Source organism: Eleginops maclovinus, chromosome 11, assembly GCF_036324505.1.
Source record: "Eleginops maclovinus isolate JMC-PN-2008 ecotype Puerto Natales chromosome 11, JC_Emac_rtc_rv5, whole genome shotgun sequence".
NCBI classification, from domain to species: Eukaryota; Metazoa; Chordata; class Actinopteri; order Perciformes; family Eleginopidae; genus Eleginops; species Eleginops maclovinus.
In genome coordinates, this window is record NC_086359.1 from 12,020,770 (window position 1) to 12,129,784 (window position 109,015).

The 109,015-nt window shown below is 38.5% G+C and overlaps 1 protein-coding gene across 1 annotated transcript; it reads right to left on the reverse strand.

The window, feature by feature from the left end:
• Positions 1-40,494: 40,494 nt before the first annotated feature.
• On the reverse strand, positions 40,495-84,769 carry gabrg2 (gamma-aminobutyric acid type A receptor subunit gamma2). Its single transcript, XM_063895532.1, is given in 11 exon segments — positions 40,495-44,019; positions 46,520-46,543; positions 48,103-48,308; positions 50,574-50,705; positions 50,708-50,725; positions 65,331-65,468; positions 67,214-67,296; positions 68,799-69,019; positions 71,918-71,985; positions 76,271-76,410; positions 84,275-84,769. Coding segments are annotated over 11 exon segments (1,425 nt in total). The 5' UTR covers positions 84,391-84,769; the 3' UTR covers positions 40,495-43,740.
• Positions 84,770-109,015: the final 24,246 nt, after the last annotated feature.

The following is a 109,015-nucleotide window of genomic DNA, read 5'->3' on the forward strand; positions in this document are numbered from 1 at the left end:
ATGTGCATTAATTTCTTTTTATTTCATACAAATATATATGACCCTGCATTGAAAGCTTACTGAAAATGTGAGTTTTCCTTCATTCTTAGTCCTGTAAAAAAATTCAAAAAGTGCAACAACTTTTACAAATGGAACTCTTTATGTTTTCTCTTTTGTTTGTATCAGGGAGGCTTTACCAGTAATTGCCCAGAAAAAAAATGTCTGTATATTTACTCTATCTTTGCAAACTGAAATTTAGTTATCGTACTATGATGGAAAGCAGTCCAACACCAGGCATGTGTACCTTATTTAGTGTTAATACAGACACAGTTATGTTTAGTGTTGTGTATATCAGATTTCAATAACTTTTTTACTGTCTTCATTACATACTGTCCTGATCAGGAATGATCACCTTAAAATCTGTCCATAAAATAAATCATGGGACTTCTTATTCACAATTAAAACGAAAGATTAAAAACACATAATTGAGCTACTGGTACACGCTCCATTGATGATCAGCTCAAAACACTTTGTCGCTGCACTCGTAAGATCAGACGTTTAGAGAAAAGTGCATACATTTGATTTATAGTAAGGCAACATTAACATTAAGGTTAATCCTCGAGTGAACTCAACATGACAGAGGCTGACACGGTTATGGTTATTGCCCTTGCACCTCTGGTAAGATTGCATTTTGTAACGTAAGCAGCATTTACTTAATAAAACAGATGTTTGATTAAGCTCCATCTTTCTCTTAAACACACATACTGTACCTTTAAATGGCAATAATACATTAACAGTAAACACGGGATCAACACTTTACTGTATACCAGCAGAGGAGCATCCATGCAGCACAAACCAAAATCCCTTAACTTGAGATTCTGTCGCTGAGAAGCATCCACTTTCTTGCTCATTAAGTGCTTGCATTCTCAGTCAATTCTCAAATATAAACAAACTCTTCCCTAGAGCGCTTCTTAACACTGAGAGGGAAGAAAGAGCTCTTCCTTTTTTCTTTTCCTTTTTTTGCTGACTCTGTTCAACTTTATTTTGGAATTAACTTTTGAAACCTACAATGGAATAACAAACAACAACTCTGAGTTCATAAGTGAGGCCCCCGTTTGTATATTTAAGGTGACTGATACACATCACCCTAAAGGAGGTTAGGGATTTGAGGATAATCTTTTCAAAGCTTCAAAGGCCTGCTGCCTTGGCCCACATTTGTGCTTTCTTTGTGTCTTGCTGCGTCGTGTAAATATTGATAGACTGATGGCAGGAAACTTTCATTTAACACAATGACCTTCTAATCTGAAGCAGTTTCAGGGTTTAATGTTATGCTCTCAGTCAGCTTTATGACAGTTTTGAAATTCAATATTAATTTGAGTTTAAGCCTTTTTTTTGTGGACCCAATCCTAAGAAAAACATCTGAGTCTCTTCGATTTGCTATGCAGCATTAGGCACCAGCTACCTGGCTTGGTGATTTTTTTCAGCTGTTTAATGAATCTATTTGAATGAAAAACTGTTATTTACATATTTGGAATTAGTGACATTGACGCCACATATGGACAGTAATATGAATATTTCTTTATCCGGTGGGATCACCGGAGTCATTAAGGTTCATCCTCTGGGATGTTATTAGTATTAGTTAAGCCATCCAGTGGATGTTGAGATAATTAACCAAAGCCGTTGACTGTCATTGAAATCCATCCAATAATTGATGTTGTGGTGGCCAACAATGGGACCGAGTTAAAACTGAAGCCATGCCTCTACCATGGCTAGAAACACCACAGTCTCATTGCCCAAGCAAACATGCAGGGGCTTTGAGCTGTTTGCTGTGACTGATCAGATAAAACACAGCTTTACAGTAGGTGTAGTTGTTTTGTCAAAAAAAGAAAGAAAAAGAAACGTTCAGATGGAAGAACGTCTTCCTACTTTCCCCCTTTATTTAATTATATGCAGAATCGTCATCATACATTTCATCACCATGTTTATTTTTGCTTTTAGTTGACAGCCTTGCTGATTGTTATTCAATAGGCTTTATGAGTTTCATAAGCATCGAAAAGTCCATTGCTGGATTATGCTGAGTTGACAGGGAAATCCTTATGAAGCTCAGAGTCTTTGTATCAAACCTCTGTGACAAATGATACCTCTCAGCTAATCCATATGGCTTCTCCAAGGGACATGCCGGGTTTTTACAAAGGCACAAAACATGTGGGTGTAAAAGGTATTTTTATTCTCTTTTAACTGCTTTCGATGTAGGGTGAATTAAATCATAAACCCGTGGAGCTGCTTATCTGCTCTAATGCATCTATTACAAAAACGGTTGTTGAATAACTCACTTAAATGTATTGTCAAAAACGTGGCTGCAACTTTGAATCTTGAATAACATTTTAACCAATGTTGGGTTATCTATTAGACAGCATAGGAGACCTTGTAGTCCCTGTATTGGTGATATGAATAAATAAATGGGGCTATTTAATAAATCAGCAGTCGGTGGCAAGAAATGTGCCAAAAAAAGCAAGCGCAATACCCATATTGCAATGTTACTGTGAGGGGAGTGAAAGGCAGTTATTCATTTAATCATATACAGTATATATTTTTATATCTATTTATCCTTCAATGTATTGTACATAACCGGACTGTTTTGTGGGGGGACAGGTAATTTAACATTTTCTGTTTTGTTTCCAAGAACATGATCTCTGTACTTTTGTTTTAATGTTAATTTTTTACATTTGTCTGGCATTGAAAGTCCTGCAGCGTATGGTCTCTTATAGCTGTTTGAATGGAAGATAAATGGGGGAAACTTTGTGAATTAGATCATTCACCGCAAACACATTTAAAACGATTGGAACATGCTTTTAAGAGCCATCCATCCATCCAACCTTCTAGTTGTAAAGCTCCATCTGTCCATGCATTTGTCCAGCAAACAATGTACATTCTGCCTGCAGATTTTTTTAAATTCTAAAACAATAACGTGTTCATTCTGTCAGAGCGCTCAACCTGCATGTGCCTTTTGGAACTTTTCAAACTGCTAACCAAGGATAATGTGATCTGTATGTATTGTATAAGTTAGCACTAATGGTGGTAAGCAGTATAGATCTGGAAAAGAATGATTCCTGACAGGAAATCTATTTTGTCCACACAGCATGCACGCAGCTTAAGGCTCTATTTCTGAAACAATACACATCCCCTCTCTCTTCGGTGAATCCCCATGTCATCAGAAATCTTTCCTTTTCTCTTTCATCTTTTCAAAGCATTCAATTAGCTGGAATTATATTCCCAAACCTTGTCTGTCATGGACATAGAAAATATCGTGTAAGCCATTTTAAAAAAAGAAAAGAAAAAAAAGAACACACCTCAGATTTTTGAGATTGTGAACACAAAACCAAAACCAAAGCGCGCGCACACACACACACACACACACACACACACACACACACACACACACACACACACACACACACACACACACACACACACACACACACACACACACACACACCCCAACTGTTTGTCGATTTGCATGGAAATCATTGCCTTGATGAAGATGAGTGCTTGTAATTATTTACAAAACTCAAATATAACAACATTAGATTATATCGTATGCTCCAGATATGCCTGGCTAAGTGGATGTTTTTAAGAAGATTACCATCTTGAAATGCTTTGTGGCACATAGAGATATGGGCATTATTGGGTAGAGGGATTCGATTTGGAGAGAGAAACGTCCTGACGTAACAAAAAACAGACACTTTCTGTTCAGTGTGTCTTGTTAATTACTTTAGTGCATTTTATTCAGTCTTTTGGATTGAGGTACATCCTCCCGTGTGTAGCCAATCTTTAATCCGCATTTATTTTAAACACAAAGGATTTAATCTTCAACTAAAATCTGTGCATGCCAGCAAACTTGTATGTCTTTGTTAGCATGCCCTTTAATTATGTGACATTGGAATAACTTGAACCAACCAACCACACATCTCTGCCTTTAAGGTTGTCTTTGAGTTGTTTTGAGCCTGTATTTACTCCCGCAGCAGCATGCTCTCCCAAGCAGCTGTGGCCTGGCTTTGACTTTTACGTATACTTACTGGTTTCATGCATCACCTTAAGACAAACTCTTCTTCTTTCCTTCTTTTTTCCCATGTGCAGTTCTCCTACAGAAGACAGAATCAAAGTTAAGGAAACAAGGCCGTTTCTCTTCCTCTCCACATGACAAATGAAGTTGTCATTCTCCTCAAGTGTGACTAGCCATTTTGGGCTGCGCGGCATTCATATTTGTTTGGCCACCTGTGCTCCGAGGCGTCTCCAACAAATTGTGATATCTCCCTCAACACCTGACCAGAAGAGGCCCCAGCAGGGGGTGCTGTTTATCCTCACAATATCAAGTGGAACAAACTGAAAAAAGGAATACAGATAAATCCTGTTTGTCAATCTGTCCATCTACAGTACTTTAACTATTAATCTGTATAGTTCCTTTCTTACACCTCTGATTTTCTTTCATTTTACAGTTTTGGAGAAAAAAGTTTTAGTCTGTGTACTGCCTTATTATCGCAATCACTAAATTTGTAAAAACCACTGAATCTGTTCAATCTGGTTTTTCACGAGTATCCATTTCACCACATGTTTGTCTGCAATATCTGCTACACCATATACCAATCCTGCACTTTCCATCAACTGACGATTCGTTCCTGGGGCAGTCTGTCTGGGCGTAAGGATTTGCAAGGCTAGTAGGCTTGTTGCCCCACATTTAAATTGTGGATGATGCTTGGCTGTCTTTCTTCTCTGACAAAAGGCTTATTTTCCCTCTCAGTGATGGTTGGAGGAATCAGGCAAAGCTTTGAAGTAGAGGGTGCCGCAAACACACAACTGAACTGTTAATGAGCAGCCTCTGTGAGAACCTCAATGCTTTTGTTCCATTGGTTGGTTGTTCGGATGGGTGGGTGGGTTGGTGGAGAGTCAGCGGGGATATGGAAGATGTGAGGGGTTTTGAAGTAGTCATTTATTCTCGGCTCTGCTCCCAAGGCACTGGGGCTGTTGTGTTGCAGTCTGCACTGTTGTATGTTCTTTTGTGGCATGTGTTGTGTGTTTGACTGTACGCTTTTTTCCATATGCAAACGCTTTATGTGTGTGTGTTAGTGGGTGTCTGTGTACGTGTGTGTGTGTGGTACCCTGCACTTCAACTATGACTTCAAAGGCAGGCTTTAAGAAAGCTTCTCTGTGCTGTCTCATGCAACTCTTGTCCCTTTAATGAGGTTTCATCCTCCCCAAGACTTTGTGGATAACAAGACACAGTTTGTGGAGAGAGGAGATATGTATATCTTCTTGTTTGTAGTGTTGGTATTACAGATCATACAATTTCATAGTGAAGTAATGCATAACTATCTCTATTACCTCATATATTATAAGCTTCCATGCTGCAATAATTTCAGGAAATTGAGTGCTGCTTAACTTCATAGGCACTGTGCTTTACTCCTGAGTCAGAGTTCTGAATACATTTAAAAGTGAGAAATAGGCCATGCAGTTCCATAGTCATGCTTAATTTAGAGTTGAATGCGTCAATCTAAAATGACTTGATTTAAAACTTATTCATGAGTTGGCAATGTGTCACATCAGAGTGCAACTCGCTAATAATTTACTTGCTTGTTCAGCCAAGTTCATTAATACAATCATTTTCCCTTATTTTCTTCAATAAAAACAAAAACATTATCCTTTATTTGTGCTGATTAAGACACATTGAGGTGCTAATTAAAATTGTGTATTGTCTATAAGAAGCTCTTCTATTCCAACCCCCCTTTGACTGACTTAAGGAGCTGTCCGGTGAGCTGTAAGGGGAACATATAGGAATGCATAGTAAGTGCTTTTTCCCGGTAAAGTACCTCTTTTACAGGAACAGCATGTAATAGCATGTTTAAGTATAAATTGTTTAAGTGAGCCTCCATTAGATTCCTATCAGGAGCCTATTTCCATTACTGATATGCATTGATCAGATTCTGGCAAGTGTGTCCGATCAGCATTTCCTCCGAGTCAGCTAACATTTTGTGTGTGTGTATGTGAGTGTGTGTACAGTATTTGTGTGCAGGAGTCATGCTGAGTGTATTGTGTGAATTTTGTCAGCACACTGCAGCTTAGAAAAATTGCTTATCACGCACATGACAACCTTCATCTAACTTGAACAACCCTACGTAAAAGAAAATGGCTTTCTTCTCAGTTTGTCCTGAAGAGACCAAACTTTTTATGAAAGAATTGCAGTAACTTACCTTTTGAAATTGATTTGAAATAATATGCTGTTTAGAACAATGTGCTTTAAGACTTTCCAAAACAGAAATAAAAGTCATATTTTCTGCCCAAAGTGTCGAATTAAGCTAAGATTGTTGCTAGAAGAAAACTCAGGGTGTTACAAAAATCAAAGGTAGGCAGCATAAATGTGTTTCATCAAGGCGAACTGCCCATTAGATTAGTTGTGCACGTTTATTCAAAGGAGCTTGAAATTGTCTGTAAAATCAGATATAAACTGGCTTTTGGAACATGTCTTATGTAGGAGACGCAGCAGCAGCTAATTCAGGAGTTGTATGGATACCAAATACTCTACATATATAATTGCTAAACAGCAAAGGCGCTGGAACTAAACTCTTACAGAGGTGATCTCTGAAGTGAGAGGCACTATGCAGATGTAAGGATACTCTTAAACCACAATTTGAGAGCTGCTGTGTTGTTGTTTTTTCAAAAATACAAGATTCAAAATACATCAATGTGGGTTGGGTGGAGCAACTGGTTTTCCCATGTAAATTAAGTGACGGTCTTGGGGTCTTCTTCTCAAGTGAGGGTGTGATTGAGTATGAAATGGATTGATGGTTAAAGTCTTCTCTGCATAAATCATTTATAAGTGTTTGTATTTCTCATAACTAAATTCACACCCCCTCTGCTCTGCTGCAAAGTCATTACAGTTTAGAAGAGAGTTCCTCCCACCACTCGTGTCAAAGTTGACATTTACGGCCAGATAATGCTGTGTCTGTACTGTGATAGTAGTTATGATAATTTTTTGTCCTTATAACTATTTCATGTTATTGGCTGTTATGTGATGTTTACTGAATTATTACTTTCAGTGTTGTCTCTAGGAGCCTATTTCACTTTTTGCATAATGGCATCAGTGCTTTGGTGTAGACCTGTGTTTCTGTTTCCCTAATCCATCATACTTTGATGGATTACTCACAGCTGAGGAGCAGCAGTCAAATAGTCCATTAGAAAAAGCTTTAAGAACACTGTAAATAATGACAACAGGCAGTCCTCGGGAAGGTTCAGATGACATGCTGTAGCTAGGGCTGAAACTCACTTAACACTGAAATGTTTCCCAGCTAAATAAGAATATAATATGTTGTATATCAGCTTTGAAATGTTGGGTGGTTGTTCTCTTGACTCACAGAGACAAATTAGTGCCCCGCCTTTTACCCAGATGCAGCATATTTTAAATTAATGTGAATTCAAAAATAATTTCTTCTCAAGCTCATACTATTTGGGCCACCAGCCCAAAAAGTCTAAAAGGACATGCTTTTGTAGCATTAGCTTAATAATAAAAATAATAATATACACAGTTTCATTCATTCACAAGTAAAAAGCTTCTCTTTTGTCTGGCCACAGAGGCTACATTCACTGAAGCCATGCATAAGTGCTTGCTCAAGGACATCTCAAGAGGAGGATAAGATCCAATAAAATAAAAAATACACGGTGACCTTGTTTGCTATCATTACATTTGTGCAAGCTTTAGGGACTCTTACTCCCACAGTTAACAGTCTGAATAACTCAAATAACACAAAATCCCGAATTTGCTCTGAAATATATTAAACTTTTTACATGTATTTATTGCATTGTGTTTATTTTCAATTTAATGTTATATTATAGTATACATTATTATTGTTATTATTAAACAGCCGCATTTCCACTGTTTTTATAAAGACATGCTTGTCTAACAGGATTTAGTTTTCTCCCCTTTAGTCAAATCATTATTCAGAACAACAAAGTCGTCTTTGTTGTTCTGCTTGAGGATGAAGCATGCTGATAAGATACAATGTGAAGGGTGAAAGTCTTTTGTTTTGAGCTGCCCATTTGCTGCCATGACAGTCAGACACCTGAGGGAAAGTTTGTCCTTAGCAACTACCTCTTGTTCCTCTTCAGCCCTGACTCATTCCAGGTGTGTTTGTGTGTGTATGTGCAGCTGGGTTACAGAGAGAGAAACGTGTTTTGTGTGTGCATGCAGATGCAGATGTCTGTGAGGGTTTGTAGTGGCGTTTGTGCGTGAGTTATTACGTGGATGCTTATGTGTCAGCAGACAGACACCCTCTGGCCAGAGCCAAATAAAGTCTCCTCACCTGTTTGTGGCCTTTGAGGAAAACTGTGTGTGTCACCTCCCAGGGGCCAATGCCAGGCTGACTTAAAGCCGCTGGAACAAACAGCAGACTGAACACAGACGGGTCAGATAAAATAGCCTCAGACCTTCTGAGTCTGGGATCAGGAGCTGTTTTGTCTCTCTATATATGCCCAATGATTTTAGCCCAAAGTGGATGACTTTAGAGGATAAGTGTACTACATGAGCTGAAAGAGCTTAACCCAGGACTTGGACTTTGATTATGTAAATTGTTTAAAGTGTGTTCAGTGAGGGAGATTAGGGATTAGAGCATTCCCAAATGAGACCGTTTCCATGAAAAAACTACTTCCACTTGTTCCCCTTCAGGACATCTCTGGCCAAAGGTTATCAGGCTGGCATTTGATTGAGATTACACTTTAACACACAGGGAGAGGAAGCTTTGGATTCCAAATCCAATATTTTTGATGTTAAATAAGTAAATACACTGCATGAGTTTTACTCACTTTAGCAGGACATGTTTATGTTATATTATATAAACTTCTGTCACGGTGATACCTTTGAGAACTAACCAAATAGACTGGTAACAATCGAGATGAGGTAAAACCTGCATGAAGATTTAGACTATACTGTCCATTTGGATCGACACTATGAATGCCTTTTTCTGAGTTGGCAAACAATATCAGCGCTTCAGTAGCCACCCACCTCCTTGTGTATTCGGCTTAAATTATGTACTGGTGATAGTCCAACCCTTGTGGCAAATTTGGACATGAAATATTCTCAGATTTATTGCGTTGGACTTGTAAATTGGACTACTTTACTGATTTGAAGATAGAAAGAACTCAATCATTTCTGATTTCAGGAACAAAGCCTACTATGTACCCACAAATATTGAAAAGTGGAAGATTCCCCACATGTACAATATCTTACATGTCTGTGTTCTTGTAACCTCTCACAACATTAGCAGACCATTAACATATGTGTCATAGTGTCGGGGTGACAAACTTTAAGAGAAAAAGGTTAAAAAAACAAATCTGTGAATTAATTTACGTAAGGTTGGAATTAAATACTGCAGAATCCTCCAACATAGTATGATGATATTTTTGAGGATGGGAAATCTTATTTTTCCTCTTAATTGAAGCTTGTAATGATAACTGAACACTGGTATACTTCATTAACTGAGCAGTACAGGAAATCACAGGCATACCTAGGAGTGTGTGTGGACTACCATCACCATAGTCTCCTATATGCACAATATGATTACTCCTATTGGGGGCGGGTTACCCCTATAGATAGATTGAGCTGTGATCTAATATTCTATTCAAGAAAGTGGAAAATAGATTTCATAAATATTCTGTTATGTTTAGGAAATTCTCAGATGATAAATATTCCCATAACAATCAGCAGGAGTAAAGACTGAAAAACAGCAGCCTTATAAAAAGCTCTCTTGACCTTCACAGCAACCCTTCAAAAGCCCAGATTCCATTCAAAATAACTAATGCTTTTAAAAACAGGTCAGGTTTTTGCATCATGGTCAGACTTAACAAGGAGATATGACAATGTGAACTGGATGTCCTTTTGGGCTTAGAGTGTTTTTAATGCCCTCTTGTCAGGGTTGATTTTGCCATGAACTTTTTACATTAACACCTCAATCATGTTATGAGTTCAGACAGGTATAATCTCTGCTCAAACCCCTCCAAAAATCTCACTTACTAGCTGTCAATTTAGATTGAAAACAATTTCACACATGGTTTCAGATAGGATTTCTGGGAAGAAGTATTTTAGATCGGTTTGTTCCTGTGAGAAGAGCACAGCATGTGGAGATGGCTCTTGCCAGAGAGCTATAAGCTGATTTAATCGAACCCCAGGGATTAAACGTGGAAGAATGTTTAAAGGAGCAAAATCACTTAGCTGTAACAAGAATGCCAATTCTTTAATTACCTCATGAATTTAAACAGATTAACATTAGAGGGTGGTGAGACACCTGTGTCATGCAAAACTGTTTCGCAATTAACTGAAACATATCAGACATGTTGTGTGATTTCTTAAGGTAAGTTTAACCACAATAATCTCTATATTAAACATGTGAAAATTAAATATGCTGAATTAAGTTTAACATTGAAAGTTGCGATGGACTCTTTACTCCTAAGTAGGTTAGGAGACATGATTTGAAATCCATATCTAGATTAGTAGTTAATCTCTCCATCATCACCGTAGATATTATAATACATGTGTATACTACAGATAACATTAACAGAAAAGGGATGTCAGGATAAAGCAGTTTTTATTCCACTTTATATAAAGATAAATAAATGTGAATGGCTCAAGTGATTGGGGAGTTCTCAATGTCAATGAGAGCTGACTACACAGTTAAGATGTACGTCTTCATTTAAAGTTAGATATTGATTTGTTTTCAAAGCCTCACATTGTCATCCATCAAGTAGCCAAGTGATATTTATCACCCAATCTATATTGTGTTTTCTGAAGACAAAGTATGACCAATGTGTCATGTGTCCTCTCTGTCATCTCTGACATTTCTGCAGTGTCATGGATTTATTGCTTTTTCTGATGCTATATTTGCCTAAGGCGCAGGTCATAACCTTACCCCTTACACTGCGTCTGATTTGTGTTTGGTTTAAATCAAAAGGGTATCTGTAGTAGCAGGAGCAAAATGCAGTTTTTATGTTTGATGTTGTGTTGCTTGATCAGTGTCAAAACTCTCAGAGTATGTGTGTGTATGTGTCCAATATGTTGTGAGCATTAGTTCCTCTCACATACAAGCTAGTCATGCTCTGTCGATGGAATGTGTGCTCGCGTTTTGGCACGAGATAAGAGGATAAAGACGATACACCGCTGCCCTGGATGTGCGCTGGTGTGTTATCTCATTTTTCTGATCTTTTTGAGAGAGCAGGCCTGCGATCTTTGCCTCTAGGGGCCTTCTCAATATTTCATGACTCTGCAATGTATCTTTTTATACTGAAATATGTTGTGAATTAAACATGACTGACTGCACACTCAAACTTTTAATACAAGTTTAAGGGCAAGCCTCTTTGGGAATGCCTTTTTAATTAAAGAATAAATGGCCTCACAATTAGATTTACTTGATCAAGTATAGGAACAGTCTGTTAGAAGGGAAACCTTTCATCGCATTGCCTCCTAAACTGTTTGCCATTTGATTAACTTGTGATGCAACTATACAACTTCATAGAGGCATAAATGAGCAATAAAAAAGAAGTTTGTAGAGCATTGAATCCAGAGCGAGCCGCAAAGCGTTTATATTATTGTAGAAACTACATAAAGGGGAAACTGGAAAGAAATACAAACATTATAAATTAATTAACTCAATATCAGAAAGGCCTGGCACTTGGGAATTTCCCAAAAGATTACAAAACCCTGTGCATAATTACTGTACTTTAAGTGTTGTATCACAAGTTTGATGTTACTCTAGGGCACTAGCTAGGGGTTTTAAAATAGCAACCAATGATGACACCTTCTTGGTACAATATACATTCCAAGCTTGTGTTTGAAAAAAAACAATTGTGCTGCTAATAACGTAACAATATAATATTTAATCTCATCCATTTCTGTGTCTGTGTCTTAATGTGCTTCTATTTTCTAATGGTGTGTGTCTCGGGTCCACGACAGTGCCAACAATTTACTGCATGCGCTTGCAGGATCATGTTTGACTCATCACAAATTCAATTCATCTTCAATTCTTCCATGTCATGAATAAATGATCATATGCAGATCACAAAGAAGCAAAAGCGTATAGCATAACTTCAGACTGTGTCATAGAGGGGGAGACATTGTTACACATCTATTATGAATGCATTTTATGATCAAACATGCCACACAGGGACAACAAAATGACACCGCTATCACATTTCAGCTGGGACAATCTTCTAAGCCATAAAACTCAAGTCTTGATTTACAGCTTAGAAGGTGTCAACATATGTAAAATAGTTTTTTAACAAACGATGGGATGGATGAGCCTACATCAGAATGAATCCAGTAATCCTGACTCTGAGGGTGCATGTTCATGCCGTGGTTCACTTTACATTTCATGTCTTTATCCATCACTTTACGCTATACCCTAAATGTCTCTTCCACCAAACTTTCTTTTAACACCAAGCTTTTTACAACATCTTCATGAAAATAAACTGTGAATTTACTGCAATACATTAACTGATATCATGTAGTCTTTGATCATGTCACTGGCTTGATAAAATAAATCGCATAAATAGGATAGATAGCTAGATACTTTTATTTTACACATTATGTGCATACATTGCACAAACAAAGTAAGATAGATATTATTATAAAATAAGAAGCAAGGGCATGTTGCTTATTTTTTTAACTTTTTGGCTCTAGGTTCAAAGCTCTAGCTAAAAGAGACTGCACTGCACTGTTATAGAATTAAATGAAATATGGAAATATCCCATACGCTCCAATTGGTATCATCCCTCCGTTTAAACTATAATTCATCTTTATGGTATAGGGTTCGATAGTGTTACACATCTGCTCTCTGCACTTCAAATAAGTCAAAGTACAGTTCTACAGCCATTTCCCAAGGGGTACAGCTATATTTCTGTGCCGTCCTCCTACAGAGAAAATGTAGCAGCAGCAGCATGACAAAAATAGCCCGAGGCATCAACGTCAGAGGTGACGGCAGTTCAGCCATTCATGCCCTTGGTAAAGCTAATTATTGTTTTATTCATACAAATGATATTGCAATATATTACACTCAAAGGCTATTTGCAGCACAATGAACTGGACCGCCGCGAATAATGTTTTAAATGTATCATCTTTTGAAAGGAGCAAGAAGCTCCTCTCAGATCTATATACTCAAAACATTTGTCAAGACACAAATGGCTCAAAAGACAAGTTGGTCAGGGTTTTTCACATTTTAATGATCCTCTCTGAGACTTATTCCCCCATTCCTATCTCTCTCTCTCTCTCTCTCTCTCTCTCTCTCTCTCTCTCTCTCTCTCTCTCTCTCTCTCTCTCTCTCTCTCTCTCTCTTTCACTCTTTCTCTGTCTCCCACTCCCTCTGCGAATAAATCCCAGAAATATGGTTAAGGGTTTCCCCACAGAGAGTACATGACCTCATTTCCATGTGTCACAGTGATCTAATAGGCTTGGACAGTGCGAGCAAGGATCTGAAGGGTTTAAAAATGTTCTTACTTCAGTCTGTCTGTTTGGCCGTTATAGGTGGGGATAATGAGGCCACGGCTGCAGAAAGGGTAGAGGCACTTTAAAGTCATACCTCCTAAACCTCCTTTAACTCTCAGACCAAAGAAGTCTGATCATGTTCAGCCAGGAAACACTATTTGTCATGTCTTAATTTGGAGCCAACTTAAACTAAACACTCTAACGATTATCATTAAGTTTACCCACCTACTTTATTTGCAAAGAGAAAAACACACTTATTTATTTTCGAAAAGTGCTTTAAGTGATTAAACAATTTTGTCAAAATACAATTGAAAAAAGAAGAATAGCTTAGAGAGCTTGTTGCAGGAAGTTAGAGAAAATAAAGCCTGACATTGCAGAAATGGGTTTTTTTACAGACCCCCTCCAACAACCTCTGACAGCCAAACATTAGAGACAAACATAACTAGCGTCCATCAGTACTATAAACCAATTAGGTGACAGGAACCAAGCAGACATTAACACAAAGCAATTGAGCAATTTCCACAGCCTTTTAAACGCCTACAAAGGAGATTTAACTTTTTAGTTTTTTTGGTTATTATTACTCTTTAAATTATCCTTGATTAATGGAAATGGTTTTATTAAATACATGACCATACATTAGGCTTTAAATGTATGCAAGCTTGTGAATTAACATGCCTAATAAGTGGATTTATTTATCTTGCTGCACATTTTTTTCAGAACATATATCTGCTGTTGTATATTTAACTTTTGCACTTGTTTGAACAGGCACATTGTCTTTTCAATCAACAAATGTAATGACAGTAAGGTGCTGCAATTTGCGTACTAATTGAGGTCAAACATAACCTCAATTGTACATTTATATTTACTCATCTAAGTGATGTTAAAGGCAGCTACATTTTTTCTTCAGTTTCTATTATTATTTTTAAATAGAAGTTATAGTCCCTCTGCACATTGTTGTCTTCATCCAGCTTCAGAAACTACACAGCTGTCTGCCCATCAAAGTGCCATCACCATCTACAAGTCAACCTACTTCCTTTGAACAAAGCTGACATCTTACAGCGAACCACTTAGACACTTCTCCCACAGCTGTTTATACTGACACAGAGGGGATGTCATCTCCTGAAAGTTTTCAGTTAGCACAAATCCCATAGGATTTTGTAAAAGTCGCATTGTTTTGCTTCTTTTTTTTTTTCTCTAACAAAACCAATTAAATAAAGCCCAATAACACTCAATCAGGCTTTACAATCAGTAGAGCATCCAATACCTCTTGTCCTTAGCCCCTTGGTGGAAACAAGGAAACACTCCACCCCCCTAAATGATGGCGGAACTCTTTAAAGAAACCTCAGGGAGAGTAACTATGGAGGGATCAGGATAGACATGCATGTCGTGTGTAGAAAATAAACAATTTCACATCAAGGACACACAAATAGATATCTGCCCTTGTTGTTCGATATCACTGATAGCAGTGACCCTCCTCCGATAAGTTTTTGTTGGATGTCCTTAAGAGCAGAGATGACAGTGATACAACTCCGCTATTGAATTGCCAGAGTGCTACAGTTGAATGGACCTTCATCTATTAATTTAGTTACACTAGGTGGCTCTTACAATGTTGTCGATCCTCCCGATTCAGTCAGTTTAATAGTTTGTAATGATGACATGCATTTCAGAACAGAATAGCAAAAGATTGCAGATGGCCAGGTGTAATCCCAACAGTTTTGTGCCTATCAATGTTTGAATAAATGTTATTATCATTTAATTTACATTGTGTCACAGTTCAAAATGAGGGATGATTGTTTTCCCAGAAAGATAATACTCCACCAGTGTTCATATAATGTTCCTCAGTGTCCCAGTAACGTGAATATAGATAGATCATTACACTGTATGTGTTCCGGGTTAAAAACTGAATTATGTTGATACACAATATCCAAGTAATTTACATATAATTGGGAAGGTCAGTCAGAGAAGGAAAAACCCACTTACACAGCGTATCAGCCATTAACAGTCCATGAGGGACTGGCAGTTTGTCTTGAAACATAAAGGAAATAAGAGCAACACAATAGACATTTAGATACAAAAAAACATTTGAATATAAATATTGCTATTGTTAACATATATTCGTAATAAACCATTGCCCAAACGATAACAGCAGGTGGAGAGACACACAATGGTGGAATAGGACTTCCTGGGCCGATGCTGCATCAGTTATGTGCTGAATGACTAGAGGATGCTGTCCAACAGCGCAACCAGGCATTAACGGGTATTTCAAAGGTTCAAAGTCAACAACAACACATCATCGCATCCTGTGTGTGAAAGCAAACAAACACCCTAATCTATTAAATAAACTATATGTTAGAGTATACAGCAGAATATATATAAAAAAAATGATTATCCGGTAGGTTGTTACCACAGGGAAACCATTAGCAGATGAAAACATGCTTACTATAAAGCAAGTTATCTATCCAGCCTTAATCTCTATCCCAGCACACTCTGACAGAGATAAACATGTTTTGTTGCTCAGACAGCGCGCTGCGTGAGGCCTTCATTAGACCCTATGTAGCTGTGTCCATTGAAGCACTGGGATCTCTGTAAGATTGATTGCGGCAGAGCACAGATCAGTTAGGAGACCTCCCCCACTTTCTGCCGCTGGACCAAACCCAATAGTCCTTGCTAGGGAGGAGCTGAGGGACCCCAACTCTACACAGAGGCAATATCGTCTGATAAATTGCCTTTCCTGGCACGATTATACACCGGGGTGTTCCCCACGGTCTTTGGGAGCAATGTTTTAGAGCTTCAGCATTGAGGGACAGTAGTAAAAGTGGGGCAATCTGTTATGAGAATGGACAAGCAATAATAGGCTTAACTCATAAATAAAATAAAATAAAAGCATTAAAACTAAACATCACTCATCCTATTGTATATTATGTAAACAGCAGACGTCTGTATTCCTGCTGGATTCTACATTTATTCCTTTTTTGATATGGATTCTGTTCGAAACCTCAGAGGGTACTCACAATTTTCCCAGACAATACCCAGTAAATGAGTTAATGTATGTTCAGAGGGAGTCGAGGTGGAAATAGCCTTAAAAAAAAAATTGGAGTTCCTTGTTAGACACCCATATGATGTTGCCACCCAGATACAGGAGCATTACTTCAAAACATTGGACATGGTGTGCAGCTATCATTCAGTTTTTTCATGGTTCCTCTCAGTGGATGTTGCAGTGTTTCTTTGCTTGGTATATGTTAAAAGAGAATACCCAGATTCTTTGAAATCAAAGTTCCCTGCTACAATGTGTTTTGCTCTCAGAAAAGGCCTGTCTTGTTTTTCCAAACCTGAAATAACTCAAGCCCTGAGCATGTGAACTCATGCTGACATTCAGACCTTGGAGTATCTCGGAGGTTTTCCAAAGGGTTGGCCTGTGCACTGGTTCACTGAAACAATGCAAAGTGATGTGGCTATGAGGGGAATGTCTGCCAAAACTGTTGGGTGCACTTTAATTATGGAGAGGGATTGTGCAACCCGCCTGACTGGCTTGACATTACTCAAAAGTAATTAGTTGCTTGTTATTTTAATTATGGATGAAAAGACACAAGAACAGAATTAACTCTGAAATAGAATTGCTGCGTGGCCAGACAGTCAGAGAGAAGAGCGAGGGGAGAGGGGATTTCATAAACACTCCAGTGTTTTCATATTTCAGTCGCAACCTGCATTTAACATGTCTTTGTTACGAAAGTCTCCCATGCTATTTTGTTCAGATCTATTATTGATTGACTTTTCTTAATCAGGCAAACCTCTTACATAAATAACCAACATTTGAAAGGTATGACAGAGAAGAAAGGACACATATGAGGGATTTTCTTGACCCTGTGTGAGGTACTGTGTTTTGATTGATTCCCTTATTGTAAATGTTTTGTTGCATCACGCACAAATGTTTCTTTAGTGGTCACTTATTCAGATATTTCCCACTCAGTTACACAATGGTTTTATTGTTTTGAATTATAAATATGTTTATACATATCTTAGATAAACCTTTGAATGGGAACTGTATTGCATGCTGTATTACCAGCAGTATTCTCTCCTGGGGACTGCACTGCTACAGACTTCCTTCTGCTTCTTCAACCACTCATTTTTCCAACAGCATCTTGATTCCCCTCTGGAGCTCCAGATAGATTGCTTTAATTAATCACCAACATACTCAATGTACACATAACAAGTGCTAAGCACCGGCCAGGTCAACTGTTAAATGCTCAGGAGGGAAATATCTGGAGGAATCTTGGAACGACAGAGGTGGACTTTACACAAGGGAGAATGAGCAATCGCTGATGGCTAATGCGATAAATAAGCTTAGTGATGTGCTTGCTGCTAACGACTCTGTGTGTGCGCCTATTTTGATAAAGATGCAATGTAACTATTTTGTTAGTGCAGGAATGACAAAATAATTGTCTATTTATACATTTTCATCTCTCCATCAGGCTCTGTTAAAAGCACATTTCTATTTATTAATGAAAGTCAAGGCTTTTCTATAATGAAACGCCAGCCGGCTGATGAGATATTTTGCTGATTTATTAACAACTGTATGTCAATGCAGTGTTGGCTTTGTGTGCAGACATTAGTAATGATTAATAATTAGAAGTTGATCGATTCATTGTAAAAAAACAAAACTGCGGAGCAACACGTTAGAAACCACCACTATAATCATAAGCAACAGCTAGTACTCCGATCTCAGTTCCTTGACAATGTAGCATATGCAGTAGCTTGACATGAGATGGCTAATGGTCTGCAGTTACTGTTTATCCATCTGTGAAGTAATGGATTTGTGTGTGTTGGTGTGTGTTTGTGCGTGTCTGGGTTTGTGTACATGTGGTTCCTCTGAGGCTCATGAAAGGATTGTCATTTGACCCACGCTCAGTTCTCTGCTACTGAGCCAATAATGGAAGTGATTGAGGAAGTTATCGTTAATGGGCTTGATTATTTGCTCTGCCTGTTCAAGCTTATGAAACACAGAAATCATACACAGACTAAAAAACACACTCAACTCTCACAAACACATTTGCACACGCATAGTGGTTTAATTCGTCCTCAGCATTAAGCTTTTAGAAGACAACAGCAGCGGTTAAGGCATGACAGCTCCCCAGGGACCCTCAGTGCAACTCAGCGAGAACTACAGATTACCTCCTATTGCATTTATTTTCTGGGGGGCCATCCTTACCATGTCTCATTCCCATCTTCTCTCCTTTTCTTTTTTATTCTCTCTTCGTCTGCATATCTGTCCATAACCACCCAATCCTTATTCACCCTGTGGGAATTTCTCAGTCCAAAGATTTCTCCTCTGGCTACTGCTGACAGCTGGCATGAAAGCAAGGGAGTCAATCCCCTCTGAACCTGCACTGTCAATCCCTGATGCTTTGTCTGAAATAATTAGGACGTTTATTAGCATCTGGGCGCTCTATTGGTTACCTTATTAGCTAAGGTTTCCAATAAATGGCGTATAAAGTTTGAGAGACTCAACTCCCCTGATACCAGTTTCGGAAAACTACACTAGATGTCTTAGATGCCATTTTTTCCCAGGCCCCATCAAGCTTACATAGGAGAGCTGCTTCATTTCATTCTCTCTTTTCTAGCTAACATTTAAAAAGTTTGATTCCATTCTCTTCCCCTCATCCTGCCACCATGTCTCTCAGTACCATTTCCAGCAGCCACTCAGAATGAAAGCTACCTGATCTGTCTTTCGCTATTTCATTCTGTCATTCTGCAGACATCGGTGTTAAAAAAAGAAGAAAAGGTGCACCGATTCTCTTTTTGACATGCTGCAAGTAAGAAACTTTTGAAACTTTGTGGGTGTTGAAAATAGAAGCAGTCCCCGCACATCCTGTTCGCTTTATATCAAGGAGAAGTCACTAATATTCTAACTTATGTATATTTATATGTTGAATTGTTGGTAGAGGGAAATAATGAATAGTTTCATCACATAGTTCGAAATAGTTGAGATATTTTGATTTGTTGGTGTTGCAAGGATTCTAAAAATGGCTTTTTATAGCTGGATAGCCTTTATAATATAACAAGATGTGTCATGCATTTGCAATGCGCCCTGCCAGACTAGCATTAAGAAACAGACAACATAGCCACAATGCCCACGGTTCAGCTCTCACTCTTACAGCGGTATCGCTCCTTATTTTGTGTATTTTTTCAACATTTAATTTGAGTATCAAATAAAGCAACAATTATTTTGATTTGCAAGTCAATGCTTTTATAATGAGCAATAATACCCTAATGTATGTGTTTGGAAACTCTCAATCTAAGAACAACTACAGTTATCAACATTCTGGAAAAGTAAAGTTAACTCCCTAATGTTTCACTTTATAAAATAAACTACAATCCATCTTAGACTAGCCATCCTGCAGAGACACATGGACCTACACACCTATGCTGGAACTCAACTTTTTTCTTTTTTTATCTCAAGTACACAGCTGTCATTTTTCTTGAGTACATCTTGCACAATTGTGAGGCTACATACATGCAGAAAAATAAACACCATATATCCTGTTAGCAGTGTAGAAACTATGACCGTTTTAACAACCACCTCACTTATTCAGTATAATGTATTTGAAATATCGCCAAAGCATGTTTCTCTGAAGCTCAGTAATAAATGAAAAATAATATTTAGTCAACCACTTTTTATTTTTCTGGTTCCCACTTAAAACAACCTGCAGGAACCCTGAATGGTGCTGGGTGTAAAACTTGTCATGCACTTACAACTTGTGTCTCAGTTGTTTGTTTTTGACGGATGCTGCTGGTTCATGAACTGAGACTCACAGTTTGTTCCAATACCCATACTACCATATTTGGTTTTTCAGAAATAAATAAAACAAATGTTTGTCCTAATACAAAATATATCGAATTCTTTAACATTAAACTGAATATTCCAAGGCTGTTGCTTCAGTGTCTGCTGTTCAGTGTTTCACTCTTATCTGCCCCCACCCAGCCCCTAGATCCTCACAAAGCCTAGTTCAGTAAATCAAATCAAACAAATAAACTTCCATGTCACCAAAAGTCCAAGTGCATCTGTCATCCAAGTTAATTGATTTTATAGATGCTCGAGGTTGCTGGTTTCTTGCTGACCATCTGTCAACATATTTTGTATTAAAAAGTATTTCTATGGACAAGAATCCTTACCTTTTGGTATAGCCACATCTGAATTTAGTCCAACAAATACATTGTGTGTCTTAGACTCAAACACAATATCACATTGCATCATTACATTATAAAAGAATATATCATCCTACAAGTCATCATACTTACCCTGTTGTGAAACAGTGCGGCGAGCGAGCGAGTATCACATGAAATCACATTAAGGACAGCTTTGTTTACCAGAAGTCGTTTCACGTTGGGTTTCTGAATTCTAGTCAGTCCAGACAGCCTATCAAACGGCTATCGTTCATTCAAAATGAAAGAGTGGGTGCTGTGAACAGAGGAGAAACAGCAGGCAATGGATCTGCACCCATGCAGCCTAAACATTACAGCCTCCTATTATGTTCTTTCACATGGGAAATTTCAAACTGGGATGCTTTTTGTTTGACACATAAAAGCTGCAGTCCCTCTGTTTCTAGATCTCTCTGTTTCATCTACTGCTGATGTGACTGCAGCTGAGGATCAAGGATAAATAGAATACTTAGAACATGGTGTGACAATCATTTCTATCACCAAATGAACTAGATGCACAGACTATCATTTCTCAGTCAGATTGTGCGTTAAAACCTGCACTGATTAGATCTATTTCCACATTGCATATTATGCTCATGTATGCGCGTGTGTGAGTTTGCATACATAGAAAACTGTCAAATCTTCTTGTAGGTTAATGTAGTTACTATTTTTCTCTTAACTTATCACCATTAAAAAATACTTTTATTGGTATGAACTTTTGCAGTTTGTAAGAACAGCTTTAGCGTTGTCCTACTTGGTTGATTTATTTTATATCCTCCTGTTGCACAACTAGCTTTATATTTCGCCTTACCTCTTAACATTATCAAAAAGACCCGTCAAATGGACGCTTTGATCACTTACCTTGTGAAAAAGTGCTGCAGGGCTTTCATTCATCACATAAAAAAAGTGTTCCTGGTTATTTAATGAGCTCTGCAATCCCACCGTGTTGTTTCATTGATAAAAATAGAAATAACTCGGAATTAAATCATAAGTAATTGCCCTTAAGAAAAGCAACTTTACACCTCTTCATCACACATGCAGTGTCTTGTGATAACTCAAGGATATTTATTTTGTGTTAAATAATTCATAATCAACTGTTTGCATGATACCAAAAGCCACATTTTACATTTCATGTCTTCAAACTCAAACACGTGTCTGTACTGAAAAGAAAATGGCCTCATTCTTCACATTCATATGTAACATACAGTAGCTCATTGTCTTATTTTATATAGTTTGGTCAAAACTTGCTGAAAAGTTGTTTGATAGCCTTATTAAGTTGAGTTGCTAGGATACTTTGATTTCTAGACTCAGATTTTAAATAACTTAGTTGTTCATGTGAAAGGCCATCTAATATAATTGCACATCTTCGTGTCACAACCAGGTCCTAAGGCATGTTAATTTGGATCATGTAACACTTCTTAATTTAGAGCTGAAAACTTGTTGGCCTCCCTGGCAAGCAGCAGACCCGCCATATGGGCCTAATTCATTTTAGGGCACTCTCAATTTTCACCTCACAAGATTTGGGACTCCAGGGCAATACAGGGCTAAAGTAATCAAACCTCTATTTCACAAGATTTCTGGTCCTGATAACGTGAAAACAAGATGAGCCTAAATTAGGACACAGTCGTGTAGGACTCTGCAACAAGTAATGTAGTTAAATAAAATACATTGGCTTTAATGAAATAAAAAACGGATGGTTAGCCAGAAAAACCTAAGCAACTGATTGAGACAATATCATTTTTTTAATTGAGATGTGGTTTATAAATTGTTTCTCATTTTCAATAACAGCTATGAGCTTTACAATATTTTACAAATGTCCAATATATGGGAATGATACAAAAAACAAAGTAAAACTTAATTGTGCCTTAATGGAAAGCGATATAGTTTCTAACCACAGCAAAATGAATGTAAGCATGTTCCCTGTGAAAATAATAAATACATCCCACGGTAGAAAGGGATGAGTCAGAATGTCAATGCAATTTTCACACATGTGTGCTTCTTGTAACCGCCTGTATTGCCTTTAGTGTTCTTGTACCAGTCCCTATGCATTTCTTATCAATAATTCAGTGTTGATGTAAGGGTTTGAGATGAAAAATAATATCAATAAACATGTTTGTTACATGAAACAGCATTCAATGACATGTCTTTAGGGAAGAAACATGAGCATGACACCGCTACAGGAATACCCTCTGCACAGTAAGTGGAGAAGCAAACCAAAAAAACATTGTCAGAACTTCTGAAATGCTTCTTTTTTATTATATAGAGACTTACTCCAGGTATTGGAGTATCTTTCAAATGTATGGGGACCAGCCAAAGAGATCAGTAGATGGATGGATAATGCATCAGTGTGAATATGCAGGTTGGAGCAACCATGAGTGCATACACTGTGAGACTGTGTTTGTGTGCCAGTTTTCCTTAATCAATTCAATTTTTCCGACCATAAGAGTGCTGGAGTCATTAATTCTCTCCTGGAGTGTGAGTCTTGGCTGTGAAGCTTCTAAAAGTGGTTGCAGTGGAGGTACATATCCACCACATGCTGAGCAAAGCTAGAATTTAGTTTCTTGATCACTGTTTGATGTTCTTCATCTTTAGGACATTGAAGATACGCCTGGTATATTGCCCCAACCTCATGAGGCTTTAGTTTACCCCCTAATTTTACTTTGTCTTCACCATATTCAATTCAATCCCACTATAGAAAGGGCATTTGTGTGGGGTGTTTAACTGATTGGGTAGTCTTCTAAGTTGTTGAAGTCTATGGTGCTCATAAGATTTGGACAAGTTGTATAAGAGCTTGCAAAAACCCCAGAACATGATGTTAACTTTAAAGTTTACCTCTCTTGACATTGTCTGTGAGTTATGGACAACTCATTTTTCATTTGTATTCATATAACCCTCCATGGGAGTGGCCTTTCCTTCACAATTTAGTTGTTATGTCAGTAAAATTGACTGCAGTGTATTCTCAGAAATTCTAAGCCTCTGTAAATCCAGATAACCCCATTAGGACAGGCCAGGCTCTCTGGTAAGCACAGGTCTCTTTGTCATACTCACACAAGTGTGTGTTGCAGTGAGAGAGCAGATATCCACTGGAATTCTAACTGTCAAAGAAAAACAAAAACTGGGGTAATATCAAACACTTCTTCTGGGATAACTGTAAAGACTGCAAGTGAAGTTAGAAGTAAGAAAGTGTTTTATAACATGTTTGGAAAAGCATGTTGCATTATAGAGGCCTTACTTTCAAGATTATGTTATAATAATAATAATAATAATAATAATAATAATAATAATAATTATATGCAATTTATTCCCAATAATAAGAGTTACTAATGTTAAATAGTGCTTTAATAAGGCAATCTCAATGTAAGGCATAGTGGCACGTACGAAAAGTTGAAAATTCAAAGCCACCCAGGGTCCGTATTGATTAGGAGGATTTAACTTTACTGCTGCACAACTATCAATCCATCCATAATGTGTGACAGCTTATCCCTCTCAGTGTCACGGGGGCTGAGGCCTATCCCAGTTGGCATTGGGCAATAGGCGTGTACCACCTTGGACAGGTCGACATTCAATCACAGGGTGTTCTGCACAACTGGCCCTGGCTCTAACTAACCTTTGCAAAATAATGTTGTTATAATGCTTGTGGTATCTCTTGTGCCTTCGTCCCTCCGGCATTAGGACTCCAGCCACAGCTCACTGCATGGCCGGCCCCACCATTGATTAGTTTGCCAACATGTCTGCCTTCTAACAAACAATGGCCAAATAAGGACATCCATCTTTGTTCAACCAAAAGCTTTTAGCCAGGTTAGTGGCAGCATTGACAATCAACCAGCTGCTCTGTTTAGATAGTAAGCACCAGGAGTTCTTCTTTGATCTCTGAAAGGAGTGAATTTACAGCCCCCTTGTTACTGCACAGTGACTCTCTGCAGCTGCTTTATCTGAACACACACATCAAATCTGTAGGGTGGAGCAAAGCCTCCGACAGCTTGAATGAAGAGGATGTATCTCGGTGCTTGCTGGCTCTATCTTTAAGCCAAGACAGGTGAAGTTTGAATGTGTGTGTCTGTATCTTAAACAAGTTCGGAAACTCTCTCTTCTCTGATGTCTGGTCTTTCCTCCCTAATATCTTTCATTCTGTATAACCTAAGGTCGTATGACATAACACTCAAAGATAGGTCAAGGATTTGCTCGCTAAATGGAGCAAGGTAGACCACGGAAAAGAAGAAGTAAATCTGGTTCATTGAGGGCAATCGTCTTTCAGCCCATCTGCGCTATTTTCCCAAAATAGTTTTTACTAATACATTAAAAACTCATGAAAAAACACTATTATTTATTTGTGCTTGACACATTTGCTAGCAATGTCAAGAGGTTGTTTTTCTCTGAGAGCTATTTTAGTGTAGTGTGTGGCATTCAGGGACGGTAAACTACACACACGTTGTTTTTATTGTATAAGCAGGTTGATTTGTTTAAGAAACTGAAGGGGATTAAATAATCCGTACAAAAAGTACTTCCTGTTTTTTTGGCAATATCTGTTACGTAATGCGTTTTTTGATGTGAAATCATTTCCCTTGTTGGTTTCACACATAGAGCCACAATCAGAACTCCAACATTACAGATCCCATTCATCTCGAGGTTTCAGGGATCCAAATATTCACATTAATGTGAAACTGAGCATCGTAGGTTAAGAGATTTAAAGGCCACGGGTTATTCCATTTCCCCACACATCATGGATACAGGACAATATAAGGACAACTTTAAGAGGACTGTTGGCTGTAGGCTAATCATTGTGTCTATTCCCAGTGCCCTTGCCTCAAGCAATAACACTTGGTTAACTCAGATAGCAGCAGCTGTAGCAATGTTAGCTCAAGAAGAAGAAGAAGCAACAGCCCTAAGAGGTGTGTATTACTCAGAGACAAGCTATTGCCCACCTTTGGGTGTGCTGCATGTCGTTCCCAGAGGGGCGGCTGTGAAAGCTGGAAGCAAATGCCCCGCCACATCTTCAGCCTTAGCTGCCAGAAAATGCATGAAACCATGATAGCATAGGTTTGGTGGCTTTCTAGGGGGATTCAGTGTAAAGCTAGGCTATATATTGGAGGGATAAGGTGTAAAATATGGCTGTTTGGGATTGCTTGCTTTTTGTAGAAACCCTTAGAGGGTTAGAGGGGAATAGATTCTCACTGGAAATATAATATGCAACAAGAAAACAAATAATGTATTAGATGTAAGTAGCCGTTAGCTTTTAGTGTTATGAAGCCATGTTTCAGAATAGTAAAGAACACTTCAAATACAATAACTTGATGTTCTTTTTAGGAAAGATGTTGAGCTGTTTGATCACTTTTAAATTGATTTAGTTTTTCCTTTGATATAAAGTGCTTTATATAATGTTTATATTTGAGAGTTTATAATCCAGGCTCCGAGAATCAGTTTACAAGAAGGAAACATATCCACCTCAATGTTTCGCAAGCATCAACAAAGCAATGTCAATTCAATTACAGCCAGCAAAATGTCTATTCAATGTAGGGAGAGACCAAGTCCAGGTAAAACAAATCAAACCACTAACGATTCCCACAAAGATGGAAAATGTTTTTTAACAATCTCCTTTTTAATTCGTGTTTCTGTGGAAAGTGTTTATGTTGTCACAGACGGAGAAACACATAGAATGGGGTTCTTTGATGATATACTGTATATGTAAGGAACGAAAGGCGTTTAAGGTAATTAAATGGCATCCTCTATAACCCAAATGGTTTTCTTTAGAGCTGACACGGTTACCACTGATTTTGTGCAGCATGTCATGTGCATTGTTGCATTTTTTATCAGTCCTGCTATTTAGGTTGTTGGTGTAATTTCTGTAAAAACTATCCAAATCGATTCTCTCTGTACATGAAAGGAATACTTTGGCAAACAATGTGGGGACATAGAACTAGTAAAGACACTTAAATTCATTTCAAGTGACAAAAGGAAAGTCCTGTTGTTTTTATTCTATGACCATAAAGTAAAAAATGTTTGCTTCTTCAAGGCTGATGTTTTTCATATTTGTGTGTTATAATTAGGTTATTGTTAAACGGCCCCGTTTTATTTAAGGTGTGCGCACATGCTATTAAGCTCAAAAAAGGTAAATACAATATTTAAATATTTAATATACATATTAAAAAAGCCACAAAGTCATTGGTGAAACTGTGGCAGTTCTTCACTGAATTTGTTTTGGTTGTAGGATAAAAGGTTGCTTTGCAAAGAAGAACAGGCCAACTGGAGTGTGTAAAAAATAAATAAATAAATATCAAAAGGGAAATCTACAGACTACCCAGGAGAGGTAACATGTAAGTAGATGTGACAAAGGAAGAATTCAATGCCGGGAAGATTAAAATGTTTTTCAGCCTGCACCTAAGGGGCCAGAGCCCACCGTTACCATAAAGACTCGTGGTTGAAAAGGGAATGTGAAGAGATAAAAGGGATGATTCCCCTTTCTCTGGGGATGACGAGGAGCTTGCAAAAGTTATGACGAAAAACCATCAACACGCATCTCTGATTCCACAGTGATGCCTAACTTCAGTCTGTTTGACATCAGGTGTTACATTCAGAATTTGCGATGTTACAGCGATGATTCCTTGTTGAAGCCCGCAGTCAAATTATCAAGTCATTAGTTAGTGAAGCAGTGCATATTTATTTGTTGTTTGTTCATACATGCAGTGAATACTCTATCAGTTTACTGTAGCAGTCTGTGCAGTCAATTCAATTTGTCCTCTCTCCCACACTGCTGAACGCAGCTGAACCCCAGCTACAACAGAATTGGGCTACAGTTTCACTAAGTTTAATTGGGGAGTTATGTCCAGCCAACAATGTGTTTGATTTGTTGCAACTTTAGTTTCCTGTTTTGTTTAATGAAGTTGTTAAAAAGGTTGTCGATTCAGCAAATCTAGTGCCACAGTTGGCACTGTAACTTAGCAAAACTGCAAAAACTGCCACACATGCAACTTTCAAAGTTCTGCGAATGACATTTAGTGTGAAGATGCACAAGCAAAATCTAAATAATTGAAAGTCATATTTGAAGGGTTGCAACTTTGCGCAAGTGATTTATACATTTCGAAATTGACAGTATACTTAATTGTACTTTTCAGCTGCTGGCAGGGAAAGAGAAATCCTAATTAAATATGAGGCTTTTTATATATAAACACTAACCAACCTTCAGTCCCACGCCCTTCCAACATGGAATGAAAAAGAAAAACTCAGGTGTAAATGTTGTTTTTTGCCCTAACAGCTGGGTAGTCGTTTCCCTCTAACAAGTCTGAATTGCTGCTGCTGGACATTTCAGCATCTGATTATGTATTCATCAAGTATCTAGATGATTATAGGTAGGTAAAAAGTCAATGTTTCAGCCATAATCAGACAAGTGTGCTTGATAAAGTTGCAAAATGATGGATTGCCTGGAAAGAAAATATGGCTTTTTAAAAATGAAACAACCTTCCCTTTACTTTTTGCCTTTGAGTGGAGCACAAAAGCCCTAACTTCTACCGCTGAGCTGTTTATCAACCGTATAAAAACTGCGGCTGTGCTGGTAGCTTCCAGGTGTGGATGTGGACTTAGATGAATGTAAACAGAGTTGGCAGAAGAGCAAGCATGCTCAGTCAACTTTCTATGACTTTCAGCCGAACTATGTTACCCTCTCTTATATAATGTTGGCTGTTATATTCATTGCAGTGCAAATATGAGCTGAAGTTTAATGCGTGTTGGTTGTGCATGACAAAACACGCTTTAACAGCTGGCTCATTGAATTTCCTTCAACCTTCTTTTTGGTTTAGTTGTCTCCTCTTTTACTCTTTCATTTTCATGCTTTCCTTCAGGCTATATTTTGTCATCACACATATTCTCTTTTGTGATCATGTTTCCTTGCAGAAGAAGAATTTGTTTGATTGATATGGGTGGAATGTCTGTGTTTTATATGTTTATTGTTCTCTCTTACCTTATACACAGTTGATAATAGTACACTCTAAAGGGGAACAGCTGTTAAAAAAATAAAATAAACCATCCAAACTTTTTTTGTACGCTTCAATGGCCTTTTCACTCTTTTTCACATCAGAAACAAACAGCAGATGCACAAATTGTAGAACACTGATGTTACTTTATTAAACTTAGTCATGCTTAAGTCATAGCTTGATTGTTTTCAGATTTGTGTAATGCTTTTTGTGTTACATATAACAATTTAAATGTCAATCTGCCACTCAGTTTCATCAGGTGTAAAGCAGTACCTATAATTTTTATTCCATCAGTTGTCCATCAATGTTAATCTCAAAGTTCAAGGGACATTTCTACTTTTGGCATTGGGAGTGCCTAGCGTATAATATAACACGAAAGGAAAAAATAATCACAGAAGAAATCAAAACAAATCTAAATGCCCTCACATTTCCATCCAGGGGAATCTCATCAATCAATGCCACCATGCTGGGCCTACTCCTAAAGGCCATTCAATGCCGGAGGATTGTGGATTTAATTTCAGGCTGAAGGTAAATAATTAAATTAAAAAGCTCCTCAAACCCCTGACCTTTAGTCAATGCCTGTGATTTATCTACTGACCTGACACAGACAGTCATTTGAATCCAATGGCTGTTCTCATCCCAACATCAGACGGTTGACAGCTTTTTTCAATCACGTACTGAACATGTGAGTGAGTTCAATATGATGCTTTTTGAATGAGGATGACATTGCTTATGACATGTTGACCTTGATGTTGATGCTGTGTCATCATTCAGGCTTCACAAAATGTTGTTCCTATCAAAATGTTGCTGCTGTTTTTGTGACAAAGTTTACAAGCCAAAAGTGGTATAAAGGGCCATAAACACATCACACCAACACGCATTGTTAGGTCATTTAAATGATTCAGTGCTTCAATTATTATTTATTCCCTTCAGGCTCATGCTAATCATAACCATAGCTGACTCAATCCTTAACCTAATGCCATTAAAAAATATCCATATATCCATCCATTTTCTGAACCTAATGCCTACAGTCAAAGAAATGATTCATCGCACATGCATGTTTTATGACTTTGGGAAGAAACTGAAGCTGATGCAATCTTTCTTGCTGTAATTTGAAAAAGTTACCACTGAGCCATGTCTTTCCTAAAAAAAAGGTTAAAAAGACATTTGCATTGTGCTGAAAGAAAACCCCAAACTTGGGATAACATTCATTTTGTTTGTGTTTAGTTAAACTATTACCAACAGGCTAAAATTCTAAATCATTCCAAATATGTATCATTGTTCGGAATCAAACACACGTAACATAGTCACACAGATTCAACATAGCAGGCTCAGCAGTGAATAGAGGATCCAGCTGTTATATAAGGAGACAATGTTGCAGATGTCTTCCCACTCACATCTCTCCCTGCCAGGCCTAATGGCAGGACAGGAAATTCCTGGAGAATGCCAGTCTACATTTAAACATCACATGGATGCTACTCCCAGGCATGCATCAGTGCTTTATTTATAGTTTGTGTATGTGTGTGCATGAGTGTGTTCACGTACAGTACTGCATATATGGGATTGATCCTTGGTTTATGGAGTGTGCAGCCATAGATGATGACCTTAATGTTATAGAAAAGCTGATCATTCACTATGTGCTGATCATTACGAAATCTACAAGTGTCATACGTTACTGTGAGCATGTTTGTGTAAGCTAATGTACTGTATGAATTGTCCATATATGCAGGATTGCCAGCAGTGTGTTGCCTTATCATTTCCCCTCCGGAAAGAGGCTGCACTTTTTCCCTTTCATGCATTGAATACGCCTTTGCCAGAGCTCTTTTGGGTTGGTTGGAACAGGGTTTTTTTTTCTTGCGAGGACATCCGAGTTCCCCTCGAAAAAACGGAGATCACTGATACAATGGGCTGAAATTAGTTTCCTTCATACGATGAGAGGATTGGAGTACAACTGCTGCCCCATAGGATTAAAATAAATCATGAGGTTGATCCCTGTGGCGGGTACAGAATGGATAGACTTTCTTTGCTAAGTCTGCTGAAAATTTTAAAAGGGGATTTTAGTATATTGTTGTCAGAAACACCACAGGCAAATCAATGCGCCAGTATAATATATGTCTAAATATCTATATAAGAGAAAATATCATGATAATATATAGAAACATAACATTTTTTATCTTTGCTTATGATGTTGACATTACAATTCCATATCAGAATTCTGCCATCTCCCTTTTAGTTTGCATGCTTTACTGTTTAAGTCTGTTATATCTGCACTGTTACAAATAAAGTAAAGCTCCACTGATAAATAATAATATACAGTACTGTATAGAACTACAATGCAGTGGTGGCTGCATACAATTGTTTTACAAGTTGTCTAAATAAGTAATCCAAACCTTTATCTCCAGAGCATTTTCAAGTACGTTTGGCATCCACCTGGGAACTAGCCTGAAGGCAAACCCGCCACATGCTTGGGGGATATTCATCCCACCTGGGAATGACTTAGGAAATTCCACGAGGCCCAAGGAGAAGTATCTGGGGAGGGCATTTTTCGCTTACCCATTTACAATACTTAACAAGCCTTAGGCAGAGAAGTGTTTTTTACCCCTGGTGATACGTTTTCCAAGTGTCCTGTTCACACCAAATATAATATTTCAACTTCTTCAATGTATATATTTTTTTAGATCCAAACTCTTTATTCCAAATATATATATTTCTAAATATCGTCAAAATATAATCAAAATTGACTTGCAGTATTTTTGTGCCTGTGTTTGTGTTCCTCTATGGTAGTGACTCAGCTGTGTGTTTGGGTGAGTCAACGACACCTGGGGGGAGTAGACAGCCAGGGAAAGAGATATCTAAGGCACGCAACCATGGGCCTTTAGCCCTGTGGGCAGAGAGAGATCCGGTTTTCTCGACTAGACAGGTCTGACACTGGAGCGACATCGCCTCAGGGAGCCCGGGCCGGGGCGGTCACGTGAGTAGAGGTGGTGTCAAGGGCAGCGTGTTTGGGAAGTGTGCTCCTTCAGCCGTCTAATCCATGCACACACGCTTAGGAGTACAGATGTAGATGTGCGTGCATACCACTTACACAGAGATAGAAATACGCAAATTGAGAAAATCATTTGTCCTAATCAAGGGTTAGTTTCCTTTTTATAATATTCATTCTTAGCAACTCAATTTTAGTGGACATAATGCAATTTTTGTCTTTCAGATTATAACATTAATACAACTTCTGACATTAATACACATTTTTTTTTGTATATCATATTTATAAAAAGAAACAAACGTTACATTTAAAAGCACCCTCCATGTCACAGTGGATGGCTTCCCATGCAGGCTACTGATTTCTGTGTTAGCCGCTGCTCTGCAGTGTTATCAGGCTGTACCTCTATCTAGCTGTTTCTAAAATAACCTCAACGCCGAAACATAGTTTTCCCTTGCTTTTTTCAAATGCCTAATGAAGTGAAACTGTGAAACACACCAACATTTAGAGCATTGTGCTTCAAAAGAACGGATCAGCTCAAGTACTCAGTTGATGGATTAGAAAAGACAGATGCCGAAGGTACTGTAAAACAGGCCTTAGACTGTGTGTTTCATATATCATCGTACAAACCAATCATTCTTGCCCCTCCTGTCACATCATGTTTCACTCTCACAACATGCCAGTGTTTACATCCACACATGCTCAAAGGCATATGTATTTTTGTCTTTTCTGAATGCCTCCATATGATTTGGTCACTGCTTTGTAGATGGTTTGAGTGTACACAGTATTATTTTGACTAAGGGAAGTCAGGATCAGGGCACATGTGACTGGAATGAAGAGGCTGAGAAAGAAAAAGACAAATAATCAGTTGTATGTATTGGGATCTTTGGGGACCTTTAATCAAGATAACCCTCTTATTGAATCCTAATGAACTGTAAAGCACAACCCATCACCTGGGGGAAAGAGGCATAATATCATGATTTTCCGGATAAAATTTATAATGCCATTATGAATGTTTGAGAAGGAAAGAGTTTAAACTTTGCTATGTTTTTTTTTCCTACAGTACTTTATTCCAAGAGCCTCCAGTGACCCTGTTTATTTCCATGCTTACTCAGACAGTACTTTTTTAAAGTGATGGTTATGGTATTTATGGTAAATATGCTATATTGTAAGTAGGGTATGGATAAGCATCCAAAACACATCATTGAAGTTATAGAAAGGTCAAAAGCATTAGGTGTACATTGTGAAGTACTAGACGACCAATATAGACATCTTTTCTAGGGATAATGGGCTGAAAAGACATGAACATGGAAAAAGTGTTACATTGATAACATTGGCCAGTCCTACTCTCTGTACAGAACACTCTCTTTCTAAGCATTGGTAATTTAACCTAAATCATTTTTTGTGATTTACTTTGTTAAAATGCATGCAAGTTGGGATGTTGTTAAGCTGACTTTATAAAGTGACTGTAAAGCTAGAGGAAGAACTTTGGAAGGGTCAGTGCACCTTGTTCCCTCTTGCAATTGTATACTTTTATCACCATCTTGTGTGTTTTTTAATCAATGTGTGGGGTAGGATATATAAACAGTTCTCAATGCTCGCCCTGTCACAGCACATTTGACACTCCAACAATTTAAATCCTAGCAAAAACTGATGCCTGTGTGTGTGTGTGTGTGTGTGTGTGTGTGTGTGTGTGTGTGTGTGTGTGTGTGTGTGTGTGTGTGTGTGTGTGTGTGTGTGTGTGTGACATTATGTCACTCCTGTTTGCACACTCCATCAATCCTGTCAAAGCTCATTGCCACAGTTCATCACAAAACCAAACTGTGAAACGGCCCCGGTAATGGTATTGGCTTGACTTATCAGGCTTTGATTATGTCTGATAGTCGCTCGATGCTGAGCAAACAATGATGTGAAGGGCCTGGGTCTAATGTTTCACTAAGTCTTATATTATTAATACTAAAAAGGAATGTCCCATCGTCTCTTTGTCTGTCCTTTTTGATTTGCTCAGATCGACTTTACATTTGACAGTTGTATTGCTGAGGACCTGAGCAAGGGAAGTGTTGAGTGAGAGCTCTTGAGATCAAGAGGAAATATTTATTAGACTGCTTTAAGTACATACTGTGCTGTGTATTAATAGCGGACCCTTATCAACTGTTACACCCATGAATAGTGTGCTGAGTACACATTAAGCTCCATTACCTGCTCAAGAACTGATAAAGAAAGACAGGCTGGAGAGACTGGAGGTCTGTGTGACACTTTTTAACTTATTAGTATTTTTCTTGACAGCCCATCATCCGATCAACTTCACTCTTGGTGGGTGTATTGCTGAGGATCCAAAAGAGTGCTGTGTCGAGTGTGAAGTTCTTTGTGGTGGTTCTCAAGAAATCTCCAAGCAGCAATCCCTAAGGCCAAACTATTGGCCAATCTGAACAGACATGCAAAGGCATTGCATGAGTTAATATTCCTGAGACAGAAATAGAAAGCACAGGACAACAACATGTGAGAATACCTAAAAGAGCAGAGAGTGTACAGTAGGTGTAATGAAACACCAGATCTGTGGGCAGCCTCGCAGGAACACTGTGAGTTTATCTGTCTACGCTGCATGTGAAGCATATATAATTTGAAATCAAAGCAACCTCTTAATTCTTTTATCATATAGGGAATGCAAAATGATGTTTTAAACTTTTCTAGGCTGTTTCAATCTACATCAGCCTGACTTTACTGTTATATGCAGAGTAACCCAAAGCAACAAGTGTCCTAATTTCACAGATTTAGTCACCGAGAAGAAGACTGACTGTAAGAGATTAGAAGTCTAAACATCTCTTCACCTGCAGCCTTTCTCCCTGCACCAGCAGCATACTTAAAGGAACAGAGTAGAGGCTATGAAGGGAAACTGGGATTATTCAAAAGAAGTGGAAAAACTTTTAGTTTGCCAGTACATGCTTACTAATCGTTTTATTGTGATCATAGACAAAAATAACTTCTGATAGCACTGTTGAAGGCAAAATGCCACAGATTAATTTGTATTTCACATGTAGCAAACTAAGTGTGGTTTTGTCTCAGCAAACACTACTCTGTATACTGTTGGTTGTTTGTACAGCAGGCAGATAGTGATTAAGAGTCTGGATCTCAGAATGTTACACTTTTGAGCAAACCATTTGGTTTAAAGCCCAACACCTTTAAAAGCTCTGATTTGGGATTAGGTTTTGTGAATCTTCGTCACCCATCATTCTGCTCAGCCAACAACACTAACAGTGGAATTTGTGATGTGATATCCAACTCAATTGTTCATCTTATCAATAGATTACAAGTCAAGGTTTGTTATAAATCAAAACTGAGAAGGACAACAACAAGCAACTACTTCATTTGCAGACAAAAAACAGAAGTATTCCTTCTATGTTGTTTTAAGGACATACATTGACTGTATATAAGAAACCCAACCCAATAGAGCTGCTATCTCTGTTATATAAATACACATATATAGTTTGAAATCGGTCAAAGCTAGCCAACCATTCATGGCATGTTCTGAAATAAATGCATCTTTTCTGCATCTTGCTCCCCGGTGTTTTTCTGTGTCAAAACAACACCCGAGGCTTCCTTGACAGAACTGAGACATTTAACAACCTTATTTCATTCTTTATGTGAGATGGTGAATACTTTACCTGCACCTCATACTTCAGATATGATGAATGTTTAATGACCCCTGAGGAGGAACCATCTCAACTGCATCAGCAAATAGCAACAGGATCTAGCAAAGTAAGGTAGACTCAAAATGGGTAGAGTGATGATACATGGAAACATAGCTATCTGCTGTAGGGAAGGCTTTTAGGTCTCACATCCTAAAGGGCTTACATTTTGAAAACAGGACTTTCCCAAGAACAGAAATGTGCCATACTGTGGGCAAAGAAATATCCAATGCAAATAACTTTCTACACAATGCTTGCATTGAAACTATTATCTGAGAAAAGTGTGAAGCGGAAAGTTGCACCTTAGAGGTATGAGGAGCGTGAAGGAGACAGCTTTAGAAGGTGTGGGTGTTGGGATACAATTCTGCTAAGGATGCAGTACAGCCCTTGTTCTCACGTCTGTTGCTGTCTCCAGCGCGGCTTCTTTTTGTGCCTCTGTTTAAATAAAAAAAATGTCTTGCTGTAAGCAGATCTATAACATTTGCTAAGAGAAAGCTGCTGGCATTTGGCGAAGTGCTAGTGGTGTACTGGCCACTATTTATCCTCTTGGCTGTAGGTGACTTGACCTTGACCTTGACCTTGTTTTTCAGCTGTTGGGTGTTTACCACTTCAGCATGGTGTGTAAATGCTCTGCTTAGAAAATTAGACACCTCCTTATACCGTTTCTGGACCTGAAAGATCGTATGGCTTACCATATGTTGGTGGTTATTTTTATATATTGACAATTTAAATATAATATTTATCTCAGAATTTACTTAAAGTAATCCAACCAACTTTTCCAAAGATATAGGATGGTCAGCTTAACAATGAGTTGTTACTTTACTGAAGGACTATAGGAAGCCTAGTTTACAGCTCCAAGACTGACTCCATCAAGGGTCATTGAACTTAAGTTTCCCATAAAGCCTGAGCTTTATGGTGTTCACTATATGGTAAATGTACCTTGTCGACAAAAACACATTGTTCAAAGAGGCCATACTGTGTTAGACCTCAGCTCTTAAAATACTTTTTATGTGGATCCGATTTCTGTTGTGCTAATGCGGAAAATAGGAAGTCAAGTGCGTATGGTAATTTCTAGTCGCAAACGATTACATTTGTGATTCACTTCTGTGAAAACTTCAGCCGTTGTACACTTCAGATTATTTTTGAAAGGTACCAGTGCTTTCAATATGACTTGTTTTTTCTTCACTCTGAATCACCAGAGGCTCAATTAGCAGCTAAAATTAAAGGGCTTTTCAAACCTGAAAACACAAAAGGGATTCACTTTCAATTTGGAACTCCTAGATGGCACTTGAGACTACCATTATACCAGCATGATAAGAATTGAGAATTAAATACATACAGTATACATATGAATGCATCAATATTACAATGTGACAATACTTGACATACTTTTGTCAAGCATTTGCCTGACCCAGAGTTTCACATTTTTACCAATGCAATTTGCTGTTGTCTGAATGGGCAGGATGTTACAGAAAGCATATAGATATACCTAGATAATTTAGGCTTTTTTAATACAATTCAAAGGAGATATAGAGTGGTTTGGGATGGGACATGACAACAATTATATGTTTCTCTCCCATTACTGCAGAATTTAATATATTATATTTTTGGATCTGTAATCCCTGTAAGAAATTCCAGCTGGCATGTGTTGTTATGAAAAAAACCGCAGGCAGCTGCAATGGTTAGGAATAAGCTGAATGGGAATTTGGAAAACAGGAATGTCAGAGGTCTCTACAGACATTAAGCCTCTGCTAATTATCTTTTACATACCCTCAATGTCCTAGTTTGTCTTCCTTGGTATTTTGAATTTGGAGATATTTAACACAAAATACTTGATATATCTCATGTATTCAATTTAAAACTTCTATTAATGATTTCAGAAGTCAATCAATAATATAAAAGTTAAATTATCTGATATTTTAAAATACATTATTGTGTGTGTGTGTCTGATTGCCATAATAGTACGGACGCATTTAGGATCCTATTCATCTGCCTGGGATGATTGTGCTTTGCAGTATGTTGAAAGTAAACACCGGTAATTAATTGATCCCTGTTTATACATTGTACATACCAAAAGGGAGAAGTTACGCAACCATCCCTCTGTTTCTGAGCCCGGGCACTTACAGTTCACTTGTTAATGAGTGGTGCAGGAAAGGCAGAAGCAAGCACAGTTTAATACACAGGGGGAAACCAGAAAAACCTCAAAATACATACTTGGACATTAGTGTTTACTCCCACCAGCCCTCAGTGGCAACACAGGGGGCATAGTCTAAATTAATGTGAAAGGGCAAATTATTTGATGGCTGACATTTAACAACGTGACTCATTAATTGAACACTTCAAAAGTCACTAAATGTCATCTCTAATGAATTATGTGGTGTATTAATGTAATGGTGGTATCTTTACTGTAATGCAAAACAACTATTCTAGGCATGAAAGAAATCAAATGTCTTAGTGACTGTTATTTATTTGATTGGTGTGAGGAAATCATTGATGAGGATTGAAGGGATTTTGTAAAATGCTCTTTAAAGTAGGTTTATTAGAGGAGTTTTACATTTTAAAATCTTAGGGTTGTCATAATTGACAGTTGGTCTGCAGAGATGTATTTTCCCTTTCTTTTAATTCACACATGCCTCTTGAGTCAGTTAGATTCATCTTTGGTTTGTCATATGTCAGAGACGCCTGTACGAGTTCCTCTAAGAGCCTGCTGTATATCAGCTGCAGGTTAATTACATGTCAACCCTTGCTTGTCATGTACAGTATGTTCATGAGGTGTTTCATGCTTTGCCTTAATCTGTTTGAAATAATGTGTGAGAAAATTCATCCAGCTTATCTGGGCAGGGTCACGGGGGCAGCAGGCTAAACAAGGTATTCCAGACGTCCCTCTCCCATCCAAATAGCTCTTTCTAGAAGCCCCTGAGGTGTTTCCAGACATGATGTGACATATTTGTAATTTCACTGTATAATAAGAAGGATTCTTTAAATACATGTACTGCCAGAAACGGCAATTATGTGCCTACAGTACTAAGCAAGGTCACAGTGTTTCTGGGTTCCTGCTATATGCCTCTGCCAGCTGAAAATGCGTCATGAAAAAATCTACTGTGCAAGTTATTAATTCATGTAACAACCACAGGGTTTTTGTCACAAGACAATCAGCTATGTCAGGCATTAAAGACTCAGACAACAGGTTTGTTAGGATTAAGTCATTGTTAGTTTTTGGTCTTTGTTGATGCCGCTGAGATGTATGATACTGCCAAACTTAAGTATATTCTCTCCTCTATGCAGCATGTTGCAGAAAACATTTGATCTTTCCGTAGATAACTGTTTTGTAAGTCATCATTTTGAGTTTACTGATCATTGTCACCTTCTGTAGACACCTAAGCAGTACATTATTACTGTATCGGAAAAGAAAATAGGAGTCAGTACATTCATATTCTGGATGTCTCATTGCTCACTGTAATGAAAGCAGGAGGGTGAAGTCCTAAAAAGCGAGCCATGTGCAAACTGCATTATTCATGCAGGGCTCCCTGCACTCCCAGCTCAGTACGCGCTGAAGAGCCTGCACCTCAGCTGATGAAAGGGCTGGCTGCGATGGCACGCTGCAGTGGTACATTGCAGACGGTTGTGTAATAATCAGAGGGATTGACATGACTGTCCTCTGCAGCTGCCACACTGCCCTGTTGAGGGAGGGATGGGGGGCATAGCAGAGCTCCATCAGCCAACTGCCGCTCTGTTTGAAGTGCACTATCCTGGAAGAAGACAGGATGAGACTAGAACAGGCCGTGCTATATGAAAACTATCCCGAAAAAAATTAAAACTATCTGCTGTTAGCAATAAGTAGTGCGTAACCTAATGTCCTTTTTCAGGTTAGAACTTAAATTACTGTTGTTAATTTGTGCATCATATTTCTCGTTGATTAAGGGTCTTCTGATTTTCAGTGCAGATGCAGTACATTAATTCATTTTAACATCCACCATCTGCATCCTTTCTGCATGTGGTGGCTGTATGGATGATAATTAGCCTTAACTTACATCTGCATTCTTACAATTGCATCAAGATTTGTGCTTAATGATAAAGTGTAAATTTGGAGACTTGATTATTAACAATGTATTTCTTCCACAAGGGAAAATAAGAATCCTTTCTATCAAGCCATTGCTTGACTCAGCCTGTGAGTCTACTGACAATGTACTGTATAGTGTGGGTGTGTATACTCTCTGTTCTGCTATTTTGGTGAACAGTTTAGTATCCATGCCAGGACTTTTAATTGCTGCATATTTTGTTTAACCCTGCTTGATGAAACTAACTAATTTAACCGTACTGTTCTCACTGCAGAGGAGGATCTTTTGGGGGGTTTTAGCAGTTGTTTGCTTTTAGGGAAGGCAATGAGTACTGCACTTTACTAATTATCACCACATTGTGTGGCTTATACAATGATGTAGCTCTAAAATCAGAGTTTCTGCACTCTCAATATTTGGATTTTGTATTATTCTCTATCAATCTTCTATTAACTTCAACCTTTTCTTTTCATTGTACTCACACACTGCGGTGCCAGACTCCTGACAGTCTGATACAATCAGTCTATGGCTTGAACTTCTGAATTGCCGGTCAAACCAATTTACAATTACCGTTCATGGTAACGAAAGGTTAGTCTGTTAATTTAAAGACTGTCTGCTAGATGTTTTTCATTAACTAAATTGTAAAGTCATATTGCTTCACATCCAGCCTGATTCCTTCTCCAACCCGGAAGTGTTTAGTGTAATTGCTTGGCAAGTTGTCTGCTGCTCAGCAATCTGAGCTCATGACAAGTTGTCAAAAAAGTGATGGAAAGAATATCTATTCAAGCGCTAAACTTACATCAAATGTTGAGGCCCTTACTGTACAAATTTGACTGTTTCTAGTTCTGTGGAAATTAATCCACTGCATTCACTTGACATATTTGTACAGATTCAGTCACTGGATTAAACTGCATGTAAAATATCCAAACGTTGCTCAACCTAAACAGAAAATCAATCATAATTCGATTAAATAGTATAAAACCGTTACTTTAAATACATTGGCTTGAATCTCATCACCTTTACCAACACATGACTTTAAAATCAATACTTGTACTTGCTTGTCCGTGCATAAAAGTACGTCTTGATCCACCAATAATAATGAACTCATGCACACTGATAAATGCAACCATTTTATTGTAAAATTTCACAGCTATGTGCAATTTCCTTATGAAAAGGATTTTTTTCCAGTACATGTAGAGCATATTATGCAGACCCTAACAGAATTGATCAGTGCCCCTTTTTATACAATACTCAAATATACATAAATGGCAAACAACAAACATAATGTATGTATGAGGATCATATGAAATTTATTTTGTTCTTGGATAGCTTGAGCTCTGTAATACCAGTGCATATTATTTTGTTTTCTGCAGTTTGACAAAATACATAACAATAGAAAATATCTACATGTGCTGTTCACATAGATGTCTCATTTGTGGGTCCAGACATAAATAAAATGACTTTGTCAAAAGTACAGTGTAATAAAAGTCCATGTCAATGCAGGCAAAAGACTGCAACCAGATGAAACATTGAATTAGTCCAAATTCTAAACACATATCCGACATGCACACTACTGAATATAACAGTGTCTCCCATATACCTTTTTACCTCTGCTTTTACAGTAGAGTGCACAAAGTATAATAAACTGAAAATAAATAAGCAATAATTACCATCATGGAGAAGTAAAATAACATAAAGTATGTTGTTTTTTGCACCACTGTTCAAACACAAGACATGCTTGGTTATTTACAAACCCAGCAATCTAATAAAGTCAGATTCAGTCTGAATCAGAAATGTTTACCTGTTCACCCTGATACAAACATGAATTTCCTATCAATCTGCTCTACATTCGAACATTTGTACTCATGCTTTTGGTTGTGTAACATTTTCAAAAAAGAACAGAAAAGCATACAATATCTGAGGGAATAATGGTGTGTCCAACTTTCATGGTATAGCATTTCCTTCAAGAAAACACTCACTTTCAGCATATGTTTTTTTTGTTTTACTTCAAGGCATTAAAAGTGGATTCACAAATGATAATTCAGTTTGATATTCTCTATTGCATGTGTGTCACTTTGGCACTTGATAAGATGTAATCACTCTTTTACACTTCTTTAAACTACAGAACACAGATGATGACCAGTCTACATTGCTATTGACACACGTTTACCTCTAAAAATGTGAGAGATAGAGTATGTGCACACTGAAGACACACTACTGAGTGGCAGCTTTGGAACACAACAGGACCACCATTAAATACAAAAGGGAAGAAACTTCAGGAAATATGAGATAATCTAATAATAAATGCATATGGAAGTATCATCACTGATACTTTACTAAAGATGGCAAATATGACCAATGACCTTGTGAAGGTGGAAATAACCAATAGTCACCGAGACAAGCAAATGTTCTTCTTCTGGTGACTTGGGAACATTTTTTTGTCTTTTTTTCCCCCCTGAAAATATTCAAGTCTACTACTCAGAAGCTGCAAAACAGGATATGTTGCAACTCACTAATTTAACAGAGATAACATTTTGACAGGCCTTTGTGAGAGTAGTGTACATTGATCACAACATAGAAAACACAAGATAAATAAGCTCAAGCTCCATTGACACATCAAACAAAAATGCATCTTTGATATAAATGACAGCATTCTGTGTTTTTTTTGTTTTTTTTTCAGGGGCTATATGAACATAACATACTTTTTTTTCTCTCAATTAAATAAATAAATACAATAAAGGGATAAATAAATAAATACCCCGTTACCCCCAAGTATTCTACATGGTCAGTCCAGCATAATACAATAGGTCTTATATACTGTATGATGATAACAATGCTGAAATTACAAAATATATTCCCTTTTACAAAATCCCAAGGGCTTGACAACTGTTTTCTGCCATTAATAATTTATGTACATAAACAATGTGATTTACACCCATTCCTAGTGAGTTTAGAAATCATACTGAAGCACTGTCTCCATTTGTTGCATACTGGTGTCTCTCAAAATCGTAATCTGTTGGGCTATAAATGAATGTGTGTTACATGTTTATCATACATGACATTTACATTTCAGATGCTTTCACTCTGTTCTCCGCTCTCTTCACACATTACGGAATTCAAAGCTATTTAATGGACAAAAAAAAATAAGAAAAATAGAAAAACAATGTAGTTCTGCCCAGCCAGTAAATCAGTTTCCTCACTATGTAATCATTTACATTCTCAACTTGTTTCTTCTCAAAGAGACAGGAAGTTAGATGCTTGATAATAAGGCTTGCACATCTCTTTCAACACAAGCAGATGCTTTTTTGTTTTCTTGAACAAAGCTCATAAGTTGATTTCATATAACATTTTTCTTGTATTTTGATATTTGTTTCAATTCATGATCAGCTGGAATTTGTATTTGCGTAACCAAAAAAATGTGTGTTATTATGTATATGCACACTTTTAACGAGCAAATAGAGGAGAGGGAAGAGAGGTCAGGGTCTATACTGTAAGCTAATAGCTGTGAGGAAAATGACAAGCTGTCTGGCCTGTATGCAAAGATGATTCCACAAATTAAAAAGGATAAACTGGGCACATTTTTATCATTTAATTTTCCAATTTTCCTAGAAAATACTATAATTAAATCTTTAATGATAATAAACAGTGCTTTTTTTTTGTTGTATATTTCCATAGCCAACAATAGAAGACCATAAAAGATGTTGATTTTTGGCCTGAAAGGTGCATGCAATAAATGTAAACCACTATGCAATAGTAAAATATATACAGTGTCTGTACAGTTGAGCATTGTCCATAAACAGCATTGTCTTTCTCTGACCGCACCTGAAAAATGCAATGATAAATTGTGCCAACACTAAAGCTAAACTAAAAATAAATTAGCATCACTGTCTAAAATAGCTCTATTAAAGTGCTTTAGATTGTGTGATATAGGAGGTTAAGGGAAAATAAATGATGCAATTAATGTAATTTAGATTTTTCTGATGATTGTTTGCTGTCCTCCCAATGTTTATGTATGTTAATTCGTTCAAAAAAATAAAGATATTAGTTAAAGTCTAATTGAGAAGAAATGAAGAGGAAAGTCCAATAAAAATCATAAAAACTAAACATCATTGGTCACACAATCAATGTTTCCATAACACATCTACAAACTTCCTCATACCAGTTAAATGTAATGCTACAATTTTTGCAATGTATGTTAAAGTTTTCAAATAAATAACTACAATTCAGCGAGATCAGATTTATGGAATTACAGATATGCACTGTATAATTTTAGTGGGTCCCCTCCTTCATATTGTCCCTTGCTGGCACAGAGCTTATGTAGAATGTAATGAGCTGAATGATAGGGCTGGGTACACACCCAGGCCTAGAGATAGAGATAGGACACCCAGTAGACCAGGTTAAATAGACCAAATGCAGTGGGGAAGAAGATGCGTGCATACGAGTCTATCTTTGCGATGCGGATGTGCAACCTGCCGTGCCGCCAGGCTCCAGAGCGGCAGTCCTCGAAACAGCAGAAGAAGCTGGTGCAGTCCTTCCCGTCCAGACACTCATAACCGTACTCTTCGTCTCGCTCCTGCATGTGCGTGGCGTTGTTCATCTGAATGGCTGTGGCCGAGCGGGGACGGATGTCAACCGTGGGTGTCTGCTTTTAACAGGACAAAAGGACAGAGTTAGCTATCAGAGCCCCAGCATGCCTTAGTAAAGACCTCACTGACATAACAGGGGACCTAGTTTGAGCTGCGATTTGTTTGGTCGCTTGCTTCGGTTCAACTTTAGTCAGCAAAATGCAAATTGCACCTTCAACTTGCCAATTGACCCTTTTTAATGCCAAGAAAACTCAAATTGACCCACAGTTGCCAACAGTGGTTGCATTAGTGAGGATTATAGTGACACCTTTGCCTGGGGATAAATTGGGAGATGACCCAGTTATAACATTCTTGGTACAGTATTCATATATCTTATTTTTGCAGATGTATAAAGCTAGTGCTGGGCAATGCCCCTCAATTTCATTTTGATTTTGACTATCACATCTTAAAATGCAATGAAAAAACTGTAGCAAACACATGAGTGTCTATCTTATGCCAAGTACAGAAAACAAATTGAATGCTCAGCGACTGAACAACATCATTTGAACCTGTATTGATTTTGTGGAATGTTTTATTGGATATATTGTTAATGGCTTATGATGCATCATAAAGCTAAGCTTGGGGAGAAGCATGTGTTGGCAGATGTTCAGCACACAGCTCAATATTTCTCTAGCCCACTCTCTCTGTCACTAAATCCTAAAATAATTAAACCCCTTTTCAAACTGTGCTCACCACTGGAGGGCACATGCTATTTATTTGTGAAGATTCCTAAAATAGGACAGTGACATCAGTGAGTATGTGGCCCTGCCATTCTACAGTGAGACAATTAGTATGCAAACGCACTGTTTTCATCATCATTTATCCTGAAATGCCACCTTTGCACAAATTGGAATTCTGGCTGTTTGGCAGATAATACTCTCCCCCTCCTTTCGCAGAGGTTCTTTGACCTTGCTGATATATTTGGGTGTCAAACTCATCATTTAAAAAAGACACGGCGATTCAAGCATACTCCAAAGCTGAACTTCAAAAAAATTGCACTTAACTTTTTATCAAAGAAATGCCAGTAGCTCTCCTTTAAGTGTTCTTTACGCTTATTATAATAACATAGGAGCACAAATCTATAAAAAAGACTTTGCTAAAACTCGCAATATGTTTTACAACTTATATTTGTGCTCTGTGTCAATCTGTAGCTTTTTTAATTCCTTAATACATCACAAAAAGGGGATGTTTTTGACCACATTTTTATACATCTAAAATAGCCATGCTTGCTCAAATAATAGAAAAAAAAGGTCAATGCCGTTTTAGTTTGAACATACCACTATCTGCTGTGCACATGCATCCTCGAATAAGCTTAAAATACATTAATTTGATTAAACTATTCATCCCTACAATTTGCATCTTGCCCAGCACTAAAGCACAAACCTGCGGTCCCTTTGAGTACGGTACATAACCACAAACAAAACAACAATCGGGTTAGTTTCAGCCTATTTGTCCTTAATTATTAACGGACAGTATGTTGACTGAGGTGGGGGGGATAAGCAAAAACAAAAAGAAAAAGGTTATGAGTCAGTTCTCAAGGGGATTGGTTGCACTTGAGCGGGCACAGTGGAAGCTCAAGCAGAAGGAGCATTAACAGCAACCTGCCACATGGCCTGGTCAAGCTGGGCTGTGCTGTGTCGGTTTTAGCAAAAATTAAATAAAAGAAAACAAAGAAACAACACAGTGGCATTGGCAACTTTAACTGGCTGAAATTAGACAACCTCTCATAGAAGGCAGATATTAGTGGAGGATACCCTTGTTATCTAGCTTAAGTTAAATATTTAATGGTAGTAGACTCATGTCTTTGCTGAAAATCCTCATGATTATATTATTAACAATGTTCCTCACGGTAAAATATAGATTAAAACCACTATGTGGAAAACATAATCTTGTCTTGATTTGTTTGTTAGGTTAAATTTAGATCTTTGATTGCTCCCACCCACCCACCCACATGCTTTTCGGGTGCTCAAAGATTAGCATGTGTTAATCTTCTAAATGAACCTCCAAATCTAATTTGACTAAGCACAGTGCAGGGGTTGTCTGTTTCAGTCTGTTAAGGCTCTGCTGACTCAGTAGGAAGCGTCAGGTTGAGAAGCCCAACAAACACACAGGTAAAGATTTACTGGCAGGAGAAGGGAAAGGACAGGAAGCTTTTGCAGCGGCTGCTGGTTCACTGTGGTTACAACAACAACAAAGAGTGAAACAGGACAGAGGGAGCCAGAATGAGTCCAAGCTGGACCTGTACTATAACATTCCTCTTGATGCTTATTTTAATTTTAAAAACTGCATAAGTACATCTTGCTGGCTGCCTCCGCACTGTGCACTGCAGAGCGCCCTCTTTAATGTCATCTCTGATACTTATTGTGTAACTGATGAGTAAAGTAAGAATGCAGGTAGATAAAGAGGGAATACAGAGAGGCGTATCTGCTGTGAAACAGATAGAAAAAGCAGTGAGGTGCTGGGGGCTCAAAGAGCCAAAATGCAGCAGACACATGCAGTCAGACACAGGCAATATACCTTTGAGGAAAAGAGCCGGAGGAGCTTTTGTCCAGACAGGAAACAAAGAATATGTGGAATTGAAAGAGAATAACAAAAAAACAAAGAATGGGTGTAAACAGAGGACAAAAAACATCGATAAAATGACAAATATACACAGGATAATGTGTGAAATTTACAATCACTCTATTTTCTGAATCAATAATGAAAAGAGATATATACAGTAGAGGGACAAACATGTTACAAACAGACATAGGGGGAGATGCATGGTGGGATACATGTATCTCACATGATTACGCCAGCATTACCTTCGGAGAAATATTACAGATACAAAACTGGAGAGAGAAAGTAAACACTATCCATAATACAGCGTTGAAATACTACTTTTGATTGTGACAACATTACATTTAAATTTGCCTAAAAAAGCAGTTTGTTGACAGATTTGGTTTGTGACATTTAACAAGCGTTTTGGTAACCTAAGTTCTTAATATAAGAAGAAGAAAAAAATGGCATGGAATCAGATCAGCTTAACGGTACAAAGAGAACCATTTAAGGTATTTACATTTCCTCATTGAACTGTTCTTTCAATGCACTTTAACAATTCATACATGTCAAAAGAATTTCAGTAAAAAAACTGCTTTTTTTTTAAGCATGCTTCCTTCTTGCTGCATTTTAACCAGGGAAGACCTGTAAAAGCACCCCTTAGATGACAGACTGGCAAACACCTTCCACTTCATTACTCATTTATTCGTCCATTGGACAGTTTCTCCATGTGCACAACCTTAGCTGCAAGAGGCAGAGGCTGAAACTAGAGTGCCCCACTTTCCTCTAAATTCCAGTTCAATACTCCTGTTTACCCAAGCACATCATACTTTGAGCTTTAAGATTTAATATCTTCCAAGTCCTTAAAAAAGTCATAACATCTAAAAATAGATTGCAGTAACCCTTAACATTTTCTGACTTTAAAAAAGCTTAAAACACTAAACTTTTTGCCATTAAGTAGACTTCAAGAAGTACACTTAAAACGATTGTCATGCATATATTCATGTGTAGAACCATAAGCCACCTCTAGCTGATTAGGGACAACTGCTGGTCTTGCTGTTGAGGGTTAACGTTCTCGGCTCCGTAAGTGCTCATATGGTGAGGGATCATGGCTCTCCAATCTCTTGAGGGATTTAAAAGCTCACATGTCTACTACTCTCCTGTCACGTGACAATGGTCTAAATTACAACTGTAACAGATATGTGGCGGATCAGGAAAAGGTTGGAGCTGCATGCCTCGCTCATTGAGTAATTTGTGGGCTGGCCCCTTGGGAAGATGCTCCCTTAGGAAATCAGTGTTTCTCTTTTTTTTCTCGAACGCTTAATCCCTGTGCTGCTATATAGTGGGGGGAGGGAGCGATGCAGGACTTGACATTTCACCTACATAAAGGATACTGTAAATACTGTAAAGATGTAACACACAGGATTAACCCCAAAAACATGGTAACAACATTAAAATCATGTTGTCTGGAGCTACATTGTGAAATTGAGCAATGTTTCTGTTAAACTGAATCCTCAACAAAAGAAAATCATCACTTTAATTACTTTTCGAAATACACTCACCGGGTTTTTCTTCTTCTTGTCCTTTTTGGCGCTCGGCTTCCTGTTGCTGACAAAGTAGTGCAGCGTGCCATACTCTATAAGTGCGGCGAAGACGAAAATAAAGCAGACTGACACAAACAGGTCCATGGCGGTCACATAGGAAACTTTTGGAAGGGATTTCCTGGCTATAGTACTCAGCGTGGTCATGGTCAGCACAGTGGTGATGCCTGATAGGGAGATTGAAGAGAACAGAGAAAAATTAAATCAGCTCTGAGTCAAGAAACATTAGAAATTCATAAATGAATTATACTGTACTCTGTCTGCACTGCTACATAGAGCTCAATGGTTTGTCATATTCACAATTTGCTTTCCCTTTTCTTATAAAACGGCCAGTGCTTTATGCTATTGTGTCTAATCTGTAAACAGGAGCCTGATATATTTTGTATATTCTAAAGTCAAACAAGACAATTATAGTTACATAACATTTATACAAGCATCTTACTTACTTGGTGCTCACAACTGTATCCATGAATGTATTATTTATTAAGGGGCTTACACTTTATTTTTTTTAAATAAGGATATTCTTCCCGAAACAGTTTCACATATGAGGTAATCAAACTTATATTGTTTAAAATAATATTGCACCCTTTTTTTTGTGTTAATACACTTTATAATTCAATCATTAATGTACTCATGTACTCACTAATGTGTATTTTTCAGCCCAATAACTCCTAAATGTTTTAGTGTAGAAGGTACATGCTACATTTTTTTTTAATTAAGAAAATGCTGAATTAGAAGTACAGTCTCATTCAAACTGAACAGAGTTGCATAAGTGAAACTCCATGTGATGAAAGCTGTCTAAAATTCAGTAATAAAAGTGAAGCTAGAAGTTATCAACCAGCTGATTATAACTATATATTATCACTATACTGTATATTTTTATATCTAAATAAAATAGGATTAATGTTGGCTTTTGAATTGAGAGCTTTTGCTGTTGTTGCTCCATGAGGATGGAGTGAGCAGCTGCTTTTACTGTCCCTATGATCCGCATACTTTACTGGTTTAGCTGCTATTGACCACCACACTGACATACAACATTCCTTTATCCACCATCTGGTTACGCTCACCCATTTTAGCCGCTCTATTTGTCTCTAATGATCATGCAGTTCTAGGCTGGGTTATAAACTAGTAAATGCGTTTATAAGTAAGCTGATACACCAGACTGGAGACAGCAGCACACACACGCACCCGATCACCAACAAACAAGCATTAACATCGCCGCCTCTTTCCTTTTAAATCGACCATACTTATAACAGGATTTGCCTTGTATATGAGAGGTGATTTATGTCTAAATTTAACACTGAGTGAAAGACATCAGTCTGCGTCATGATTATCGTTGCAGTACTATGAGTGAATTGATATATTTCTGGTTGGCATTGAAGGATTAAGACGTATGTCATCTGCATTAATCCGTTCCTAACCACCTGGCTTCCTGTACCTCCGACATCATCTTTCAAAGGAAATTAAGATTTTTGACTCTAGGTACAATTTTAGCGAGGATTTTATGGTGTTTTTATTTCAGCCAGAATGTCAGGAGCTGTATAAGTAGGAGGAAAACAAAACTATTTTGAGATGGACAAAGTGAGGATCATAGTGGGATAGAATATGGGTTTCTGCCTGTAGGGATTGCTTTAAATTCAGTTATGCTCGCTAATGATCACATCGCATTGACTTGAGGTCAGGGTTTAGAGCCTTAGGGAGCCAAGAGATAAGCTGACTAAGGAATATGTATGTTACTGCACCACGAGTGAACTTCTGAGGATGTTCACTGGACACCAAGGGCAAGTTCAAAGCTGACAAATTTCCTTAAAATCCTCAATCCTCACTTTTTCACTCACTGTCCACTTATTGCATTCAGTGAAGAGGCCACCTGCACTATTATTGTGCTGAGGCTGCATCTCTGAAACTTCCCTGCTGTAATGCATAATTAATGCCTCATTAGGGCATGCACGAAAACACATGTGCCAGGATAGGCTCTTCTAATCAAGATGGACTAGATTCTCAAGCAGCTGCCCTGTCTCAGAGGGGGGAGAGAGTAGGAAGATGAAGGGACGGCAAAACGAAAGGGGGGAGAACAGCAGGAAGGAGAAAACTTAAGCCGGCTTCTTTTTTGTATGTTGGTGGTGTGTGACCACCACGGGGTGCTAGTTGTGTTTCTCAGCAGAGAGTAATCAGGGCTAGGCTGACTAACGAACCTCAATGCAGCATATGTGTGTTCAGGATAGGTGGACTCATTACAGAATGAAGTAGAGCAAAGGCTCTGTCAAGAGCAGTAACAGAATACATGCATATTGGGTATAAAAGGGTTGTAAAGTAAATGTAAAATGCAGTTTTACTTTTTCGAAATATGTTCTGCTAACTGTCTTCTGCATGATTCCATCATCTAAAAAATGGTTAACATCTTGCAGCAAAACAGATTACTTTATATTTACCCAGTGATGTCCTGGCAGGTACTGCGTCCTTGTTGATCCAGAATGAGACCCATGAGAGGACAACAATGAGGGTGCATGGGATGTAGGTCTGGATGGTGAAGTATCCCATTCTTCTGCTCAGGTCAAAGAAACGGTCAGCACCACATAGTCACCTGGAGAGAGAACAATAGATAGATTTAGGGCATGTTTGACCAAACATAAGGTATATAGAGTTTAAATGCAGGATGTAAAGGATTTTATTAAGGGCAAAAATTGCAAAGTGTTCATATTCACCGTCCATTCTAGAAAATAATAATTATCCAACATTTGATAAGATAATAAGATTTACTTTATTAATCCCAGACTGGGAAATGTTTGTGTTGCAGCAGCAAAATACAATACAATACAAGTCATTGCACATAGAAATAAAATAAGAAATAAACTATTCTAAAGTATGCACATCTTAAAAAGAAAATATAAATAAAAATAAACCATCATTACATACTGTATATATGTATATATGTGCAGTTGATGCACTGATAAAGTCAAAAGCACATTAACTTCCTGAGAACAAAAAAGGCTGTCAACACAGAAACACCGAGCTAGGCTAAAACAAACTGCTAAGTCACGGGCAGATCAATCCGTAATGTTGTGTAACCAAAAACTTCACAGCATGTTTGCCCGAGGCAACTGGAGATTTTAAATGAAACGGAGTGTTTCAGAGAGCCAGAGCAGGACTTGCTTGGATACACACACTCAAACACAAACCCTCGGCTCCTGCCAGTAGTTAGCTCGAGCATGAACACTTGCATCCAGCTGATGATGAGCCCTCCCTGGGCTGGCTGGCTGTCTGACCCAACCAGATGTTCGGTGTTAGGAGGTTGAAGTTAGCTGAGTCCTGACAGCCCTAACCCTGACAATACAGATCGTTCAGCCTGCATGTTTAAAATGCATGCTAATCATGAACGCGTACACCTTTTTGTACCACATGCACACACAATGGTCTTTCAAAACACTTGCAAGGAGAGTGAAATAAACAAGAACCAAACTGGTGGATTGTCACGTACAAACGCACAAATCCAGTCCTGATTGCTTGACGACGCAGCAAAGCTTGTCAATAGTTACTGTCCTCTAAAGCGGTCTACCCGTGTACCTGCCTGTCTGTTTCCCTTTAATGGCAGCTCACTGCTGGCCTCCAGCTAAGTCGGTTGTCTGCTAATTGATTAACATCAGACTGTTAACAGTGTCGGAAACCTCCCCTGGCCTCTCACTGTGGCGGGTAACCTGCAGGGGCAAATCTACTCTCTCTCAGCTGTGTGTGTGTGTGTGTGTGTGTGTGTGTGTGTGTGTGTGTGTGTGTGTGTGTGTGTGTGTGTGTGTGTGTGTGTGTGTGTGTGTGTGTGTGTGTGTGTGTGTGTGTGTGTGTGTGTGTGTGTGTGTGTGTGTGTGTGTGTGTGTGTGTGTGTGTGTGTGTGTGTGTGTGTGGGGGCACCCAACACACAGGAGTAGTCTCTGCAGCTGTGGATTCAACAGCTGGCTAATAATGTTCCTCATGCACACAACACATACTGCCGTTTATTGAAAAACAGCCAACATCTGTGTGTTTTTGTGTTAATGAGCGACAGAGAGGGAAAGAGATGAGACTGTCAGAGTTTATTATGTCTGCCAACATGTTCACTCTGCGTGTGTGTGAGCGAGTTCTCGTAGTGTCTGCAGAGGGACCAAGTCTTTGTGATTCATCCCACCCAGCACCTCTGTTCACCCACCCATTCATAGCATCATTAAATAAACCAAGTGCAATAACCCCAGCAGCACAATCATAACTGTTCATATTGCCATGTGTGTTTTCTGCTGACGCAGGCAGGTGCATAGTGTATTACAGTGCTTCGCCTTGGTTGGTACGAGTATGGAAAACACTTGCAGCCCACTATTTTGTTTTATTAACATTACATTAACGAGGGCCCAAAACTGAGACCCTTGACAGCTGAGAAACTGCCTGTTAATACACTTATTCCAGCTCGGTCAGCAGCACAACGCCTTCTTCACATTTCCTCGGACCCTTAATGATAATGGGATTTCCACCACAGGGGTGAGGTCGGCTGGTGAAACACCCTCCTGCCATAGGCGTCTCTCCGCCCATTCGCTAGTTTCATTATAGGACACAGCGCTTGCCAGTAAGACGCTTTGAGGATGTGTTATCGACCTCTGCCCTCCTGTCTGGCAGGCTGATGTATCTGTTTCAGCCCTGCCATTAGGAATCTGTAGCTGTATCAGTATGTTAATGACTTCCTGATTAAACTAAAACAAAATGGTTTCCAGTTCCCTTACTGGTTTAATTGACTGGTTGGGATTTCACTGCATAACTGCATGGGGAGGGGGTTGGTAAATGATCCAGACAAGTAGTCCCACAACAATTAGTGGGTGGTGTGAACGGGGTTTGTTTGCATGGTTATTTTGACAAGATTGCCTGCTGGAGTGAATTTAAAATCAATTCCTGATTGTGTTCGCCTACCTTTTACATTATTCTATTGGAACCTATTAAAAACATATACAATCCAAGGGAAAACTGATGCGGTGTTTGCTCAATTGCATTGCCACTGCTATTTTACGACCTTTCACATAGGAGCTTCAAATATTAATACAATTTATAAAAGCACATTATGGAGCTTGCCAACCTCTGTGTCTCCACTTTGGACGCAGATCCCAACATGGTAGTCCAAAAGGAGTAACAAATATGTTCCTTTTGAATTATGGTTTTGCAGCAACTCGAACAATACATCCTGTTTTTTGTTAAATAACAGTTGAACATATAACAGTCAAACCTGATTGTTATTGCTTCAAACTTAACTTCTTTTGACATTTGTACATTTTGTTCAAGTTTCACTTCATGTGCTTTACAGTTCAGGTAGATGTTTGCAGGCTGTTCTGTGTGTGTGGGATGAAAGGTCCCTGTTTATTTCTCATAGGACTGCAGCTGGAATATCAAAGCATCCAAGCGTTCGTGCCGGCTTTCCTCCTAATGGGAGGCCTCAAACTAACCTCAGCTAGAACTCCCCATCTGTCAACGCCAGCAGATGAGGGCGTGTTCGCAAGAGTGGTCCCACATCTTCAAAGGGTCAATAGAAAGCTCTCTTTACAAAGAACGTTACCACTGAACTGAAATGTACCTTACTGTGTGTGGATGAACGAGGGGCTATAAAGAAGCTTCCATACATGAGATGCTATGATCTTACGGACGTGTGCTTGTATCCAGTAATGCCCAAATCTCCTGTGATCCTCCAGGCAGCTTCACTCCTTACTCTTTCATAATACTTAACTCAACTTTATGTGCTAAATCTACCAGTTCAAATCTGTGTAAAGGCTGCTCATTCAGTGTCTTATCTTTCTACTTTGTTATCAAAATTCCTAAATGTTCAAATTTCTCAAATCCTATCATTCTATCTCTATAATTACATGGCTTTCTATTCAATCTGCTTCTTTTGTGTTTATAGTTTGTGAATGAAAAATGCTGATGACAGCGGGGTGAATAATCTACTATGCAGACAACAGCTCAAAACTAGTGTTTGCATTAAGATATTGTTTGAAGTACTTTTATTAGGATCACATATTTCCTCCGCAAACGTGATTTGCTACAAGCTGGTGTAATCTACAAAAGGCAATAAAAACTTGGCGGGCATGATCATTCATCAGGAAACAGTGTTGCTTTGTTGTTAAAAGCCGCGGAGACAACACACTCAACAGAATTACAGAGACAGCAAAGTGGGGGAAAGAGAGATCCTTCTACCCCTTTTACTCTTGTGGAAATACATACAAACATGTTTATTTATTATGATTAGAATACAGAAATTGTTAAAACAGGAGAGTATTAAACCTGAGAGAACTACTGTTGATCCGATGGGACTGTACATTATTGCAGAATAGCCATAGGGGAGTTCCTGGGAAGGAAATGGGCTAATTCAGGATTGCTGACCATAAAGAAAAAGAAAAAAACTGTCACATGGGAATTTCATTCTGCTGGCGGCTAGGCTGTAAATTAGTGTGGATATGGATGGGCAGGAGGCACCTGCTGGCCTTCCAATGAAGGGAGAAGAAGCAGACACATTGCAGAGCTGCTGACAGCCTGTCTCACTGAGCACCTCTCCTGTCAAGGGTCATCTATATCAGAGGTGACAGCGGATGCAATTGTCCATGTGTGTGTCTGTGTGTGTGTGAGAGAAAGACAGCAGCTTTGCTATCGACCATGGTAATGCCATGGCTGGTCTTCCGCAGGGTCAACGATACTTACAGAGGATGTTAACTCACCACTTTCTGTGACACGACTAGGGGCAATACGCCAGTGATTAACTACTTACTGTTTTTTTAATATTTTGTCTCCACAGGCTGCTGCAGCTATTCAAGCCTGTCGGCAGGTGGCAAGATGAAGTCACAGGAAAAAATGCTCAACATTGTCTTGGTGAGTAACTGTGCGAACACAGCAGCATGATTAAACAGCAGACAGGAGTCTGCCGGGTTTGATTGCCTTGTTGTTAATGTGCTGTTGAATGTGACAGAGACAGATGATTATCCCTCTCTCAGACGCACTAATAGCTCTAAAATTATTGAGAGCAAGGTTGAAGGATTTATGACGGGTTGTAGGAAGCTGCCAAAACTGTTTTCCTTGCAATTATTGTAAGAGTTTTATTGAAGAGTAGACTGTGGAAAAGTTAGAAAACCACGTTTCAAATTGAAGTATATCTATGATTAAAAATATCATGGTCAAGCTATGATTAGGGTGGAGGGTGTTACCACAGTCCAAGAAACCATCAGTTATTTTCTGATGGATTAATATCCCGCCCAGTTTAGTTTAAAATTGTTGGTGCCACTTTCACTTCTACTTGCTAATTTCAATTGCAATTTGCTGATGCCTAAAAATCATAACAAAGCGTTTCGACAAAGACGATGGAACTGTCTCATCCCCGGTCCAGCTTCAACTACCATCTAAAAAAAAGTCTATGCTTTCTGATGTAACATCCTATTTTAGGTCACAAACAAACATCGTGTTTATTTCTAGCCCTCACCTAAACTGTTTTACTTGTCGACAGAAGTTTCAAGACAACATCATTAGTGGGTTTATTTCCACCACGTTGGTTAATTAAAAAACAAGGCAAACGCACTCACAAGCCACTTCCTTTTCAGTCTGTGTTCCAGCTTACCTCGTCTAAAAATGGCTTCATTATTTCTTATTCACACACTGAGGAGAGATGCGATTCACACTGATTACATAAGCTCCAAGTTCTAAGATTCACCTCTCACGATCCATTCTTGCCATGTTTAATATATCACATCTTCTCTATTTTTTAGACTCATCTTCTGTTCCAACTATTATGGCTGGGTGACAGAACTCTCTGAACAATCACATCACTGGTAACTTGACCTATTTGAGCTTATTTAAAAAGTACAAATAAGCTGCCTGCAATTAAAAATAAATGCAGCTAATTTGGGAAAAGTAAAAGCTAGGAGAGGAGAATGTAGTGCAGTGTGTGATCATCAGAAATGTCCAGGTAAGCACAGAAGACAAAACGCCTTCTAGAGGCCTCTTGGTATGTTAAGATGAGCTATCAGAAGGAGAAGGATAGACACTATTTGCAATGGTTCTCAGTATTAAAGGATGAACAGCAATGTCTTTGCAATACATAGAAGAAGTGCTAACTACTTAGCTTTAGTTCTAATAATCAGTTGTCACAGTTGAAAATCCAGCAGAGTTCAAACAGATAATCAAAGGGCTGAAATGTCACGCGTTGGCTATTCAGTATATATTGTTTAGTAACAAAGGAGTATCTATCATTTGCCACCACAGTCTATCATTTAAGATGCTTAAAACACATCCTCAAGTGCCTCTCACATGCTCCTTTGAGAATAACAGCAACGGACTAAAACTTCAGGAATATTTTAACTGTTACCCGATTATGTTGATTAGATTGAGTCAGATAAATCAGACAGTTAACATTAACTTTGTCCAATTTCATTATAATGCTATTTTAATTTGTCATAAATGCTGTCAGATTAAAAGGGAAATTTACAATTACAAGATATCTCCGGGGTGATTTTTCAGTCGTAATAGCATACTGTGATGGTCTTTACAATAGCAACAATGTCATTTAAATCTAAGTTCGATAGATGAGCTCAGGCAAGACGATCAGTCCCCACTTCTCTGCCAATGGCTTAGTGTTATTGCTGATTAGAGTTTTGGATCTTTGTTTTTCAAGATTCGAAATCTAATGAATCATGTTCAACTAATAGAATGAATTGCCTCAAACTACAGCCTGTGCATACTAAAGAGTAAGTAGCACTTTGTCTTAAACACCTCAATAATAACAAAGCTTTGTCCTTTATTTTACCGAGATGGCTCACCATTCCATTGTTTTTTAGTTTGTTTCTACTACCATACCTTTTACATCTGTGTCTCTTAAAGTGTTAAGCTGTAATATCATGTTTTCGTTTTGTTTTCAGAATCAGAAATCCGTTATTAGTCCTACAGCAGGGATATGTACATTTGTTGTTTTAATCTGGTTGTGTTTGAAACTGGGATGTGTGTCTTGTTAAAGCACTTAGAGCTGCACCTGATACAAATAAAGCCTATTATTAAAACAGCACTCTCAGAAAAACATGTGTACACTTACATAAAAAGGCCTTATTAGCAAATGTGCTCCTTGTTCTTGAATCCATTCATGCATGATACTAGATATGAAGCATGAATATTAACAATGCATCTAGAACTAATGCATGGACATCTGAATTCAAGGTAAAGCATTTCGTGGTTAAATGACTTGAAATGCATATTCACTGTAGCCTTTTCCAAAATACTTCCAAATACTTTTGTATTACAGTATCTGTGACATGTATAAGCATAATATGCACACATATATTTGCTATTTTAAAAGCTTCACATGGTCATAACATATGCCATACATGACACATAATTATGGATTCTGAGAGAGTTGTTACATCACAATACCGGATTTTGGTTTTACAGTCTGTGTTAAGTGCTTGCTTAAAATGTATGGACGGTGATGTGCTGTACGTTGTCATTATGTTTCATGGGAAACAGCCTTTTATATTGCCTTTTTAAAATCCATCCTCTTATGCTGTGTTAACAAACCAGACAAAGGATGTTCCACAACTACCCTCTCCCTTTTTCTTATGGCTAATTACTTTGAAACCTTGGGTGTCAGAATATTACGTGAGGCCAATAAGCTGACTGAGAACAGTATGTGGGATCAAACTTTATTATAATTTATGTAGCACTGAGGGCTTGGCCCAGAAACAATTACTGCTCCACTGAGTGGCATCAACTTTGAGCGCTTTTAGCCTCTAAACAAGCTCTGTACGTCTCAACAGAGTACCAAGAAGACGCTGTTTATTTTTGCAAGGGCATGAAGAAGAGTGCATCTACAGTGCACTTACAAACTATTATTCAGTTGTATTTATAGCTGTTGCAATGTCATATGTCTAGCATGCTTCATTCTGCACATCTCTTTGACAAACAAAGCCTGTTTGTTTATCTTTGAAATAGCACTTTTTCCTTGGTTCCTTTGGGTTTACTATTAATAGTTATGTGTTTGAGTAAAATGAACATTACTGGAATGGAATGGCTAATATACATGTAAGAGATTGAGATTCAAGAAAATGTGGAGTCGTCCCTTAATCGTTCCAGAGCTGTATATGATCAGTTAATAACATAGCACATATTGTTATGAATTAAACGTTCAACGTTACAGCTGCAACAGTAGAAGTCAACCTCTAGAAATTTCAACTCTTAATAGCTTTGACCAGTTTTCTGTTTTGGTATTGGCAAAACAACCTCTAATTTATTCTCCCTTCGTTCTTTTGAAATCCTTGCAAATTTCCACCCCATGCCCTCCATCTTTCCCTACCAGCATCTCAAACGAAAAACAGGAAACAACAACATCCTCACTTATTTACGTCCACTCCCTCTCTTTCGCTCTCTTGCAAATTAGATGACTTTAATTTTGTAGTCAATTTATTACAGTGTCCTAGTTTAACATCCTCAAGCTCATGTAGAAACTGCAGTTGAGCTTTGGAAAGGTTTTCTGCCATTAAGGTTGATAAAGGAACACTACGAGGACAGTTCTGTTGACGTAATAAGGTGGAACATGTTACGATACGGCTGCAGGATTGGCGCAGTGTCACGGGATATCATTGCCTTTATTGGAATTTACCCTCACAGACAGGATATAGAGCTCTGACAAAACAAACCAGAAAGACACAGAAAAATCTGTGCTCCTTATATGCAGGTGGTGGTCGAAGGGGAGGAAAACAAGTGCCTTATTTTCCCAAAGCAATCTATTTTCCTACGGCCTATCACTATTATCTCGGTTTCCAGGTTTTAATTACGAGCTTATTAGACTGGCGATGGTGAAGGCAGAGAAAAAAGAGGAGAGAGGGAGAGGAAGCGGGGGAAGGGGAAGGGGGTTGTGAAAAGTAGGACACAGGACTGCATGGCTGCAAAATAAAAAAATCATCCCTTTTGCGAGAGTGAAGAGGGAAGAAAGGAGAATGGCTTGTAAAGAGCAGACACTTGTAAGTGTGAATGCTGTTAGTGTGTAAGGCGGGTTAGGATGTGTGTGTTGAGGATGGGAGAGGGGATGGGGAGGAGTGTAAATTGGTATTTAACTTCACAAAAGCAGGATTCTGGCTGAGTCAGAGCATTTTTCCTCCCACTCCTGCCTATCACAACTATCACCCAGAAGCAAAGAGGGAGAATGCACAGAGAGCGAGAGAAGAGGGGATGAAGGGAAAGAGAGATTAGAGAGAGCAGCCATTATAGAAACAGAGCTGCACCGTGGCTAATGGATTGTTTCAACACTTCTTAACCTTTTTCCTTAAGCAAAGATGGAGTGATCCTCATCTGATAAAAAATAACTGCACGGATTATTACTGTGATTAAATTACAGTTTTTATATACAGCACACAACTGTTTGCACCTATTACTAATACTTTCAAAAAAAGAAAGGTTTTTTTATGATTAAACACTTTCTTAAAATAAATATTTTTTAAGAACCCAATTAGGACGTATCGTATGATAAAACCGGGCTAAAAAATATGTGAACATTTTCCTACTTTTCTTTCTTTGTTGGGGGAATTACTCCCAAAAGAAAATGTTACCCAACAAGCAATTGTCTGCATTGCAAACTCTAATGACTTTGCACTTAACCTTACGCAGGTGTTTTATTTGATCAGGGATGCAATGTCTCAGAAACAGTTGTAGAGAAAATATATATATATATATTAGCATTTGGTTTTATTGCTTTTTGTCTCCCTCCACCTTTCCTTGATTAAACCAGGCAGGTGGGGACAGCATCATTGCCTCTGAAGCATCATGTTTCAAACTACTTGGTTACGTTTTCTCTTTAATTTGCTTTGGATTTCTGCTGTTGAACTGTGACGTGCTTGTTACAACACCACAAACCTCTTAAAGCCAAGACACTATTGTCACATGTACAGCTTTTTTGTTTGGCAATGCCTACGATATTGCAAAACAACCTCAAAGAAACCCAAATAATCATCACATACTCCTGACAGAAATCTAATATATTATCTAAGCACAAAACAGTTGTTCTTCTACAAACACCCTTCTATAAGATAGACCACAATGTGTTGTCAGAATGAAGGATGTAAGATAGTGTTGCATCAGAAATGCATTTATTCTCGTAGTATGAGAGAGTGTATTTTTGTAGCTGAGGATTATACTTTCCATTGGCAGAATAGAGCAACGATGCACTCTGCCATGCTAAAAGGGGAATCCTTTGGCGTGTCAGCGAGTGACTGATCTTACATGAGTGTGTTTATATATACCGCGTGCATGGGCGTTCATGTGTTTGTTTGGCTGACTGTTTTCCTCTCGCCGGGCCACTTCCTTTCAACCACAATGCCTCAAGATTCGCCCCATCAAAGAATCATCTGGAAACTGTGGAGCTCCGTAATCGGGAGAGGGCCACTGATGTGTCCCTGGGCTTTCTCCACTCTAACTGAATCACACAGGCGGGCGCACACAGACAACTGGGCTGCACGGCTTGGCTTTTGGAAGGTCACTCTAAGAATAGCATTCAATACATAAAAAAAAGACTTGGATCCAGTGGAGGGCACACACACTTAAATGTGCATGCAAGCAAATGGACACATAGGAACATGCATTAATTCATGGGTCCCGGGCACACACCAAAGCACTCTGAATAATGTCTAACACACAGATATGTACCACTGGCTGATGCACAAAGCGTACATTTGTGCTCACCTAAAAGGAAAGCAAATTAAGCACTTCACGTCCTGCTTAAACCATCCCATGATTCACTGCTGAGAAAAGTGAGGCTAGTAGCAAAACCGGATAGATAGAGCGTAAATAGCATTGATTGTCTTTATGCTTGAAAGGATAGCTTCTTGGCATACAAAGCATTGGCTTTCTAAGCTCGTTTGTTCCTCTAATGTGCTGGGAAGATGGTAAACGGCCTCGGAGAGATCCCTGTGATAGAATTTGATAGTTAATGTAAAGGCATCACACGGGCTACATTAATCAGCGGCTATGGACAAAATGACTAATCACCAGTTTCTTGATAAAACAAATGAGTCATTTGTCCAGGTTTTCTCTTCACAATCCATCTACTTTGATCTCCTCTCTATCAATTAAACACTTGCACCCATTATCCATTCATGCAAATACAAAGCCGTTGTTGGATGCCCATTTATGGCTATTGATATGTTGACCAACAACGATAGATAATAGATAATGACTCCAATAATAGAGTCAAAGCTAGGAAAGCAAAATGGTAATTCATATATTGCTGCTCATAAAATATAATCCCTGTCATTTAGATGACATTTCAATCAAAACAACTTACATACAGTTCAGTACTACGGGAGCAATTCGGTGTTAGGTATTGTGCCCTTCAACATAATGACTCAAGGGCTGGGGAATGAACCACTGACCCTCTGATTGGTATACTCCTTTTTACTACCTAAGCCACAGCTGCCCCACATATAATATCCCATATTACATGTATATAAGTCCTAAAATATAACCTCAAATGCAATAAGTCGACACATTTCACTCAACACATTGTGCGCTGGCATGCTTGTAGAGTAGTAAAATTGATTGTTTGTTTGATTTCCCTTTTGAAGGACCAAAAAAGTGCCACAACTCTCATCCCTTTCCATCTTAGTCCCTTCTATAAGGAATTGTCCGCTCCTCCTCTCCCCTGCTTTGTCGTCTCTCTGTCCTTGTCTGCACTATGATGTTCATCCCTGAACTCCAGCCTGGCAGATGGGTGAGAACACAGCTCCCAGCGCTAAACGTAGCCCAGTCACTTAAGTGTAAACTTTGAGGTTAGCTTAACAGCAATGTTAGCTGTCTACCTAGTGCGTTGGCCTACCTTCAAAATCATCTTTATCTCTTTTAGCTTCTCTCTATTCTGTCCACTGGCGTCCTTTCAAGGGTCCTTGCTTGTCACAAGCATCAGTGAATCTTTGGTTATTGTCCTAAAATAGTGTGCGTGCATGCAAATGTGTGTGCCTGTGTTTGTAAATGCAGGTATTAGCTTCCAGGCAGTACAGGCTGATGTGAAGTGACATGTTGAGAGACCAAGCCCCTTGGACACTTGCTCAGAGAGGGAGGAGAATCAAAATAAAAACAGACATAGCCTTTATAAAAAGCTAAAGCACAACTGGATACGAGCAGCAGATGGCATGTCACGACACTGGCCTCCTTTCACTACAATGTCACTCAATCCTCTTTTTAATCATGCATCACTTGTTATAAAAAAAAAAAAAGATACTCAGAGCATACAGGCATAGATTCATTAATGTGGGAATCCTGTGACAAGTTGAGCCTGCAGAGACTAGCCTGTCTCCTAGAATGAGAGGAAATCTCTTCCTCTTGACTATTTGCCACATCTTCATTGTCTGGATTTGGTCAATTCACCTGTCGGCCTGTCTGCTCAGCTTACCATTATGTGTTGCTCTCTTGCCTCACCTGACCTATTTCTACTCAGTTTTAATTTAGGGTGATTCAGCAGAATCCTTGAACTGGAATACTGTGAAAGGTTTTATTTCCAAAGAATAATTATAACATATTAAACCTTCCCGGCAGGACAGCGACCCAGAACCCTTTAACAGGCAGGGATTCGGGGACTTGTTTGTGACCAACACAGTGAGTTATAGAACAGCAGATGCTGGAATGCTAGTTTGAGCCCAGGGATTTTACTGTAGGTCAATGTACCAATAACAACAGAAATGATCAAGTGATTGATCTAAAAACTAATATTAGAATGCTACGTTTAACTAAATGTGTTTCAAAATGTCTAAATCACCAGAATCTATTTACTTTTAAAATGTACAAAATCTTCAGATTATAGCTAAAGCATATTAAGGAAGGTTTCTAAATACCTAACAAACTTTTAGGAGCGCTAATCCAGGCATGGTGAGAATATGAGATGACTTGGTAATTATAGGGCCCTTACTGACTGTTTTTTGGGACAGATGTTGTGCTCGTGAATCTTGAAGCAGGTCAGACACCCAAACTGACTGCAAAATGAGACAAGAGGTCTCTTAGCCACAGCCAAGGTTCTCTGCTCTGACAACAAAGCAGATGGCTGTTTATGGAAAAACAAACTAGATCAGAGAGAGTGAGAGGACGCTGCACATTCTCAACTACAGCCCATCCTCCTACACGGATTGCCTTTCCATTTTGCCTTTAGACACATGTTTGGATTTCAACAGAAAGGTAACTTACTAAGATATTTTTGAATTAACTTGCACCACTTGTGTTCAAGCATTTGGTCTTAAAAACACAGGTATACTGTACACAACACATCATGTCTCCGTGTATGTGTAGGGTTTCTGTTAGCATTAAGTCGCAGTGACACTGTTGAACTGTGGCGGAGAACGGAACGATTGGGGGAATTCAGCTATTCCCATGACTACTCTGCGTGCTAGTGCATACAAGCGTACTTTAACACAAGTCTGGTCGAGCTTTATTTTTTTGGTATAGTTTTTCCAAATGGAGCACAGTAATGTAATGCAGATTGGTATTAGGTGATTTAGGAAATGAAGGGAAATAAATACATTTGTGGCACACTCTTTAAATAAAAAAGGAACAAGTCCACATGCAGTCACCAGTCATTGCTGTTACAGTTATTTTATGTTATGTCAAGTTCAGTCTTGCATTGTATATGACGAGACATTCTAAGCTGCAAATAAAAGAAAGACACAATTACTGCCTTCCAGCCTATCATAGTATATTCTAAACTGATGGAGTTCAGCCAAAACACATACATTTCATCATTGATGAACACTCTGCTGATGAACAGCAGACAGAGTAGGATGAATATAATATCTCTTAAAAAGATTGAGTTTGAGCTAAAAAAAATAAATAAAAACGGTTCACATCGGTGTTGCTTAGATAGGGAAACACACTTTTTTTCATTTAATCATCTCTAAAGTTGCACCTTTTAAGTTGAATACTTGCTAAGAAAGATTGTATTTCATTGTGATCGATTGAACAGTTTGGATTCATGTGGCCGAAGCTAATTTTTGTGTACGGCTTTCTTTAATTCACACCACAGACCAGCGTTAGGAATACATATCATTCCCTGCAGAACATTACATACGTTACTTACTGACAGTTCATGAATATAAACATAGACAAACAAGCATATGCATGCAACCATAGTCTCAAACATCAACACTGTATGGGGAAAGCAGCTGTTTTTCCTCAAGCAAACATTCATATTCCTGCATAATTCTGAATAAAATCCAGCCAGTATATCATAAATATACTGATTAAAATGCATTTTGGTGAATTTCTTCACATGTGGGATTGTGGGATGGGCAGACAGTCTCTAGAAAGAAAACATATTTTTGTTTATCTAAGTTGGTCAGAACCACGACTTGCAATTTTTATTGTTTTCAATTTCCCTGATATGATTTGATTTTTTTAACTTCCAACAGGCACCTGCCAATTTTGGAGTAGCTAAGAAAGATTTAAATACAAATTCTTAATAGCAGGTGAAGCTAAGGAGGTTCACAGTTACCACACACATCGAAGTATGGACCATATAAGTATGAACCAAAAATGCGCAAAAACCTAAAATGCGCTCATTGAGCAAATGAAAGGAACGCCATCCGTGTTTTGTTCTTACAATACATCCCACTCTGCAAGCAGTATCTGTCTGCCTCTCGCAAACAGGATATATGAAGGAGATGCACTTATGGACCGTAATTGATTTTACTCGAGGCAGTGTGAACTAAAAAGATAAAAACATCCTGAGTCTTAGTTCTATAAAACATTATCGTGTAACCCCTAGCAACAGAAACAAACCCGATATGGATAGGACTTGGAAGCGGTCTGGGCAATCTGAGAGGCAGTGAGAGAGTTGTACAGTCATCGGCATGCGTGGTAGGCTTGATAAAAGTAATACCTCATATATTTTCATATATGAAATTGCACCCTATCATCACATTATGGTGATGTTGCAGTCACGCTCCCGACTCCATCAGATTAAATATATCATGCCCAACATGAATGTTGTGTCGTGCAGTGCCTGTGGAATCCCTATTCTGCTGCAACATGTTCAAGAAATCACTTCTGTCACGCACATGACATGTCAAATCACACCATCAGGGTTTCCCTGGAAACTAACGTGAATATTCAGTCAGCTTTTACGCAATGAGTAAGGAAAGAATTGCAGACTTGTTACAAAAGAAAAAATATATTTTTTGTTTTACCTGAGACAGTCCTGACAATCTCAGAGGTGTTCCTCAGGCCCACGAAGGAGAACTGGTATAGCCTCCAGGAGCGAATGTCCCCAACCTCCACTGAGCTCCTCTTCCACTTGTACACAATCTCCTCCCTGGGGTAGCCATCTGAACAGATAAGAGCACAGTTACATTGAGCTCTGCTAAAAGAAGTAGAGGAGTGGAGTTTAGAGCAAAAAAAAGAGACAACACCTTTTCAACATTCATCTGTTTAGGGAAATATTTTTAGACTTGACCCCTTAGATAAGCAACGGCCAATATAGTTAAGTGTGAGTAATCCATGCAGACAACGTCAGCTAGCGTGCAAATAAACCATTTCAGAAACGAAACATTATATAACAAACATCTAACAAAACATGTAGTCAATCAGGGGGTAGGAACAATCAAATATTGATCTACTTCTTTCCACAAGTTGGATTCTAGTAATCCTATTACCACAAAAGTGTGTTCTCCAGTTGTTTGAATCCCAATAACGCTCTCGTTTGTCTTACACAGATTCACTTAGACAATGCAGATGCATTATAAAAATGTAATTATATTTGTTAGTATTGAATTCATTTCTTGTATCCACATTTTTATAAAACAGGCACAGTTGTTTTTTGTTAAACTTAAAGTATGTTTCATTTGAAATAGGGCTATCTGATGAAATGTTGTCTTCAGTCTAGTGATGAGATGTGTACAGCTGATCGAAGACCAGCTTGAATAATGCACATAAAACTTCCCTCAGTTTGAACTTTGAATGGCTTTATTACTAAAGTGCTCTCAGACATCCAGTAATGCTGGACCTCAGAGGAGCAGGGATGGAAGTATCTGCCCATTTGCCACATTACAGCCAGGCGGGCTGGCAGTATGCTTTTTGCTTGCAATGCATCCAGGACAAATTATTGATTCAGTGTTCTGTTGGGAAGCCAGAACAACAATGCTCCTGGAGCTCAATGTCGTAAATTCAAATGTGAAAGTGTCCATCTTGTCGAATCAGTTGCTGTAATTAACATATCACTGAAAATGCAATTTTGAACAAACTACAATTATATAGTTTATCATGTGTGTTGATAAAGCATTCTCAGAACTACTGCAGATAACGCTGAACTAGAAAAGCTACAATGCTTTGTAGCATTTTGGCACATGTTGAGAAAATATGCCCGCGTGATAAATTGCTGCAAAATGCTCCGCCTGCTGCCTCTGAGATTGAGCTCATGTACTGTACATCAAGCGATTTTCAAAGTTCTGAAAACATCCATGGCTTTCATCAAATTTAAATGAATGCTACTGTTCCATTTTTAGGCCTGCTACCCCCACCGCTTTCTCTTTCTTGTTGCTCTGGAGCTATTTAGGAAGCATTCTCTCTGGAGACTACCCCATGGTGCATTTCTCTGTAGATCTCTGAGCGGCTTCGTTAGCATAACTTACCCGCACGGGCTTCTAACATACAGGGACTGACTCAATTTGAACCTGGGTCACTTTTTGAAATGTCACTTCGAAACGGAAAAAAAGTATAGGATATCAATCAGGGCTTTGCCTCGGTCATTTAGCAACAATACATCTATTATTAAATGCCTTTACCAAATGCGAGTACATACAATAGAAGTATGAAATTGTTGGACCAATGTTTGTATATTCACTCATATTGTCACACTTCTGTACATCTATTCATTGTTGTTCATGCATAAGTCTATTACACACATGGAATTCTAGAGCTTGGATTTGTTGTTTTGGCTTGTTGCTTAATTATCCCGTAAATGATTGTTTGTTAGGCTCATATGTTGCCCGTTCATTACCACAGCATGTGTGTTTGAGATGAAACAGAGGAAGAGGTAAAACAGTAGAGGGGAACAGCATATGGCCAAACTTACAGCTTGAGAACTCCAGGGGACATGAGTGCTCATCCATTGGGAAGTTGTTCAGTTTAAGCTGGCACTCTGCATCGATGGTCAACCTGCAGAGACACAATATATGCATCCACTTACTTAGTTACTATAGAAAAGTATGTGAATATATATAAAAACACCTTATTGAAACTATAATTTACGTTCAAAAAGGTGTTAGAAATCCAGCCACTATCCTTATTAGTATCAACAGAAGGAATTATTAATTGGAATTGTGCTAAACCAAATTGATGTTTTTCAAGGAAACACACACGTCTCTTCTTTTTCACGCTTGAGGGAGTTTGCAGGCATAGTCATTAAACTTCCCCTTAATGAGAGAATGACCTTAAATGACTTTACCCATCCATTAACTTGCTATTGTCATGTATCATTGTCCTCCCAATCACAGCGGTCATCCTAATTAACCAGTGGTTACATTCTGAGTTCCTTAACTAATTAATGAAGTGGAGGGGTAGTGTTCTGCCTAGGAGAACATCCATCACGGCTTGATTGAGTCCAGAATAGTGCACTTTCTCTCTTATTATCACTGATGATATATTGTGCTGTCAGTATAAACATCCGCTCCATTTATGATGGTATGCAAAACACGATAATAAGCACAATTAATATTTGCCTTCAATCTGTCCTCCTATCCCGTTTCACACCTTGACGTAGTTCTTGTTAGTTCTTTAGGTTTACCATCACAAACAGTGTGTTTTCATATTATTATGAAGCATGTACTTGTTTAAATTTGGGTTGCCCAAAAGCAAACATTGTCTTGTACTTTCAATCCAGAAGAGGTGTAACTTTTTGGTTATAACATTTGTCAAATCTCCTTCTCTTAAGGCAAACAAGGTAATATTGCAATATCTTTAATAAGCAAAATCTATATGGATAAAAAAAGAATCTTCCCAACATATCAGCAACTAAGGAAGATACAGAAATTGCAGATGAATAGTGTTCCCTTCTAAGCCATGATGCAAGTGCGCCTTAACATCGGTTTAGGGCAATGCAGTATTTCTGTGTTGTGTCCCTAACATCTTCCTGTCTCAAAATATATTTCTTGCAATCAAATTAATGTCACATTTCAAATATTGAAATTTAAAATTGCCCAGTGCCTTTTCAGGATAAACAACACAATGAATCATTTATAAAGTGAGGCCATAAATGTTGGGGTACTTTAGAATATTTTCCCAAGTACACTCATTGCTCGTGATGAATACCAGCAAGAGCAGGAATCACCTTAGTGGCAACAAACTGATAATAATTAAAATCAAGAATGAAATGCTGCACAGCTGTGACCAGTTCTTAGTCCAGTGTTAATGATCCTTGTACTGAGTTGTTGAATGGTTGTTTCCATGTATTTAACCTTTATTTGTTCTTTATTCCGCTGAGACCACTACAATGAAGTGTTTATGCAAATATATTATGAACTCCCCATCGTCATAGCTGTCATATCAATATTGAACGACACCCAAAATTGAAAGCACCATGAATGAGGTAATTCTGCTTCAGAATACCCAAATCACCTCTTTTTATAAATATCTAAACTCAGGCATCCCAAACATTTTACCTGAGGGTGTAGAGTATCCGACCGTCATTCCAGATTCTAAGCATGCGATTGGGCGTGGTGATCCAGTGGGCATCGGCTTTCTTCGAGTTGCGGAAAAAAGTGTCAGGAATCCAGATCTTCCCAACCATGTTGCTGTTGAGACGCAGAACCTTCATCGTGCTGTTGAATTTTAACCTCCTGTCGTACCAGGTCTGAGCAAAAAAGATGTCGATGGTGTATTCCTGATGAAGGATAGAACAAAGTTTTACCAGGATGTTGTGTTTAACGTTTAGTTTAGAAGCTGGGCATATTTTATGTAAAACACTAGATTACAATTTCAGTTTTTCAGGAAATCCTTGCAAACAGAACTGTTTGCAACTAGTGCTGTCAACCATATGTGGGTTTTTACTATGAGATGCAATGAGATCAAACTAAAATGTGGGCTGCAAAAACGCAACACTTTTTCTTTTGGCTGAGGGGATCTTTTCTATGCTAGTGAAAACTTAATAGTGGAACACATTTGCATGCACTATTTTCTCAGACAAGATGGTTTCTATTCAGGCCAAGAAGTCCTTTTGTCCCTACTAGTGATTTCCTTTGAAAAAGATCATCTTTACGCTCTCAACCTGAAAATTAAATGTTCATCGGGGCAATTAATAATTCCCCTTGTTTGGCTCAAGTATTATCCAACCTCATAATAACCCGCTGACTTGGCAGCACTTTGTCTTGAGCTCGACAAAACCAGTTTCTTATTCAGCCCCTGAGAGCTGTGTCAGGACGTACATATGAGGGATGAATAGAGGCAAGTGCGGTGGCATGAGTTGAAGAGCTAAGAGCAAATATGTGATGTGGTCTAATGTGTGAGGGAAAAGAGATGTGGTGAGAGGTGGTTATCAGTCTCTTATTTAGTTTCTTAGGTTCAAAGAGAAGTACAGCAGTTGGGAAAAAAAGAAATCTGAGGATTTGTGTGCAAGAGGGCATGGAGGCATTAACTTTCTGACAAAGCTTAGCCCAACAATAAAGCCTAAATCCATGCCAAAGAGCACTAAACGAGATTTGAAAAACAACATTTTCACCATGCAACATTCCCATCCTTTGAACATCCTTTTTTTGTGCAGAGGAAAGGCAGACGGGTCAAATCCAATGATGAGAGAGAGATTGAATGCCTTAGGATCTTCATCTGGGCCCTGCTGAGTCGGATGAACATATTTTTTCCCCCTTTAACACTATACACTCTCGGATCTTTCCCAAAGCCACACTTCTTTCAAATAGATACACGCATCCAAGAGCAGCTAAGAACTCACAGCCTTAGTGGCTAAAAGCATACATTTATTATTATTTTTATTCTTCAAATCTCTCCCACTCTTTCTCTCTGTTTGTCTATCCAATCCCTTCCCCTATATCTAACATCAGTTGCAATTTTGCTTTACTTCAAAAAACTATGCATTATTAAAACAATGTTCATGCTTAGATGCTCTTTAAAAAACCTACCTACCATACTATATTTGTCATGTCATAGTGTGAACGCACCGGCCCCTCCACGCTTACGACATACGAAAGCGAAGCATTCAGTCATCATTTCAGGTTAGCGTGATGCTCTCTTCTCTCACACACACACACACACATACACACACTAACATGCACGCAGACTCCCTAACGTGAGCAAACACACATTTTCTAACTGATCCCATCGATGCTTCACTTCCAACATCACTGTGACTGCAGTTATTGAGAGTGGGTGTTTTAGCTAAGACTAAGTGAAATGGAACGCCACCACCATGTAGAGCAGACTGCTCTGCCGAATTACAATTGAAGTGGGTTCTCAGCGGGGACGTGCCACCGAAAACAATGACACATAAAACAACGCTGAAGTGGGATTTGCAAGAGACTCTCACTTATTAATCCTTTTTTTCTCTCCACCACCCCATCAGATGAACAATTATTTTAGTCTTCACTGCAGTATGACGGCTGTACATTCTATTATTATTCCTCAGCTTTCAAATATAGCAATAATTTATTGTGCATCGTAGCACAAAGAACACTGCTCATCACACACACAATGTAGGGTCCTCCTACCTTTATGAATTTGATGGCTGCAATTCAGCATTTCAAGCACATTCAACTGCATAATTATTATTTGTATTAATAGGAATATACTGATGTGGGTTTTTTGGAATCTGCTATTGTACAAGCAAGCAGTTCTCCCACTCATATTGGCTCAAACTGATCATCAGTTGTAAGAGTAATATAACAAAGAGACAGACCACGCTAAGCAGACATAACACATTTCTTACATCTTACAAGAAATTGTGTTAAAAAACACATTTTCACTAGGTTTATTTTAATGTTAACAGTTGTACAATATTAACACTTGTTACCTTCTTCGTTATCAAGGTTAACCTATACACAACCTGATAATAACAATAACCAATGTTAACTGTAATATAAACATATATATATTTTGGTGAACACATTGACTTTACCAGCACAACATTTCAATGTCTAACTCTCATCGTCACAACAGACAGATGTGATCAAAAGCCTTCAAAAAATGTGGCTTCAAACCAGATCCAAGGATAATCACAAACTGATACATTTATTTGAAGACACAATGAGCTTTAACAGGTGACACGTCAGATTGCTGCTGCTGCAATTCTTGGCGACTACAGAGTGCTAACAGCTTGGGATTTGCCAATTCATGCAGCCATTTGCAAATATGCTGCTTTGAGATCCGGCCCTTGTGTTGAGCAACACAATGGATCAACTGTTAATCAGTATTTTATAAGAGTTTGAAGCAACACAGATGCAACAAATGGGCCTCATTTACCCATGTGGTGCAAAGGCCAGTACAGTGGTTAAGTAGCAGATTGACACCTGCATTGTGTTGCAACGCTACAAGGGCAGTGGGGCAGCATAGTGATTAGATGGACCCACCAATCCAGCCTGACAGAAAGCATCTGCCCTGCTGAAGTGTGCTTGAGCAAGACCCTGAAAGTCTGCCAGAGAAGAGAGCTACTCTCCGGATCATTATACGCTCAGCTCCCTGAGGACATGCTTAGGCAGAACTCACATTTTTATAATACAAATAAACTCCTTAGTTAGACAGTCACACATTAACTCCATATTTCAGTATTACTCACCATATTGATGGCATTTACCGGCCCGATGCTGTTGACAAACATGTCTGTGTGGATCACTGTTGGTTTGACTGCAAAAAAGCACAGACAATTCATTTTAAGAGATGAGCGATGATTTATCATACACTTGTACAACAAGTTTCATAAGTTTGTTCTTTCATCATTATCAATGAACAAAGTGTGAAATAATAATGCTGTGAATAAGGAGCTGCTGTATGAAACATCACTGCTCAGCTAGCTTTCAGTTTTATGCCATGTTAAAATCTAATACACACCTGATGGACAGATATATGATGAAATCATCTGAAGGAGTTTTGAATTATTGCAGGCTGTCTGCAGTAAGGTCAGTAAAATGCAATGTTTTATCATTGAATTTATTTTTTATCAGGAATGAATTTCACAATATCAAACATCGTTATCATGTGGTTACAGGCAAAAGCAACCAATTGATGTCATATAACATATCGAGCAAATATAGGAGAAAAAAGAACATGTTTGTTTTTGTTAAAGAAATAATGATGTTCCTACTATCCCAGGTGTTTGTGATTGGCGGTCAAACTTTTTTCAATCCGTTGCTGCTGCCTGTGGCCACAGAATAAAGATGTTGGAGAATTCATATTTCTGTAATATCTGGCCCGATTCATGGGAGGTCCGCTGTACAAGTTAATGACATTAGGTTCACCCAGACATAAACGTAAATTAAATTGTCCAACTTTTTTCCACCCTGTGTTACATTATCATCATTTTACCATGCCTAGGATACATCAGATCAGAGTGCTGATGAAATAGAAACCCTTGTTCCTTTGTTTGAAAGGAGACTACATCAGAGCCTACAGGGCCAACTTCATCTTCAAAAAGGCTTCCTGCCCATGTCAGAGCATCGCAAGCTTTGTCTGTATTCACGGCCTGACTCCTGTCTCATTTACCACAGTACCTTTGTGTCTTCTGTTACATCCCATCCATCCCTTTCCCACCCTTCAATGCCCCAGGCCTGTGAGCACTGCTTGATAACCAATCAGTAACTGCTTTTCCTTACAGACCTGCTGATGCATGGCACTCCCTAAGAAGTGCCCGGAAATCTTGACAAATGTTTCAGGTAAGATTAAAAATATTAGCCCTGTATATCCAATAAACAAACATGTCATATAACATTACAGCAGCAGTTACATCGCAAACTGTTACATTTAGCATACTGTATCTTCTCATCATGTCTCCACTGTCAAATGGACGCCCATGCTCTGTCAGATGCTCTGAGTCAGCCTTGATCAGTACTTTGCTATGTAATGCACATGTTTATGGATGACTGGACGTTATGTCTGAGAGGAGAGTGAGGTTGAGAGTCAAAGCTATAGTGAGTGTGAGAGATATACAGAAGGAGTGAGTGCAGGTTTGCATCCATTTTTCATGTCACTCACGGGCAAACATACACAAATACATGCATTGCTCCCTCCATACTGGAAGAAACACACATGATATATATGAGTGAGTGGCATGGAAAACTAGCACATGTTATTGCGTTGACATACTAAGAATATATGTGAAGCAGAAAACGATGTGACACTGGACTGGATTTTTAGTAAATCAGGTATTACAGTCATGGCATGAATACTATACAGAGTGACAAAGAAAACATATTTTAGGATGCCAGTGAACACAGTGGCTGTGCTAAGATTTCTCACAAATGACATGCCAACATAACCACTACACATACATATTGAAAAATACCTGATCTAATTAACTCATATTGACCAAATACAGCACCATGCATGAGCAGTCATCTAGACCTATTAATTAAACTGACTGTAAAAAAGCTTTATGTCCTTGCACTTGCTCTTTATATTTGTGAATTATATTAAAAGGCACTGTCCTCTATCAGCACCATGTGTGTATTATGATTTAAGAATAAATACCTTCTCTCTCCCTCTCTGTCCTATTTGCTTCTGTTTTCATACATACAGTAGATTCTGAGGGCATTAAAATGAACTGAGAATCACAATGGACTTCAAAGGTAGGCTGTGGCACAATCAGCAGCGAATCTAAATCCACAGCATTGCATAGCTGTGAGGAGTGGAGCAGAATCTTCACTTTGCTTCAGTATAGTTGGTTGGTTGGTTGGTTGATTGGTTGGTGGATCAGATGACAGTATAGCCAGCTAATTATAACCCCTCTGTAGCTGTGTTACTTGGCAGCAGCTGGAATACCACCTCTGAGTGAGCAAGATCATAGCGTGTTTGAAGATGATGGTTAAGACAGTGGCAGCCAGCCGCCCAGCTTCTCTGCGGCTCTCTGGGCTGAAGCCGCACCTCAAAGCACATCAGAGCTGCTCTTCAATTTATAGCACAAGCCCACTTCTAAAGTCTTGGGAATAATGATGCCGCTCTTCATGAAATGTGTCACATCATATGTGGCATTGTACATATTGTAGAGAAACATAAAAGAGGGTTAACAGATGTATTATATACATTCATGTTACTCGACTGCTTTCATCTTGTGCCATCACTTCAGTCAAGTCATTAGTCGGGTTTTAAAGCTGCATCCTTTCAAGTCTCTACAGTGGTTCCTCTGGCTTGGTCATTTTTTCTCCCCACTTGAAATGATTAGCCATGTTAACAATTGGCAAACCATTGGGTCATTTTACCCTTGTGTTTCACTTGAGATGCTTTCTAATTAGCTGGTTCCTACAAGGTGGAGCGAGCAGGGACATGGACCGCAGCGCATTCCAAATGAAAAGAAAGATGAAAGATTCCCAAAAATTGACAATCGTTAAATCATAGGCAAGTTCAGAGCTCCTTGGTTGTGCCACATGCCACAAAATGTCAATGTCTCAAATTAAATTCCAGCAATGATGCCTTTGCGTGTAGTGTCCCTGTCTTTGTGCTTCCTAGAGCCTATCTGCCGCAACAATCGAAATGGGATCAAATACCAATATCCAACCAAACCAATATCTTAAAAAAAGGTCAGTTTCAATCTTGGTGAATCCAAGTAAGGCAAACACCTAATTGAAAAACCATTGAATTTACAAAAAACATGCAACCTAATACAAATTTGTCAGTTTACTGCAAAGAATATTATACTGTACAGTATATAAAGCTTTTCGGTCGAAGATCACTTATTTGTCAAAAGTTACAAAATACATGCCATTGTTTTTATCTTTGAAAAGAGCAATTTGGTTTTAAGGGTGCATGTTTCATATGAAAGTTGCTGTTTCCCTCTTCAAGTGGGTGCACTACTGCAGGACAAAATACTACATTTCAGCAAACGAATGGTAAGAGTATCAGCTATAAGATAAACTGAAAAGACAAACTTTTTTCCAAATCATTCTTGCCATTGCCGCTTTAATACAGCACTCCACTCTGCCCCTACAAAGGTAGTCAAAGCAATTCACTGGTAGCATATAGAGTGATAAATCTGAATCTTTCTGTAAGAGTATGTGACAGATTCTGACTTGAACCAGTTTTCCCAGGAAAACCGATCCATGAATCAAGTATTCAAGGGTACTAAATATCTCCATATTCTGCTCCTGCAGACGGACGTGACAGGCTGTAGGATAAATGTGCACTTGACAAGGGAGCTCTGCCCAGCTGTCTGTCAAATTGAAGGGTTTAAGTTACTTGTCTACTTCTCACATCAACAAGACAAGGCTTGCAGCGCCATGACGGACTGTGCTCCCAACCATAATGCATGTATGTACACAAACACATGTGCACATTCTTTATAAAGAGACCCGTCATCACACAACACAAACACACACATTGAATGAACCAAAGCAAACACAAAAGGAATCCTTGTACTAACCAGTGTTGTGTAATAATGAACTCTATAATGTGCATATTAAACAGCCAGTGTTTCATTTCTACAGCCAGTGAATAGATCATCCTGAATATGGTGTACTATTTTCATTTGTTGCCTTTAGAAACATAATTATTTCATATCATTTTACAATTTGCAGCAAAACTGAAATGTATATCAGTTCATAATTATGAGCTACAGTATCCAATCCAAGTCGTTCCCTTTGTGTTAAGTTGAGTCTCTCTCTACTTAAAAGCCAATGTGTTTTTCAGGAAAAAACAAAACTGCTCTGTAAGTATGTGCACTTCAAGTATAAGTGTCATAATAAGTGCCAGCACTTCATGGATAGTCTTAAATGAATGAGAACATGGCAGGTTCCTTCTATAAATGAGAAGGTGACATCAGAGATTATACGACCCTATTTTATACTTTTAATGTGTAAAATGCCTTGCTATAGCATTTTCATCAGCTGAATGAGTGCTGGATTTCAAATTTAGCAATGCACGTGGGTGTGTTTCTTTATGATTCTGCGACTAAACAGATAATCTGTGGAAAATCAGCACCCACCTCCAATGTCAGGCCTTAGTTTGTTGTCATATCCGTCTAGTAGGCTGTTTAAGATGTGTGTGACGTCACTCTCGTACACTTTGGGAGTCAGCACCCACGTCTTGTTAGCCACCTCATCATCTTCATCATTCTGGAAGGAGCTGCAGGGAGGAGAGAAAATAAATCAAGCATCAATATATGCTTTTTTTAAACAGAGCAAGCAGGATTTTTCTTAGTGTGTTCAGCCACCTTTCTAAGAAAAAAGCGAAACAGTGGGAAAAATATTTACACTGCAATTTTTTTTTTTTTAAATCTGTGATTTATCGTGAAACAGAGTAGTTTTCATGAACTATTGCAACTCATGGGTTGTTTTGTCTTTTTCTGGCTGCTCCAAGCACCTGACCAACACACCACGGATAAACAAGCATCACAATCTAACCGTCGGCCTGCATGACCAGGCTTTTGGTCAAGCGGAGGTATCTAACTGGCCGACGGTTAGATTGTGATGCTTGTCTATCCATTTTGACTTGCTTCAGGTCTTAGCATCAGATATATACTGTATTTCATAATCCCCTTGTTCTCAGTTTTGTCTGTGCCATAGAACAATTGCAAGATGTGCAAAAATGACAAAATACAGGCCCAATCATAACCTAAATAAAGGGCATTATGCAGCGACATATGCTCATTGAAGGAGACATAACATTGATATATAGAGAGCTTATGGCCGTTGGAAATTATGCGATCTCCTAGGGGATCTGTCGTTAGATGATTTGGAGAATATATATCAAATAATGTTTATTTTCAATGGAATCTACATCACTGCTATTGTGATGGTAATGCTTAATTTAAGTAACGTGGTTGCATAGTCAGCATTTTTGTTAGAATCAATCAGGCAAACTCCCAGCAGTTTAGACAACTAGTGTTAGCATTAGTGTTGAGTAAATCGGACATAATGTTAAATGCCCACCTGGACAGCTTCATCATGAAAATTTATGTATTCCTCTGTTAAGAATGAAGTTCAATTATGGTCACACTTCTGAAGAGAGATGTTTTCAGTTGTCTTAGCTAACAGCCAGTTGGGATTTGTGCAATGAAGGAGTAGACATTTACCCAAGCTAGGTTTTACTTCAATAAGTACATGTAACTACATTTACTTTGGCAAAGTGGGATTACAGTCTTCCCACATGACAGGAGAGATCTAATCAAATGTAATATATGGATATAGTACTGTGAGGCCCATAGTTGAAGTGACAGCCTCAGCTGTTTAATTCTAAGGTGGTAGTATTGATGAACTTGACATCACATTTGTTTTAGTGAATCACAGTGTCATTTTTAGAACCACCCAAGCTTCTGTAAGGGCTTTACATAAGCTTTCTGAAAAGACAATCCAATTGTCCTGAGTTTACTAGTTCAGTTCAGAAGTCTGATAAACTGAAAAGACAATTATGCTTCAAAAGCCCCTGACCACAAATACCACAATGTTGGAGCAGTAAGAATTGTTCCAGTTGTATCCTACAGACAAGTGGGATTCAAGCAAATTATGCATCTGGAATATAGGTTTTGTCTCTGTTACATAGACATTCTTTTTAAGGTGTGAGACCAGAATAGACATGGAGGTATGGCAAGGCATTAGGGCCAAGTAATATTCTGACAACAACATGACGCCAGGTCCTAATCTTAATATTACCACACCAGCGTACAACCATGCTCTCTTTAGGGAGCTTTTTTATGCCATGTTAACTAATGAAATTCAAAATATTTAATAGAATGTGGCTGAAACACATGTTTCAAAGCTCCTTCAATGTGTGCTAGACTCCTTGTTTATGCATTAAATAGAATCCTACTTCACTTTTCACACCCTGAGGTGACAAAAACAAACAAACATAGAGAACGCAAAAAGAACACAAAGGGAGAGATCGAATTAAGAAGGATTTGGAGAATCCTTCAATAGCACAAAAGAGCAACAATGAAACAGTTGGGATTTTTCAGCTTTACAGAATTGAGAGGTAAAGATACTTCTTTATAAAATAATAAAGAACCAGTAATGGGAGGGGGAAAAAAGACACAGTTTCCATGGTAAAGCACAAGAATAGAGGCTGTGATAGCTTTCTCGTGTTCTTAGGCTGGGTGCAAGAAATAATGTTTTGACCGGTACTCTTTCTTAGACTGCAAGTGCCATTAAGTGCCATCCATCTCCCCTACAACACTAATGCCCAACACATTAAATCTTAATATTCTTACTCAGGTGGAACCTTTTAGATAGGCCTTCCAGGATTTTATAAACATATAGATATCCAGGGAGTATCTCTCTGTCACAAACAGTCCAGATGTATTTATATAAAGATGGATTGACAAAAAGAGATGGGTGGCTCGATCAATAAACAGGCCAGAGAAGGGTGTATGATTTGAAACGTCTGTTTTTTTTGTGTTGTTTTTTGAGGCAACTGCATTAGCATCATCTATATTCATCTCGCAGTATATGGAAATGCTCCAAAGACAAGCAGATCAAAGAGAGAGCCATGTGTTCTCCTCAGCAGTCAGATCTGAGGTTCTGCCTACTAATTTGGTACCTGAAGATCCACAGAGAGGTATGACAGTGTGTGTGTGTGTGCATGATGTTATGCGTTTGTGAGCTTATTAGTGTTTGTTTTTCATGCATATGTATCAGTGGCTGTGTATGCGATGATGGAGCGTACTGGAGTTATGTGTTGTGCTCACAGCTACTTTCATTGAGGACAATCTGATATATTCACACATACAGTACTACCCCTCCACATTCAGTGCTGTCATCAAAAAACACTCTTACGTCTCGTTTAAAACGTGCCCGATCGGAACAGGCTTATTACTTGCAGCTTCATCGAGAAACGATCATACAGACAACTTCACACTCAACACTGCAGTTCCTGGGTTCCCGGCAATACACAAGCAAGTGTGAAGTTGATCGGATGGATGGTTGTTGAGGGAAAATTGAATACACGATACGATACATACATTCATACATTCAGAGTGACTCAATTTGAGTTACATTTGCTATATGTCCATACTACTGTTCAAAACAGTGCTCTCAGTTTTCCTTTAAAGCTGAACTGCCCCTTTTTCTTTAGTTTACACATTCATGAGATGGTCTAAGTAGGGCAAAGCCAGCACTACAAACTAAGAATATGTGAGTTCAATTAGCATCTACTCCAAGTTCCCTGAGCTATGATTAGTGCATGTTTCAAATGAAGGAACCAAATCTAATGAACGCTCATACTTATTAACAGCAAACACAATATTTGCCTTGCATCCATGGCAACAACATAACAAACAATCTTGCACATCACATTGCCGCAACAAACATCCTATCACAACCTCTACCGTTAATTAAACAAAATGCCTTGGCTACTTTTTACTAGTTAATAAACTGTAGTCATTTAAAGTGGACGCAAATTGTGTTTCTGCTTATTTACTGAGGCTGTGAATATAGCACAAAGAACATCCCATTGTACTCGCATCCCCTGGAATCTCAGCCTGCTTTGCTTAGCTGACCCCCTGTCAGTGAGAACCAGAGCAGGCTTCCCTCAGTCCAATCCAAACCATATCCTATAGATTAGCTCACATTGGATTGCAAGGTTCACTTGTATCTGCCAGTGATTAATTGCAATACAAGTAAACTAGGTCGATGATGTTGTGTATCACTATTTAAGGGCCAATCAGAAATACCTTCTTGGACTATTTAAGTTTTACTTTAAGATTATGTAAACAAACCCTGAGCGGCAGCATTACGAAAATATGAATTTGTAGTAAAGATGCTGTCTATATTTGGTTGATTGGAGAAGCTTGTAAATCATAAGGGGAATGGCAGCAGGGTTCAATTGTTTGTGGGGTAAGCTTTCTATTTGCATGCACATTGTGTTGCTTGAAGCATCATGTAAACTGGAATATTACAGTGTGGCTAAATCTAATGCAACATTTAGTGTTTAGCAGTAAAGTCTTCCATGCATGCTTCTGTGGACTAGTTTTAAAAGTATCCTCTCTGTATCCTCATTCGCCTGCTGTGTACCTGTGTCCTTAAAATAGAGATGGACAACTCTTTTGGACTTCAAGTAGTAAATCTATATTTATCAAGAGGATTTCTTAGAACAAAGACAGAACGTCCGTATTTTCCGGACTATAAGTCACACCTGTGTATTAGACGTTCTTATCAAAAAATGTAGTCGTTAGGAGAAACAAACACATACATAAGTCACTTTGGTGTATAAGTCGCATTTATGGTTTATTTTTGTATGTTTATTTAACAAGAAAAGCACCAGTCCCTGACACGTTTTTCACTCACTCCACTCATTCACTTTCTTTTGCTGGTCGATTACCGTTTTCGGCTGCATACTTTCAGTTGTGTTTTCTATGTACAAAACTGATGGGGCACGAACAACTTAGATATTTATACATAAGCTTCTTGTACATTAATACATGGAGTAAAGAGTGCTATCACAAAGCAAAACGTAACAATAACAACAACTGTCAAGCCTCAGCATGAAAACACCAGACTGTATAAGGGAAACACCGACACTCGCCACCGTGGTTACAATATCAATCGATCATGCAGATCCATAGTCTAAAGGCTAAACACAGACAATCAACATAAACTATACTTCGCTCACCAAAGCTCCAGCAGAAATTTCTTTCATTTTCTGTTTGTATTATTTACCGGTGGTGATGTCGTCTAAGCTCTCTCGTCTCCTCTTACTACACTGTTCACAGCACACACACTTACAGCCAATCAGCTCTGACTTATGAGATGGCGTTTTAGTGGGGCTGTGAGCACTTTGCCCCACTTGTGATTTTTTTTTGTTTTTTTTGCCGCACACATTGAATAGAAAGAGACTTTGAGGATGTGCAGTGTAGTTTTCACAGTACACAGGCTGTGTGATTGGGGTTAATCACAAGTGATTTTAATTCAACAATAATCCTATCCCAGACATCTAAAATCACTCTGACCTCCTGGGATTAAATATGTTAGACTGTCTAAATTGTAAGCAAGAGACAGCTATAAGCTTTCACTGTCATCTTCTCCTGTCCTGTCACAATGTCTTTAATCCACATAGGAACAAATAAGATTGACATCTTTGGGCTATCAACAACTTTTGTAGGAATTCTGAGACATAAATACATCATTATAGGATACATGACAGATTGACAGTTTTTCAAAATGTGTCATCCCATCCCTTCCTAAGTAATGACAAGAGGCAGATAACAAGTGGGGTTTGGCTGAATACAATACATTATAAGTTTCCCATGTCAATAGATGGAACTGCACTTATATTTATAAAGTATACCTGTATTAGCTATAACTGGAATTCAAAAGTGGCATGCTGGACTTATTTATACAATTGGCATACTATTTATAATCTCCTGGAATGTGTCTGACATTACCCCAGCTCAAAACAATACTACTATTTATTTAAATGTTTTAATATTATTTCCTTTTTTTCAGTTATTATTTACATACCACATGCATTTCATTTAATCTGTCAATCTCATTTTCTTTGCTAGCAAGGCAATGTTAGCCAGAAATCTACAGTGCCGATCCAGAAGTAATTATTTTAAACAACCAAAGGCTTAAGTTAATTTATTGTTATTGTTTTCAACTATGTGGGTGAGTGGGTTGTTGGCACTTGTTGTTTGGTTGGTACTTATTGTTAAGCAAGAGGACCTTTGGTTGGCTTGGTGTTGGAGGTTTTTCTAAGCCACATCTACATGAGGTATTGTATTGCTGGAATTGATACATGGCATTATCTGCATGTTCAGCATTGACATTCCAAGTGATAAAGGATATACAGTAGTGAATTTCACAACACTAAATGAGGAAATAAGATAACTATTACGGTGTGACATTCTAAAACCCTGAAATATAGAGTTGTTTAACTTCTTTCTATTGACAAAATACATTGTTGAATATGGTAACCCTTCTAAAAGTATTTTGCGTATTTTCTTTTTTTGTCAGATTATGACAACTATATAATTGTTGGCAGGGATTATATTTCCTTAGCTCTTATAATATAAAACAAATCACATACAACTGAGAAATTCCTGAAATATGATATAATGACACATGTATGTTAGTGTCTATGTCCATAAAACCAAAATCAGTCTTAATCCTTGACACATTTATATTAGTATTCAGTTATATGTGCTCGTGCAGTTATGGTTAGGTAACTAAAAACTGATTTTGTGTTTTGTTCCCAGAATGTTATTACTAATATTAATGTCCCACACAAAATGCTTGAGGAAAGTATTCAGAAGAGTAAACACCACTTGGCATAATAAAGAAAACACCAGCATTCCTCCTCACTCTGACATCACTTCCTCCTGTTGTGGCCATATCCTAGTGGATCCTGGGCCTACATATGAAGTCTAATTATAAGATGATGGTTAAATATGCAAAAAACATTAGCATTTTCTTCTAAATGTATTACACTATTTTACTTGAGGCTGGACTGTACTGTGAGGCTAATGTATGGTGGTGCAATCAGACACCACTACACATAGTAACTGTCAATGAGTCACAAAGTACCATAGGTTACTGAAAAACGCCAGAGGCCTTGAGAGATATCTTATGTAACAATTATCATACATGAATCACAAATGACATCCAATGCATCTTCCCAAGCAAAAGCTGTCTAATAAGCAAATTATTCAACAGGACTGGCATTAAAAAAACAACAATTTGAAAATAGAAAATATCTTGCTGACATTGGGGCATATAGCAAGGTATAGCAACACATAGCCTAATGAATGGGTGTTCACATAAACAGCTGTGATTTGGCCTTGTCGTGGTTATCCAAGGAGCACCCACATGTTAAATCTAAGTTCATTATGTTTCTGTCACTCATGCACAATTCATACAATGAATTACTTGTCTATATATCTCAAAAGTGGTTCTAAATAAATGGGCAAAGGTGCAGTGTTTACCCAAGCATAATGTGAAAACTACTTGTGCATACAATTAGAAAAATACACAGGCCTGGCTATGAAGGCAGGGCAGGGATCCCTGAGGTTGCAATCAGTATGACGGTGATTGAACGTCGTCTGATTTATTTGCCTCCATTTTTCACCCTCAAGCAGCACAAGACGAGAGCGATGCGAAGAGCCTTGCCACCCTTCCTCTTTGCTTCTCTCTCCTTAGTAAACGGGAATAATGTCTTGACAGGGACAACCAAACAGCTTCTCTCAATAAACTCGAGTATGCACCTCAGTAAAGCTGAAATGGCAGTCCTTAGCTTGTGTGTGTCTGTGTGCAAGACACGGATGAGTCCATATGTGTTATCCTTGTCCTTATTGTGCCTTTACACTTGCATTTTCTGTGTGATTGTCTGCCATTTTGAAATGCTTTTTTATTTCAAATACGTGGAATGAAACGTACCCTCGGTCATACTCAAGTTGTCTCTTTGACAAGCGATTGTTAGCAAATAGCTAATCGAGTTCGGCCACATCCGACACCTGCCTTTTAATAATGAGGCTTTAGCTTCTTAGAATAGACTTGATCCTTAAACACAGCTTAGCAGAGACTATATGCAGCATTAGCTTCAAGCACATTAGCCTGCCACTATGCTATTTCTAACAGTGGACAGATTGTGTGAGATACTGGACTCTTCATAGATTCGCCTGCAAAATGCCCGGTATTCAATTATTCTATTTCCACAGGCGAATATTAAGGGAAGCATGTATCCGTTGTTCGCCTTTTATTTTATGTGCACATATTATTCACGACGTCTACAAGTAACGCGATGCATGTGTCGCTGTGGCAATCTAAAAATGACACGTCCATGTCGAACAACGATTAAACGTGCAGTATTTACACTTCATTCCAGGATTTGTTTAAATTAAAACTAGATGTATCGTCCCGGATCCCTCTAAACGCAGGGCTGTGTTGGCATTGTATGGGAAGCACCGCGAAACGATGTGTTATAATTAAGACACACGCTACCCATCAACACCGACAAGAATCATGATTTAGAGAGGAAATATCACGCATTAATGTCTTACCTTGTCGGGAGATTAACGACAATAAACACCCAGAGAAACAGCTTCAAGGGGAGGGAAGGCTTCGCCATTGCTGTCGAGCATTTGGAGGCTAAATTTGGTGAAGCCATCGTCACCATCTTCGATTCCTCTTTATTGCAGATGGACGTGTCCGTCTATTTACTGTGTTTCCTCTCTACAATACATTACGCACGTTAGCGGTAGCGGGTCTCCAAATCTAGACCCGAGGCGGACGTACGGTGAAGTGAAATCAGCCAAAACAAAATCGATGCGAGTCTTGATTTCGCGTTGCTCGGTTTTTTTTTTTTTGCCTGTCTGTTTGCCGAATCCTCAGCCTAGCAGGGCCCTAAAAAATTGCCACAGACGGCAAAGCCCCCCCCCCGTAATATGCTTCTCTAAAATCAGCTGCTGAAAAAAGCAGTGGAGCCACAGTCTGGATGCAGATTAACAGTGGGGTCAGAGAGGAACTGATGCACGTTGCTGCAGCACGGAACAACACATGCGTGGTTTCACCGAGCGGAAGCAGTGCTACAATGAATGGGAGAAAAACCATAGCTGGGTGCTACAGGAAAAAATGGTGGTTTTATTTTTCACCACCGGCACACTTATGCTATATTCCCTGTGATGACATTTTAATATAATCGTTTTTACTGACACAATCACATTTTGCAGTTACGATGTAATTACTGGCTGCTGGTGTCACTGCTTCTCAATAATATGGAACAACAGTTAACAAAATGTAATGTGGGGGCTTACAAAATTACATCTAAGGTGACCATAATGACGTTACATAGAAGACTGATAGTTGTAATAATGTTTCACTTGCACTTTTCCTACAGTGTAGACAACAAAACAATTGTATAAAGTTATTCTACAAATAGTTGCAGGTGAATAAGTGTGTATGTGTGTGTGTTCCTTCATGCCATACAGATCTATTAATATATAATCCTAAACGAGCCACAGGCCTGAGTGGAATCCAGTCACGCTTTGAGCACCTTGGACAGCTCTATTGGTTTCATCTGTATGACAAACCACCAATCAGCACCAAGGACAGCTGTCAGTTTGTTGCTGCTTGAATACTGGCTCTCACGGCCAAGTTGATTTGAAAATATAAATAAAACAATACTGTCATTTCCAAAAAGGAACTTATTAGTTGAGAGGATTTATTTATATGTTGGCAGCATACACATTCTCTTCTATAATATATCTGCTTTTACAAGTCTTTGACATATTTTGAAACAGATCCAGAAAAAGCCTCCTGAGGTTTACAATTGTCCTTTGTAAGGTGCTCTAGTACCCATTTTAATTTCCTTATGTAAGTATGCTAATGCTCCTCCTTTGGAGGGGTGTAACTTCTTATGAAGGACTCCTTGAGGCGGTGTGTGTGGGGGGGAAAAAATGTGTTCATAATCTAAAATAAAAAATGGTAGCCTGTCTCATAAATTACTTTGATAATTCTGTTATACTGAAATATATCTCCCTGTCTCTCTCTCTTAAGTTGTGCTAGAAAAAAGGGTGCTTGTTAAGACTATGTGTGTGATGTGAATGCCTAGAGCAAAGAAGCTCACGTGTCCTCAGCATCTTTATTCATTCTTCTGTTTTGAGTGACCCGAGAACACATCTGCTTCCAAATTTCCATTTTCAAGTGTGCACACTAGAGGTTGAAGATAGATCAGTGTTTTTCTTTCTCTGTCTTCTGTTTTTTGGTATGTTGTCCAGATCCAATGAAATGCTGTTGTCAAACAAACACAACAAATATGTTTAATTGAACTGATTTAAAATGAGATCCTACCAGTGTGAAAGCAGAGGGTAAAAGGAGCAGCAAGAGTGGTGCAGTGGAAACAAGCAGGTGCTTTCAGAGTAGTCGTCTTGTCATGGTGCATTAGCCTAAATTCCCCTCTGAACAGTTTTTCTACAAGCATACAGGCAGTGAACATGCTACATCATCACTGTTTTAGTTCCATGAGGTTACAGCCAAAGTGCACAGTTTTTTTCACATAATCTGCGCACTAAGAAACTCAGAATTACAACCAGACGTTGTCGATTTCCTGTTTTTTAAAACATTAGTTAATCAAAGTTGATTGTAGCGTTTTGTCCCTAAGTGTGACATGGATGGAAGAGGAGCTGTGTCTGATTTGAAAACACCATCATGTGTTTATTTGTGGCAAGTGAGGCTCAGCGTAGGTTAATCATCTTAAGGAAATTGATGGATGCTTCATCAGGCAGGATGCACAGACCAAAAACCAATCACAAATACAGTACAAAATGATTAGAGGAAGTGTAATGTTTTTTAACTAATATTTTTATAATCACTTTGCCATTCCCTTTCCCTGGCCTTACTATTCTTCCCAGTTAAAAAAATAAAATACTAAATGTGGATAAATATTTCACAAGCCAAAAACGCAATGCATCATTTTCGTAAAGCACTTTGAATTGCCGTGTGTTGAAAGGTGCTATATAAATAAACTTGGCTTGGCTTGACTTGCGTTGCCTAGTGGATAAGGCCATAATACTTACAAAACACATGGCATTTGACTGTATTTGTTCAGCAGCATTGTTTTTGTTTTGTGCAGTAAACACTATGTGTACAAGTACTAAGAGTAAAGATGAATAGCAGAGAACAGTAATAGCCATTGCCCATACACTATTTTAAATGCTGTATTACTGTAATGATATTCTACATATCTACAGTTTTGGGAATTCAATGGAAAAAAAGCCTTGGATCTCATGAATTATAAATTAAACTGGTCATAACACAGGCACATACACACTCACACAGCCTATATGGTTCAGTCCCCAGGGCCACATATCTCTCCCTGCCCTGCAGCCATGTCACCGCCACTGCCAGAGACTCAAGCCATGCAGGTCATGACCCAAACATCAGCATCGTGGATACTGTTTAGCAGTAGGAGATATTGACCTAACCAAGACAAAATAAGTAATTTAGATAAATGCAACACAGGAGACTAAAGTTGCAACAGTTAATTAACCCATGTCGATGTATTATATTAGTGGGAGACACTCACTGTTGGGTGATAATTAGATCTGTCTACTTTTAATCTAAATCCCTTATACGAAACACACACACTCACTCAGATGAGATGTCAGGTTAGATCCTCGATGTTCAATAATCACAGCAGAAATGTTAGCCAAATTAGATCATCATGGATGCACCCGGGCTCTGTGTTATTCAGATGTACAACACAAACCTGATCCAAAATGTAATAATTTAAACTGGGCATTTGACTTAACGTGTCATTGAGAGTGGATGCAATGGAGTACATTATAATGCAGGATAATATAAATTACAAAGCATCCAGGGTTTTCATTTGTCTAGTAAAATAGATTGGGTACATTGTAGGCATTGACAGTACTGGCATTTGAAGGCTTAGTTTAGTGACATGTCTGCTCAAAAAAACATTTCAATAATGACTTCATCCTTTATGACCCCATTCATTCTGCAGACAGGGTGGCACATGTGGGTCTAGTTGTTTTAATATGTTGTGTCATCTTTAGATAAGAGCTGAGGGAGGTATAGTCTTCTATAATGGCACCATTGAACACACAGATGTCCAGTTCCACTATCATTCCAGTTTTACAACCCACACATATGCTGTCACAGCCCCACTCTGTTAGCATCAAGCTGTGGGAGCAGAATGATCTACTGCAAGCACTATTGGATATGAAAAACATGCTTGCATTCAGACCACAGTTACGCAACATCAGAATCAAAAATCCACATAGAAGATAAACATACACAACAACAAACTTCATGAGAGAAATGTATTGCAACAAAGACAAATAATAGAAAACCAAGAGCAGTGAAACTGGAGTAGACAAATGCAATCTAAGACCAGGTGGCCTGTTTATTCAACATAGCAAATGTGCAAACACATCCCTTCTCACTGAGAGCTTTCGGACATGAACATGAGAAAGCTCTTTCTGTGGTCTGATATAACTAAACATTTTAAACCACATCTGAAAGGCCTTTTTATGTTCGATGCACTTTGTCTCTAAATTTGTCTTAGTCCAACAGACTAGTTTTTCTTTTCTTCTGCCATGCCTGTTGTAAAGCGCTTCTTTCTTTAAAATCTCTCTTTATTATAGAACCCATAATGAAGGTGTTCCTTTATCTAACAACATGTCATGCTGACTCATTTAGTGCTCTCTGCTAATTTAATGAGGACCGAACTAAGAGTAACACATATGCGTCTCTTGATTTGCCGCTCTGTGTATTTACCTACAACCTGATAATGATTCCTGTTTTACTTGAAAGACAAAGTAAACTATAAGAACAATTTTAGGAAAGGAAGAAAGTAGTGGGCATTCTCATGAGGTAATGGCTAGTATTTTTATCATTTTCTACTCAGGAGCATTTTTTCCCAGGATATTTATGCTCAAGAGGGCCCTTATGCTAATATTTCCCCCAAAAAAACATAGAGCACACAAGTATCTAAAGTACCTTATGTAAACATTGTATTGTTCTTACTTATTTACATTTTAGTTTTTTGGTTTTTTTTGGCTTTTTTTTTTTAAATATCATGTTACAGTTTGAGCGCCTTGAAGTTATCAGCTGAATAACAAGCCTGTTATCATCATGGAGGAGAATAGGCTTGATATGAGATGCCAACAACCCCCCCACTGCAAACAGTCAGCTGCAGAGGGTGTGAACTGTTTAAGACGTGTTGGGCATTTTGATTAGTCAACCTGAAGGGTGCACACACCACCAAATCAAGCACCTTTCAGGCTCACCTAGATAACTTTGTGGACTGTGTTAGATTCTGGGTGGAATTAACTTACAATACTGGTCTTGGCTCTGAAAGTAAGCATATATGATGAATGATTGACATTAGGCTAAGGGAATTTGCACTTAAGCAGGATGCTGTACTGTAAAGCAATGAAATATAGATTGATGTTTGTAAATTCAATTTCCAAATTAATCTCCCAATGAAATGCAATGTAATGGAGACTAAAACTACTATAGTCCAATCTTTAACTTGCAGGTTTGAAAGCTGCTCTGACGAATCACATAAATCATAAAGGTCAAATTCCTGAATATAAGTTCAACGAGTGGGTTTGGGTCATACATCATTTTGTAAACTTTGAAGTGGTCTAAAACCATGCCTTTTATTTGTTAAAATGCAATCATTATACATGTAATATAACTTATTCAAGGAATGCCTTTAACATTAATCACATTTAAATGAAAAAATATAAATGTGAACAAATAGGATGATTTGTTTGGTTTCCATTGAAATGGAATGTCAACTTCGTTTGAGTGGAAATAATGTTCAAAAGGACACTTTATCTGGCTCTATCTAAATTGGTCTGATCCAGTAAACCATCCATTGTATATGGATTGAACAAACCATAAGGATTATTTGGAAATTCAGTTTGCTCTAAGCCTGTATCAGTCAAGCTTATTCGTCTGCTTTCCATGAGGCGTGCACACATGCTCCTGAATGGTGGCTGAGGCGCCTGCCAGCATCTAACCTCTCCACTGTGATTAGGGGGAAATTTAGCTGGCTGATTTCATAGCCTCTTTATATGGTATTTGGTCTGCTTGACGTTAAGCAGGTATAATCTCCACTCCCAAAGGTAGATCACAGGGAGTTTCTGCTTTCAGCTCTGGTATTATTTCTGAGGCTTTTATGTTCTCTTCAGGGTCACGGCGTTATAAAAAACAAACCACAATAGAACCCAAAGTCACTGATGCAGATACTACAGATTGCATATGAGGGGGGAAATGCCAAAACAAAAGAGTTGCAAGGAGAGGACTGCCAAGCAGATAGATGCAGGAATATGCGGAGCAGGACTTTTTGACCATTTCTGTGTCACACCCTCAGGAATTTGTGTACTTCTTTTCTAAAGCATTTTTTGTGCAGGGGAAATAACTGAAGCGTGAGAAAACTGCAACAAAAAAAATGCTTCTACACAGTGGGTGCCAATTCCAAAATATGTATTTGCTTTGGGATGTACTTACTCTATGATGCGTTTTTCTATGAAAAGTAAATCTCCCTCATCGCCATCAAGATTAGCTTTTCTGCTGGCAGAATGCTAACCCCTTGACAGTTTCGGCAATGCTTTTAGTGCTGTAGGGAACAACTTTATTTTGAAATCAGAATGTTTCTCTGCTTGTGGCCTTGATGCACCCCGTTTTTTTAGAAATAAAGTTGTTTCCCTCAACACTGCATGCGTTGCTGGTATTTTCACCTTGAGGGGGGCCTCTCTGTTTTCATTTACCTTGCTTTATAGTTGAAGATGTGCCAGAGCCCCACTTTGTCATCGGAACAACACTAATGCCCTGTCATCCCCCATTCATCATAGGCTGGAGTTTCCAAAAAAACCTCAAAACATAGTTTGAAAAATGATCTTGTTGGCCCATTCTTTGTCGAGAGATTGAAATAGCTGTTAAGACGCATCTTTAACTTGATTACAGCCATAAAAAAACTCTAATGTTGCCTGATGCATGTGTCAGAAAAGAGAAGAGGCCGCTGGTAATGGTTGTCACTATGGACAGTCCCTAGGGAACACTTCACCATCACATTGCCCATCAGCTATAAAGTCTTGTCTTGTGTTTTATTGGCATCCATAGCACCACACTAGAAAAGGAGCCATTTAATCTGGGTTCTACACTGTTTAATATCCCTTCAGATGGATATCATGTCTCTTAAATCACTTAGAAAACAGCAGCGACATTGATTCTGAAGCTCATATTTTGTCTTATGTCTCATTTCTTCATGTCTTCATTTTGGTAATATCAATAGTCTCTCCTGACGGCAGGCTGTGACTCACACTTATGCAGGTTTGTAAAAACAGCACCACTGTTTCTTAAATTGTTCATTAACAACATAATTATCAGGTTTTCGTGGAATATGGCAGCTTGATTGGGCTGTGATTTTGGGAACATGTGTCTTAAAAATATGGACAATATGATGACTTGAATACGAGAACAAGATTTCAGCCACGATTACATTTCTAAAAAAGTGACTGCCTGAAATGTACTATAGAATACTATTGATCGTTTGTGTAAGGAATAAATATGATCCTGGCTTTCACTGAAAACAATATTTTCATGATGTAAAGCAACACATCCCTTTTACTTTACCTTGAAATGTAAAAGGATTGGAAGAGAAAGACATTGTCTTATTTTGCACGAAAGTTTCATTTTTATGAATATGGGGTCTTTCACATAATCAGTGCAGTACTTATTCACCATGTGATTTTTAATGCGTTTGAATTCAATTCATTGCGTAGGAGAAGGATTTATCCCAAGCTCATCACTCTTTTCTGTGTTTCTATCAGGATGCTTACGCAACATCTTGTTTAACCCAAGGCCGTAGCACTCTGGCCCATTGTGCATGACAGCCATATTGGTTATTCACAACAACTGTTGATAATTTACTCGGCCTTGTTGTGCTCATGGTGGAGGGGCCTCACATTTTGTCTCTGACTAAGGGGTTACACTACAGCCATGGTTGACATTTACATAGAGTTCCAAGCATTGAACTCCCTTCAAACACCTTTAAATGTAGTGTATTGAGGTTTCTGTGACAAATATTTTAAAAAATAGTATGTTTTTGATTTTATAAATTACACAGCAAATGTGTCCACAATCTGAATACTATGGACACTCCTCCTCTTGAAGACCTGAAATATGTTGCCGTCTGTAGTAAGCTTGGATTCACATTTATTACCACATAATTCAATTCAATGGCTACATAGGTTCATAGCAAAAGACGACATACAGTTATTATCATGTATACAAGCTTCTCAAACTCCTTCTGCAACACACTTCCTAATATTAAGGATGTTCCAAATAAGTTGTTGCTTGCATTCCTTGGTATTTAATCAATTAACATGAGTGTCCTTTGTCTAGGTTGGGATAGCCTAATCAAAATCAGTATATCTGCACCCCTCTGTGGAGGTGTGAATGACTCTAAATAGCAGTCAGAAATTCTGGATGGAACCTCCCTCACCCAAGCATTCACCACTCTTGAGTATTTATATTCTTATACAACCATATATTTGCATTGTCAACGACGTTTGGTGTGAAGTCAATTGTGTTTTGGATTATGTTTGCTATTTTCTTTCCTCCCATTATTGAGTAATGTACAGTTAAAAAAGCCAACGTTGCCGCTGGATTTCAAACAGACCAACACAACACCGGCCTACTGGGTTGAAGCCCCGTCTTTATTTGACCCATCCATCCACTCAAACCTGCTTACGGGGATTATTTTTGCTGAACCTTGATTGGATGATTGTTGGCGATATATTTGATACATATTTAATTGGGAAAAAATATATTTACCTGAAAACAAAATTCATTAGCTGCTAATCTCTCTACTGTGTTCTCTAGCTATTAATGGTGTGTAAGAGGTATACAGTCCCATTAATCCAAGCTTTTATTGGCCTTACGCTACTTGCAGAATCAGCACCAGGGTTTATACAAGTGCCTCTTTGCACACCCGTATTTATGCATCCTGAGATTAGGCTTTTAACATGATGTGAACTGCAAGTGATCTGCCTTTCTCTGTGCATGTTTTACCCCTTGTCCACTCAGCAGTGGGGAGCCTGTGGAAACGTATCCCTTTGGGCTCTTCTGATCAACAGCTTGTAAAGACCCTGGTGGTAACCCCAGTACCAGCTCAGCTTGCTGTATGTACTTGTACAGCAAAGCTATATTTGTATCTATACAAGTGGAGATCCTTGAGTCTTTTTACGCATAAATACCTGCTGTAAAGTTGACAGAAGGAAGGTGACTGTAGAGACAACCTAATAGCTTAATGTGCGAATAAACAAACTTTTTTGTTTGAATATCCCGCCTGACAATAAGATATCACATCAATGGCCAGAATTCCTACCATCATATAGCTGGGGTTTGATCCCCATGTGGTGGGCTCAGGTTCGAATCCGGCCTGACTCCCTTTGCCGCGCATCTTCCCCTCTGTCTCCCCGTTTCTGAACTGCACTGTCACTGTATTAAAGGCACCGGTTGCCCAGAAAAAAATTCTGGATCAACAGGAGTGTCTTTATGTATGTTGCCTAACCCAAGGCTAGTTACTCATACCTGGGGAGCTGAAACATGCTCTGAATCTAATTCATGAACATAAAGTGCCTTTGGCTGAAAGCAATGCATTGCGTTGAGGACTCCGCTTCGGGAGTGTGCTTCAGTTCACAGTAATACCCCCGGTAATGTTTTATTTTTATAAGCTTTTAGAAATTAGCTGCTGCTTTCAAATAAAGCCTCTAAACTGTTGTAGTTAATTTGGCAATATTTCTCTCTCACTCATGTTTGGAAAGTTTGTTTGAGACATTTTGAAAATAGTCAGACAACTATTATCCATACTAGCACTATACATCCCAGAACCACAAACAGCAACATTCATCTGTACAACTTTACTAAAATGATTTGCCAAATAAATACTACAAATCACTATATTTACAAAAGTGTATTGTACAGAGCTGCAGATGTACAGCCAAGTGTTAATCTTATCACAGTATGTGCAACTCTTATTAATTACACTTCGATTCATATGTTAATTCAAAGTGAGATTGGGCATAATATTGTGAAGGAAATGTCAACACTCAGTTCAATTGTTATTTATGACCATGAATAAATATAACCCAAAACTAAAACCAGACAACCTATGTAATTGTAATTTTATTTCTGCAGCTGCTCTCCTCTGAAAGAAAGAGGGGTCGACTGTAGTGACTACAGAATAACTGTTGAAAGTGTTTTGCACCCAAATTGGTTTCATTTCATAAAAGTGCTAGGGGCTCTGAACCAAACAATGTGCCTTTTTATATCCTTAAGACATAGCCACGGGCGCTGTTACTCTATTCACGTTTGGCACCTCTACGATGAATGGAACAGTTCCAGGAGGTGTTGCTTGATGACATCAAACATTATTCATCACTCTCTTTTGTGTGAAGAGTTGTTCAGAGTTTGTCATGTTTTCAGAGGTAGACTGAATGAGCCAAGGTCAGAGACACAAAGTGTGCACTTTGAGTTAAACACTTCAATTTGGCAAGGCAAGTTTTTTTATATAGCACATTTCAAGGAATTCAAAGTGCTTATAAGTAAAAACATTAAGCACATTAAGATAAAGTGCAACAGAACCACACAAGAAATAAAGTCACAATGCAACGTGAGATATGAACAGATACTGGATTTAATTGAAAGCAGTGGCAGAAAGAAAAGTCTTCAGTCTTTTCTTTTTTTAAGTAACCTGTTAAACCCTAGGCCTATTTTTCAGGCCTCAGGCTCGAAAATAACATCCCCAGAATGAACGAATATATCTTCACAACTAAAAGGGCTATATGAACACTCTTTTTTTTTTAAAGCAATGATACACCAGTGAGTTGGCTGTAGAAGTGTCAGAATCAATATCGATGTTGCTGCGTCAGAGTGAATTCAGTTTGAACATATCGTAATTTCCGGACTATAAGCCGCTACTTTTTGTACAAGCTTTGAACCCTGCGTTTATAGTCCGGTGCGGCTTTTCTATGGATTTTTCATGATTTTTGTGATATCGTAAGAGGTTTTGTTTTGGTTTGTTCCGCTGTTGTACGACACTACTTTGTCTGGCGGAAGGGCATGTGATCAGACACACAGTCACGGGGGAAAAGAGTGGTATGTTGGTCACATGTCCGTCCGCCAGGCAAAGTAGTGCCGTACAAATTAGCGCGAAAAAGAGAGTAGATTAGCAAGAGCAAGACGAGTATTACAGGAGCAAAGGAAGCTTTCATCCACAAACCCTCATTATGGCAAACAAAAAAAATGCATATGATGCAGCTTTTAAATTAAAGGCAGTCGATTTGGCTCTCAACGAGGGAAATAAAGCTGCTGCACTTACCCTTGGTATAAACGAATCAATGGTGAGACGTAGGTAGGTCCAGGCAGACTCACCTGTGGGTACATTTGGTTACCATCATTGCCATTGGACCTTTATCAGGTACCAGACTGTAAAACTCATTATATTTCATTGAAATATCACTATAGGTATTCATCCAAACCAAATACAACTGTTGTTGACCTTTTTGACCAGTCAGACCTATGCATTACACAGGGCCCTATCTCTGGAACCCATTGGTCAATATGGGTGGTTGACACGTCTTTGTAACTGTTAGAGCCAATGGAATCCAGGGGCTTAAATCCATGTAAAAATTACCATTGGTCAATTAGAATGACTCGACACGCACGCCCTAAAGCAGATTCCCCTGCCGGCTAACTATATACCCTGTTTATTACAAATAAATAATGACAGGATTATCAGTAATCATTTCAAAGTGACACAGAGAGATTGGATTAACCTTCAGCAGCGTTTTTATGCCCTTGAACACTACTTTTGAACACAAAATCACAGCTTTCATATAATGTGTCATTGTGCAGATAGCATGAAGTAGAAAAATCCCCGTCGCCACTCATTTCCTAATGTAGCGTTAGCTTGTTATTATTAAGAGCTGATTTAGACGCTTGGTGTTGGAATTATGTGTTGTTTAGGTAAAATGGTTAATATCATCTTGTAACTCATTTTCTTCCCGTTTAGTGGGTATGCCACATTAATAGGTTGTTAAATGTTAACATGCCCTGAGACGCTGTTTCTCAGAAGTTGCTACATCCGCCCCCACAGGCGGGGTCAATCAGGTTTAACAGGGTAAGGAAAGTTGCAGCAGACCTACAGTTTTGTCTTGTAGTTTGTTCCATACACATTGTGAGTCTTTTTGATGCTGCAGGGAAGTTACAGTTAGGGTTGTTATGTGTATGTTGAAACTGACCAAAAAACATGTGGGAGCATCTAGCCATACTAATGCAGTTGTAGAACCATTTTATATGATGAGTCTTAAAGGAATAGTTCAGCCAGATATGTAACAATCTCCTGGTCGAAGAAGGACTGTGTGGGTGAAGTGTGTGTGTGGTGGGGGAGAAATGGATATTCAAATCACAATTTCTGGGTGAAGTACAAATATCTATCAAGCCAAAGAACTGGACTGAACTCAAAGCACAGAGACGGGACATGAGTTTGCTCCTGTTGATGTACTACATTGAAAGTTGATATGAATCAGTGTCCATTTATATTTCAAAGATTTTCAATTATACAGTGCACCCCTTTTGATGGCCGCCATGTAAAGGTCAATTTGGGCTTCACACATTGAAGGTCTGAGTAATTCATTTGCTGTGGCACAGTCGTTTTTCCTACTTGCTGCAAAACGAATGAGGACTAATGTGGTCTGGCTGCAGTGTGTTGCAAATTCTGATTGGGGTGCTAGTTTGTTACACACTACAGGAGTCCCTAAATTATGCATCAGACCATATTAAACAGGGAGGCTGTGGCTCAGTGGGTTGGTGTGCTGATCCTTGGATCAGGGGGACACTGATTACATCCCCACTGCAGTCAGCATGTCAGTGTGTCCCTGGGCCAGACACTTCAACCTAAATTGCTCCTGTGGGGATAGCCCACAAGTGACATGTAATGTAATGTAATAATTAATGAACATTTAATTGAATTGGAATTATGTCCAATACAAGATACACTTTCATGCTAACTATTAACTCTCATCTGGTTATAACTGAGCAAACGGCATCTGCTTGGATAAAGTTGAAAGTCCCAGGAAAAAACTGCTACCGGTAAATTAACAGCAACACAGTACAAATAAAAAAACAGTAAAGTTGCAATAAAAAGACATCTAAACTGCAGGTAAACTGAAGCCATATCTTTGACCCAATCATTTTCTGTTCAGATTAAGAATGAGTTTTTTCCACATCTTTATAAGTTAGTGCCTGGATAGTATAATCATTTAATATTTTACTACTTTATAAAGAGTAATGTATAATTCCTTTCTGATATGTTTGGCTTCTGTGGCTTTGTGGTTAGGTGAGTTTGTCTGATCGATCTCCGACTGAAGCAGTTCAACTCAGTTTATTTTCTTAGCTGCCAACAAAAGGTCATTGAAAATGTTTTCTGCAGTTGTTCTGACACCTTGACCTAAAAAAAGTTGTACTGTAAGATGTTGACGTTTTAAATCATTCTGGATTTTAAAAGCTGTCTCTTGTCTGGTTTTCAAAGGTCCTCCCAACAGCGAATATCATGCTGACTTTGAACAGTTGCATATCCTTTACAGTGGAAGGTGGTGCTACTCAGCAGAAGAATGGCCTTGTATTTGGGAGCCTCCATGGATAACAGTGTGTATCTGTTAAACTGTTGAAAAATTACAGGGATAATCACTAAAACACTTATAAAGAGAGGTAATCACATCATCATCATTATCATTATCACCACCATAACCATAATTCTCTCTTTGTTATCAGCGTTATTGTTTCTGCTTCATTTTACTTAATTTAGATTAATAAAAAACAATTTTGGTGACACCGTCCTCAAATTGTTTATTGTTTCATCAACATTATAATCATTGCCCATTACTCATAGATGGGTCAGGGTGAATGAGCATTCAGGGGACGAAAGCAGGATGTAGTTTTTCTAATGTGAGAACAATTACCTGGATACAAGATTTGATTTAGAGCAGAAAGGCAGACACATCCTGTGAAGCATAATGGATTAAGCTAAGTGACTCCTTAATGTCCTTTCTGGAGAGCATTCAAAACCATATTGGATTTCTTTTTTCAATCCTCCCTCCGTCTCTAACATTCCCTCCATCACTGCTCACCCTGTATCTCTTACTCTGGCTCTCTGTCCCTCTCTCCACTCCTGCTTCCCCCTGGTGTCATGGTGCCACTCAGGTTGAATATGGAACTCGCTTGGACAGCTGCAAGACAGCGTGGAAGTGTCGCTAGAGATTGCAGAGAGAAAGAGTATATGAGATAACAGTGGTCTTGCTTTGCCCTGCCAGTCGTATGTATTATAGTCTGTCAATCACATTCTAACCTACCATGCAACCGTACTTGATATTCAGTACATAAAATGTTGTACCTGCGCTATACAAAACAAAAGATATATTTATTTTTCCAGTTTGACAGTTTTAAAAATATTTGTTGTATGTTTAGATTTCAGGATAGTTTATTGTATCTTGGTGCAAATGATTTTATCATATAACAGTTCAGTATAACAATTTCACTTTCCTCACAATTATCACATAGAAAGGGTTCTTGTAGGGTTTCCCTTTCCTTAAGGTTTTGTCCAGGTGAATGGTTTTCAAAGGCTTGAATCCCAAAGAGGGAATTTCTGTCCCACATACCCTAAATACAAATTTGAACCTGAAAATGCCATAACGGGGCCCCTTTAAGACAACTGCAAAAGCAAGTACAGAGAGTGCTCAGCTCACATGTTTATTTATTCTAGGACCCAGTTAAGAGAAAAAGGATTCTGTGACTCTGGCAAATTAATAGTGAGAAAATATGCAGGAGAATATCTAGAAGTACAAAAAAGTGAACCACATGTTATGTATACAGTAAGTGTGAAGTGGCCAAATAATAAAGTACAGCGTTTACTGACTTGCAGGACAAAATGAACTCTGAGTTAGACATACCCAAACACAGTATAACAAAAAGAAAGAAAGAAAACTGGAAAATTGTTCAGTGGCCTTAAATTCAATTTGTCACCTTCAATTAAGTTAATCGTCACTTTGAATCAATACAAATCTGAATATGTTAACAAACACCCATCTGTTCAGACATTTGGTTGCCCAGCATGTTTATGAAACACAATTTGCTTCCTTCACCTAAGTGAATTTAGTTTAGTGGAATTAGAAGGAGCAATTCCTCACAGGACAAAACATTAATTTAGGAAACATTTAAATGAACAATGTTCTGTGTTTGGCTCTGAGACGTGGAATAGCAAAAATAAATAAGGGGAGAGGTTTGTCAGTGTCAGGTTTGAAATACAACAATGATTTATTCAGTGCTAAGAAACCACAACCATACATGTGGCCAGAATGAATAATAGCTGGCACCCAAGGCACTTCAAGTTCTGGCTGTGCGTGTGCCTGGGCAATGTGTTAATAATGAAGCAGAAAATAAGGCTTCATCTTAAAATTGCCATCCATATCTGCTGCTTGTTTGATGCAATGTTGACTTTGTGGCACAGGAAAAAGGAACACTATTTTCTTTTATTTATTTATCAATTACCTGTTGGTGGTGTAACTCACATTTCCTGGCAATCTTTTTTTGCGTATGTTATTGGTCAAACCAACCTCTTAATTTACCCAAAATATGATAAAAATGGTCTTAAAAACAGTTAAAAAACTATTGATTGCTAATATATGAAAAATACAGACACTATAAAGAGAAATGGGGGCTCATTAATGGGTTAGAAATCAGTTTTGCCCTAAAGGCTAATGTGGCCCTGACACCATTCAAGTCCTCTTCTTTAGAACCTATCAAAAGTAAGTTCCGTATTCACTGGCCCGCTGTGATCTGACAGTCCCAGATAGCAAAAGCAGGGTCTCATTAGCTTGGCAGGACAGGTGTGTAACAACGTTTGTTGTGACATGTTCCACTGGCAATTCAAAAGTTCTTAAAAACACCTAAAAATGTTTGTGTGCTACATGGAGTAGGAAGACTAGGTTTTGGAGCTGCAGTCCAAAAGCATACAACAATATCCTAGCAGTGTCACATAGGAAATCCTGGTAGACACGTTGTGTGTACGCAAATTAAATAGAAAGAATAGACTTGTGTGTGGATGTGACAGGAAACCATAATCCCAGACCTTCCATTATTCTTTTGTTTTGCGATAATGTCCACCTACTGAATGCGACAATCACATCGAGTGTGAGAGAGAGAGCCAACTCTCCCCTGTGTCTGGGTTCATCCCAAACTCCTGCTCTCATTCACTTACTCTGTCTCTGTTTCTCTTACACCCCTTCTCTCTCTCTTTCACTTTCCCTGCTTCCAAGACGGATAAAACCTGAGAACCTTCCCCTAGTGCGGGGACACATTTCACTCTGTCACCCCTCTGCTCCACCATACATTTCCTCCAACCAAGTGAGTTGAGGGGGAGGAAAGAGAGTGAAAAAGACATACAGTATGAAGAAAACACATAGCACATAAAAACTATTCAACTGTCTATTCGATATCAAAGCCCTCTCACACTTTTGACCTTCTGCGCTTTCGTATCGGGACCCCTCTCAGGCGCGTAGAAAGAAGTTGCAAGTATTTATGTGAGTCTGATTGTATGTTTAGTTGGGTTTTTGCAATGGATGGCCAGCAATCAACCAAATATTGCAACACCTCCCCCTGCTGGATCTACTGCAGTGAGATGAGCAGATGAATAATGAAAATGCTCTCTCTATCCCTCCCCATCTCTCCCTATCACCCTGTCTTACTCTCTTACTGGAGCTTTATTTATCTACACTGTCTACTTCAATCTATCTATGTATGTAATATCTATCTATCGATCTATCTATCTATCTATCTATCTATCTATCTATCTATCTATCTATCTATCTATCTATCTATCTATCTATCTATCTATCTATCTATCTATCTATCTATCTATCTATCTATCTATCTATCTATCTATCTATCTATCTATCTATCTATCTATCTATCTATCTATCTATCTATCTATCTATCTATCTATGTATCAATATTATCTATCTATCAATATAATCTATCCATCTATCTATCTGTCTATATGTCTATTTGTCTATCTGCCCATCGTGTCTATTGTGTCTGTCTGTCTTTTATCCATCTATCACCTCTCCCTTGGTGTTGTTGTTTAAATGGTGGGCGGGGTCAGAATGCCAGATGACACATAAAGGGTGGATGAAGTGGGAAAATGCATTGCCTGAGGGTGGAACAAATGTCAACAATAACAAATTACATCCACATTAGTAGTGTGTGTGTGTGTGTGTGTGTGTGTGTGTGTGTGTGTGTGTGTGTGTGTGTGTGTGTGTGTGTGTGTGTGTGTGTGTGTGTGTGTGTGTGTGTGTGTGTGTGTGTGTGTGTGTGTGTGTGTGTGTGTACTTGTGTGTGTGTGTGTGTGTGTGTACTTGTGTGTGTGTGTGTACTTGTATGTTTGTGTATAAAACACTAGAGGAGTGACAACCCGTTTTCCATAAGGATTTTGAAATAATGTATATGGCCATGTTTATGCTAATCAACAACACAATTATATACTGGATTAAATTATGATGGATATTGGATTTATTTGTCTTTAAGGTAAATGTGTGTGTGTGTGTGTGTGTGTGTGTGTGTGTGTGTGTGTGAGCCACATGGGTCCATGTACAGTAAAGTAAGAATGCACAACATGACGAACATAGAACACAATAATATGAATCATAGCCATATTTTATGATTAGGAAGGATATCTGTGGGGGGTTTTATGAGACAGAGAAACTCAGGCAAATCTTCATGTAATAGGAAATTGTTGCCAACAGTTGTGCAATAGTTATTTTTAAACAGAATTAAATATATATTTTTTTTCAATATTTTCCTCAATTGTGCGTATCTTAGTTACACAATTCTCAACAGCACCATACTGTAGAACATTTTTTATTGTTTTAATCCTGGGGTCATTATGTGAATTTTTACATTATTACATTTACACACTGACCAACCAATGTATGTATTGGTATGTATGGTATGTACACATTTGCACACACATATAACTTATAATATAACTATGTGGAGCATGTTGCAAAGTCAAAAAGCTTTAAACAAATTGCAATAAGTAATTCCAGGTCATTTGGTTGATGTTGTTACACAGCTGAGACCAGCCAACAGACAATTGTGGTTAGGAGAGCTAAGGAGCATTTAACAGACTCAAAAATGTAATAAAAATAACAATGCATGTTCTAATACAACAATGAAAGGCAAAGCTATACCAAGAAACCATGTCCGATTCACCTTTAAGTTATTCAATATTTTATGTTTAAAATATGAGGCTTGAAAGGAACACATTTCATGTCAAATCATGTTGTAGGAAATTGAGTTTCAAGAGACCCAAGTCTCACAGCAGGGCAGTCAAGTCATGATTTTTGAGGCTCAGATTTTTTTTTTCTGTAAATCTACTGCATGTTTTTCATGTTATGTCATGTCCTTGTTTACAAGCTGCATTTTTGACCCGCATTTAATATAATTGACTTCACTTTGTAACAACTGCTATTAGGCCTCTAAAGCACTCTGAAATAAAGCACCACATGTTTTCATTTGCTTCTCGTCTGATCAGGATCCATTTGCCTTCCCTACCATTTGCATTTAACCTGCTAACTTTGATGGATGCCTTAGCCTCCCATGCATCCCTAGGGTGGGGATGTGAGATATGTGTCGATTCAGTGACAGACAAAATCTGTCAATGTTTGATTTATGGTTCAACTCACTGCAGTATACGCTGCTTACCTTCTCAGACCAGCCAAATGAGGTCCAAACCATACATCTAAGGTAATGTAAGGTTTTGTGCAGGACCAGGTTCTTGAACTGAAATAGAAAAGCATTTCTTGTGTTGATTCCCTTCACAATCCATTGCAAAAACATGATGTATCTTTACTTCACAATCAATCAATATTTTAACCTGTGCTTCCTTGGTCACACACCGTGTTGTCCTTTAAGTTCTTTATTGATTCATGCTGTTGAGACTGGGAAACCACTGGCCCCCAGAGAAAATCATATTTGGTGTGTGTATAAGGCAATACATTTATTAAGGTTACAGTTGACAATGTGACATGCTTTCAGGAAGTCATTTTGGTGGCAATCCCAACGAGAAAACCCTCTTTCAGAGATTTCATAGTGAAATTATCTGCAATACAAAAATGTGCCTAGGCAGTAAAAATACTGAAGTTATGTTCTTGCGATTGATTCTGATAAAACTTCTGCCCTTTGAAAGGCTACTCTCAATCCCAGAATAGCTGGTTTTGAAGGGGCATTTCATGGAAACAAGATATGATTGAATGCCAATGTTTGGCTGAGCAGAAGTGAGCTTCATAGCCTTTTAAACTGCAGAGCTTGTTAGTGAGCGATATGCGTTGCAACTATTGGTTTTGACAAAGAACATTTGAATGGTCTCAGAGAAGGAAGAAAATTCTGAGGAATCAGAACAGATGAGAAAGGACAAAAAATATAAAAGATAAAATAATAATACAGGGAAAGAATGAACACAGGTGATCCTCTGAATCCCTAAAGGGAGAAACTGTGCTCATGTTGAGCAGGGCATATGATTAAGACAAACCATAACCAGGTGATGCTTGCGCTGACCGTGGTAAATGTGGGTTTACACTTTGATTTATAGCAGTAAAAATGAGAGGAACACAGCTTTAGGTGGGACACACATTAACCCATGCACATTCACACACATGTGTATGAAGAACATACCGTATATGCACAGTATGTGCAGACACAGAACATAGAAACCAAATGACACTGTCCAAGCTGAAGTTATAAATGTATTATGTTTGTCAGCTTTATACTTATACCTGTGGGCAGCTGCGTTTGTGCCAGGGTCAATACTGAGCAGCGTACTGGAGCTTACATTATTACAAGACAGCTGACAGCACACACATTCTGATAATACCCTGTAAAGAAAGTCATTTCAGAACAAATAGAAAGTTCCAAATAGCCTTGCATTGAACCATGCTTACACATTGTCCTCGATGTATCCAAGAGTATTTATGCTTTGACCTTCAAGAATTAGGCAGTGTTTACTGAATGTGTAGCCAACTAGCTTACTGCAGCAAAAATTGAGGCCAGGGCCATTGTCTCGAATAAAAGAATTCAAAACCGCAAGCGGGTCGAATTTGTTCCACATAAATCCAGTTGTATTACAACAAAGAGTGGATTCAGTGCTGCAGATATGGTCACTGAATCCACAAGCACCATCTCACTGCTGTACAAAAAGAAAAGGTACACAACAATTAGAATGTATACAAATTATTATTCACTTTTTTACAAAAGTATACCATTTCACTTAACACATTGTGCTTTACAGTTTTAAAAAAAATGATTTTATTATAAAAGTTAGATACTTTTATAGGAGCAGAACCAATATGTATCAACAGTGGTCCAAAAGTAACCGGAGTCTCACTATACCTCTATAATTCATAATGTATTTATATGCTCTATTTGTTGGTAGAGTTGAATTGGCATTTCTCTAAGCTTTCAGAAAACTAGTTAATTCCACATTAAAGCCGTCACTTGCAATTTTATTGAACAGGGTGCGTTTGGTGATGTAAGCCAAATAAACCCCTCTGTTGTCTGGTATTAAATATAACTGTGGATGCATGGCTGGCATACGGAAAGAGCACACAAATGTAATCCAATGATGGTATAACAGCAACTTTTAATTATGTTACATAACTTCCATTATATAAGACAACCCTACATACAAAACAAAATGTGTATTACAGAAAAAGGAAAGCAATTTTGTATAGGACAAAATGACTTTTGTCTTATTCAAGTCCAGCAAACTTAATGGGAGTTGGTGTGGGAGGATGTAGTTTGTGATTCAAAAGAGGCAAGAATCTGCAATTTAAACATCCACAAAATTGAAAACAGGAAGCTGAGAGAAAGCTAAGAAATCTTTACAAAGAAAGCTGACATTTGAGGGAATTATAGTAATTGGGGGCAAAAAGGGTCATTTTTGTTAGACACTACCACAGAATATTGTCAACCATAAATACTTATTACAAGGTATTTTCATAATACTTTGAGTGTTGTGTTTTAATGTAAGTGACAGTAGTATTATACTCTAAACTGTAAAAGTGGTTGTATACTCAACTACTCTCTTGCTCTTTTCTCAAACTCCTTTCTCTCTACTGCCTCTTTCCATTTCCCTATATGCCCTTCCACAATCCTGAACTTCGTCTAATACACTTTACTTTATTTCATAATGCTTCCTGTTTTCACCTCTGCCTTTCATTTTGTCATCATTCTTCTCCTTTATTGTGTAAGTTTTACATCTTTTATGGACCATTCCTGTCTCCTGGTCATCTCTCGTCCTTGTTGAACATCTCCCCTTTTTGCTTGATCTATAATTATACATGCCCTTGTTCACCCCCCATACTCCTCTTTATCATGCTCCTTTCCTTCCATTATCATTGCTCACCTTAAGTTACCTGCGCTTGGCATGAATGTACTTCTTCTGTAAAGCAAAGCAAAGCATAAACTGCTGCTAGAACTGATAGGGTGGCTGAATCTGAGAGCAATGGTTCATTGCTCAGGCTGACCCTTGTGTCAACTTGAAAACATTGAAATGGGGAAAATAAAAAACAAACAAACATAAATACACAACTATGGAGACATGGTATACAAGGATAGAAATAAAAAGACAATAGAACAATGTGTATGCTCTAATGAGAGCTGCAGGAGGTCAGACAATATGCTGATGATATCATGATTGCCTAGAGAGGATGTCCCATTTTCATTCCTCTCTTCACCCAGTCTTTCCTCTGGACTGACGACTTTTCCCTTTGGCTGCTTCCACCATCATTAGCTAATGCCTGTATTCTGCAGCCTTCAAACAAGACTAAATGAAGAGCTCATTTAGGTAGACCTGTCACTGTGGTGGCTCGCAGATGTCATGTTATATGACTAACATTATCCTTATTGAAAAAGAACAGCTTGTGGGCTAGTGTCTGGAGCTTCTTCAAGCTGGCCTGGCCAAGTTGAGCAAGCAATTTTCTGTGTTCACTGCAATATTACAGATCCAAATGGTAACATCCTGAAAAAGGGTCTCGCGTCTAACAACATTTGAGGTTGATACTGTCGTTTTAAGGTGGTGCTTTGTGTCTTGTTAATTTGTGTAAATCTCAGGAAGTGCGACTGAGCCTCTTGGGGAAACTAAGCTGGAGTCTTATGAGGTTGAAATATAAAACAAATTCAGTTTCAGTTTAAGGTTGAATGTCAAGGACAGAAAACATGCATGAGATAAGTTCACTTGTCACATTGTAGAAGTGTTGTGTTTCCTTGGAAAAGTAGTGATTTTTGTAGTTACACATTGTGTTCTCACTGTAGCAATGCATACAGTGGGGCAAAAAAATATTTAGTCAGCCACCAATTGTGCAAGTTCTCCCATTTAAAAATATGAGAGATGCCTGTAATTTTTTATCATAGGTATACCTCAACTACGAGAGACAGAATGAGAAAAGAAATCCAGAAAATCACATTGTAGGATTTTTAAAGAATTTATTTTCAAATTATTGTGGAAAATAAGTATTTGGTCAATAACAAAAGTTAATCTCAATACTTTGTTATATACCCTTTGTTGGCAATGACAGAGGTCAAACGTTTTCTGTAAGTCTTCACAAGGTTTTCACACTGTTGCTGGTATTTTGGCCCATTCCTCCATGCAGATCTCCTCTAAAGCAGTGATGTTTTGGGGCTGTCGCTGGGCAACACGGACTTTCAACTACCTCCAAAGATTTTCTATGGGGTTGAGATCTGGAGACTGGCTAGGCCACTCCAGGACCTTGAAATGCTTCTTACGAAGCCACTCCTTCGTTGCCCTGGCGGTGTGTTTGGGATCATTGTCATGCTGAAAGACCCAGCCACGCTTCATCTTCAGTGCCCTTGCTGATGGAAGAAGGTTTTCACTCAAAATCTCACGATACATGGCCCCATTCATTCTTTCCTTTACACGGATCAGTCGTCCTGGTCCCTTTGCAGAAAAACAGCCCCAAAGCATGATGTTTCCACCCCCATGCTTCACAGTAGGTATGGTGTTCTTTGGATGCAACTCTGCATTCTTTCTCCTCCAAACACGACGAGTTGAGTTTTTACCAAAAAGTTCTATTTTGGTTTCATCTGACCATATGACATTCTCCCAATCCTCTTCTGGATCATCCAAATCCCCTCTAGCAAACTTCAGACGGGCCTGGACATGTACTGGCATAAGCAGGGGGACACATCTGGAACTGCAGGATTTAAGTCCCTGGCGGCGTAGTGTGTTACTGATGGTAGCCTCTGTTACTTTGGTCCCAGCTCTCTGCAGGTCATTCACTAGGTCCCCCCGTGTGGTTCTGGCATTTTTGCTCACCGTTCTTGTGATCATTTTGACCCCCGTTGACCTTGCGTGGAGCCCCAGATCGAGGGAGATTAGCAGTGGTCTTGTATGTCTTCCATTTTCTAATAATTGCTCCCACAGTTGATTTCTTCACACCAAGCTGCTTACCTATTGCAGATTCAGTTTTCCCAGCCTGGTGCAGGTGTATAATTTTGTCTCTGGCATCCTTTGACAGCTCTTTGGTCTTGGCCATAGTGGAGTTTGGTATGACTGTTTGAGGTTGTGGACAGGTGTCTTTTATACTGATAACGAGTTCAAAAAGGTGCCACTAATACAGGTAACGAGTGGAGGACAGAGGAGCCTCTTAAAGAAGAAGTTACAGGTCTGTGAGAGCCAGAAATCTTGCTTGTTTGTTATTGACCAAATACTTATTTTACCGAGGAATTAACCAATTAATTCATTACAAATCCTACAATGTGATTTCCTGGATTGTTTCCTCATAGTTGAGGTATACCTATGATAAAAATTACAGGCATCTCTCATCTTTTTAAATGGGAGAACTTGCACAATTGGTGGCTGACTAAATACTTTTTTCCCCCACTGTATATGCGTTTACATGGATACTGTATGTCTATGTTTGGTGTGAAGGGAGTCACAGAGACAAACCTGCAGAAAATCATCTTCTCAGTCCTTACGGTGCTGGTTGGGACACATCTACTGTATCAACTGACACATTTAACAATAGCTGGAATGAAAGCATTTAGGAGCTAAAAAGGAAGACATTTCCACCATAACTGGTGGAGACCAAACAGTGCTAAAATAATATATAATTACTATGGATTGCATTTACTAGGAGGACAGAAACATGACTCCAAATGAACGCTAATATTTTTGCCCTGTGTTTGCTAGATGTTGTAACATGTTTGCCACAACAGCACGCTAATGAATTGTGTTGGAAACCCCCAGAACACCAACAAACAAATTATTGATCGATGTTTCAGGCAACTATAATACATTATATTAAAAGTTGACCTCCTGTCAAAGTATAGACGTATTGTTAGCATAAAATGGTAACTGTTCTTAGGTGCCTCAAAATTGTACCTCAGTGGATAGCGATCAGGTCCCTAAAAAGAATATTTAAAAACACTAAACATATATATAATTAAAACATATTTGTCATCAGTTTTACCAAAATAACTTGATTTAATTGTATTTAAAATAACATTTCCAAAGAAATACATCCTTCGAATCTGCCTCTTCTGTTTCTGTTGGAATGTGAAGGGTTAAATGAAAAAAGCTCCTTTGGCGGTCTGTGGAGTTACTGGGAAGATAGGAGGGGATTGGTGGTCCAGCTATAAATGCACAGAGGGCCCAGCAATAGTAACTCAACGAGAGAGGACTTTATGACAAGTTCCGCCTGCTGTCAAACTAAAAGTAAGGTTGTTAGCATCAGAGCTAACGTCAATTAGATGAGCGTAACACATACGTCACCAACGGGCGAAATTACGGCTCCGCCCACATTTGGGGCAAAACAACGCTGTCATTTAAATAGCGGTAAATACAAATTCGTAATTTTAACAAATGTAAGAAAACCGTGGATTTTTGTATCTTCAAGGAGATTTGAGAGGCATTTTATTATCAGCAGTTATACCCGATACAACTGGATGACAGGATCGACAAGGGTAGGCCTTGGTTATTCTCAACGTAGGCTGACGTGCCGACTTAATTCATTCTTCCGATTAATATGTATCCCCACATGTATTGATATATTTGAATTAGCTGTGGCGGATTTAACACAATTACCTGTGTTGTGTTCCGAAATGCATGTCCATGGTTACCTGACTGTGTGCGC